Source organism: Numenius arquata, chromosome 14 (assembly GCF_964106895.1).
Source record: "Numenius arquata chromosome 14, bNumArq3.hap1.1, whole genome shotgun sequence".
Classification (NCBI taxonomy): domain Eukaryota; kingdom Metazoa; phylum Chordata; class Aves; order Charadriiformes; family Scolopacidae; genus Numenius; species Numenius arquata.
In genome coordinates, this window is record NC_133589.1 from 10,492,497 (window position 1) to 10,604,746 (window position 112,250).

The window sequence follows — 112,250 nt, forward strand, 5'->3', positions numbered from 1 at the left end:
TAAACCCCAGAGGCATCTTTAGCTACCGCAACATTTACATTCCTTAGGGTAGGAAACCATGAGAAGAAAGATGTAGGAAAATCTTTGCACATGATTCAGCAACACAATGTCTCTTTCAGCTTCATTGATCAGAAACAGATGAGAAACTGGTAGCAAACATCTGCACATAAACCACAGTGACAACTCGGAATAAAACTCAAAATGAATCAACAACTAGTATTCAAAATAAGCTTTATTCTGCTCCCCAGTTAAGCCAACTTTGTAGATGGCTTGAATAATGGGAATGATCTGTGGTTATTTCCTATTCCAGAGAAATAGATACATTAGTGGCTGCTTTCACAGCATTTTCAAAATAAAAAAAAAGCACAAATAACAAAACCACCCACAAAAAACTCCAAACCAAACCCAAACCCACTTATGCATTCTTTTGTCAAGTAAGCTCTCCCTACCCCACCCCCCACAAAAACCCATAAAAATTCTTTAGTCATGATTATTTTTGCAAGTACAGGCTTCCATAAGGTACATTACTATTGTGAGTGAACCTACTCCATTTAAAAAAAAAAAACTAAACGCAGTAATATTCTACAGGGGAAAAAACAGATTTAAAAATAATTCTCTACTCATATACACTTGTCTAGCATAAAGGACTTTTCAGGTTGAAAACCCACTTCTAAATTAGTAACAGCTGAAAACATATATTTGCATACTAAAAATAAAACAAGAAAATATCACTAATAACCAAGGCACATTAATAAAGGGAGGTTTGGAAAGCATTAAAACCTAACTGTTATGACATTAGAACTAGGAACTTAATCAGGTCTTATTTCCTATAACAGCCAAGCTTTATGGGCCACACATGGCAAAAAAAGATGTCTATACGCTAAGCCAGTCCAAAGTGTCCTACCTTGTTGTCAGCTCCAGGATCTCATGAGTACTCTAAGCACTAGGCATTCCTCACCTTTAACCTTAACCTGTTTTTAAATGGCAAATCATTGCTTACAAAAACACCTTACCGCTATAGAGGCAGATTTAGGTGCAGCAAGAATCAGACCAGCAAAGATGCCACAAAGAGCTGAGCAGCTTCATTGCAGAAATAGACCTTTCTCCACATAAAAACACTCCTCTAATTCAGGCGGCTGCAGCACACAACACCCATGACAGAACACCAGCACAATCAGAATTTAAGCCAGAACACCATGGTGCTGTATTAACACCAAAACCCAAAGCCCGAGGAGCTGCATAGGGAATATTGGCTCTGTTGAAGGTAGAGGGACAATGGCTTTGACTGGCAGTGTCAAAAGAAACAACTTTCAAGGAGCTATTTACAGCAACTGCTGTAGGAAGCAATTCCAAGTCCTGCACTGCTAGGCAGCACTGCTTTATCATACTACCCACAGAAGTCAGGCCAGAGGCCAGTCTGGGCAAGGCCACAGGAGGCCATTGCCAATTGCAGCTTCTTGTTCAGTTCTCACCTACATTGAGCCTCCTGCCTGATTGCTCATTGATATTCTCTTTAAAACTAAAGTTTAAAATTATCTTTTTTCTTATTCCAAAGCCAGCCATGCTTTTCATAGCAGCATCTTGACAACACTTTGCGAGGGATGGCTCATTGGTCCCGGAATATTTGAAGGCCGTGTTCCAAACTCCAGGCGTTTCACTAACCTGCAATACAAAATAGAAGTTAGCGCATTTCTTGCTCAGTTTTAGCATCTTCAGAGAAACTGGTCACTTCCAGAGTACACCACTCAGTTTGAAAAATCAACAGATAAAAGAATATCACTCTGAGCACTAAGTGAGCCCATTACTTAACTAGGCTGAGTTTTCCACCGTAACACAGGGCTCCGTTTCCCTCCGAGTAGTGAGAAGCTATCTTTTACAGGTGTTGGAATTTCAGTTCTAGCATTACAGCAGCAGATATATAATCAGCTGTGTGAATGCATAAATGTACAGCACTTGAGTCTTGTAGGAGCTTTCATGAGGTTTCTCCCCAGGCTGGGATAGCAAGTTCAACGTGGAACACTCCTTCCACACAACAACTCTAGTCACTGGGTAACAGGACAAACAAGTGTTCCCAGCGTAAGGGTCTAGCTGAATAATTAAATCTGGAACAAACTTTACTATAGGCACTTAATTTGCAGAGAATCTAAACAATGTGCAATACAGGATCGGCAGGGTTTAAGCAACTTGCTTGAAACTGCAAGTTTCTATAACCTTGCTGATTTTTCTTCATTTGTTTAAAAAAGACAACTAATTCAAGCGTTCAGGCACATTGACAAATTGAGTCAGGTAACTTCCTCTCAGCTGCTCCCTGGAAACACATCTTCACAATCATAAAGCATTCTGACTGAGTGAACCCATTATTTGCCTTTTTTCCAGTTCTCCCTGTAAATGAGAATCTTAACTGTGATAAGATGCCATAATGTTCCTGAGACATCACTTCTTGTACAAGAACATAAAGCATAAAACAAATTGAGGCAATAAGCAAGAGCTCCTCTATTGTACTTTGTCCCATATAAACACCAAGTTTATAATAAAATACATGTATCACATTTGCTTTGAATTTGTGGTTTTCAAAACTTGATCACAGCTAGTCTTTGAATTTCAGCAGCTTGTGATTCCAGATTTTAAACTGAGCCAAAACATTCAAATCACAATCCTGAAAAAACTAAATTTCATATCTTTTGAAAATAAATCTGTCTCTACCAAAACAAAGATTTAATACTAAATAGAACGGTATCAGTCACTAAGTTTTAACGCCAACAGTTCTCACTAAGACACAACAGCAGAGAACGGCACTCACCCTGTATCACACAGAGGCTGATGAGGACTGAGACGTGTTTCAAGGACATCTCTGTTCATGTACATGGACACCGTGGTTCTGTTTGGAGACTGGTCATACACAAAGTTTCGGCAAGATGCAAGTTTGGACTCCAAAGCCTAATGCAAACATATATAAGGCAAGTGTCAGATATCACCCTTCTCTTTCACAAGATGGCATTGTGGCAAACCAAAATGGCATTGAGTGGGTTTGGTTTTTTGTTGGTTTTTTTTTTTAATTCCTTCTAGGATGAGTTGTCTAGTAGAGGAACCTGTTAGATCCCAGTGCCATGTGAGTTCTGAATTTTTGAAGACATGAAGCCAGTCATCTCTCTAAAGCTGAATCTCTAGTTTGTAGGGAAGGTTAAGGAGTTGATGGTGTTCACCAGCAGGAACACAAAATCTTCACCTTCCTTAGGGAGACTTTGAAGTCTTTCTTACAGGCACCACTTTTTAGATTACCAAATGTTCATTTGAGTTGTCTGCTTCCCTAGACACATATTAGGTTGTATGTACTAGGTGGTTCACCTAAGGGAACTCAGCCACAGATACCCTATTCTCTACCCACATGCTCCCATCCTAGATCACTCCACCTTTCTTGCTGGGTTACTCTTCAACTGTATCAGTTCTGCAGCACAGCCCATTAACAAGTCATGCAAATGCTCGTGCCAACACAGCACTAGGGTACAAGGCAGAAAACAGAAAGAAGTCATAGGATAACTTTTCCACCATCGGCACTACCCTAAATGTCAAGCTGAAGCTTAACATGACATTAGGCCTTGCTTAAAAGGCCACTAGACTCTTAAGGCAAACTTCACCAAAAACCCTCTGGACAGCAGGCACTAGCCTGCTTTCTTCTCCACCTTTCATGGGAGCAGATCTCTCCTAAATTTACTCATGCCAATTTATTCTTTCTGCATATGCACTTTCAGAAATTTGTAGAGGGAATTCTTATCCCCATGTGGATAAGGTCTTAGAAAAGCAGAGTCAGTCTATCTTGATTTGGGGGTTGGTCTGAAACATACAAAGTCCAGACCAAATTTCAAGGCCATGCTTAGCTGACCTGGGGGCAAGATACTCCTTCCACTCTCCCTGAGCAGCAGCACAAATAGCGCTGGCTGCAGTTACAGACAGCTCTACCTTTCCAAGAGCATTGGCCAGCAGGTAATCACTCACCCCCACTTTACGCAGCAAGTCTCCCACAATGTTAAGTGCAGATATTCTTGCAGCAGGTGTGAGAGGGGTTGCACCATAACTGTCCTCAAGACCTACAGGGCAGATTGAAGGAGGATACGTCACTCAAAAAAAAAAAAAAACCACAAAGCAAAAACACAAAACACTTCGAAAGCAGAAGTCAGAAAACAGCCTGACATACAAAAAGGTGAAGATATTGATGTTTCCTCTGCTTTGTATCTCACCTCCAGATCTTTCGTATCCATTAGGAATATGAAGCACTGTCTCCGAGACAGCTCGAGTTACACTGTCCTAAGCTCAAGTCTCTAGACGTGCTATAGCTTAGGTTTCTAGAGATTTGTTCTACCAGCCTACTCTGCATCTCTATTGCTGCAGTGGAACCAGAGGGATGTGTCCTCTGAGAGCATTATCATGTCTCATTTTACTACAAATCTCCAAATCCTCTCACTTTTACAAAGGCATTAATTCCTCCACGTAAAACACGTCATTTAGATTAAGCACACTGAAGCCCACAATCAAGCTTTGTTAGTGCTCAGAGATACAATTTCAAATCATCAGGATGTGACAGTAAAATTCCCGGCATTTATGCATACACATGAACACAGCTATACAAATTTCTGGCTTTAAGAACAAAGAAGATGGGAGAGTTAGTGTTAGAGGTTTGAAATACTGAAATAACCAGTGCTCACAAAAAACAAGTAACTGATATTATCGACATGAAAACAGAGATATAGTCATTTAGTACAGACAACTAGGATGACTTGTTAGCGTCCTGTGTTCCAGAGTAAAAAGAAAATCCCTCTCAAAGAGCACCCACTCTCACAGAGAAGCCAACTCAAACAATATGAGTGTGACATTAAAGTCCACACTGAAGTTTTTAAAATCCTTCCCCTAATTTAGCCCAACATCTCTGGGACAGTTGCAAACTAATACTATATTCCCAACAGCTCTTCTTGTCCCTCACAATTATTATTACTGGACAGTTCAAATCAAATGGAAACAAACGGCCTATGAATAAATCCCCAAAATCACAGTCTATAAATACTGAGATCATGGTGGCTGGATTTGGGTGTATTTAGCTGAAACCCTCAACTCTGGTCCTCTTCTTATCATTCCTTCTTTAGCCAGAAACTATAGTAAAAACAAGAGCATCAAATAGTATTTCTATGTTGTTTCCCTGTCAGTCACCTCTCCTAAACGTTGCAGGAGTGTGTATGTTGATGTTGGGTGCCCGGTGCACCGAGGGAGTTGAAGGCACAGATAAGGATGCTTGAACTGCAGTGTCTGTTCTTTCTATTTCCATGGTAGTTTGCATCGGTGTTTTGGGTTTCTCCTGTTTCTGCTGCACTGCAAGCTCTTGCCGTAGATCTATGAAGGAAGCAACACAAAGCAAACCTTTGGAGTATATATCCACCAAGATAAAAACAGGTGAAAAAGTTTGTTTTGCTCAAAGATTGTTCCCCTTGTAAAAGTGAAGTCTAGTCACTTATCCTCGTAAAGACTACTCCAGGCACATATTCAGAATCTGGAATATCACTAAACGCTTTTCTAGTATTGTGGCTCAAGGCGTTTTTGTACTGTTAATTCAGTTGCAATTATTTGGCTTTAATTTTCATACCCTTTTCACAAACGCTCCTTTTGAATCAGGGAATTAACTCCTTTCCAAACGTTACAGGCAGGTAAGCAGAGGCACATCAAGACCGAGGCAAATTGGCACACCTTGGCTACATTTCAACTTTCTGCCAGGTTGAGATCCTACCTGTTTTACCTTCTCTCTTCTACCCTGGTTTCCACATGAACGAAATCATGTGGTGGAAGCCACACCATTATCCAGCCAAGGGATAGAGCACTTCTGTCCTCAGCTTGGCTGTAGCTTATAGAAGCCACTCAAGGGCACAGAATCTGAAAACAGAAGGCATTTTTCCAGCTCCATCATCTCTCTCTTCTCACCCAGAGTTATTGACAGGTATCAAGAAGCTAACACACCGGGTTATTCAAAGGTAATTAGAAGTCGATCACAGCCCTCCTGTTTTACCGCCCCATTAGTGCTTCATTGACTCCACTTTTCCAAAGGCAAGGAAACAATAAGATTAATAGTTATTAAAGCTGACCTTCATGCTAACAGGAAGCCAGATCAGCACATGCCCAGCTGGACTGACTCCTCTTAACCCTTTAAGGCACTGAAGCAGCACCACAGATTAGGAGAAGACTGGAACAGATTTTTTCCTTATGTGAGCTTCTCTAGAACAAGCTGAGGAGTTCCAGGATTGGGGGGAACAGTCTTGAAGCTTCCTCATTTGCTTCTACATTTCAAATAGCAGATTTAAAAGATACAGACTTAGAAGCCAAGCTCTAAGATATATGGAGAGGGCTGAACAGCTTCATACCAGGAAGGGAGAAAGGGAAAGATAAAAGTAATTTCTGTCTAACCTCTAGCTTCATCTTTCAGGCGCTGTACAGACTCCAGAAGGTTTTCCTTCTCATCCAGCTCACTCTCCAGAAAAGCATTTCTTTCAATAGCCTGGTTTAAACGCTGTTCAAAATCCTCCAGAGACATTATAGTAGCTCTGAAAAAGAGTGCACAAGATGTCACTACCAGAACATTCAAGTATATAAAGGAACTCCCTCTCTCACAAGAAAAGGGATAATGTTGCATTTTTGTTTGGTTTGCTTTATTATTTTTTATTTTAGCTTATAAGGCACAAAAATGTGCATTGGGAGGAGCAGGATGGAAAAAAACAAATTATTGCATTTCCTATCTGCCACAAACCACCTCACCACAATCACCACCTAAGTGATTAGTTCAGAAGGGCAGTGCTAATGAGCACAGCATCACAAACGGCTCAGTGACACTGTGTTCAGAGGACAGATCAGAGGTGGAGAAAGAAAAAAATATAGAATGCGGGTCACCTTTTTGCTCTTTCCAAGTCATCATTTGCTTGCTCAAGTTCTCGAATGTATTTCTGAAGTTGATCTTTAATTGCTTTCGTCTGTGCCAAGTCATCTTCCAGAGCAGAGATTTGCCTGTATCCTTCTGAATGCTGCATTTCAATCTTTTCCTAATCAAAGGCAAATCACACAGCATATCAGGGACTTAGCTACGCATATTCTCTTTTTGTGGCATTGTCTGAGCGCCTTTAAAGGAAGAGGCAGATGCTGTGAAGTTGGGTTTTTTTTGAGAAACATCACCTTACATATGATAAAACACCAACACAGCCAATTGCTCACATATTTTTGGGCTGCTGGCAGACAAGAGCTCTTCTTGTCACTCCTTATCAAACAACAGTGCTGGGGAGCAGTTCCCAACCTCCACAGCACAAGGCCATTCCTTGCTCTCCCAGACAGCAAGACTCAACATAATCTCTGAACCCCAAGAGCTTTAGCAACACACAAAGCAGGATGCAAGAGAAGCCACTTATTTTCAACTCCAGTAAGAAGTCAAGCAGTACTTAGGCGCCTAAATAACATGAAAAAAAAAAATCCAAGTGCAACACTTACATATTGCTGTGGAACCAGCAGGATTCTCCACTGCCCCTGGGGTTTTATTAGCCCAAAGCAGGTTCAGAGATCACATAACATTTCAGGTGCAGTTACGCAACATACTTCAGGTGTGAACCTAAAAAAAAGTCTGTCTCCCTTTACAGCATGTACATGAGGGTACATTTAAGAGAGGCACAGGAGGGGAGGAAGGTCTAGCTTCTCCATCAAATATCTCTCTCCTGCTATTGCCGCTACATGCAGAGTTAGCTCCACATCATGTGGCAGGGAAGGCTTCACAGCATTGTCTACTGCAATGCTTTACACTCCACCACCTTGCTATCGGATCACTTCAACATGCCAGAGGTTTTTTTGAAACTCCAAGGTTGCTGTATAAGTAGCATTCCTGAAGTGCTTTCTCCATCCAGAATTTAAGTACAACACACTTGAAGTCACTGAAAACAAATCCATGCACCGGAATTTAAAAGTCATGGCATGTAGTCCAGCATAATTTGATAATTTGAAGATAGCTATTTTAGCACATGAAATGCTTAGACAAGGAGAATGAAAAGAGATACCCATTCTGAATTAAGAAGTTCTTACTTGATTAGTGTGGTGACACTGCTCTAATTCCAGATGTCTGAAGCAGAGTTACTTGCTGAATTTAAGAGCCCCCAAGCTCTAAGAGACAGATTACTTTCAACTAGCTTTTCAGGACTCTCTAAACAAACCCTCCTAAGCATTATTTCCATTTATTTTTAGGTAGTGTGAACTCTGGTTTCTGAGGTGAGAGCAAGCACGCACACTAGGCTGCTAAGGTCAAAGCCACAAGCTGTGTGGGCCTGTCAAGTTCACTAGTGTTGACCCAGATGCAGACACCAACCCTTGATGTGCTCAGTTAACGCTGCTGCTCAATAGCTTCATGAGTTTAATGCTTTGCTCTTGAATTGATTCAGATAAAAGACCAGAACTCCAAGGTTTGAGTCTTTGTTTTCAGCCAATTGTAATAAACTATCAGCTGATCTGGCCATCAATGGAGTCTCTGTTCCTTCACTGCAGGCTGTTACTGCAGTTTTCAGGCTGCATGAATAGCCAATTGTTAAAAGGTTTGTTTCAAGCAGAATATGTTTTAATAAAGTTATCTACTGTGAAGAATAATTTAAGATTTTCTAAAATATGTTTACACTCCACTTTTTGAGGTTCTGTGTTGTTTCTTATTAATTTTCATTCTTAACTGCTTTGGCTGGTTCATTGTACCCTCCTCTCATCCTAACTCCTCTAGAGAAAGAAAATAGTCCACGCCCTCCTTAATTAAATGAACTGCAGGCTTTATTTTTGTCAAACTTATGCCTTCTGCCCAAACCCATCAGCTTCCATGGGTTTATGTGACTACATGAAACAGTAGACCAATACTGCATATAACATGCAGAGCATTTAACGTCTCTAAGGTGCTAATACAAGAACAAAGACTAGTGCAACATAACAAATACAAAGAAACAAGCTATCAAAGAGCAGGGGGGAGCGGAATCACTCAGTTGGTGCTAGAGGGATAGGACATCTGCCCAGAATGGAAGAGTATTTCCTTCAGACAGTAATTTGGACAACAGTTTAGACAAAAGGCATTACAAACCTGGATTAATTGGTTAATACCAATACCTTCACTCCCATTAACTCATTATTGCATCCAATTGAGTAGAAGAAGTGCAATTAAATTAATCTCTGCTTCCACAGATATTAACCTAGCCCTACAAAATACAGTGTAATGTTTCTTGGGTGACTATACCTCACTTTTGAGTTAAAGACCAACATGATCAAACTTGAAAAAGGCACACCAATTTCAGTAACAATTTTTTTCAAGTTTAAGAAAACTTACCAGTATTTCCTAAACCTGTCAACCAGCACAGGGTACTAGCAGCATCTTTAATGAGACTGAAATAAGAAATAATGAAGCTATCTATGCCTCAAGTCACTCTCGTAAGAACTTCCATCTCAGTAAGTTCACATCCTTTATGTGTTATAATTATGGAAGTTAATGCTTTTCAGCTAGTTCTTGGTTTCACAGAAGGTTAACCAAGTGTAAAGAGGAAAAATAATTTTTCCCCCAAGCACAGATAGATTCAGTAACGAAACCAGGACTGAAAATGTTTTATGCCTCTCTGTTCTATGTGTTACCCACCAGCCACTGCTTCCCAGCTTATCTGGAATGCCAGACAATAAATACACAACTATGTAAAGAGAGTTTAAAACTACTGAGTTTTCTTATGTAATGCAAGAACACAGCTGGAATGTTTGTATTTTGATTGTTCTGCAATATTATCTGTGTCTACACAACACAGCAAGAAAGCTGTGAAGAAAAGCACTAAGTAGATGGAAGAAGGAATGAAACAGCAGCTCTTATGTTCATGTTTACTGCAAACAATTTTCTCCAGACTCAAATCTATCCTGACACATAGCCACAATCTGCAAACCGGGGTTCAGGAACATTACCAAGGTATCCAGCACCCTGAAAGCACCCTGGCATTTCTTAATTTTTCAAGACTTCCCGTTTTGCAGTTTTCTGGTCAATTTCTTTATAATGCAGAAAGTCCCTGTCCACAAGGCAAGCTGAATCTGCACATGCCTGTCTCATTCACCTTTGCACTTGGGATGTACAGATACTGTATGCATCATCCACTCTTACCTTAACTGACTCCAGTTCCATTCGCAGACGATTGTTTTCTGACAGAAGGTCTCTGTTTCTGGACTCTGTTTGCTGCAGCTGAGTCTCCAGTTCAGCTTCATACTCTCGACTCCCTTCTTGGAATTCACGCAATTCCTCCTGTGTATTCTCAGCACTAGAGAGCAATCCCAGCAACAGAATTCATCATAATGAACAAAGAAAAAAAAAATCTCTCCTGTACGCTCAAGGTAAAAAAAAATACTGTCCTTTAACATAGAAGGCTCTATGCCCTTCTCCAATATACATATTCAACAGGAAAAGAGGACCATATGCAAATGTTTCCCTATCAAGCATGAAAAGCCACCCCACAGCAAATTAGTAAACAAATAAAAACGCCCAAATAAACAGAAAAATCCCAAAGTCTGTCTTCACACCATAGGTGTCCAAGAACGCATGGAGCCTCTTTAGCTTATACACTGTTCACTGCTATCTGCATATTTAATCTATTATTCAATTATTTGTTTTGAAATATGAACAAAGCCATTTTTTGATTAGCAATAAAAAAAATGAGAAAAAGAGAAAAACGGAAGGACAGATGTTCTTCTATTCTTAAACAATTCTATTGAAATAATCCTCCAGTGCGCTGAAAGCTCTGAACACCTGCCTATGAAAGGACTCACCGATATCAGCATCTGAGAAGTCTGGATTTTTTTTCCACCCTTTAATGCATCTAGAGCAACCTATTGAGCTAAAGGGAAGAGCAAAGTATATTCATTCTCAGCCAGGGATCCTCCTCGGTCTGTCAAACCATTCTTGATCCACACAGAGATATAAAGAGTGAACCACAGCATCCCTCTCTGCAATGTCCTGGATCATCCACCCGCAACAAGGTTCTACAGTGAGTTATGTTAATTCGGGCTGCAGTCAGAGGCACAATTTCAGCACGCAGAGTCCTACTCAGACCAGAGCAGGGACAAAAACCAGCAGTGACACAGCAGCACAGACTCACTGCTCAAATAAGCATCAAGGACTCTGGGCTGCTGCAGTTTATGCAGAAGCATTGCTACTGCTGCCACTCAAGATAGCTGAGCCACCTTGAATTTACTCCCCTACATGGTGCTATTGATGTCTTTACACGCAGTGTTATGCGCCCTATTGAACAACTTAGAGGAATGAAGCTACTGCCTTACCACTGCTTGTATTTCATAGCCAGCTCTTTCCAGTATCTTGTTTCCTCTTCCACTGAGCTGAAGTCATGTCCTTCTGAGTCTTCCATGACAAGTCCTCAAAGTTTAAAACTCCTGTTCAATCTTTTCCCCCTGGAAAATTAAAGGATCAAGCATAAGAATTAATGCAGTGAGGTACCTCAGTGCTTTTTGCAGCAGCACAGTGCACCCTTCCTCCTAGGAAGTCACTGCATGGCTGGAGACCAAGTTGAAAACCAGCCTTGACAGGGCTCTGCTGGATATACTATAGATGTGAAAGAGTCACTCCTGAGTAATCATGTCCCTTTCCCCAGTTCTCACGAGGCTGCTGTATGCTCACGCCACATCCCCAGGAGTGAGCACCTTCCCCACCCTCCAACTACACAGCACAGAGCACCAAATCTCAAACTTCAGCTGCAGCTGTGCCGACGTACACGGAACACAAGTGAAAGAGAAGACATCCCAGGCACAACTTCCACTCCAAAGACAGTACAATTAAGGTTGATTTCAACAACCCTAAAGACACTTACAATGAAATTAAAGAGAAACTTCAAAGAGACATAGATAAGGTACTCAAGATACTAATCTCCTGTGTTAACATTTCCAGGAACACCTAAGCTTTTTATGGACATAACTTCTGGACACATGAAAAACTTCTCCCTAGGTTAACACAGACAAAGCTACCCAACTTTAAACCTGAAATATCACAATCTATATATGGCTGAGAGCCACAATGTATCTGGATACTTCAGAGAACCATAGGAGAAGGGAGCTCCAGAAATTCCCAGGGAAGCAAGAATTTTAGAGGTTTTAATGGGATACCACCTGGCTGGACTAAGGTATGCACACAGATTGCAGCAACCCAGTGAGCAATCCAGGCCATCCAGCTGTCCCTGTGCCAGCATAAACCCAGGCACAGGACATAGTCCCAAATGGGAAGGACACATGAAACAGCCACTGGGGAATCAAGAACCTTAAGTTGGTCACTCCCAAGTGTTTAGACACCACAATTAAATAAATGCCCTCTAATGTGCATGATGTGCTCTAATAAACAGGTCACTGGCAAATATCATTTTATAAGAGTTAGCCTTGACAATAGAGAAACATCAAATGTAATGCTCTTGATAACCTGCCCATGTCCAACTCTGATTGAGGTAAAGATTCTACATAGACATTACGCATTTAATAGAAACGCAAATAGATCAAGGACAGTAAATAAAGATGGAGTTGAACAATTCATGACAATTGGCAGTTGTCAGAAAACTGTATTGCTGTAATCTAATGTCTGAGGAAACATAGTTCTACCAAGCTTCAGCTCCAGATCTGCTGAGCAAAACATTTTCTAGAGATAATCCTGATGGAATAAAAAGGAAAAAAAAAACAGCCAAAGCCTTCAAAGATCATTCAGATATCAGTCCTGCCTTCTACTCTTCTTATTTATGGTACTCAGTAGACCTTCTGAGCAGCATGTCATAGGTAAAGAAAACGTGCATTCACAGCACTTCTATTGAACTCAATGGAAAAAATTATTCATAGCCTGTGTTGAGACTTTCCTCTCTAGAAAATCACCTGGCTTAAACAGGATTAACAGCCATTTATCTAGTAACTCTACTGAGACAAACACAAGTAGTTCTTACCTCTACTACAGGCAAAAGTATCAAATACTCAAAATAGTTGGGAGATCTAAAGCCCAATTCTTACATACCCAAGCAATGCTGCAAAGCCCAAGTCCTTTTCACAGCCTAGGTGACTTTCAGGAGACTACTGAGCAAAGAGTAAGCAGCTGTCACAGCTCTGTGGGCTGTGCCCACACACCTCAATGCCCAGTATCAGCTACACACTCACTGAAATTACACTATTATTTAGAAGGGGAGCTGGTAGGTGAGGGGAAAGTTACTAAGCTTTAGTTTTTATAATTCAGTTTCTTGACACAAAAAGTTAATTAGGCAAAGCTACACATCTTCCTTCTAACAAATAAAACCACTGTGTGATGTATCGTCACACTTCCAGCAGCAAGTCTCAAGGCTGCTATTATTTGTATGTATTTACAGATGTATGCACTGGGGAAAGAGAAGAGGAAAAAGAGCGTGAGTAAGGAGGAGTGATTTTCCAAATAGTACCCTTGACCATTAAAAAGAAAATCACAACCAAGCATAATTAACGTTCTTGACTTAGGATAGTTTACAACACATCTACTCTATTATTTTTAAGTGAGCTGAAAGTGCCTTTGATGTTAATGAGCATGTCCTTATGCTCAAGGCACTGTGTACACACACACCAATCCTTTCAGCAGACCAGTGAGAAAAAAAAATATTTTTTCTCTTTTACAGATGAGGGGCAGGGAGGGAGGGTCAGACATGAAGAAGTGATGCAGGTGCAATGGGAAACCAAGAAAGACCAGCATCCATTACTGTGGTCAAACCACTTAAGAGAACAGCAAGCCAGAGTTTTCTTTAGATGGTTATTTCTCACCACTCAAACAGGAATTTTCTGTATTTCTTCAAGAACAGAGATTCCACCCAGGGTATGCCTGGCTTTGCTACACAAATTAAAATATATTTCAGAAGCCTCCAAAGAGAAATTCTTCTGACACAAGTGTTATAATAAATTCCACATCTGTGTTCAGACAGTCAATAAAAAAAAAAAAAAAAAAAAATCAGACAAGGTAAAGACGCAGCACAAGACATCTTGCTCCTAAAAGCTTTCAAACAACCTTTTGGAACCAAAGGACACACTTCCCATTGGCCTCAAAAGCTTGAATGTGCTCACATCTGGCTCCCACTTCTGTTTTTACACTGCACTTTGGAAGGACTAAAAGAATGTACTAATTTGCATTTTTTAAGATTCTATGGTCACACACAAAAGAATTTTCCCTGAGCCGTAAGACTGTTCCACAGAAGCATAAAGATGCTGTCCCATTTAGCTTCTAAGTATGTCTTGGTAAACGTGAGATTACAGAACAACTAAGGATATTATCCTTTAAGAGCACACTCTGTTTCATGGTTACCATTACTAAATAGCACTTATAATTTAAAATTAATTGTTAAACTGCAAATATGTGGAAGTATCGTGGACCTATACTTATTCCACAGAAACGACACAACATGGCAGAGATTGTTTCACTACTGTCCCATGCCACAGACACATGCCTTTAATCTGCAATGCACAAGGAAGATCTATTAGGTTCTCCGTACACCTGCACTAGCTCACAGGGATTTTCAAACTAACCAGAGATGCAAGATGCAAACTTAAACTGAAAAGAAACATTGAAAGTTTTAGACAAAGCAGTAAAGCTTTTTTTGATTTTCTGAAATTTATTTTTAAAAGAATAAAAAACCACTCATAGATCTTTCTAAACTGCCTGTAGAAAGGGTAGGACTTTGACTTTTTGTTTTTTCCTCCTGCTGTCTTCTCCTCTTGATTTTTAACAGCTTGGAGACAGTATGCAAAATGCCTTGAAAGCAATTAATTAAACCAATTACGAACTTCTCATTGTCTAGGGTCACTAGAAAAGGGGGAACAGTAAGGGGGGGTGAAGGAGACTTAGCAATGTTTTGTTAAACATTGGCTAATGTGGAAAAAGCAAGAAGAGAAAGTCACAGTCTATAGCAGGCACATACTGGCTGAACCTTACTTGTTTTCATACACACGAAGCCAGAAGAGACATCTGGCCAGACTTGCTGCGTGCAAGCAGCATCAGTGCTGGTCACAAACATTACAAAACCTCTACATCATACAGGAAGGGGAAGTGTTCATGGGTGGGGAACGGACTTCTGCAATGAGAAAAATACCTCAGCATAAATGCTGCAGGAAACAATTTCATACAACTGAGAGCAGAATTGCAAAATTCTTAAGGAAAAAAACATTAAGAAATGCCACATGTGAAATTATTGAAGGCACTTCAATTTAGGAATCAGAGTCTGAGTTTACCAAATTCATGAGCACCTCAACTTAGACTCTGTTTCAGTCCTAGAAGAAAGGACTCAAAACAACCCTGCATACTGAATACTTCTTTTTTTTTTTCTTTAACAAAAGAACATTTTAGCTTGGTGAACCATGTTGGCCTACCTTTGTAGCAATGCCTGATGGTCTGAGTCAGAGCAATTCATATTGCAATAAAAAAGTAAAGCAGTACCATAAATACTACCAAATTATCCATGGCAGAGATGATGAAGCTCCTATTAGGCATTTTTTCCTAACTATAAACCAAAACAAAACTGCTCTTTGCTCCTGAAAAGTAGCTTTCCCATCCTATAAAAATTGCATTTACTTAAAATAGTCCCCTTGCAAGGGTCTTTCTATAATCTAAGGGCCTATTTTCTTTTGTTTAAGCAATACAAAAGAAAATCACCCCAACAGAGAAAGAAAAGGAAGAGGTCACCAGAGTTCCAGGATTACTACAGAATCCCACAGCCAGCAGTGAAAAGAGCTACCATCTTCTCAGGGTCTTCTCTACCAAAAAGCTTAATACAGCAAAGCCCTCATCTTTTCAGACACCGGTCCAGCTCCAATACTTCCGAGTGTCCAATGATTTCTAAGGCAACTCCGCAAAGTTTTCTCTCCCGCGATGCCTGACCTTGGCGCTCCCAGCCGCGGCCAAGCGGGAGCCCGGCGGTGCTGGGGCTGCCCGTTCCCCTTCGGAGCACGCAGCCGGGCGGGCGGGAGGGAGCTAAGCCGGCGGGCACGTTTCCCACGCTCCCCTCCCAACCACAAGAGCAACTCCACAAGCAGAAAACGATTCAGGTCCGCAAGGAAGGATGCGGGAAGGAACGGGAGGGTCCCAGCCCCGTCTCCCCTTGTCTCCCTGACCTGCCCCGGTTACCACCGCAGGACTCGGGACAACCAGAGGGGCTGCGCCGCACCAAAACCACCCTGCCCCTCCCTACAGGCGACAAAGTCGCTCCGCCAGATGGGGGAGCCCCGGGGCGCTGCCCACCCTCCCGCCAGCCCGCCGGGGGACGCGGGGCAGCCCCACGCTCTCACCGCCGCCGCAGAACCGCGGAGCTCCGCACCGGCAGCCGCCGCTCGCTCCGGCCCGACACGGCCACCCCATTGGCTGCCGATCACGTGCCGCAGGGGGCTCAGCCAATCAGCGCCGCCAGAAGGCGCCTGCTGGAAGGTTTGGAAACTTTGGTTACTTTCAAAAGGCGCTGGGGCGCGGCGGCTGGGCCCGGCCCACCCTGCCCGGCCCACCCCACCCTGCCCGGCCCGCTCCGGCCCTCCGCCGCTGCCGCTTCGCCACCGGGCCCAGCCGTGGCCCCCAGAGCCGGGAGGGACGGCCCATCCCCGGCTGCGTGCTCTGTGCACGCTCACACCCAGCCCTGGCACGCGCCAGCCACCTTCCGTCGGTGTTTTGTGGACTACATCCTCTAAGACGCTAACGCTATAAATTTGCCACCCTGCTGTAATTCTAAATGCACATTTTCCCTTGAAATGTTCTAAAACAGGGAAAGCTTCACATCAAATATTATTATTATTCCAAAAGCCTCTCCTGAAGGAGCAAGCAGTGAGACAGTGACCATAACTATTAAATGCCAGCGCAACATTTTTACACTGAAGTCCCCTATTCACAACCAAGGAACAGGCGCCTGTGTCACCAAAGCCCGGGTCGCAAGGACAAAGCAGTCTATGAAATATTAGACACTTGCACTCCTCTAAGTCTCAGCATGACGTCATTATGCCAGAAAACAAGCCGCAAGCGTCCACAGGGGGAAGGAGCTCCCCACAGACAAAGGGACGGAGCCGCAGCTCCACGCAGCCGATAAATCACTCACCGTGCCCTCGTCACGCAGGGTCGGTGTGAAGGGGGCCGAGGTGTGCGGAGCCTTTCTCGAGCGCCCCAGGTGTGCTCCTTCTCAGCGGTGTGCACAAACACTTGGTCATGAGGCGTGTCTGGCATTTGTTTCCTGAGTCAAAACAAAAACACCAATTATCGCATAGGTGTAGATACACTCCAGCTCACATACATAGGGCCATACGTCACCCAGTATCACTTCACACCCCTGCAGCACGTTTTACAAACTGCTGGATGACAGGCGCCCACACGCAGGGGCCCTGATCCCAGTTTCATCTACTTCTGTGATGCAACACCAGGCCTGGAGCGGAGCCTGATCCTGAAAAGACTTAACTGTCTAAACTGGGAACGTGCCTCTCCTAGAGACTTTGTGGAACAAGGCTGGGACCGTAACAAAGAGGATGGATGCTTTTCTGTAAGAATATTCCAGTAAGAGAAATCTATCCGTAGTTAAGACAACTTTAACTGAAAAGGGTGAGCAAAACAATTACACTTTCAGGTCAGGTGTTCAGCAAAATAATTATATTTTGAGGACAGATGTTCAGCAGAAGAAAATGGAGACAAACTATTAGGCATCTATGAATAGAAAACTAAATTACATATTTAAAAAATAGGGTTAATAGCGATTTGCAGTTCTGACTCAAGAATGTTTTTATTATCAGATATGTTACAGAAAATAAACTACATACTAATGTAGTATGCCCCCAGTAATTAAAAAACATATACATTGTTTGCAAATTTGGGACAAAGGACATTTTACTTAAATCTTTGAGGACAGTGTGAGTAAACAGATGATATCAAAGATACACCTGAGTATTTCTAATAGTTCTTATCTTGAAATACCTGTAAAACACAGCAAAAATCCCCAGATTTCAGAGGGAGTTTAGCCTCTGATCCAACTCTGAAACAGTGTAACAAACAGCACCCTAACAAATGCCAGAGGCTCAGAGGCATTACTGTACACAAGCAATAAATATTAAAAAAAAAGGTTACTATAATTACTATCACTGCCTTGTTTGCAAGAAGAACAAGAACATTTGTCTGTTTTAAAATTAGCAGAGGAGAAGAAATGATTTTATGCATTTATTTTTAGTTTGCTGATTAATAATTAATAAATGGCAGATTTTTGTGGTGCTAGGGTTCATGTGCTGGTTGTTTTAGTGAGAACGCTACACTGATTCTTCCATGAAAGCTGAGAGAGCAGAAATGCATTCCCTTTAAGTTCTGGTAAGGTTGTAACACCTTATCTTTTGGCAATAAGCTTCTTACAGGAAAAAAAGATTTGCTTTTGCTGCAACAATTAAATAACTTACCACAGAACCACTCACTCTATGGATGGAACAGCAACTGCTCATCAGTTGCCATTACAGACTACTAAATTTTATTTTTTTTAATGGATTACTCGTACCCAGTGACAGACATACATATTAGAATATCATATACAATTATTGCTATCACTGAAAAGCAAGTATTTAACATCAATGAAACCTCTCTCTGTCTCTTTAAAGATGTTATATAATTCTCTGCAGCCTGTATATGTAAAATTGGATTTGCAAATGCTTAAGAAACGGATTCTCACTACTTTAAAACCCTTCTGATGTCTTGAACTGACAAATTTTTGATGAACCTGTCAAATACTCATTAATAGAGCTGGCTTGTTGAGCAAAGTAAAACATACCACCACTCAAGGCCTGGATACAGAGCAGCATTACATCCTGAGCGAACCATGGCAGCAGGAACAAGACTGGATGCAGATAAAAGCATTGTCACTAAGGCAACCCATTAGGCAAAGGTGAAGGTAAAATGACAACTTAGCCTAATACCATGACATCACTTACGATCAAAAGATACTGAGACATCAAACGGTGGAGCCTCATCCCACTCTGTCACTAACCCCCCTCCTGGAGAAGCTCAGCTACTTGTACGCCAAGGAACAAGCCCAGCCTGGATGAGATGGATTTGCTGTGCAACCTTGGCCCAGACTTCTGAGGGAACTGTTAAATTGTGAGAAGGAACTGTGTCTGTAGAAAAACAAGAAAAGTAAAACTACAAATAGAGGAGGGTTGTTGAGACAAGGACTATTAATAAGTAGCACAATGAGGAAAAATATCCATGCAGAAAGTCATAAAATCCTAAAGTGAATAAAACCCAGTTGTCTTCAGTGGATTTCCAGTGTTACCCACATCAACAGACCCAGTGAATGACAAGTTATTAAAACTGAGCTAGCAGTGGAGGCCCACCCTTCTCACAATGCTTGTTTGGTCAGTAGTCTTCAGGTGTTTTATCAGGGGGTGGGGACCACACTAATGCCTTATCCAGTGGTTTATTAGAAGCTTGTTCTTTTTTGTTAGCCAGTAATTGCTTCATATTTTTCAGCTGTATGTATCTTACTTGGGAAATTTCTTTATACACATCTAACAATGCCTGAAGCAACCCAGAGAGGTCAGACACTTTTGTTAAAAAAAGCAAACAACAGACTCCTGAACAGTACTGACATTTAACTGCTGTCCTCAGGCTTAGGACTATACACTCCCTTCAAGGCAACAGGATCTTAGAAACAGTTAAAACTGTCCATCACTGGCAACCAAGATTTTTTTCTATGTAAGTTCTAAGTGAAAGTTTAAATTCTGCACAAGGCATCAAAAATTATTACCTATAAGAAGCCAGTTCAATGCTGTGGCAATTTCCTCACTGTCCGCTGCACACCTGAGCAGCGAGTGCACCTGCCCAGGCTCCTGCTGGGACTCCAGGCCTCTCCACGGGCACTCCCGGAGACCCCCCCGGGGCAGAGTCCCACTGGGCCAGGGCTCAGGTGTGCCCGGACCGAGACGCCCCGCGCTGGGTGCAATGTTGGGGGGTCCCGGTGTAAGGGGGAACAGGGGTGGTGCTAAGCGGTCCCGCCGGGCAGGGCCCCTGGCGTCCTTGAGCGTGGCCTCCCTCATCCCCTGAGGGCAGCCCCAGGCTCCCTCCACCTGGGCGCAGCTCCCCCAACCCCGGGTCGGAATGTCGCCCGGCCCCACCCCACCCTGGCCCACACGCCGAGGGCCGCCGGGAGGCCGGGGCCTGGGGAAGGTTCAAAAGCCACCGCTCCCTGCCAGGATTGGCCTCTTACGCGGCTGGGAGAAGGAGGAGGAGGAAGGGAGCGTTACGACAGCTGCCTTTGCGGCAGCGGGCTGGTTTCCGGCGCTCGGCGTCGCTTGACGGCAGAAGGAGCAGAGAGGGAGGAAGGAGGAGGGAGGACAACAAAGGGGTGTGAGGGGCCGCGGCGGCATGTGAGGGACGGTGGTGCCGGGGGCGGCTCAGGTGAGGCGCAGCGGGCGGGGGCAGAGCAGACTCAAGGCAGGCGCGTCGGCTCCTGCTGGCCCGGGGCTGCTTCTACCACCCTCGGCAGTGGGGAGGCCCCGGCGGAACGCTGCGGCCGAGCGGGGCCGGGGCCCGCTCCCCTCGCGGGCAGCCGCCTGTCCCCCGGGCGGAGCGGTACAACGGCCTGGGCCAGTTGCTGCCCGCGGGCCGGAGCGGCCCTTTGCCTGGCAGCGCCTCGGGTCGCGCTGGGACTCTTTGTCAGGGGCTGGGGGGAGGGTCGGGCCTCGCCGTGGCCCCCCGGGCTGGGGGCCAGGCTGGGCTGGAAGCGCCCAGGGAGCTGCGAGCCGCAGAGGGCAAAGCGCGGGCATACGTAGTTAACATAACTTTTAACTTTTTTTTTTTTCAGTTTCCGTTTTGATTCCTGAACGAATTGGTGCTACCAGACATGTTTAAAAGTAACTTACTCTAGAGTTGTAGAACTTGATTAACTTAACGTTTTATACAACATAATTTTGGGGGTACTTAGGCTTCGTGTGAATAAACATTTCTGCTTTAAAAAAAAAGTCTAAACTGTTTTGTGGTTATAAATAACTCTGGTGCAAATGTAATGTTATGGAATGTATTCTGTGGATATTTTGTTTAACATTAAGTGCAAAAGAACTGGAGGAACATAGTCTAATGAATGCAGTACATAGTTGGAGGGTAAGAAGGCTTCACTGCTAATCATAGTTTTTCTGGTACAGTGTGGATAGGTCTTAAACAAGTTGTTTAGCTTTACAGAACCACAAAGAAGCAAAAATTGATGTGGTGTGCTGTGGGGTAGCTTGAGAATTAGTAGATGTATTTTTAAATAATTTGAAGCTCTCTTTAAATGCTGCGTCTTTAATGCAAGTATGTATAGTTTTGTTAGTGAATGGAAAAACAATGAATAGGCAGTTTACTTCTTTCAGCTGAGTTCAGTTGCACCTATTTTGTATTTACTGATGAGCCTACTGAAAACCTACCTCCTGGCTTGTCTTTCCAGGAGAATGCCCTGAAAGCTTTGGGGAATTATTTCATATCAGCAGCAATGCATGTTTGGGACTCTGTAGCTAATGCCGGAGACTTATTTTCCTCTAACTACCTCACCTGTGCTGCAGGTAGTGAGGAATATTTCTGTACTAAACAGGAATAGTCAAGGCCATGTCCTATATGCATTATTAAATTTAACATAAATAATGCAGGTTCAGTGATCTAGCAGTAGTGGAATTCATAGGACAGAGAAAAACTGTGATAGTCTTACCTTAAAAGTTATTTAAAGCATACATTTTTTTCTTTTTAGCAGGTGGGAAGAATGAAAGGAAGGGGGGATGAAAGAATGTTGAACCTTTTTGTTTGGCTGTATGATGGAAGGACACAGGACAGAGAACCTCTGCAATAGATCATTTGGATGGCTTCAGCGACAAGAGAATGATGCTAAACCATGGCTCTGGAAACTTTCTAATTGCTTTTCTGCTGCTGAGAAGTCTTTGCCTTGCAGTGTGGAAACGGTAATTCATTGCTATACTAAAAGTGTAGTTGATATCCTGGTACAGAGTGGTATAACTAACTGCAGTGTTATTGGTGACTAAAGGGGTGTGAGTGGGGAGAGGAGAAAGAGGAGAGAGTAGTTACCATGGTGAGTACAAAATCTGTTTGGGAATTTGAGGTTTTTACTTGTGTTCGCAGCTCTCTCGTTGGTGTTGGTGAAAGCAGGCAAGTTGCTTTGCTTGACAGGCTTTACTCTTTACAGGTCTGTTTGGAATAACCGCTTAAAAAGCGTGTAAGGCAGCTGCTTGAAAGCTCTATGAAGTTATTGCTGAAGAGTAGAGTAGGGAAGTAGTCTTCATGCTTCCAGATTTTCATCAATTTAGTTTGGAGGCAAACTTAGAATTTTCTGAACTATTATTGAATAGTAGTTAGAGCAATTGTGGATACTGTTTTTCATGAATGATTAATTTTTCCTTGTTTCCACATCTTTAAATGTTCCTGTTCCATAACTGCATATGATTCTATACACTTAAGATGCAAAGTGCTAAGGAATGGAGTACAACACAATGACTGACTTGAGCAAGCAAGCAAGCTCCAGCTGTGAAGTAATACTCATTTATGCGTGTTCAATCTGACTTTCAGTAAAAAACATGGGAGAAACATAAGCATTTATCCTGTTGTGTTGTTATTCCCATATGTTAGGGGTTAGGAAGGGAGCTGCCATAAATTATGGAATCTATCATATAAAACAGTTCCAGACAGATATTTTTTTTTTTGGCAGAATGTATCTTCAATTCATAAGATGTGGTGTCAGGTAGAGAGGAAAGGTTTTGAACATGGGTAATCAATTATTCATTACTGTGTAGTAGGAAATGCATTAAATTCAATTTGGAAAGTAAAAGTTGGTCCAAAGTGCTGGCCTAAAGCTCTGGAGCAGTGTGGTGTGTGCAGGTTAGCTCTGCTGACCTTGACTGTTCTGCTGCTTCTCGTAACCTCACTTAGTTTTCACTGCTGCCATTTTAAAACCCCCTGTATTTCTGTCTAAGCCTTTATGTCTGTACATCTTGATATCTTGAATCACAGTAGGCAAAAGCACTCGTGTAGCTGTGAAAACTTAGTCTTCTCCATCCTGTGTTAATTTACCTGCTTGATATAATTTCTAATTTTTAGTCTTAGTCTTTTAAATGCATTACCTCTAAATCTAATACAATTTTAAAGTCTTTATTCAAAGTAAAAGGTGTTTACTTGTGTATCTCCAAACTGTGGAGGTTTTTGACTTTACATTGCATCCATATATGCTTGCTATTAAAAGAAAGAAATCTTTCTTTTTTCACTTTGCACTTTCAGATTATATCTTGGCCTTAGCCTAACAGTTTTCTGCCTTTCAAATTCTGTTTTACAGACTCATTGCTATCTGGTTTATAGCTTTTTGATTTTGTTGCTTCCAAAGTCCACTGATACCAATATACCTCAGGCTGGCACACAACCGGAATGTTTCTTTTAATATTTTACATGTTCAGATTGTGAGATAATAGTAATCATAAAGAGAACACTTTTCAAAATTTCATTGTCAAAATTGTAACAGTCTAAAAATATGCATGTTTATGCTATAAAATTGTTGGTTTATTTATGTGTCTGAATGTAACTGAGCTTTTATTTTCCAGAAAGATTACATGGAGAACAAGAAAGCTGCTGCAGAATTGAAGGATGCTTCGTCTCCTCATAATGCTGGCTCTAAACTGTTCCCAGCAGTACCGCTTCCTGATGTTCATCCTCTTCAGCAACAGCAAATACAGCTTTCACCTGGCCCGAAAGTAAGCTGCTGTGCTCATGGCTCTGACTCTTCTTGTACTCCACAAATGCATTGTGGTGGTGGTGGTGGTAACTTGATTCACCCTGGCACAATATTAGACTCAAAAAGCACTGGGACGATTACTTGTCAAGTAGGGTCAGGATTTGCTTATCAGTCTGCGTCTTCACTGAAGAACCCTCCAGCTAGAAGCAATTTGGCAGGCATTGCGAGTGAGTTCCCTGGCATGTGTGTAGAAAACAGTGTATCTTCCTGTCAACATCTGCCCTGTTGTGGAAAACTCCATTTCCAGTCCTGTCATGGTAATGTGCACAAACTGCATCAGTTTCCAGCCCTTCAGAGCTGCACATCTTCTGGCTATTTTCCTTGTTCTGAATTCCCAAGTGGGGCCACAGGCCATTTGGATGAGCATATTGCACAGTCGGAGCTAACATCGCGTGTGTGCGCCAACCCTTTGCACCTAAACATGGCACCTTCAGTTTGTTTAAAGGGCTCTCACTACTGCAGTGACTGCTTAAGCAAGGTTTGTACACGGCACACTTCTCGTTCATTAAGCATGGTATATGGTTAATGTTGAAATAGTGTTACTTGAGTAAAACACCAGCTTCCATGGGTTACAGCTTGCATACTCCTACTTGGTGGTGCACAGTCCAAATGTACCAGATCTCCTTTTTGAAGATGATGTCTTTTATGAAGTAACATTCAGCTTGATAGGAAGACAAGAGAGGCTATCACAATGTTTAGCTTACAGGGGATCTGTAATGTACTCAAGCAGAATTTTGACTGGATTTGAAAGACACTTCTCTCTTCTTGACAGCTCCAAGTAAAATGTTCCATAGTAGTCACTCTGAGAAAAGGCTAACAACAGTTAATGTACCTCTGGGCAGCTGATGAATAAAGATCCATTGCTAAGTCAGATGAAGTGTCTGATGCTATAAGGATATTCTAGTTTTGTTTTGGTTTGCTAGGTCTTAGTTCAGTCTTCCCAAATTTGTCATTTATACTTCAATACCAGTACTTTAGAACTGATTAAAATTGTACTTGAATTTTAATAGGAAATTCAAGTGAAATAAAATACTCAACAAGATATGTTACTTAAATTTCCAAACTTGAGTGTCCAATGTAAAAGTGAAATGTCTTCATTTCAATAAACTAAATGGTCATAGTTCCAAACATACTGAATTCACCACTATTTTTGGGAGGAGGGAGGTGATTCAACCTTGTACTCCTAACATGTGACATCAGCACAATTAAGTCTTTTTTTAATACATAGTAGTATTTCTTAAAGATGGCATGTCTTGATGTGCAGAGTTCAGCAGAATCTTTCCTTGCATTTGGAAATCTAGAGCTAAGTATACTAAGACTCTAGGACAGAAGCTTCCTTCATGCAGTGATACTGTTGTTAATTAACTTTGTAGAGTATGTCTGAACTTATATTTGTTGCAGAAGGGAAACTGAGTATTTCTAGCATGGAATAGTATGTGCTAATATTGTATAATAAATGAACATGTATTTTTGAAAAATTGTCCCAACAGCCAACCAGAAACAGCCTAGTTGATGCTGCTAAAATCTGGCCAAATATTCCTCCTCCAAGTGCACAGACTGCACCTGTTCCTATCCCAATATGTAATGGCTGTGGAACCAAAGGAACAGGAAATGAGAAGAGTTTGCTACTGGCGAGCAGCCTTGGCAAATCACCGCAGAAATATGGTAAACCGCATTTGTTTGAAACTTGCACTTAGTGGATGTCTTCCTTAAATACTCTTGCACATGAAGAGTTCTCTTAAATTGCGCTGTTCTCTGGTAACTTCTATGAAGTCATAGAAGACTAAACAGTAAAATAAATACCTTGTCTGTTTTGCAAAGTCAGAACTTGGCTTTACCTTTTCCAACTAGTTAATTTACAGTATTGTTTGCATAGAGTTTTGATTTTTTTTTTACTATATTTTTTACCATTTTAAGAACTAGAAAAACAATTTCTAAGGGCTTGGAAGCTACTTTTTTCTAGTGATGTATAAAGAAATTATCATTAGCCATACTTTGAAAAGCATTTCGATAGTCTGTAGCATCTATTGTCACTTCATATGCAGTAAAAGTGTAATGTTTATAATTACAATATAGCTTTTTTCAGTGTTCTTGAGAGGAAAATATTGTGTGAAATAATTACATGGTCTTTCTACAGTGTTAGTACTGCTTCAATTACAAAATCGTAACTGGTATGAAAGTTATAAATATTAAAAAAATCATGGAAGAATAAGAAATTGGATAGTCTTAAAGAGGTAGTAAAACTACACCCGTTTTTAAGATGCAACAGCCCGTTGAGTGTCCTTATAAAATGCAATTCCAGTGAACCCAGTAGAAGAGTAACTATAAACATATACCCAAACAAATGTGACATTTGTCTGCTGTGTTTAATTTTATATTCTCAGCTAACTTTAATTCTTAGCTTATTTTTGACCTGTGAGGATTCTGTGTCATTCCTCATGTTTCTTTTCCAGTTGTTTTGTGGGGATGGAGTGGGTGTATAATGTTGATTCAAAATTAAATAGATATTCAGAGTGCTGAAACAACGGAAACTTAATTTGTGCTTTTTAGTCTGTAATAGCAAAAATTTTTAACCTTGGTCTCCTGAACTATAGAATACCTTTGTGTTTGTTCTGTACTGCCTTAATTGTTTATAATCGCTGTCACTATACTGGTAATCTCATCTGGTTTTATTTAGTTTATTTAATGCACACTGTAAATTTGAACAGCTTTCATGTTTCACTTCCGTCACTGATATGGCACCTGCTGAGTTTAGTGTGACTGTGACACAACTTCAGACAGTTCTCATGGCACATGCCACCTCAGCATTTGATAGTTTTTTTTAAAAATGTTGCTTGGTTGGTTGAGAGTTTAAAGCTGAAGTTCTCTTGCATCTTTATCCTAATTTAACAGTGGCAGAATTTCTGTTTAAGACTGATTTGAGGTATAAAGTTTCTCCCTTAAAGAGAAACACCTGATTCATTTTTTTAGATTCCTTAAGAAAATAAAACTGAGCTTGCATTCCTGGGCATGTTGTTCTCTAAAGTGCAAAGTTCATAGTATGTTAAGTTTAACATTTTTTGGTATTTGGAGATTAAAATGAGCTGTGTTGTTAAACCTGTACAGGGTCTCCGGAAGTTGGAATAACAGGCCAAGTTCTGGAAAACTTGCCCCCCATTGGAGTCTTCTGGGATATTGAAAACTGTTCAGTTCCCACTGGCCGTTCAGCTATAGCAGTGGTACAGAGGATTCGTGAAAAGTTTTTTAAAGGTCACAGAGAGGCAGAATTCATCTGTGTGTGTGACATTAGTAAAGAAAATAAAGAAGTTATTCAGGAGCTAAACAACTGCCAGGTATCAAAACAGTCTCTGCTTGGTGTTGTTGCTTGAGAATTTGCATACTCAGAGTGTGCTAGTAGTGATTCCTGTTCACTAAAGCTTTGTATTAGCTTCTGGGGCTAAAAGCCCCAGTGCATGAGCTTATAATGAGTTTATGGGTTGGGTCTTTAATGCTTATAAGGAGTTTATGGGTGGGAGTCTTTAACGCGTGACTTTCCTGGTGTGATACTTTTTAAAACTGAAACTGCACTTTGTTATATGTAGATTACTGTTTTATCTTTAGTTTTACTGTTTGTGGAGGATTTTGATTTCATCCAGTAATAAGCAGTGGTGGCATTTTCAAATCTGTGACTAAATTAACCTAAAAGATCTATGATTCTGTGAACTCTTTTACTTTTGTTAGTAAAATACTGTGCTGATTAGTGAGTACACGTGTAAATTAGTGGTATTGATTGGGGCACCTTTATATATTTTTTTCCATCAATACCTCTTGTTTCTTGGTATTTTTTTTTTACTTTTTGTGCAGGTTTCTAAGTCAGAAATTCCCTTCCCACCCCCTAAATTGCAGATATGATAACAGGTTGACAGTTTATCTGCTTATGTGAGGTAAAATGAATTGATAGTGAGTACTTGCTATGTCTGTCACCCCTCCATTTCAAATGAGGGTTTATGGAATGTTTTTAAGGTAGCAGCATATATATTCTTAGAGAATGCAAAGCATGTAAATTGTTATCTTTAACACAGAACAGCGGAGTCATCCCTTAGACATTGCTGAACGACCAGGGTTGAAGTTCATTGCTCATTAGAACAGTTTGGGATCCATACATGTTGTATTTAATGCATGTGTGCATTAATTTATCTAAATGAAAGGTGCATGTTAAAGCTTGTATTTATGTTAATTTCTAAAAGAATAGATTTAAGCAAGCATAGTCCACATTCAAGCTTTTCTCTAGAGCCTATATTTTTATTTCCACAGGTGACTGTTGCACACATCAATGCTACAGCAAAGAATGCTGCTGATGACAAACTCAGACAGAGTCTTAGGAGATTTGCTGATACACATGCTGCACCTGCCACTGTGGTTCTTGTGTCAAGTAAGCGTTTGTGGTACTCACAGTACAGAATCCAGTTCCTCTCTTCAATTGTACTTTTGCACATGACACTATTCTGCTTTCCAAGGGCTGGTTCAGCCTTAACTGAATTGCTCAAGAATTCTTAATGATGTCAATGGCAGCAAGGGAAAAGTGGGCACAGTAAGATGAGAACTTGGCTTAGTTAAATCAGCATTGGAATCTGGTGTTGTCTTGAGTGTCAGTAGGTATGTGTATTAATACTGTCTGAAGTCAGACAGCTTCAGCAGGAGGCCAGTAGAGTAAAACTCATTGAGTCTTCCTTGTGGTAGTCTTTCAGTATGGTTAGAGCAAAATGTATTTGATTTGTTTTTTATTCTTGTAACAGCATACTATGCAGTTAAATATGCAAGCTGCTCAACTATTTAATTCCTGTGTGTTGCCTTCGATTTCTCCCTAAAGCTAAACAAATGTTTGACTGGAACTGTATACTTCTACAACAAATGCCTTGCTGATAAATTGCTAGAAGTTGCTATTAAAAGGAAGCCCTTGTCTTTGAGACTGAATGCTAACTGCTGATTTAAATTATGTCTATTGAGAAGCCTTATAGTCGTTTGTGCTCTTTCATTGTAAATTTTCAGTGATAAATAGAACTTGTCAAGTGAGGTCTAGGTGGGGTTTTTTTTAGCTTTTTCATGCATTTCCTTGTTCATTCTAATTTGTCTTTTTTTTTTTTTCCTGCAGCGGATGTAAACTTTGCTTTGGAACTCAGTGACCTGAGACATCGACATGGTTTTCGGATCATTTTGGTACATAAAAACCAAGCTTCAGAAGCGCTCTTACATCATGCTCATGAGCTTATTTGTTTTGAAGAATTTATTTCAGACTTGCCACCAAGGTTACCGCTGAAAATGCCGGTAAGGTTTTTAATTCTTAATGCAGCAGACATTTGAAAGTGTCAACCTCCTTTTTTTCCTTTTTCTAATTTAGAGGGAGAGCAGGCTGAGACTGTGTGTTTATGGCAAGACATGATGATGTTCTATGGTGTCTGCTGCATATTTGGCTATTGTCTGTATTTCAGTTACTATCGTGTGAATGTATGCTTTGCACAGCTCTCAAGAACTTTTCTTTTTTTGAAATACATGTGAACACATAGTTCAGGAAGTTATGTGTAGAATACGTAGAATTCTTGGGTTGCAAACAGTGATGCTTTCTTATCTGGAGAAGTGATGAGGTATTGATCATGGAGTCTGTAGTCTTTCAACTTGAAATTATGTTGGACATGGAAGTTTGAGGATCTATCTTGATAAGAGAGCTTTCCAAACAAATTGAATGCTGCAGAAAGAGTTACTTGGGGGGGCAAGGGGAGAGCATGTGTCACCAGAATCAATGTAAAAATACTGGGTTTGAACAAGAGGGCATACTGACACAAACTAAAATCTTACTGTCTTTAAACAGGCGTGCCATACACTGTTATATGTCTATAACCTACCAACAAATAGAGACAGCAAAAGTATCAGCAATAGACTCAGGCGTTTGTCAGACAACTGTGGAGGGAAGGTGCTGAGCATTTCTGGAAGCAGTGCAGTTCTCCGTTTTTTAAATCAGGAAAGCGCTGAACGGGCTCGGAAGCGAATGGAAAATGAAGATGTTTTTGGTAACAGGATTTTAGTGTCTTTTACTCCTAAAACCAAGGAACTTAGTGAAACAAAAAGCTCCAGCTTTGTGGGAACAGAAAAGGTGAAGTCTCCCAAAAAAATTAACAAGAACACAAAGCTGTGCCTCCTCAACAAAGACTCAAGTGATCAGTCTTGTGGTACCAAAGGCTCTGCTGGAAGAGGATTCCAGATTCATGGATCTATCATCAAACCCACAAATGTTAAAAGTTTACAGGTATTGTTGTTCTGTATTGTTTAGTTTTCTTGCTTTTCTTCATGTTCTGAGAACTGCTTCCATTACAGCTTTATCTTTAAATTGTTAGACCTAGTTAATGAATAACTGTAATGTTTAGTGACATTCCCAAACGATAGCTGTATTCATCTGCTTGGGAAGGGGACACTGAATTTGAGGGTTGGGGGTTTCTTCCCCTCCTGGCCACCTTTTCCCTCAATTTGGAAATACTGCTGGTACTTAACTGAGTCTCAAATCCTAGGCTAGTTTTGACTTTTGTATTTGTGTTAAGTATAGTATCTAGAGTCATCAACTTCTGCTGTTTTTTAAGGAAAACTAGGGTAGATCTACAGTGTAGCAAAGATATTTCAACTAATTGGGACAGAAAATAGCAAACTGTCAGAAAATCAAATACTCCTTGTTATGAAGTGCCAATGAAAATGCTATTAAAATAAAATTTGTCAGTTATCTAGGTTTCCATAACAAGGAAAGCCTCTGGCAAGGAATGTTTAGTACTTTTATGCTGACCTTTCTTCTGTTTCATATAGGAGCTGTGCCGCCTTGAATCAAAGACCATCAGTAGAAATACTGAAAACCAGCAAGAACATTTAAGAGAACAAATTCCTTCTCCTCAGAGTAACTCTAATGCAGCAATTCCTGTGTCTCTGGCAATGAAAAAAACTGGAATGGGAGAATCATCCTGTAAAAGTAGTCAGAAGTATGTTTAAAAAGAAAAATACATCAATGTTATTCACACTTTTTTAATGTGAATTCTGCAACATAATTTGTTTTCTTTTTCTTATGTATATTTTTAAATAGAAGAGAGACCTCTGCTTCCAGGAGTGTTACCAATTCCCCTGTAGATAAAAAAGATAAAGATGAAACTGTATTTCAGGTCAGCTATCCCTCTGCTTTCAGTAAGTTGACGGCCTCAAGACAACTCAGTCCTTTACTCGTGTCTCAGAGTTGCTGGTCATCTCGGTAAGTGTCTGTGTCTTATTTGGGAGGTGAAGTGAGACTTCAACAACATATACATTGATTATTGACAGCTGTATATGGAGTTGTGTATGCTAAGCACATTACTTTAATAAACTGATTTATGTGGAAGCAAAAGGAAACTGATGGTGCTGTGTAACAGCGACAGAGGGTGGATGTAAATGTAAGATGGAGTGAACTCTTTTTCAGAAACTTATTGTTTAGCAACTGTTTCCTGCAAACTTTAAAGCTATTATAGACATGATACTCATATTTTTAGTGCCTCTGTAGAAATTTATCCAGGCCCATTAAATTCTCATAGACTGAAATACCTGGCCTTTGCCAATTATTAAAATCATGTGAATGAGGTTGGCCTTTTTAATGTGTTGGTAAGATAGAAGACTTGGTGCCAAATATATTATTAAATTGGGTGACCTTGAAACATAATATGAATTATTTCCTTCTATAGGAAATATTTGTCGTTATGATGTTTTGTGGTGAAATTTGTTTTGCTTGCAGACATCCGTACTAGGAAAATACCTTCAAAGTGCTGTATTTGCACTTGACTGGTATCTATTTTCTGATTAATTTCGAGATATGTCAGAATTGTGAAGTAGCTACTTCAGCTCAAATATTTTTCTTTTACCCAGGAGTATGTCTCCAAACCTCTCAAACAGATCATCTCCACTCACATTTAATGTAGTAAATCATACCAGTGGTACAGACTGCCCTGATCCTTTTGCAAATGGTGCAGACATTCACATCAGCAATATAGATTACAGATTGTCCAGAAAAGAGTTGCAGCATAATTTGCACGAAATTTTCTCAAGACATGGCAAGGTAAATACTAAAATACCTTTATTTGATCTATTTAAATACTTCCTGTTTATGCATTTATGGACGTGTTTGTGTTCTAGCTTTAAGTGAGTAAAAATGGAAAGCTGTCTAAAGCTATCCAACATTAACTTTGTTAAAAGGACGTATTGTGTTTTTTCCTTTAGAAAGACCAGATCATCATTTGCACTAGGTTCTTGATTTGCATGTGGTCTTCATAGATCTGGTATTCTGAAGTTTTGTATATGAAATTCTTGGCTCATTAGTCATGCGGGGAAGAGACTTAGGCTTTAGTTGTATAACCTTTTTAAGCTGTAAATCTGAATCCCTGATAGTTTTTACCATGATTTTTAAACTGAGTTTATTTTGAATCAGAAGTGATCAAAAAATAGACATGGAGAGTGTAAATCAATAAAAAGCAACTATGAAAGGAGAGGTTACTTCTGCAGCAGTCCTATTTATGTCTTACTTGTAGATTACATTCTTCTGGCATAATCTTCTACATGGAGGATGATGCTTGTGTTAAAGGAATATCATGGTCTTGTCTTGGCCAAGGCTCATTGCACTTGGTTCTTGTTTGCATTGTCCTGTTGGCCATGGTTCATCATATTTTTCCTTTGTGTTGTATTTGGCTCTTGGCCAAAGCAAGAATGTGCTACTCTTGTGTTGGCTTGCCTTGGGCTAATATTTTGTGATAAATGTATAAGATGTTTTCTTCCTTTCAGGTAAAAAGTGTAGAGCTCAGTCCCCATACAGACTACCAGTTGAAGGCTACGATTCAGATGGAAAATCTGCAAGAAGCGATCAGTGCTGTTAACAGTCTTCACAGATACAAAATTGGCAGTAAAAGGATCCAGGTCTCATTAGCAACGGGAGCTGCTAATAAATCACTCTCTCTCCTTAGGTAATAAGCACTTTGGCATCTTAATGGTTATGGCATGTATTTAGTAGCTGAAAGATGATATAAAATATTGAGCAAATGAATGTTAGGGAAATAACGTAAAATCTGTCTTATGGCCTGATAAATGTGTTAAATGCAACTAGGCTAGGTTTCAGTTTAGCATTTTTACACTGCTTGTATTTTAAGTTGCATCTGAAGAGACTAGATCTGTTTAATAGCTTCACCACTACTCTCTTATAAAACTGATATACCTTAGTAACTTAGTTTGTGCAACCGAGTTAAGATTACACTTGGCATCTTGATTTCTTGTTTTCTTCAAGAAAGCGGACATGAATTCTCTCTTTGAGGATGGCATACAGAGTTGAAATGCTGTTGGTGTTTCCTTGATCTCTATTTTCTATATGGAGAATGATAAAACTACAGTGCTTATGCTAGTGAGAACATAAGTATTTTCGGTTTAAATTGTTTTCATACTGAAAGAAAGCATTAGGAAAAAAGTTGTCTTCATTTTTTCACAGAAAGCTCCAGTGAAAATAGTGCTTGGAGTGTAGGGTGTTCTACAATTATGTACTACCTGCCATTGTATAATTTACAACTTTATTTCATTCTTGCCTCTTAGTTTATGCCTGTTCAAAGTTCTTAATGTAAGGACCAGGCTGGTAACTTCTAATGCTACAGCTTTAATGTTGCACTTTATAGATGCTCAAAATGTTACTACCACCTATGAATGATGCAGTTCCTTCAGAGACATTACCTAGATAAGTTAGCAGTAATGTTACTACTCGCACTCCTTGATCTGAAGTGTCAACTTCTGTAGTGCTGATATGGAAGGGAATGCAATTCATCCTCTTACATTTATAGTTCAGAAACTGTATCTCACCAACTTGGGCTGGTGACTACCTTTTTCTAATACTAACAGATTAATTTTGTTCTAATGTTACAAAACTTCTTTTATAGCTCAGAAACGATGTCCATTCTGCAGGATGCACCTGCTTGTAGTCTGCCTGTGTTCAAATTCACAGAAATCTATGAAAAAAAGTAAGTTTGCAGTTGTTAGTTTTTCTCTATTACTTCTAAAAAGAATCTGATCTTGGGTGATTGTTTACAGTGAATTATAGGAAGTAACACGATGGAGTTGTTTGGGGGTTTTGTTGTTATATGTTGCAGCGTATTATCTATCCAGAGGCAATGACTCTAGTAATGGCCTTTCTTAGAGGGTTGTACTTCCAGTACTTTACTTGAATTTTCTACATTGGGATGAAGAGATCAGTTACCTCAACAGTTTGCATAGAATAGTTGCTCACATTCCTGTTTCTTAAACAAAAAATGCAGGTTACTGCATTCTCTTAACTATGTTTATAATGTGTATTTATTTCATTTTTTTCTTTTAGATTTGGGCATAAGTTAATTCTATCAGACTTATATAAATTAACAGATACTGTGGCAATCCGTGACCAAGGAAGTGGGCGGCTGGTGTGCCTTTTATCCAGCAGCCAAGCCCGGCAGAGTCCATTGGGATCTTCACAGTCACATGATGGCTCATCAGCAAACTGTAGTCCTATAATATTTGAAGAGTTGGAATATCACGAGCCTGTTTGTAAGCAGCATTGCCTGAATAAAGACTTTATGTAAGCTCTGTATAAAATACTATAAAATCTTACAAAATATTTGAATTGCATTTAACACTTACAGGTGTATTAAAGTTGATGTATATATGTTCATGTAGTGTGCTCCAGTCACTGTTTATATGTTTACAAGAATAATTCAGGCAGAAAATAGTGAGATGGGTTGATGAGTTTTCTAGGCAATTCTCATGGATCGGTCTGCTCAGGTAAGATTATTGTATTCTAGCACAGCTGCCAAGATTGAATACCTCTTAAGCAGAAGCTGGAAGATATGCCACTTTCCTCTGGTTATATAGGAAAGTTATACATTCCAGAGATTTCTATTAGCTAGAATTTTATTACGTAATTATAGCTGGAACTGATCATTCTTTGTCCTCCAGCTGCATTTAGTAAGTGATTCATACTGGGTTGAAGACTTCCTGAAGCCATATGTTAAACTTCTTGTTTTATTTGACAGCAGCCAGTTATTAGGTGTTCACTGTTAACTGCCTGGTATGTGGGCCTAAAATTTAATACGAAAATTTTAATATAATGATAATAAAAATACAGACTTCCAAATGTTGCTTGTCTTCTGGAAATATCCTGTTGCTGTATGAATTTTTGTAAAGAAAGTGGAAGTTGCTTGTGACTGTATGTAGTTGTATTGTCAGCTGGTAGCAGTATATCGTATGCATATAGTATAATGTCTACTATGGGTATGTATGTGAGCACAGGCACACTGTGCTAAAGCTATGTGTAAAATGAGTATAATAAACTTCAATCTCTTGTTTTTACAGTGAGCATGAGTTTGATCCAGATACTTATAGAATTCCTTTTGTGATTTTGTCTCTGAAGACATTTGCTCCCCAAGTTCATAGTCTTCTACAGACACATGAGGGTACCGTGCCTTTACTAAGGTAAACTGTTTTCCTTTAGGCTTTTAGTATAAGGGCTGATAGGTTAAAGGTTTGAAACTTCATTGATGGCTGTTGTAATGCTCTGAAACTACCTGTTGTGTAAAAACTCCTGTTCTTGGGTAAGGTGATATCTTTTAGAGTAAGTGCCTTATGAAATGATTACTTTTTGATTTTTTTTTCTTGAGAAAAGAGAAACTTATTTTAAATGTGCATTTTAGGAAGTGTCCTGTAATGTGTTAATAAGCTGTTGAAACCTCTTGCTCAGGAAGTGTCTCAAAATAAGGATATTTTTAGGACAATTGTTAAAGTGGTATTTTAGTTTGTAATGGAAGCTTTTTTTTTCTTCCAAAGTTTTCCTGATTGTTATATGTCAGAGTTCAATGATCTTGAAATAGTGCCAGAAGGCCAGGGTGGTGTTGCTTTAGAACATCTAATTACCTGTGTTCCTGGAGTTAACATTGCCACTGCCCAGAACGGCATTAAAGTTATTAAATGGATACATAACAAACCACCACCTCCTACTACAGGTAAGTATCTCTATTTAAAATATTTCCTCTGAACTAATCTTTCTACTAAAAAATTAAGGGTAGCATAAAGTAAGTATCTTGTATAACTAAACTTTTTATAAAGACAAGCACTTTGCCTGAAAGTTCATTCTTTATTTTGACACAGGCTAGAGCAGAGGAGAAAAAAAAATATGCAGTGTTTAGTAGAAGAATACTAGTGATAAGTTCACTAATAAAATTTTCTTTTTTGTAGATCCTTGGCTTCTACGTTCTAAGAGCCCGGTGGGTAACCCACAACTTATTCAGTTCAGTAGAGAAGTGATAGATCTACTTAAAAGCCAACCATCCTGCGTCATACCTGTCAGTAAATTCATCCCAACGTACCACCACCACTTTGCAAAGCAATGCCGGGTGTCTGACTACGGGTATTCTAAATTAATGGAGCTGCTGGAAGCAGTGCCTCATGTGCTGCAAGTGAGTTATGTGGCCCTGTTCCTTTTAACTTGGGGAATTGTATCTTTAACTATCTGAATTACTGGCTGGTATTGTATAATAGATGCAATGTCCACTTTGAAAGAGATGGTTAACTCAACCTTGCAGTATAATTATTGTCATCTTTGAGATGTTGTTTCTGGTTTGTTTTTATCCTCCCCACCCTTCCAAAACAACTTATGGGCAAATTAGCTCTTTGTTATCTAATCTAAGCCTCTGGAATTAAGTTTGAAGCTTTTTTTAGCCTGTGGCTAGTGCCTGGGTAAAAAGTTTTGTGCTGCTTATCATAAGAGCACCCTAGGGTAGGCTGTGGTGTGTATCCTGTGATCTGAAGGATTCCTGTGTGAAATAAATTGTGTGGTCTTATTTTACAAAAAAAAAAAAAACACTGGTCAAGTTAGTCTGCTACTTTGAACATCAGTTGGTTGTAGAATTTTAAAATAACCAGTATGCAACAGTTGCAGTAGTGCCCATGAAGGAAACAATTTCTTGATGATGTGCCTTACTACTGAAAGTGTATGGCTCATGAGGCTGCTTTTCCAAACACGTCTCTATTGTAGCCTTTATTTCTAGCCTACCTATACTAGGCTAGAAATAACTATAACTGGCTTCTAAATGTGTAAAACAATTTGCTGAGGATGCTAGATATGAGTGATCACATGAAATTTTCTTTCAGATTCTTGGTATGGGTTCCAAGCGCTTGTTGACTCTAACGCACAGAGCTCAAGTGAAGCGATTTACTCAAGACTTACTGAAGCTTCTCAAATCCCAGGCCAGTAAGCAAGTTATTGTGAGGGAGTTCTTACAGGCTTATCACTGGTAAGTTATCTTTAATGAATTAAGAACAACTGTGCAGGGCATGTCTGTCAACAGTGGTTTTAAAACCTACTGCAGGAGAAGTCAGCACTTTAAATCTTAGTGCAAAACTGTGGTACCTTATATTGCCTCTATTGTGATGTGGAAGTTCAAACTTCAAATGAAAACAAAATTTAAAAGTTCTCTGGCAGACTTTACTGCTTCCTTTAGTGCTAGGTTAATTTAATTTTACTGGAGTTTGAAATGGTTTATTGTATTTCATTAATTCTCTTTGAAGCTGTGACTGCAAGGTTGGATTTAAGCAAGCAGGTCATGGCACATTAACATGAACAATAGAAGGAGAATTTAGTGTTAGGCTTCCTTTAGAGGGAAATATAAAATAAATAGACTGTCAATAGACACTTAGTACTCTAATTGGAGCTAGCAGTAGTGCAAAAATGATGAGTAAAGCGTGTCTTGCTATGCCAGGAAGAACATTCTGTTCTAGCATAGTAAAAAAATAGGGGTGTGTTTTTTGAAGAACAAAAAATGATGCTTTCCTTAATATGAAGATAGAAAGAAAGTAGTACTTAATGTGCTTTGAGGTAACTATAGTATCTTAGTGCTACATCTGGTCTACCTTTGCACGTGTGCTGTTGTGCTGCATGTGCCAACAGCTCCTTTTTGAGAGTGCACCCTTCTACTTGTATTTTCACTATTGGCAAAAATACATCGTTGGCTGTTTCTAAATCTACTAAATATGCATCTCCACTGTAGTCATCTCTGGCCATTTGTTGAAGAATGTAATGTGTTCTTGCTTCTGAGAGGTTCATGTTGGGGAGGCGGGGAGAGTGAAATACCCTATATATTACATAGTATTATGAACCTTAATATGGTATTTTCCAGGGTGTGGTTTCTGCCTTCTCTTGAGACCTAATCCTTTTTAAAAAGAGCATATGTCTATAACTACTAAGCAAATACAGACTGAAAGTGTAGCCACATGGAGCTGTATAACATTATGTTTCCCTATTTTTCTGATTAGCATGGATAGATAACTTGAATTAAGAACAGTTTTCCCCTTTGTTTCACATGCTACTGTTATTTCCAATATAAAAATTATGCTTTTTTCTTTTAGGATTTGAGGCTTATTCTCTCAAATTACACAATTTTTTTTTTCCTACACAGCATACTTATGTAATACAATTTTCAAAAACTTTCAGGTGTTTCTCTAAGGACTGGGATGTTACTGAGTACGGAGTGTGTGAACTGGCTGATATTATATCAGAAATTCCAGATACAACTATCTGTCTGTCACAACAAGACAATGAAATGGTAATTTGTATCCCCAAAAGAGGTATGTTTATGTACCTTTTTTTCACTGTTGCCAAAGTGTTCTTTGACTATTTTAAAACTGTACTAACCAGAGTATATAGGAGTGACTTGGATTTTTTGATAACTGTTTCTGCCTTTGTAACTAATTGATGAACTTCTAATAAATAAAGAATTCTAGGAACACTTATAATGGAAGACAGAAAGGCAGGTGACAAAATAAAATGTTACTACTTCTGCATGTAGTTAAACTTTCTGTTGTTTCCACACAGCAAAATTACCACTGCATTTGGCTGCTTAATATCCTCTAAAGAGCTGATGACCTGAATATTTTTGATTTTAAACATGTAAGCTTAGTAAAGGTCTTCAGTGCTAGAAGAAAATAGTGAGTTGGTGTGATGCGTGATTAAGCTTGAAAATCAATCACCATATTTTTTACTATGTTTTGTTGCATTTTATAAGTGTGTTGGTACATGGCTCTTGCATTGTTTTTTTTTAATTTTAGAACGTACACAAGAAGAAATTGAAAGAACCAAACAATTTTCTAAAGAGGTAGTAGACTTACTGCGCCACCAGCCCCATTTTCGAATGCCCTTCAATAAATTTATTCCTTCATATCACCACCACTTTGGTCGTCAGTGCAAACTTGCTTACTATGGTTTTACAAAACTACTTGAACTCTTTGAAGCCATACCAGATGTCTTACAAGTAAGTTCTAAAACCCTAAGATGTACTAAAGTATTTTTGAGATCTGTACAACTGTTTCAGCAGGGGTTGTATTTTTCACTAACTTCAGTGTGAGTTACACACTTGTAATGTTAGACAGCTGTATTTAAGAATTTAGTAAAATTGTCCAAGGCTTTTAGCATATTCAGGCTAAGTTTGTTAACAAATTATTAGGTCCTGGTCTGATTGTTGGTCTGGGAGGGGCTCATAATGATTCCAAGGGAGCAGTTAAGACACAAATGAGGTCAAATGCCATTTACTTTAACTTTACTAGTTTTACCTAAAAAAAGAGATGTGGAAAAAAATCTTCAAGTTGAAAACTTCAAGTTTTCTAAATTGGATTACACTTACAAAATTCAGTGCACCAAAACTAGAGATAAATTTCAGTAGAGTTTTGTTAAACTGGCTTTAAAAAAGGTTAGTAGCTAATTAATTGCCTATTTTGTTGTATTTAAGAAATTACATAGTCTTGCTTGCTATGTAGATAGCTTTTGATACAGCTGAGCCCTGCTACATAGCAAATGATTGCCTGCAAGCACTGAATTTTAGTTGCACATTACACTTTCTTTTCATCCAGACTAGGTAAATCATTTTATTCTGGTTTGTAGGTATTGGAATGTGGGGAAGAGAAGATTCTCACGCTCACAGAGGTGGAACAAGTCAAAGCAGTTGCTGCCCAGTTTGTTAAACTGCTGCGGTCTCAGAAAGACAACTGCCTTATGATGGCTGATGTGCTGACAGAGTACAGCAAAACATTTGGATACACGCTGCGTCTTCATGACTACGATGTTAGCTCAGTTCCAGCTTTAATGCAAAAACTTTGCCATGTTGTAAAGGTAATTTTTTTGTGGTTTTACTTTATCCCTCTAAAAAGTATGTAATGTTGTGCTAAGGAATTTCCTGTCTCAAATTACAGGTCTCTGTGCTTAATATTGTACTCTAGAAACAATATTCCATTAAGCTGGGGGAGGGAAGCAGGATTCAAAAGGGATTTTAAATTTAGTTTCTACATTCCTATGATGTCGTCTTTGTTCTCTTGTAACCTTTCAACTTTCTCTGGGAAAACTCATACTTGTTTAGCAAATAAGTAAAAGATTGTATTATAGTACTTGTTTTAACAATACAAATTGGTTTTTTTCCTACCTGACATCTTTGTAAGAGCAATCGTTTCCTGGTAACTGTAGTTATCAGTCTCCTAATGTTTTATACCCCTCATTTTTCTGATCTGTGGTTTTAGGGTTTGACTCTGAATGTAAATACACAGATGGTCTTATATGTCAGTGGAAAAGAAAGGTTTACATCTACGTGGACATAAGCATACTAGTTTAGTTGCTCCAGTTCTCTTAATTTAGCAGCTGGTGTTCAGGCTGGGGCTCAGTGAGGTCCATCTGGCTTGGAACAAAGAGTAAAATCATGTCTGCCATGTGGACAGAAACTGCTACACAGCTTTTGCATACTAAAGTAAATTTATCCGTGTAAAGCTGCTAGGGGTGTATCAGATGTTGGTATGTTGGTATGTGATATCAGATATAGCTGTGCTCAAACAAAACCCAGCTACACAATTTATTTATAAATTAATCTTTTCCCTGTCCCTAACTTTATTCTCAATTCATTTTTCTAGGTTGTTGACACAGAGTCTGGCAAGCAAATTCAGCTGATAAATAGAAAATCTCTGCGGACTCTGACTGCCCAATTGCTAGTCTTGTTGATGTCCTGGGATGGAACATCCTTTCTCTCTGTTGAACAGCTTAAACAGCATTATGAAACAACCCATAGTACTTCACTTAATCCTTGTGAATATGGATTTATGACCTTAACTGAACTCCTCAAGAGTCTGCCTTACCTGGTTGAGGTATGTATGCTCTTTTTCCTTTCTGGTGTTTCATGCTTTGGAAAGACATTGTGACTAAAGGATACGGAAGTATACATTCTAATTCTTTATCTTTTTCTTACAGGTTTTTGCCAATGGTGGAGCAGAAGAATATGTGAAGCTTACAAATCTGTATATGTTTGCAAAGAATGTAAGGTCCTTACTTCACACCTACCATTATCAGCAGATTTTTCTTCATGAGTTCCCAGTAGCGTATAGCAAATACACAGGAGAAGTACTACAACCTAAAGTATATGGATGCAATAATTTAGAAGAGCTTTTGGGAGCAATTCCACAGGTGTGAAGAACTGTTTTGCACAATTACATTGAGATTTCTGCATGGATTAAAAATAGTTTCACAGTGGTTTCTGTTAATTGGTATGAATTACTGGAATAACTACCTTCTCCAAGGAGGCTTATACCAGTTGTATTTTTAATAGCTTCTGAGAAATCTATGCTATGTAATAAGAAAAAGAAAATATCTTTTTACTTGGTTTGGTCAATTTTTGCTTAACTGTTTGTGGTGAGGCCACAAACATCCTTGGTATTGTTATCAAGTGAGATAATAGTTTTCTGTCTCAAATGAATGAACAACCGTACAGTACTGAAGCTTCACTTTGATCAGAGTAGATTTAGCTTTAGGAGTGAAGACTTGTGCGACCTTGTCAGAAGTGCTACATAGTGGAATTTTGCTGTGGCATCTTCTTGTCATCCACATGCCCTCAGCGCTCTAGGATAATTTCTGACCTGATTTATGACTAAGATTTCTGTTAAGTAAATTAATCTTTCTGGAGAGTGACAAAATGGAATTTTGCAACTCCATGTTTAAACACATAGTTTTTGTTAATATATAGTTAGTACACTTTCTAGCACTATAGTTTGCCTTTGGCATCAATTATTTTGAGACAAAGCTTTTACTTGGGTAGTGTAGTGCAAATTAGTAACATGATTTAGTTGACCTTTAGAAAAAATGTCAGTGCAAGGCTAGATGAAAGGCAGTGAGGAAGCTGCTTTAGGCTTTGAATTTATGTGCTGATGTTTAATTCTAATTTTTTTTTCCCTCTATAGGTGGTCTGGATTAAAGGACATGGCCATAAGAGAATAGTGGTACTAAAAAATGATATGAAAAGTAAGCCATTTCAATTCTGAACAGTTTCTGAGTTTCCTTTTTTCTTAAGATGTGACTTGTAAACGAATCAAATGACCTTGTCTTTTCGTAGCTCGTTTTAGCTCACCTAGCTTTCCCCCTGCTGATCATGTGGATGATCATGGAAATCAACTTGCTGACAATAATGGACATACTATGGAGACCCCAGGATCCACTTCATCAATGGAACTTAGTCTAGGAACACCAAGCAATGGTAACGCAAAACTCATTTATAATGTATTATTTCAGGGGAGTTATCAAAGAAGCACGGGGAAAGCTGTGTGAGTTAGTTGATATGAACGATATTTCTGTAGAAATGCTTTTATGGCTTGAAAGCTGTTGAATTTCTCCCCAGGTATATAGTTAGGCATGTGTCCTCTTGGCAAGGGCATCTTGTCTTCACCTGTCAGTATATTTGTATAGCTGCTAGATGCATTTTAGTGGAAATTTAAATATAAAGTTAATGAAAAGAGATGGTCAGTAGCAGCTTCTGATAGGAATGTCTCCTGTATTCTGATGAGACAACAGTTGTGTTTAGTGGTTTTATGTTGATTTTGCGTTGTTACTTATTTGCAAATAATAATGGTAGCCGTGTTAGTATAAATCTGTCTCCAAATAAAAATAAATGGGAAATGGTTCATATCTTACTGTGGTCTCCAGCTTGACTATCTGCAGGTTGGAGAACTTGTGGAATGGTTCTTGAGTTATCATTTTGGAAGTCTAAGCTTATCCCTTTTAATAAGGGCGAGTCACTTCATTTTGAAACTTTCAGCTTAATTTTTACATGTAAATGTGTTAGATAAGTGGCTGGTAGGATATTGGTATGTCTGCAGGAAAATTGTCTGGTAACTGGCCTTTCTCTGTTAAAGGCTGTTCCTGTAGGACTTGTTTCCTCAGCTCTTCTTCTATTACTCAAGTTTGGCAAATACTAGATTTTATGATAAGGCTATATTTACTCAGACAAGCAGTAGGTTTAACATACTGTTGCTCTGTCTGCTGTATTGTAATTAGATGCTTTTGATACAGCAAAGTAACTCGAATCTGAGGTTAGTTAGCATTAATTAAACTAGTTTGATATTAGTGCTTCAAATACAGTGTAGCTCTTAGAATTGCATCTGAAGACTTTGTTTATCAGCTCTGAAACAGTGACATCTTCACAGCTTACAGATACTTTGAAAGATGTTCCCTTATTTTTGTAGTTTCTAACCCCACTGAGCAAGAACTTCTTTGCCTCACAAACACATCTCCCATTGACCTCCTGTGTGAGCCAGTTCCTTCCTGCCTACCATCCCCGCAACTGAGACCTGATCCGGTGGTTCTTGAGTCTGCAGACCTCATTCAGTTTGAGGAACGTCCTGCACCTCTCTCTGGTAAGAGTTTCCTTGCCTGTGTTGTATTACTTACGGATGATGACTTGTACAATTTGGAAAATAAATCATCAAATAAATGGTTGATTATATAAAGTTCCATTTAAATACATACCTATGTATATATTACACAGTGGGATGTGTTAGAAATGCAGGTGGCTTCCATCAGAAACTCTTGAGTACTGACTGTAAGTACCCTGCTGTAGTTGTCTGGTGTAAATTTTATAGGGACCTTAATTAACATTAAAATTGTGTTTTGCTGTCCCATAGCAACCTTTTTCACCACAGTAATTTTATAGCGCTGTTCTGAGCACTGAGAGACTTGATGTGAGAACCGAATTAAGCATTCTAAATAGTACATAATGCAAAGCCAGGAGTAAACATCACATCAGCTGCAGAGGTGAACATCGATGCATCTTCTGGCTTCAAATCAGGCTGACATATTCTTTTAAAATATTTTATTGCTTATTACCAGAGAAATATTCTTCATTTTTTCAAGAACATAGCATAAATAAATTTTGTTGTCATGTTTATTTTAGAGATAATGATTTTAACAGAAGAAGAAAAACGAAGAATTGGCACCACAGCTCAAGAAAAATTGGCCTCTGGTTCCATGGTATCTAACACCACAGAGAATGCTTCAGTGCCTCCCTGCCAGTCCTCTGAAACCCAAATCAACAAGGAAGCAATGGACAGCCCAGCCAAAAAGCAACACAAAAACAAGGTGAAATTGGCAGCAAACTTTTCACTTGCACCTGTAACCAAGCTTTAAATTTTTCTTTTAGTGTGAAAGACAAATAGCTATGGACTCTGCACAAAGAAAAGCTATTTGCTAGCCCTTATGTATTTTAATGAAAGGCCTAGAAGAATTAATTTGTATTTAATGTATTCTGTGAAGATTTCGTTCCTTTTACACTGAACACAGCTGTTAGCAGAGCAGATTTTTTCTATTATTTTGAAAAAGAAAAAAATTCTGGCATTCATTAAATTATTCTTAAATTTTACAGTTTTTCATAAATGTGTGTTCAGTAAAAGCAAAATATTCAACTAAAATGGAACAGATTTTATTTTCTTTAAGCCTTGTTGGTGGTGTACTCATACATGTAGCATATTGTATTCTATAGGCTGTTGCTTACTGGTATTGTTTCAGACAGTATTAATAAAATGCATGATCTGTCATTCAAAAGCCTGTTGAGAAATTTTAACTTGCTGACCTGAAATGACAAGAGTGAGGGAGTTGATTGTGCTCCAGAGGAGAAACTTGTTCTCTGACCTTTCAGATGACTTGTAATTGCATTGGAAATTTTGTCTGAAGATGTCTGTAGAAGATTATGTGGATTTTTTGTAAAACTTGTTTTAAATGTTTTCTGTAGCTTTCAGTTCCATTTAGGAGCTTTCTAGGACGCTGATGCTTTATGCTTCCCTTTTATATTTTGTTCTAGTGTGGCATGGATTTGGTTAAGGAAAAGACTGTCTTGGTGTCGTGAGTTTGAGATACAGACACACATTTTATTGTGTCTAGAAATGAAGTTAGGAAGATTCTGATATTTCTGAAATATGCATTTAATGCATAAATTACAGATAATCGAGTAGGTCTTAATGAAATGTTTTGGGATGGAAGGTATTGATGCTATTTCCACCTGTAAGGGAAGTTCTAACTACATGTGGAAATGCTAAGGTTGTTCTGCTTAACCTTGTTTTCTATTTTTAAGCATGTTCAGTAAATGGGAAGCTTATTCTTTGTGCTGTCTTTTTAGCTGTGTCTGTTTTTATATTAAAACTTACTCCTAGTGTTGGAAGCTTTTTTCAATTTGTGGTATCTTGTGTTGGCTTTTGAAAGGGCCAGCTTTGGAAGAGAGGTTAAGTCAGTGGATGACCTTAACTCTAGTTAGCAGAAATGTCCAGTGTATGAGACTTCATACCCATTCTGGGTAACCATGGCATTTACAATGGGTTGTATTTGCCAGGCAGCAAATAAAATGCTTGTAGTACTGAAAGAACCTACACTAGAGGTTTTCCACTGGCCAGCTGAATATTTTTAGGTGCATTCTATTGTAATAGACAAGAGATGGAACACAGGCTCTAATTTCTCAGCCAGCAACAGGAAATGCCACTGAATAATGGCTATAGACAGGATTTTACTGGTCAGATTTTGTTATAAAATCTTTTAAATTTTGGCAAGTATTACCAGTAGTGAACTTATAGCCATTGTGAATGCAGAGAAACACTTGGAAGTTTTTCTGAGCATTATGGCACAGTATTTTGTCCTTGGTAAAAACTCTACAGACATACTGCTATAGAAAGAAATTTAGAAGTAAGCTTTCTGGGAATGCTTTTAATGAGTTAAATGCAGGAAGACATGCTTTCGCCTTAAGTTTGATAAGGTTAACACTGATCAGTCTAGATCTTTGTTTCAGAAGAACATGCATGGGAGGAAAGACCAACCTGAAATGATATTTTCATGAGATGCAGCTACAAGTCATCTGGAGTACTAAAGAAAAACAGGTTTTTGCATCAGGAAAACATAGTATTTGTCAAAGTGAGTGTGGTTATGCCACTTATGGAGGTCAGCATCTCTCTTCTGGATTCATGTGTGATTCTGATGAAATCGCTGTTTGAAAGTAATAGAGTAATACTTTTGAGAAGTTGTGTTCATAGTGTAACAAAATAGCTAATTGAATTGCAATATATTTTTTTATTCAAAGGGTTAAATGAATGATGTGACTTACAGATTTAAAAGCATTACAACCATGAAATTCTTTAATTTAACAATTAAATGTACTACTTCAGATTCATGTCTGTTTAAAAAAAAATGTCACTGAAGCCCTCAATTTATGCACTATCTTTTTCTTGGAATGGGAGAAGAAAAAAATTCTTTTCTTAGCTGTCTACTTTGTTTGGACACTTTCTTTTGTGGCTCAAGTGCTGTTTTGTGTGTTGGGACCAAACAGTTGTGTCAATAAAATTTTCAAGCAAGCATAACTCTTGTCCTTGTCTGAAGCCCTGAAAAAAACCTGTCCTAGAATCATTAACTTGCTGTGTCACATTAAGTTTAATTATCCACACAGAACAGAGCTGAAACTTGGGATTTAGTGAAGATAAAAGAAACAGTAAATCCACAGTTTGCTGGATCCACCCTATGCTGGAGAATGAGGATTTTCTGAGTTTTTGCAATTGAGCTGTTAGCGGATGTACTCAGTATCTCTAACTGCTCTTCGTACAACATAATGTTTAGGGTTTATTTTAGAAGGAGACTGTACTATTTATCTGCCGAAAGAGAAAAATAGAAAAAGGAGCGTAAATGCAACAGGTGGAAATAAGGTGTTCCTCCAGAGTTTTAATCTCACTTTGAAATGTTAAAATTTATGTGAATAATGTCATATGAAGTGTTACTTATGCAATAAAGTTAACAAGTCACTTTTGAGTAATAATAGCTTTGTTTTCCAGCTTGTTGAAGACAGTAATTATCCAGGAACTATGTCTGGCAAGCAAGTTAATTAGCAGCTTCACTAGAGTGCTTTGAACTTTACTCCAGATCTAACAAAATAATTTTAAAAAATATGAAACTAAATGGGACTGTTCTGTCATCTCTCAGCTTTAGGCACAAAAGCAAAGAGCTGGATGGGTTGCTCCTGACTTTTTTTGTGGTCTCACTATATATTCTGTCTTAATGGAACCGTTAATGGAACAGTCTGCTAGAGTAAATGTCAGGCCTGGCCTGCTGTAGGTAAATGTTCCCTTGATTTTGCAGGGTATTTGCTTGTTCAGTAAACAATTTTAAAGTAACTACCTAAACTTAATTTAGCAGGAAATTCTCCATAAATGTCATAAATACCACTCTGTAAATGGAGGGGCAGGCAATTTATAAGAACTTTCTAGAACATCTTAAGCAATACCAGAAACTGTATAATCACCACTCTGAAACTTCCTTCTTTCAGTAGTTGTGAATGTTTGGAGTGTGCATGAGCAAAATCCCTCATACCACCTGGTATGTGATTACCTTCAAAAGGTGAGTTTTGATTTTAATAGTTCTTTTGTTATCATGCTGCAAACATTCCCACTTCTTTCATTCTCATTTTATATTAAGCCATCTGTTTAAATTAGTAAAAAGTTTTTAAAAGTCATGATGGAAACAACTTGATGGTTTTTTTCCTAAAATTAATATGGCTTGTTTTGTCTGCCACGATGTAACAGGACAGAGTGTAATTGCGTGGTAAACTATGGTTTAACTCCTATTAACTGTGACTTAAAAAAAAAAAGTACAAGGAGAGACTTGGGTATAATGCCAGAGAAGGGGATTAGGGAAATGACTTAATTAGTTGATGTTTCAGGTGTAATGTGGAATATTGCTGATAGGAAGCATGACTGTCTAAGAGAACAGAGAACATAGGGTGGTTTCCTAACCTTTGAAGCATCTGAACAGAGGAGCTGACAAAAGGCTTTTCCTTTGGACAAAGTAAGTAATCTTTCCACAGAATAAGCTGAGGACTTTGGTTTTGGCTTTCTGTATTCTAGATGGTCTCAGGACTTCGGTATGGAGAGAGAAACTGACTGCTTGGAGGACAAAACATGGCCTGGCTTGGCTTTGCTTAGCTGTTCACAGAGTGCGAGCAAGCGAAAACGGAGTGTTATCAGTGAAACCTGCTTATCAGTCTGTGGGAATAATCCTTCCTTTTAATCTTGTTGCTTAATTTCTTGCCTATGACACTTGAAATGTGTTAAGTGTCTCTGTGGCTAACCTTTTTACAATTCAAATATTTAATCTCTTTTGTGTTTTACAGTTGGTGTATGCTATGGAACAATTGAGATACTTGGAGACCTTTTGGATATTTTCCCACAACTTAGCTGGTATTGTGTTCAGAGGATGAGATATAGTATCTTTACTCTTCCAGCGTGCAGTACTTCTCATGTAGTAGTATTCCTCCTTGTATGAACTGTTTCTATGTTTAATATTACATAGATGGAGAAAACTAGGGGGAAAAAAAAATCTTCATTCAGGTGACTATTAAATGACTTGTAGTGCTGTCCATATACTACAGAAAGCAGATTGATATAAAAAGAGAATGCCATTTTACAGGAAACTTCTGAAATACCACTTTAAAGTATTATTTCTGAGTATTTTATGTAGAGTAAAAAAGGCTTCTCTAGGATAGATCAATTTTAAGGCCCTTTTCAGATGCTCTGCTAGTCCTATCTAATCCTCGGTTGCCTTGTATCTACAATACCTGTCTAAGAAATAGATTTTGTTTGGATTTTTCCTGTTTTGGTGAACAGCCACTGACAGTGTTGTGTTTGTTTTCCCTAAGCATTTAAACATTTGGCTGTAAGTAGTGACAAGCTTGACAGAAGAAGCCTGACTGCTGGCTGCACTTAAAGGGAGAGTCTTTAGAGGTGCAGATTCATGCATTTGAAGACATCTCAAATTTAAGCTCAAGCTACTAAGACAGGAGTCTTAAATGATGACTGAAGGTTGTTGCCAACAGACTTGGCATAAAGAGAATAGTATGGGTATTATGCAGTGAGATCGAAGCACCTTATCAGCCTGCAGGTAAGTAATTTAACTTTACCTGAAGAGTAGGATAAACGTTTAATGTGTGGAGGGACTTCAGAGAAAGACAATGAAGTTGTGCAAAGGGAGGGAGAGGAACAGTTCATATAATGGCCCTGTAATCAGAGATTGCTTTCACATTTTCTGTTGTGTCTTTTAAAGGTGTAGGAGGGGAATCTGAGGGTGGAATATGACAACTGTGTGGAAACTTCCAGGGTGCTCTCAAAGGAGAGAGAATGAAATAATGAGGATGAAATTATGAAATAATTAGGATGAAATAATCATAAGTGGACTAGGGGAGGAATAGGAAAACTGCCTGGAAATGCTCTCTCTGAAAGCTCGGGGTCTGTATCTTGAAGGATCCATATCCTGCCAGACTTTCAAGAAAGTATCTGAGACTGTAAGTTGTTGCCCAGACTGTCTGGATCCAGGTCTAGATACTGAGGTGTTCTCAAGGTCCTGTGTGAAGTATTGTATCCACATGAAAGGAAGAGTAAGTTTTAGACCTTAAAGTAATGGTTTTATGATATAATTCTGTTCTAAAGCAGCCTGCCTGGCTGGCTGTTTACAGGACTGGTAGGATCGTGCGGAACAAGATGCACTTGGGCAGCGTAGACTACTCTGGAAGAGTGGCTTGGACTTTAAGCTGCTTTGAATACCTGCTGGGTCTGGAATAGGAAAGGGAGCTGCCCTTTCTTCAAGGACAAAAGAGAAGAAACTTCCTTTACTTTTCTTCAGCCTGCTGCTGAAATGTGAGAGTTTGGTGACCTGCTGGCACTTGATTTGTCACATGTTGACATTACAATGGAAAATTTCTGGGTGCTCCAACATATACAGTTTTAGGCAGGAACAAACAGCACGGAGCAACTTGGTTTATTTGCATGTCTTGGAAGACTCTATACTATAAAATATGCTCTGGGTTGTTTGTGTAACTGAGTTTGTGGTAGTCTTCCTACTGTAAGAGAAATGTCATATTTATTGAAAAAAATCTGAACTCAATTCCTCCAAATTCTTTTCTAGTAAGAAAAATATTCTCTTTCATGACCAGCAACATTTTCTGGGGTAATAGTTTACCAGTGAGTCTAACTTGCGGGTTCTCTGTTCATTCTCAGCTCTTAACTGTTAAAAGTCTGAGATCTCTTCAGTTTTGGAACCAGTAGTGAAACTCTTACTTTCCAAGAGCTGCCTTTGAAATGCTAGTAAAGATTTTAACTGTTTCAGAGGCAGGGGAGTATGGCTAAGGATATGGGTTGAACATGTGTATTCTACACAAGATGTGTAGAATACACTCAAAGTCATCATTTGGGGTAATTGATATCAGTTTGCTGTGAATGTTTTAGTACTAAGTGGTGTGGTTTGAGATCAAGCTGAGCAGAATATTAGGGAAATTGTTCTCTTTAACCATCTGGTTACTGGCAAACAAAAGCATCTCTTACGTCTGTGTAGGAAGCAATGCCTGAATCACGCATGAACTTATGGTCACCAGCCACAAAGCTGAAAGCATGCCCTAGTTACCTTCTACAGCCCTGCATTTCAGCTAGCTGTCAAATACAACTTAATATTATTTTTTAGGTGAAGTACTCTCCTGTTCTTTCTGGAAGATGGAGGGGGGGTCTACTTATGAAAGTAGTTGTTAATTCTGGTTAACTTAGTCTCGGTTAACAAGACATCGGTGACTTGTTACCAGAGTAACAAGTTCCTCAGTTGGCTGCAGGGTTATGTTTAAAGCTTTCTCTTGAGCTGAATTATTTTACTCTGGGAGATGGGGGAGGAGGGAAACTTGTCTGCCAACCCTCTTCTTCTGATGATATGATACCATTGCTGTTGGATATTCCTTAGTTGGCTCTCAGCATCAAAACTCTTGGTTTCATTGTGTGTGATTCCCACAGGAGGAAGGTTGGGGCAATGAGAGCAAAGCACCAGCATGAAGATCCACCCCTAGATGCGCTTGGTTCCATCTCATTCCCTGTATCTGGTTATGTAGTCTCCGGTCTCTGAGATCTCTGGAGCCCTACACACCAGGTGGTGTCTGTAAAATCACTCTCTGGTGAGCAGACCAGACAGTGCTGTTTGTTTTTTCTGTAGGGTGTTTCGGTTTTTTAATTGCTGTTAAGCCCTCCTGGCTTGGCAACGTTTTTGATACTCAAATATGTTGGTACCTTTATCTTCTCAATGTAGGGCTGGGAACTGTCCTCTAATCTGTACAGTGCTCTGGGCTGTAGTGAGGTTTCAAAGTCATCTTGGAGCATAATGAGATTGGCTTTTTTGGTGTGTTTTGTTTGTGGAGTGTCATTGGAGAAACTGTTTTTTCAGTGAGATAAAATCCTTTATTTTAGTAGCATCACTAACTTATCAAACTATTCCGTTCTTGCAGAAGAATAATCCTACTCTTTTTGGGAAGTATAGTGGTGCACTAAGCACATCCAGCTCTACTCCACAACCACTAATTTCCTTCAGTAACAGGAAGAAACGTATGCTTAGTATAACACAGCAGCTTAGTTTATTTGGAAATACGTTTAACTTTGCTGAAGATTCAGTCGACCCAGGGGAAGGTACAAGAGAACCACTTGCTGGTAGAAATGGTGATTAGTACAAATAGCACTTCAGCACTTTTGTTTGTCTCAATAGACCAAGATCCTTTCCTGAATATAGCCATGGTTACCAGTTCATAGAGGAAACAGTGTGTGAAATCCACCTTATATTTTCTTCATTTTCTGATGCCTTGCCTTCTTTCTGAAGTGATAAACAGCCAGGATTTCCAAAAGAGATTTTGGATGCTTCAGTCAACTGATAGCCCTCTTTGCTGACAGTAACAGATATCCAAAAATCAGCTCTGAAATGATTACTTGTAGTCACCTAAAGATTTTACATATGGGGATTGCATAATGTGCACTGTTTGTAAGATCATGGAAGTTAAAGCCCCTCACTAAAGCCAAGTCCCTTGGGGCACTGGCTACCAGTGCTAACTGTGTGTCAGTATTACACATTCATACTTGCTGTGTCTTTCTCCATTTCAATTAAAGGAGGGGGCTCTGTAGCCAAGTCATGAGTGTCACATGAATGTCACATCCCTGTTAATGAAATTTTTTCATGCAAACTGATACTACTGATTTCACTGTTCTTCCCAGGGGACTAAAGATTCTGTGCAGCATGTGGGGATCCCCCCAATCATCAGTACAGCCTGGTTTAAACACTAATGCGCATAAGTCACTTCTTGCCTTACAGAAACTGTGTGCAAAGTCCTTCAGAACCCTTTACTTAGCAGCATTCACAGCACTTGGTTGTAACAGTTGATCCTCCTAAGGCTTTAAGTTTGGGTTTTTTTCTTCCATTTGCCTTTAGTGGCACCCAACATCTGGCTCCTGTCTTAAAATACTGATAATTCCTGATGTCTTACTTGGGTACCAGCAAATTAAAGAGCCTGTTGAATTTTACAGAAGCCAGTGGGTATTTCTTGCCCTCCAGTGTGCGTTCTCCCTTAAAAGCAGTTTTCCCCGTAACTCTGTTAAATGTACACAAGTGCTATACAGAGCCCAACCCCTACCAGATACAGTAGATATTAACAGCTACAGAGCTTAATGTGATGTTGTATATATCAACAAGGATGCAATAACTGTATATGACTATTCATATGTTTTGTACTCTTTCCCATGTCTTTGGTCAAAGTAATTAAAGTGCTTCAAGTCTTAGCGGAAACCTTTTTGTGTTTTTCCCTTCTTGATCCATAAACGTTAGGGAACATAGTGATGTAGGTTCTTTGTCTCAAGTGAGTGTGCAATACTGAAACAAATGGTTCTGGAAATGCAAATGTTCTTCATTGAATCAGTCTAATGCTAGGGATTAAGTTTTATTTGTACAAGAACAGTCTGAGTTACTTTAGAGGGTGTCTATCTCCTCGAACCTTAATAATAAGATGCTTTCTCTCTATAAAAAAATATTACTGTTCATCCTTTTTCGGTAACTGCTGGTTTTTTCTCCTTTCCTGTAACTGTGGTTCCTTTGTATATAAGAGCACACTTCACTTAGCTGGCTTCACAAAATGGAAGTTCCTCTTGAAAAAACTTCATTTTAGGAACTCTTTGCTATCTGTTTGTTACTTCTAAGCCTGAGATTTTCACATTAGATCCATGTACATTTATTTTACTATTTACACCTATCACAGTACATTTATATGGAATACCATCACACAGACAAACCAGCTACTGACAGCTAATATAAAGATATTAGATTCCACAAGGCTTAATCTGCATAGAGACCAGAAACACATTTAATGGTGAAACACAGAGAAGTCTTTCTGTATTTCCCTTCGTTTTAAATCCATTTTGTGTAGAATGTGATCTTCCTACCGCAAATACCTACTTCTATGTTTGTCTTGTAGTCAATTTGTCTTGGGTTGCTCGTGTCTTCCTATGCTTGATGGTTTATATTTCTTATGGTCATGAAATATGCAATTAATAGTTGTTTCAAGCACTGTTTAAATATTAAATTTTGTCTTCCACTCTCCTCCTAGTAACCTACCAGTGATAGGTAATCTCATAGTGCATGTAACTTCTAATAGTGGAGAAAACTCTGGGTGCATATTTCTCTGACTCCATGTGAGGTGGAGATCTAAAGAAGTGACATAGCTTTGGACTGCATCATCTATTTGTGGATCACTGTAGTTGTGCTTGCTAAAGCTTTACCAGAGACTTACTTTCCCTGGTGCAAGCAATATCCATTTGACTTGAGTAATTAAGAAATCATATGGGATCTAAAAATCTACATTTACTTGCAGCATCCTTGTCACTGATCCTCATTCTTCAGGAAGAATTGGAAGTAAAACTCCACGGCAAAGTAGTTGAACATCACACTAGTTTGCTAAGTATATTTTGTATGCAACATAGTAATCCTAAAGTTGCTTCATCTATCTGTTGCGTTATATACAACATTGCTACTTGTGGCTTTTGTTTGGAAAAGTAGCCAAAATGGGATATTTCAGCAATTTTTGAGTGCTGTTTGTCAAGAGGGGGAAAGCGTACAACAAATTCTTACAAAGTGATGGCATATTAAAATTGCTGTTTTACACCTTACTGGATGACATGTACCCTCTTTTCATTCACTTTTATCACTGTGGTGTTTTTGTTGACTCTACTACAGATCTTTTCTGGTCACTGGACAGCCACTATATAGATTTCTTTTGTTTTTAGGCATGCGTGTTGAGTGATCCATGCAACAGTGAAGAACCTGCCATTGTACATTCCATATATTACTGTTGTACCAGTTGCTCTTGACTCCATTAGCAGGACGCTGTTAGTTTCCCCTCACCCTACAGTTTCATTCAATGAAAACATTTGAAGAGACAAAGATGGTAGAGAGCCCAGAGCTACATGATGTTGCATTGTGTGGCCCCACAACAATCTTTAATAATGGCCAATCCTGCTTTGGCAATGGTGGGCTTGCTTGGAGGAGGTTCTGCCTTCTTTTCTGCTGGGCTGCCTGCAATGTTCAAAACAGGACACCATTAAAACCAAGAGCTGGTAAAAAGATTTCTTCCTACTTCTAGCTTAAGTAAGGTAAGCCTTTCCTGCACACATCCACCCCACCACAACCCCCTCTGAATTTTTTAACTCTTGTTTGAACAAAACATCTAACACTTTGGTAGTAACCAATCTGGTATGTGGATTCAAACTGCTCAGGAAGTCTTCTCTCTTCAGGGGAGGAAGTTAAGAGGAGGTAAAGAATCCAGACATCTCAATGGGAAGGTTAACTGCTTTCTTCTTTTTCAATCCAGCTATCCCTGTTCACAGCCATAGGGTCAGATAACACATCCTTCCATAGAAAGTTATTTTTCTGTGTTTAAACCCCAACTAAGGAGTTGAACAAAAATACTACTAGTTCTATTCTCTCATCAACTTGGATGTCATAATTAGGAGAACAAGATAAAAGTAGGTTTTAATTTTTCAGGGTGAGAAGAATCTTTTTATCTCTAACATTGCATTTAAACGTAATGACATGAAGTAAACTTAACAAGGGAGATGAGTGACTGTGACTAAAAGGATGTAAACAATTAGCAGTGTATCTTAAAATGTCTCTATCAACTTCGTAATTGAACTTTATAGTCATTCCACATCCCTCTGGAAATTCTATAGAGAGATCTTGATCTGTGCAAAATGGCAGTGTGTTTGGATATAAACCTCTTCAGCTGGTGTGGACCAAATTAACTTTCTAAGAAGGACACCACTCTCCCTTGATTATCTCCCTGCCGAAGAGCTAAGTTTGAGACAGGTCAAAATCAAGCTGTTAACTTTTAAAGGTCATGCTGTGATTGTTTTGTTTGAAAGTTGCAGCTAAAAGCTTCCAAGGGATCATGTAATCTGCTTAGTTTCTGAGAAATTACTGTTTGCAGTTCTGTTGATAAGTGATTTGGGTTGAGGTGATTGAAAAATCTATTTATGCTGGTAAGATGTAAGAAAATTGGGGGCAGCTGTGGAAATTTGCAGTCCTTTCTCTAGTTTCCATCTTGCCTGCAGTAAAATGGGCAAACTGTGCTTCAGATATCCTAGCATATATCTTAAGAGGGGGTTTTTCCAGTTATTTTCGCAGAACGAGATGGGAAAATGATTGGCAAAGACATATCTAGTTGCTTACTAAAGCAAGTTGTGGCAATTTGTATTCAGACATACTTTGGATATTTAAAGCATACAAAGCAAATTTAAAGTGGCCGTAGATGACTTGGATTCAGTTTTAAGGGGTAACTGGGCATCTGAATTCTAAGTGGGCAGCAACTGCTGACACTTTACCTTGTTTCAGGGTGATCTATCTACGTGAACCTAGCTTTTGGCAGAGGCTGGCCCAGCATGGCTTTTGAAAATGCTCTTTTATCTAGTTAACTTTGGAATTTTTCCTATTGTTGTTGTTTTTCTTAATGTTTAGGAACTCACTGGTAGGAGATTGTGTTGCCTTGTCTAAGGGTTTTAACTTGGTGCGAAGGAATTCAGCCATCTCTTTGTCTTCTTCTTTCTCTCTGGTGGGGGGAAAAAAAAGAAACCTGTTACAGAAATAACAATCTTGTCTCTGTAAACGGGACAGTAAAAGCTGGAGTAGTTAGGATCAAATCACTAGTAAAAAAAAAAAAATCACTACTTTTTTTAAAACACTAATTAAAGAGCAAAATATTTGTCTAAATGAAAGCAGTAACAAACTTGTAGAATTCAGAGACCATTTTCCCCAAGGTTCTTTACTCATCTCGTTATTGGTTTCATTATATTCTCTAGTCACTGGATTTAAAACATAATGTATTACCTATTTTAAGTTTATGGCCTGAAGTGCTTCATGATGCTTCCTCTACAAAGTAAAGCAGAGAATATATAATTGTACTGCAGATTTTTAAAGGTCTACTAAGACAAAAGACTGGATCTCACGGTCTCCTGCTGTTACTGTTTACCAAAGCCAAGTGTATTTCTCTTTGCCTGAAGATAACAGCATTAGGCCCAAAATAAAAAGATTGTGTTGCTACAATCTTGATTGTATCTATTAATGATATTTTCATGTTAGTTTCTTTGCTATTTTGCTACTTAAATATTAACAGTGAATGCACTGGTTAGATATCTTGGTTTAGAAGAAAAGCAGATTTCATTGTCCAGAGTTTTAAAGAAAAGCCTCAGGTTTTACTGTGAATGTGAATTGACACTAAGGTATTCATATCTGCATAGCATGTAGCAGTGCGTTTTCAGTAGCCTACAATTAGGCTTCTGTATTGTCTGGCTGTTGCTGAGGCTTGTGCAATTTTCCCATGGAAGGAGCAGTGGAGAGCTCTGGATTATGTTACCAGCTCAGGCTTCTTGTCAGCTCCTGACTTTGGCCAGCTCTCTTTGATCAGCTGCAGGACCCTGGCAAGCTTTCTTCTCTCTTGTCCTTTGCTTGCTTAGAATTTAAATGTGTTGGAAGAGATATTGTTGTTTAGGATAAATGAATTGATGAGCCTTAAATCTTTACTGTTAAAAGAGGAAGTAATAGCGAAACTCTGAATACTTGTAGAGTGTTGGGATCTCAGTGCAGCAGCTGGAAATGAATTTTTGAGGAAGACCACAGGTTTTTCAGCAACTTTGGGCTAAGATATTGAGATGAAACCATTCTGAACTTGCTTATGCTTTAGGTTAGGTAGACCTGTGTTAGTGATTGCATTCTCTGGAGGGTTTTTTTTTGTTTTTTGCTATGGCAGGGTGAGAATAGTGATAATAAACCCCAACCATATTATTTTTTATAAAAAAGGGAGATTTTTAGATGCCTACAAATATAGCCCTTGTAGAATTCCATTTCATGTCTACTTCTTATGCCAAGACGATCCTCTGGTAGCAACAAATATCCTTCTCTTTCTAATGGTAAATGCCCAGACACTTTCTGGTAGGAAGGTAAGAGACCAAACCCTGCTGTAGTCATAAGATGACTGAATCATTAATGGGATAAAGAGCCACAGAAGTGCAGTAATCTAGTTTTAATGTCTTTCCTATGGAACCAGGAAGAGGCTTTTACTTTGGGAAGTTGTTTTAAAGGACCAGTTCTCTCATATTAACGTCAATGTAAATTTTGTCACTCTCTCCAGTGTAGCATTAGACTTGTGAAATCTCACAAATAAGTTCAGTTGCGTTTAGTTCTTACCGTAGTCTCTCCACCTCTGCATCATCTACAAGAAAATCTCTTTTTTGTACCAATCTATGGATCTTCTGAATCAATTCATCCTCTCTTTGTTTCTCCATCTTTGTTTTTTCTTTTTCTGGTCAAAAACAGAGAAAAGAGACTATTAATTTGTATTCTAGAGAATAGGGCGGGGTGTGTGTGTGGACATTGTAGATGTCTAAGAATGAATTGCTGATTTGAAGTTAATGGTTTTTCAGACCTGAGTCACCAAAATCCCAGCAAGTTCTGGTCACTGCCTGTTTTCTTTTCCACTTGCTGCTCTTGTCTGATCAGCTTAATGGTCTGGAGACTCTGTGGGGCTTGCCAAGCCTACTTTTGATATTAAATTACTCTGCAAGACACTGTTTTGAATTTTTTCAAGAGCTTTGGTAAGAAAACAGTCCAGGCTTCATTAAAAGCCATGGTACAAACTCCCTTTGACCTCAGGGGAAACGAGACCACACCAAAAAGACCATTTCTCTCTACTTCATGACAGCTTTGGCTGTTGACTATTACAGGGTTTTTTTTTCTACTCTGGTAAGGCAGGCAAGCTGCAAATCCACACAAATAGCATCAATTGTAAAATGTGGAAAAATAATGGAAGTGTTTATTTTCCCTGTGCTTCAAAAAATCTGAGTAATTACTATATATCCTTGTTAATTGGCCAGTCTGCAATGTCTAGTTTGTTTATAAACACCTATTTTTGTGACATGGCATGTGCCTGTTGCAAACTAAAACTCATGAATGTTAGAGAGCTGTAGGCTAAGGTTATAAATCAAATGCAGTTAAGACAGAAATATTCAAACCTAGCGAGTGCAGCAGAGATGAGAAAGCCAGAGGCAAATCCCAGCCCACTTATTTCTTCAAGAAGCTGAAAATTTTGATTAGCTGAGAAGACACTGCATTATATAAGACTTTTGGTTTTGAGCAGCAGAACTTCTTCACGGTGAGGGTGACAGAGCACAGGAACAGGCTGCCCAGGGAGGTTGTGGAGTCCCCTTCTTTGGAGATTTTCAAGACCCGCCTGGATGCAGTCCTGAGTGACATGCTCTGACATGCTCTGGGCAATCCTGCTTCGGCAGGGGAGTTGGACTAGATGATCTTTATGGTCCCTTCCAACTCTAAAAAATTCAGTGGAAATTCAGTGAAAATTGTTTAGAGAACCATAAAATTAAGTACAATAAGAGTTGTGGGAAGAAGGGCAAGCTGCCTGCAGTGTGATGCTTCTGAGCTATGTTATGTCTGCTGGTTGAATTTATAAGATATTTTAAACAGCTAAATAAATCAGACATTTGAAAATTATTGTTTAATACAGCTTAATTTTGGATCATGGGATTCAGGATGCTTACTGCTGGAAACTTCTGCAATAAATCCATTCCTTACATAAAAACACCTTGAATACATTTTCAAGACAATGAAATTCTGTAAGTCTTAATTTCAGAACATCATACTCCTTGGAGAATTTTAAATTATGGTCTGCCAATAGCAGAAGAAGTAATTAGCAATATAACATAAGGCTGCTTTGTCTGGGATGTGTTTTCTGTGTTTTATCTTTTAGAAATGATAAAGGAAGGTGGTTATTGACTGCTATCAAGATTTCAAGACCTCTACATTGTTACCCATGGAGAATTCCCATGTTTAATGCTGAATTTGCAACAGAGAAAACAGAAGAATGCTTAGAAATCACTGCTTTTTCCTCCTTTGCCTGTTGTGTCTATGGAGCAAGGGATCTCCTCCTCTCACTACTGAAGGTAGAAGCTGCTTTCTACTTCCTCCCAATCTATCCCCTTCCCAGACTGAGATGTGCTCTCCCATGATATCCTTCAGGAAACTGCCCTGCCAGATATACGCATCCTGAATTGTAGCAGTGTACTGCATACTCTGTGCACTAAAAGACTGATCTCATGTCTACTGAAATTGGCTAAACTGTGTCTACTGAAGCCATAGAGCAGGGGGGTGTCTATATAAATCTGTATTCTAACAGCAAAATCACTATAAAGATAATACGAATGAACCTATTTCTGGAAAGTGTTTTTCTAGGTTAGGGACACGCTGTGTCAGCATTTAGTTCTGTATGAAAGCCAGCAGCTCCTTTGTCTTCATTAAGACAGAAGTATTCTTGTGAGTCTGCCAAAAGGTGGTGCTGCTGGAACTGTGCACTTAAGTTTGCTGAGATTTGCAAGTGCTAAGGAGAAACTGCTGTCTGTGGATTTCTGCTTAAGACTGTGTGACTGGAAAACAGTTTCTAAAAGGTTAAAAAAAAAAAAAGCCCACCAAAAAAATGAAAACCAGCCAACCCTAAGTTAAAAGTATGGGTAGGAAAGCTGCAGACTAGAAGTGAGGCAAGGGGAATCATTCATAGATATTTTGTAAGATTCATAATCCTTTCCAATACCATTTAAACCAATAACGTACCAGCAGTGTTATTAGAAATTAAAAGTGTGACCTAAGTATAACGAAAAATTATGAATCCACTTTTGTTGGGTGCAAAGAAAAGTGGAAAAGTTTTTATACAACTAAGAACATGTGGCCTCAGAGTAGACCCCTGATTCCTATTTCATGAGTGACCACCTCCTTCCTGGGGAGAAAGTTGTTCTTTAAAGCTGCACAATTAAATGTGAGGGAAAAGATGAGGATAACCAAAAAAGAGTCAAAATTTGTCCTTAATAGGCAGCAGTAAATTATTTCTGGAGGGTTCTAGAGGCTATGCGGTAATATCTAGTGGAAATGGCCCACTGCAGTTGCTGAGTGTTTTGTAGGATCTGTCTGTACTTTTTCTTGAATAGATTAGGGCTGTTCTGGATGATGTAAAATAGCAAAGCTGTAGTGAAGTGAAATTCCTCACTGATTTCAGGTGGAGTTGGAGTTAAGGACTGCAAAACTGCCCACAAGCATTCCTCCTTAGAGCAGTGAATTTTCAAAGAATTAAGGCAAAATACAAAGCAACCGTTTGCCCCTTGCTTTTTGTAGAAACCCATTTTACTTTATTCTATAAGGTAGATCTAACTACAGGTGTGACAATGAATTGTATCTAGGAAAAAACCAATCACGTTCAGCGACGGTTATAAATCCCTCTCCTTTCTCCCTTTTATCTTGGGTATCTCAGCACTCTGTCTTTTCTACCTGACAATCTCTGTGCCACTTGCTTCCCTTGAGATTGCCAAGGGAATGCAAGAACTAAGGAATGTGCATGTTGTTTGAGTGATATTTGCAGGGTTGCTGCCAAGTGAGCAGTGAAATACAGCATGAAAAGAAATTGAGACCAGGAGAATAAAGATGGGAAGAACAAATAAGGACTAGAGGGAAGATATATGAAACTCAACCCTGGGGGGAGATTTCTGAATGTTCCTGACACCATGGGCTGGAGATAGCCATTACCTGGGATTGCTACCAAACTCTGCAGCTCCTTCTTAAGGTTCATAATGTCTTTGCACAGCTGGATGTCATCCATCCTGCAGAAACAAAAAAGGCATGGTCAGAGACATTCAAACTCCATCCTGGATTGATGGGATCAGCCAGATCTCATCTTGAATAATGATACTGTCCCTTGCCTGGGACCTGTGCATCAGCTTGAAATGCAGATGTTTAACCTTGGGTTACTGTTCATTCACCAATACTAACAACAGAAGGTACTTCATAATAAATGCCTGTTAAGCCCTTGATTACTTGTCTTACCGGGATCTAAGTTGTGTGTAGGTCATATCTGTCGCTACCGATTATTTCAGATACCTTTTGCTTTCTTAAATGTCACAGAACATTCTGGAACAGGCATCTGTATATTTAAAAGTCATGAAAAAGACAGGACAGCCTGGAGAAGGCTCCAGAGAGACCTTACAATGGCCTTCCAGTGCCTGAAGGGGGCCTACAGGAGAGATGGGGAGGGACTCTTTATCAGGGAGTGTAGTGATAGGCTGAGGGGTAATGGTTTTAAACTGAAAGACGGGAGATTTAGATAAGATACTAGAGATAAATTCTTTACTCTGAGGGTGGTGAGACACTGGAACAGGTTGCCCAGAGAAGCTGTGGATGCCCCATCCCTGGAAGTGTTCAAGACAAGGCTGGATGGGGCTTTGAGCAACCTGCTCTAGTGGAAGGTGTCCCTGCCCATGTCAGGGGGGTTGGAACTCGATGATCTTTAAGGCCCCTTCCAACTCTAACAATTCGATAATTCTGTACGTACTGCAGCAACAGTTTTCACAAGGGAAAAGAGCAAGGGTGAGAATAACAGGGAGCCTGGGAAGGGGCAGGAGAAGCCATTATTTGGTGTATACATCACTTGGCATGGCTAAGAAAAGGTTTATATTCCACTATGAACTTTCTTTGTGACCTTATTAATAACTTAATCTGATACCAAAGATCTCATAATTTGGCATCTAACTATTTTGAGGTCCTGTGCCTTGGGTGGGTGTTTTCCATGGTTGATGTGACTGCTTCAAATCCTTGATGTGTGCAGGAAGCCCATTAATGTTAAGACACAGAAGACAGTTTTAAAAAATCTGTAACATTAGCAGAAACTGCACCTTCAGTTCTTAATGAAACTGCTGCCTCTCTTGAGAGCTGCTATACTGAGTTATTCCCCTGGAAGCTAGCAAACTTCAGCATTAGCTTCCTGGCAAATGTTTTATTTTAGTGTCTTGGCCATATTGGCAGCCAAGGCTCAGGTGTTGGTTACGAGGTCTGCATCAGGGGCTTCCATTTTGAAATCATGCCCTGGGGAATACAAAAAACAGCCTTTGTGAGTAATTGTACATTCTTCAACTCAGATGTCACCAATGGTATCCTTGTCCACAGATCTCAGTCCTTGTTTCATAATCCTCTGCCTGAAGGGTAGGTTGCCTGTTGCCTAAGCACCTGAAGGTAGCTGAAGTGCTATCAGAACATGGGCTGTCACAGTGGTATTTCAAGAGAGGAAACTTGAGAGCTTAGTGTGTGTGGTGTATCTGATAGTGAGCGCACAAAGGATAACACAGTCAAATTATTGAATAAAGGGAGGAGTGGAAAAAGTAGGTGTTTCTGGCACAAATAAGATATTAATCACAACCCCAGAGCTTTTATTCTCCCTGCTGCCTCTGCATGGAATGCAGGTCTCTGCAGGGAACTGTCCTTCAGCTGCTTTTCTCATGTTATAAAAGCATGTCGATCCTTCTATTATTTGCTGCTTTGGTTAACTCCATCTTGCCTGTCTTGCTACTTTCATTGTGCTCTGACAGCTATTCCTGATGCCTTTTTACTTCTCTCTTCCCAAAATATGACAGTGAAATGTCTCTGATAATAATCTTTATTGCTGACCTCTTTTCCTTGTTTAGGTGCCACTGTCACCTCCACTGGGGATCTGCTCTCCCACCATACATCTGTCTTGTAAGACTTACTTTTATTATGAAGATTAGCGTGCTAGCTTCAGGGCTAGTCCATTGTTTACTGCTGTATGTGTTTAGGACACTTGGAGACAGAGACGTTTATATTGATGGTTATTCTTACTCTGGCTCCCCACATCATTCATGCTGATCACATGCAAAGCCTGTTTTACTCTTGAGAGCTATGCTAAAAGGTACTAAAATTACTTTTATCAATTAACAATCTCAAATGCTATCTCCTTGGGAGAATCAACATTCAAAATGTTCTGGAATGTGAGCAAGCCTCACAGCTCCTTATCCATTCAATGTTCATCCAGTTTGGGTGTCACATTAATATAATCAGTATTAATATATTTGAGGAAAGTGACCATGGTTAACAAAGACAACGGTTTCATGCCAAGAAATGTTCAACATTGAATTGCTGTATTCTAATGATATCATCCCTCATCTAGTGAAGAGAACAGTGAGTTTCTATAAAAGAGATCTCCATGACATACGAAGAGAGGATATTCTTTTTTTTCCTGTATCGGTAGATCCGGCTTCATTCTAGGAAGATCTGAAAGATCCTGATAAAAATACTTCACTGCATCAGTTTGGCTCCCTGCCCTCCTCAAGGAACTCCCAAAAGCTAATGTCAATGCTTTTCTCTCAGGATTTTCAGGAATTTAAAATATCACTGGCAAGTACGTTCCAAGTGAGCAAGATCATCAATGTTCAGTAATCCCTCCAGCCCCTATGCTCAATTAGTGGCAAAGGCATTGGCCTCCTATTGCAAGTGTAAGTGGAAATTCCTTCAATTATTTTGGCTCTTATTTAATCTGACCGCAGAGCATATAGCTAGCACTCTCCATATATATTCTTAGCATCTCTTTTTCCTGAGACCTAAACTTTGTTTCTGCCTTGTAAACTCACAGGAGAGAAGTAAATATGTGGTCAAGCACTTAAGGGCTCTAACAGCTCTGTGACAATCTGAATTCCAAAAGTCATAAGCTAGATGACCTCTCTGGAGGTCTCTGGCCTGAATGTAGGGCTACAACTGCTGTTCTTAGAAAAGGAGAGAGGAGGAATTCCTGGGAAAGAAAGCTCTTAGAAGGCCATTCAGTCTGTACTGGTACTACAGACCTTCCTCTCTTTTCCCACTTATGCTCTGGTTCCTGGATGAGAGTGGTTACAGGAGGCCTAAGAGAAGTAAATGCTGCTTCTGAAAAATAAAATCTGAGTGGATTTCTCATTTGAAAGCTGGATAGTCAGCAGGGTTTGACTGAGAGCGTATTTGTATTACTGTCAGACCTCTTTAGGAAATAAAAAGAGCCTGTGGGAATCTTAAAGAAAGCAGGAATCTGCGGAGTAGAGAAAACAAAACTCCTTTGGGTCCCTTAACTTTCTACAAAGAAGCTGGAGGAACACACTGAGCCTAATTCTGCAGCGCTTTCTCTTCTATGATGTCATAAGTCAAATCTATCAAGAGTGCAAGATGAGAAGTTACGCAGACTGTTGTCCAGCTTATTTGAGAGCACTGTTCTGTTCCCTGCATACCTGGTGCTTTTCTCAGAGAGCAGCACAATCCGATTGTTGGTTTGTGCAGAATACAATGGCTTTTTCCCTGTAGATACAGCATAGCATAGGATACTGAAATGACACCCTCCAGGCCTGTTTAAGTTATCTACAAAGCTGCTCAAGATATTTGCATAAAATTTGCAATATATAAACAGCCTTTGCTGAACTCTCTGTTCTCTGGAATAGATAGTACATTCTCTCCAGTCTCTGTGAAATCATTTTTGATGTTATAGAAAAAACATCAGTAAAGCAAACAGCAGTTACAATATGCCAGTTTTTCCCCCAGAGCTGAGCTTTAAATGTCTGCCCAGAAATCTTAAACACATGAGTTACGAGTATGAAAAATCATTTCTCTTATTAAGAGCCCAAATCCATTCCTGGAGTAATTGCAATAGTATTGAACTAGAGCTGAATTCTCAGTGTGCTTTCATGTATTCCTGGCACACTGTCTGCAATTCTGCTTTTCTGTTTCTTGATGGTTTATTGCAAGAAACCATCTGTATGCTTGAAGATATCGCATAAGCTTGTATTATGCTTTTCTCTCTTGGCATTTCAAGCTATATCATCAAAACCTAAAAGTAGACTCTCTGTTTGCCCAGAAAAAAAAAAGATAAAATAGCTCATAATGAATAAACAGCATGAGCAAAAGATTTTCTAAACATGTCACAAAATGACAGGAAAATAAGTGGGTCGGGAGAGTCTGCAGTAATCTGGCACAGTGACTCAGCCCCAATACGCATTTCTGGGGTCCAGTTACCAGGAGAAGAATGCTCTAAGTGTTGTCATTCCCATAAGATCCACAAGTGTGGTGACAGCATGAATCACCTCTGCTGTGCACCATCTGGACTGAGGGGGAGCAGGGCAAGGAAACAGAGGAGACCTCCTGTTCAGCTGTGCCCTGGCAGGTCTCGGAGGCTGTGGAAGATGACAGGCAGGGCTTAAAAAAGAAACATTCTGTGCTGGACACAAAAGAAGCGTTTTGTTTTATTTTAACAGAAATTGTTCCAGAACAGCTAAAATTTTCATACAATCATAGAATGGTTAGAGTTGGAATGGACCTTAAAGATCATCTAGCTCCAGCCCCCCTGCCATGGGCAGGGACACCTCCCACTAGAGACCAGGTTAGCCCCATCCAACCTGGCCTTGAACACCTCCAGGGATGGGTCATCCACAACTTCTCTGCGCAACCTGTTCCAGTGTCTCACAACCCTCAAAGTAAAAAATTTCTTCCTAGTATCTAATCTAAATCTACCATCTTTTATTTTAAAACCATTATGCTTTGTCCTATCACTACATTCCCTGATAAGAGTCCCTCCCCATCTCTCCGGTAGGCCCCCTTTTACCGGAAGGCCACTATAAGGTCTTCCCGGAGACTTCTCTTCTCCAGGCTGAACAACCCCAACTCTCTCATCCTGTCTTCATAAGAGAGGTGCTCCAGCCCTCTGATCATCTCTGCAGCCCTTCTCTGGACTCACTCCAACAGGTCCATGTCCTTCCCCTGTTGGGGGCCCCAGAGCTGGATGCAGTACTCCAGATGGGGTCTCACCAGGGTGGAGTAGAGGGGCAGAATCACCTCCCTTGTCCTGCTGCTGACCATTCTTCTTTTGATGTAGCCCAGGATGTGGTTGGCTTTCTGGGCTGTGAACGCACATTGCTGCCTTATGTTGAACTTCTCATCAACCAACAATCAGCCAAGTCCTCCTCCTCAAAGCTGCTCTCAAACCATTCTCCAAACAGCCTGTTTGTGCTTGGGATTGCCCCAACCCTCGTGCACTTGGCTTGGTTGAACTTCATGAGGTTCACACAGGCCCACCACTCAAGCCTGTCCAGGTCCCTCTGGCTGTCATTTCTTCCCTTCAGTGTGCCGACTGCTCCACATCACTTGGTGTTGTCAGCAAACTTGATGAGGGTGCACTCAATTCCATTGTCCATGTTGCCAACAAAGATGTTAAACAGCTCTGGTCCCAGTACCAACTGCTGAGGAACACCATTGGTCACTGCTTTCCACTTGGACATCGAGCCATTGACTGCACCTCTTTGAGTGGTCCACTGTCAAATCAATGTCTCTCCAATTCAGAGGCAAGGATGTCCTGCGGGACAGTGTCAAATGCTTTGCACAAGTCCAGGTAGATGATGTCATTTGCTCTTCCCATATCCACCAATGCTGTAACGCCATCATAGAAGGCCACCAGATTTGTCAGGCATGATTTGCCCTTAGTAAAGCCATATTGGTTGTCACCAGTCATCTCCTTATTTTCCATTTTTCTGTCTTCTTTTCAGCTGAGGAGGAAAACCAAATTCCCTAGTGTAAGACCTAAGCACCATCTAGAGCCGTGGATGGAAAAAAAGCAAAAATTATAGTAAAAGGCAGAAGGAAAATCATTAAACGCTCACCTTAATGGTCAGCCAAAGAAGAAGAAATGATCAACAAGTTTGCTGAATACTTAAGATTTGAGAGTAAGAACTATTAATAACAACTATATAAGCATCAAATATCTTTTTCATTGATTTAAGGACAAGCAAAGCAGTTCAGTGTGTCTAGAGAGCTGCTGCCATGGCTGAATGACTTTCAAAGCTAGAAATAGATCTGTGCTCACTCTAGCACGTCTATAAGAGCAGGTCTAAGATCCTTTTGTTTTCTGTTATTGCATTAAAGTGCCTGAAGTTAAAAAATGAATGTAGAGTGGTTTTGTTGGTTTCCTTCCCTCTCTTTCAAGAGGCTTCGCAGGCACTCAGGTTATTTTTAGTTCTGTTTGAATATATTCCTGTCCGAGAAGTAAAATGCCTGTAATTGTTAGAGTTTCTGAAGACTTTGATAGTTTCAGTCTGGAGATTGCCTAAGAATCAGGTGTCATGCTATGTCATGAATTGACATGATTACACGTGTCTGGAGAAGGTCTCAGTAGAGATAAGAACATTATTTGGTGGTGTCACCGATGAATATGCTGAACACCAGCCAAGAGCAGCCAGTAGTGATGGAGAAATTTGGGTGGTTGAAGTAAAGAGCTGTGTAGAAATAAGAGAATTGCTACAGACAGAGATGGTAATGCGTTATCAAACTGTAGATTTGTTAAAATAAGGACTGAGCTGGGGAGGGGGGACATCAGTGGAGGCTTTGGGGACTGCTTTGGGACTGCAGGCCTTGCCAAAGCTGTGGGGAATCTGGAATGGTGAAAGTATTCTGGTAACAGAAGAAAAGAAGTTTATGTATGGCCCTCTTCTACATTTGACTCCATTTTGTCCCTGTCAACTCATCTTAGTTTCTTAAAGCTTCTAATTATAAATCTGTGAAATCACAGGCAACATTTAATGAATATAGCACACATTGTCTGAGTCGTTATGGTGTGTGTTTATCACCTTGTTATTTAGCTCAGCACCTGGTGCTGCTCAGGCTGGAAGACACGGAGCTGGCAATTAACATAAGAGATTGCTGACCAGCCTGCTCGGCAGGTCAGATTACAAATCAAAAGTCCTTTGATTAACTTTAACTATTAAAATAAGTGTGTCTATCTTTTCTTGTTAAAAGTGGTCTCTGATGGAGGAGCAGTGGATAGAAGCACTGGACCGCAACTTGCAAAGTAATGTTGTAATTCAGCTGTCGTTTCAGACAACAGAAGATGGCAGGACTTGAAAATCTCAGTCCCTGGAGGTCATATTTAAGGCATATTTCACAGAAATTCAGAACAGTGTCTAAAGAAGCTGTCTGTATTTCATTCTCACTGACATTGTTAAATTCTCTTGAGCTTGGCCATCTCCTCTGCTAGTTATGAAGTTTTACTGTCAACTTCAACAGTAACAAGAGAAGCTTTCCTGGAAATGCCCCACTGTGGAGGGGAATATTTCTCTATGTGGCAAAAATTGACTAAGTTAATTTGTCTAAAAACATACAACAGAAAAGTTAGATTTAAATTCAGAAGTATCTAGCCCCATTCCAGTAGCATAAGAAGACTGCATGTTAAAAGCACAGGGCTAACTATGTGCGTGATTCATTTAAACTGGTCTGGTAGTTTTATTTTTGGTTACTAGGCAGCAGAAGTAGGAAACTCTAGGTTTGGCTATGTAGCATCTCTAGCAGAATCAGTGATAAATTTCCTTCTTAATTTGCCTACATATTTGACCTTTTCTTATTTTTAAAACCAGAAGAGAAACTATCTGATATCAAAGCTGAAAAGAATATAAAGGTATCTGGTATAAAATTAAACATTGACAGCCAGTCCATTTCAGGACTTTTAAATTCACCGTTGAGTCATCACTGATTTATACTCTCCTATTTATAGCAGAAGGCAAGTGAGAGAGACCACTGAAATACCACAGGTCAAGAGTTAAGAGACCTACAGACCATCCTTGCCTATAGGAAGATAACTGTGCAACAGGGTGGGCCACAGCAACTGTGAGTACTATGTATGCATGATGTATTACAAAGACATTATCTTGGATACATGGTCTCATGGGAGACAATTCATTGTAGCATCCACTCATGCGAACCAGACCACAGGTAGCTAAGAACTGGGAAATCAAAAACAGTTTGGGATTAAAGGTTACGTTTGTAAATACAGTGCTAAATTACTGACCTAAAAATTACTAAGTCAAAAGATCAAAGACACCCAGAGCTGCTCCCTCTTCTCTTAACAACAATTTATGAGAGCCACAACATATATTCAATGTAGAAAATGCTATTTAAATAAATTTTTCTATTAATTGTTTTCCTAGGTGTCCAACAGAGATAAAAATGAAAATTCCTCCTTTTACATTTTTTTCTTTTTTAAGACACAAACATCTCAACCAACAGATACTAAGTCTACAAATACTTTGCTGTGATATGTTTATCATTGTACACCACTATAAAAATGCTTTCCTTTTCTGAGCATTTTAACGTAGCATTTTTACTGCCACATAGTTGAAAGTGTAATGTCATATTTTCCTCTGGGGTTGATTGTTTGCTGTCAAACCGGATAAAGGGGACGGCTCTGCAAAAACTGCACAAAGGTGTTTTTCTTTCCTCTTTGAGAGCTTATTTGTATTTATACTTTAAGCTTAAAGTGCACAGTCCAGAAATTTGCAATTCTGTCCTGAACTCATGTTCCTGAGGCTTCCAGGCTCCCGTCTGAAGAGCTGGGACACTCTCGCCAGAGCTGGACCTTGCAGGAGTTCCACCTCTACAGTCACTAATCTCAGAAGCCTCAAGCTTTGAGTATCTGACAACTTTCACTACAGAAACCAGGTTGCGCCATTTCCCAACTTACAGTTTCCTGGTTCTTTCCTCAAGGACTCTGGGTATTTGCAGGTTAGACACCATTGCAATGTGCTTGGGATGGGAAAGGTGAATGGGGACATACAGTCACAGCCACAAATTAATCCTGTCTTACAGAAGAGTATGTGCCACACCAGGTTGTATCAAGTATCTCTCATAAAGCTGGGCTTGATATTTTCCCTAATGGTACCTTATCTTATGAACCTGACAACCTGACACGTATATTTATTGAAAAATATACATCATCACACAACTGCCTCCTCTACAGCATCCCAAATTGCATCCTATGTTCCTAGAGCAAGATACAATCAGGAAAAAAAAAGAAAGGAAGGAATTCACAGTAAGTTATATTGTATTAAGATTATAGAACTGTGAAGGAAAAAAGATTTATTACTCCTTTCCATGAAAAGACAGATCATATCAGAAAACCCTGACAACAACAACTCTATTCATGAAAAATAATCTGGTTTTGTTGGTGTTATTTCTTTGTGTTACGGTAACATCTAGGTGCCAAACTCAGAGAAAAGTACCAAATGGTGTACATGTAAGTAAACGGTCCTAAGAGAATTCCATGCTTAACCTTAGAGGAGAGAAAACAAATAACATACAGTCCAAAGACAAGTAGTAGCAAAGAAAGAATCAAAACTAGCCAAGAAAGCAGAAGTCAGAACCTGCTTAGCAGTATATAACTGGTTACAACCGCTATTCACGCCTTTGACAGCCTGTTTATCTCTTTACACTCTCCCTCTCACCCTTACCAGGGTGATGCTCAGTGTGTGTCACTGTTGCCACACATGTCATTAAGCCACTGAGAAGTCACAGTTGATGCTACATTAGTGAGTCACTAAAAACAAAGATAAAGTATTCAGTTGAAAAAATAATTTAAATTTGAAATTAACTTTGTTCATGCAAAGACAGCAATCATTGCTGCTTTTTCTCACTTCAGAATGGAAACACTCCACATAGCAAACTTTGTAGTATGGTATTACTTCTGAATTTAGCCAGTCATGAGACACTGTTTGTTTCATATTCCCACTTTGTGTGAGTCTGCTAGATTTACTGCACTCATTCTAAATTAAAACATAGGCTAAGTTGGTTTTTTAAAAATTATCATCACCAAAGGAATTAACTTCTCACTTTTGCAGTTCTTGTGTAGCTTGATGTTGCTTCACTTTGCAGTGGTTGCATAAAGCCAGGCAATCAGCAGACATACCTTTTTGTACTTAAAAATACCAATGTGCTATGCATACTGCAAAAGCCATAAAGGCTATAAATCCTATCTGACCTTGTTAATCTGTTATTCTCCTTAGAAGGAATATGGACTATAAATTTTTCTCCTTGATGGACTTGCTCTAATTTTGAGATTCTTCCATTATGTCCAACACCCTATAAAATGACCATTACTGACTATCCCACCTCTACTACTACTAGCAAAGGGTACATCAGTGTCACAGCAGCAAAAGAGAGATTTGCAAAGTGGGAAAAGGATAAAGGTTAAAAAGGCAAGTAAAGTAAGCCTGATTGGAAGCAAGAAAAAAAAAAAAACAAATCAGGGATTAATTATGTACTCTGGACAGCTAATGAAGCTGTGGGACTGCTAGTATGAGTTACTACCAGGGCAAAGTCGAGTTGCAGCAAGCTTATCTACATAAAAGGTAATTGTTCCTGGGGTTACAAGTAAGCAAACATAATAGTGTAAAATGGTCTAAAACTCTGAATGGATCTATGGAGAATTTGGGTGATGTAGATATTATGTGCACTCTGGAGAAGAGGGAGTCATCTAATAGTGTGTAGAGAAAGTGTACAATGACCAATTTTAATTCTGCTAACTCAATGTGGAGGTGAATCTGGCTTTTTCACAGCATTAGTTTAGCAATGTAATAACCACACAGACATTAAGCAAATACTCTGTGTGTTATAATATTTTTACAGCTAAAAAAAGTTTAATGAGGCAAGTAAAACTGTTTTCAATAATTGCCTAAAGCAATCTAATAGGGCTTACTATTTAATATCTTATATTCCCTATAGATTAAAAACTTGCCATTCCGTATCACCTACATGGCAGAAATAACCGCTCCCGAGACAGCTATCACAGGTGGAAGCAACTTCCACAGTTTTAGTTCAAGGTCATGCAATATAGCTGGCTTCAAGTTTTGCTTTCCATCTGGAAAGCCAGCAGTATCAGGCACTGACAGATTTCCCACGGAGCATGTTTCATGATGACAGTGAACTCCATGCCTTTTCTATTCACAGGCACAGGCAGGAAGTGTGGGTGATGTCACCTATACTATTAATATTTACTGGGTCAGAATATGCTAATACATTTTAAAATGCATGAATTTTGCAATACAAATGATTTTAAGGTTCGGTTTTGATCTGTTCCTATATCATATAGAGGCCTGAGGTTTTGCTGCCTGTCTCCTCTGTTAGCTAAACTGAGCTAACACATGCATTACCCATTTTTACAATCATGTTTTTCAGCATGGTAGATTTCCATGCCCCCCAGTGATACGAATCCTAAACTGCTTCTGAAGCCACACGCAAGTACCCATAGCAGTAATACATTAAATGTGCAACAAAGAGGATTCTGCCTGAACAGCCCCCTCAGCTTTTTGGGGCTGCTAGCTCACCAGGAAATAAAAAAAGGAAGAGGGACAGGAGAATTAGAAAGGGAGAGAGAGTGTGCATGTTCTGACGTGGTATGTTTGCTTCCCTTAACAGCAAAGACAGATTGAAAATTTACAGTTTGACCCAAAACTCTTTTTATAGAGAACATTTTAAGAAATGAGCTGAGAGAAGCCTGAGAAGCAAATGAGGGGGAATGCTGGCTAGCTATAAACTGGTGCTTTTCTGTACATGTTGTCTCCTTCATATCAATACATGCTGAGTCCTCAGCTTTTCCGAAAATAAACCCAGAAGAGCTCAAGATAGCATATGACGGCTTTAAGCTGTATTTTCATTTCCTGGGCTGGCTGGAGATGGTCACAACAGCTCCTGGCATAATTTTATGAAATTTCACAACAGTAGCATAGAAGGAGAGATGCTACAAACAGCCACAATTACTACATAACCTTGACATATCCTGAGGAGGTCCATCCTGGCCACTAAGTGAGGCAGGGTCTTGAGACAGAAATAGGATTCGATAACGCAATTACAGAGCAAATCACAGTGCATCTGCTCTGCTGTCACTATGGTTGCCTGAGCTAAAATGTTATTGCACAACATAAATTGTGGCATTACCTAATTGAGAAAGGCTTGATTTTATAATCTGAAAATTGATTCCGTGTAAACTTCCGGTAATTCTTCATAGCAAGCAGGTATTCAGGTGGAAATAGTACTGACTTCCTGGACATGGAGATGACAGCTGTCTTCAGCTTCCCTCCTTTTCTTTTTAAAGAAAGAAATAACAGCATGGAGCAAAGCAAAGGACAGGCTTACAAAGGCTAATATCTGACTTGCAATTTACACCGAGGTCTGAGAAACATCATAACCTGTTAATCAATTGCTTCAGCTGATTTTGCTTGCTTTATTTCTTTGTATCAATAAAAAGAAAACCAAGAATTATTAGAAAGCTGGCCTGATTTAAAAAGTATACACTACAAGCTGAACTATTTCACTCTGGTATATAGCATGTAATCTATTAAATAGAAAAAAGAGTTCAGCTGCTTCCCTTTCCAAATAAAAAAATTTCAGGGGGCAGGCGAAGAACATGCTGTCACACAGCCAATTTTATTGAGGTTCACTCAGGAATATTAAAAACCTGTGTTTTGCAATAAAGAAGCCTCACAAATTTGAAAATCAGACATGTCAATTGAAGTTTTCTGTACTCTACAGTTATGCTTCACTTCAGAGTTCCACAAAGTTACACTGTTTAAATGTGTTTTTGTCTTTAGGTGCTTTAGTTTTAATTACAGAAATGAGGTCTCACGTTACGTTTAGTACACCAGTAAGGAACTGCCACTTCTATCTGCATGGCAGAGATAAAAGAGTGTAGAAAGGACTACAAAGCAGTACAAAAGATAGAAAAATAACATGTATCAAAATGGTATGGATATTTGTTGTTTTCACTTAAAAATTTTTCCTGTTTCATTTTTAAACAGGGTAAATCTCATTTCTGCTGTTCTCACTGAATGTTCACTTTTTCTGTATTTTAGGGAAGTTTTTCTTTAACAGTGATAGGCAGACTGCAGAAATACCTATATTTGACTAAGAGCAAACATAGGTGTTCCCCTTCAACAGTAAATTATTTGTTTGTCACTAAAAACCAGTATGTATTGCTCTGTGGGGCTGTGGACAATACATGATTTGTGGGCCTGGTATAGAGACACAACACCTTCTTAAAGATATCTTCTGAATTTTAAAATTATTGTGATGCATATTAGTACATACCTGACTTGTCTACCAGTAGGAATGATGCAATTTCTGGAAGCTGTCAGCAGATGTCTGCCAGACAGTTTAATGTTCTGGGCTGTGATCTGTAAACTGCCCTGGGTTCACATCTGGACCAGGGTACATGGCCCTCCTGGGTGCTGTCCTTGGGGTGATCTGAGCAGTGAGTGCTTTTATTGAAGGACGAGTGGAGGACACCTGCATTTAACAGCCCTGCATCCAAATATCACCTGATTTTCACAAAGGCCTCCTGGAACAGACTTGACAGTGCTCCATTGCCTCCCACTGGAGCCAGGGGCATTGGAGGTGGTCGCTAGAAAAACTTCCTTTTTGAGAGCCTTAGCTGGTAGCCTATGGCCTTCTATGCCACACAGCCCAGCAGACAATAAGGGGAGCACACAGAGTTTGTGAATAAGGAAAAAAAATCCTCAAAGCTATTGCAAGAGGAAGGTGGGTGTCAGCGGAAGGGTTGCGGCAGTGGCCCCACAGACAGGGCAGCCATTTTGCATTGTGTGGTTGAGCTGCCACAGAATGGCAGCCATTTTGTCTCATGCAGCTGCAGAACCCATTTCAACTGTGAGGGCAAGCAGTTAGCACTGCCTTGCATGGCTCTGCAGTGGAAGGGGCCCATGAAGGACTCTCTGTAAACTTTAAAAATAAAGTGAGCCACTTATTAAAGGAATTTTTGCTGCCCTTTCCCTTCTTTAACCAGAATCTTAAACTGGCAGGCAGGTGATGTGTCTTACCTGCTGACTGATTTCAGTATCATGTGAGTTACTGTTGCTGACTGCATGTCTGAATCTCTTTCTAAAGGTGGAAAATTTTTTCCCAAGGAAATTAACCTTCCTGTTGATGGCCCAGAGCAAAGATTGTGAGTAATTTTAATATCTAGTACAGCACAAAGCAACTTATTCACAGTGTGACTGTTGCAAAGAGGTGGGGGGAAATTCATAAACTAAAAAAAACCAAGCTTTGATGTTTTAACTCGATACTTAATCACAGAAATGTATGTGAAATTTGTTCAAATATAATTGAAATTTTCCTCACTTTAATTCTGAAAGCTGAAAACAATGGATCTTTTGAACTAAGAGTATGTTTGATAGACCTAGGCTAACAGATAAGGCATAGGGCCTGCTTGGATATGTATGAGGAAAAAAAACCCACATATAGTTTTGTATATTTTTTGAACACTACTCTGTACCATTTTTTAAGTCTAATACTATTAAATCCTTTTAATTTTGAGTTTAATCCCACTGCCTGATTCTCAAATACTTTGGGACTTGCTTTGAAATAATAATGATAATTAAGTATCTGGCTTTTATTTCTTCACCATCCCACTCTTTCTTTCACCCCTACAGGGTGACTCTTCTAAAGCTTTTAGTGATGATGAACTGTTCAATGAAGATTTTATTTAGACACTGAAGTGCTACCAACTGTGAGTACTGTAACGTAACATTTGTGTAGTGATGTAGGAGCAAGGTACTTCATTTTATCCATTTTCTTGTCCTACAGACTTAGTCATTGGTGTTACTTTGTTCAGTGGGGAGAGGGAATATGGACCTCATAGTATTACTATGGCAAAAATAAGGCCTCAGTGCCTTAACTTTCAACCCAAGGAAAGCTGTCTGTACGTTTTGCTAAAGACTGCCTGATGTAGAGTTTACGTTGCTTGGAGAGAGACACAGGCTTTATAGATCACAGCTGAGGAACTGCCTGAAGGAATATTACATTATCAATGATCTCACGTATCAGCAGGAAAAGTTTTTACTGGTTCACATACAGAAGTGTGAAAAATGCAAACCGACTCCAGATCTGCTGAGCTTTCCAGACCTTGCTAGTTGTTTTTTTTAAGTTGGGTTTGGGTTTTGTTGGGGTTTTTTTGTACTGGTTGATATGCTAACTTGAGCAGTTCTCTACCAAATGCCCTTATTTTATGGCTACTGCATTTGTTTGGGAAAAATGTGTTGAAGACAATACCAGGTTGTTGCAGAGCTGTTTCAAACATCAGTAATGGTGAGTTTTATTGTTAGCCCATTTTGATCTTCTTTGTGCGTCTTCTTCAAGGGAAACATTAATTTCAGTTAGCAGGCTTAGAGCAAGTTCCTTCCATGGATTAAACCTGCATCGCTCTGACTGGGGAAGAGCTTGCTCTGATTTCCATCAGCAACAGGTCTAGCTTGCAGTGTTTTGTTTTCTTATTCTTGAGTGTGAATATTGTTAAAATACAGTGTCTGCACTGTGAAGAGTTGTAGTAGTTACTGGTGCGTGTAAGTAAAGCTGACAGGCTGTATGATTTAACAGGAGGGAGCCGTGGCCACCATTAGGGCTGGTGAAACACTCAGAGCACAAGCCCTCCAGCTTAATTTCTTTATTTTTTTTTAAAGCACAGCTAAAATGTACTTTGTCCTAGCTTTAGGATCTGGCTACATGTGAATAAAAAAAACAGTCATACAGGGAGACAGTGAGAAGAATGAACTATTAGTTCTAAAAACTTAGCCAGAAATGTAAGCTGTGGATGGATGTGTAACTGATACGGAATTATTTCATTGTGTTCATGCTTTTATAAGAACTAAAAAAAGCCCAGTTTAACTCAAGAGAATTTCTACTCTGTTGCTAACAGCATGAGGGGAAAAAAAGAGAATGCAAACATACCACGCATTTCCTCCATATATAGTAATATGTATGTTTTATCCTTTTGTTACAATTGAACAAAGAGCTAAAGCAGGTACAAAAAACTAAAGAGATCCAGTTCTCATTAAAGCTGGTCTTGAACTCAGTGGTCTGAGCGCAGGTGTAGTACTGCTAATTAGCAGCCTCATGTTCAAAGTTGAGTCCGCCTTAAGCCTGCCTGAGGCAGCTCGGTTATGTGCTGTTGGTTTTATAGGTCATTCACAGGGGAATCTACTCCTGCCAGAAGAAAACAATTACTAAAATTTATGACCTACATATAGACTTCTGGTCTTGGGACACTGGTAATGCATTCGTTCTGGAAACAACTGAAAAAAAATTAAACATGGCCACATATAAAGTCTTCGACAATATGTCTATGAATTACGGTTTATGTAACTTGCTCAGTTAAACAGATACAAAACTTGGACCACTGAGGTAACTGTGAGTTGTGCTCAGCAACAGGTCATTAAAAGACGTTTGTCATTGAAGATAAATGCCACTGAGCCCCTCTGTCAGTGTAAACTCTCCAGAATGAAAGGCAGCAAAGAACAGGTGCTGTTGTACTACTTGGGCATCACTAGCAACATGCTTCTCACTTGTCAGGAATAAAATGTAAAAACGTTTTCTAAAATGAGACAAAGTCAAATAGACAATTTTTTGGACTCCAAAAAGCTATTAAGGGAAGCATGTTCTAATTCTGGAAGCCTTTGTGAGTGAGAGTTTCACGCTTGATAAGCTAGTGTGAAGAACCTGCTTGTTGTAAATGGGCTAAGAAAGATGGGAAGCCTACACGAGGCTTGAAAAATCCTGATCAGCATGGTCGCGGTTTGCAAGTAGAGTCCTTGTGCAGAGACAGATGTTATCTCACCATTTCATTTGGTGGTGTTAACAAACTTAATGTAACTGTCTCAAGCATTAATGAGCAGTGTCACAATATTCTGCCACAGAGAAGGGGAGCAGTCAGGCTAGAAAGCTCTGTGAATATCCCTGGAAAAGTCATCTTGGCCCACTGCTGCTGAAGGAGTGAGAGGAACTGTGGCAGTGGCACAGACCTCAGTCCCTCTTGCTGAAGACAGTGGCAGCAGAAACAAACTTGGCTTTCCATGACTTAGAAAAGACAAAAAAGTAGGGCCATCCCTGGCAGCGGCTGCCTCTATCCCCTGCCTGCTTTGCGAATACCTAGGGCCAAACCTAGTGGCGATTTTGATGCTCAGAAGAGCTTTCCTCAACTCAGCCAGTGAACAGCTGGGGAGTGCTCTTGGGTAGCTCTAGGCAGAGTGTGTTTGGATGAGATCTAATGCAGGAAAGCACTGTTGCACAGTAGGAATGTCAGTTATATTCCCTTTTCAATAAGCAAGCTCCTTTGTGTTCAATTCTTTACTCAAACACCTGCTAGGCAATACAGAGTGTGAGCATGGGGGAAATGAAAAGAGCAGACTGGATACAAAAACAAACAGGACAAGTGAAGAACATGCAAAAGGGTGGCAAGCTGATGTCCACTATGGCTCTCATTCACTGGGTCAGTTTCAGTGCTTTGATACAGAAAATGTCAAGAGAAGTGCTGGGTTCAGTCGTGAAGCTTCTTCCAGATTAAATTTATGTACAAGCCAATAACCAAGTAGTTATTTGACTACCAGGAGCAGGTGTGACAAAACTTTTCCTGTTTATTTGTACTACTACAGCATTATTAAAGGTCAGTGCCACTGTCACCAGTCCTTATTTCGAAAGGTGTCTAAGCAGTGATTCTGGGCTGAAGCCTTCTGGGATAATACTCAAAAAAGCCAGATGTCTCTGCTGTTTGAGAGTGAGGCTTTCAACTTCTGGCAATGCAAGTCAGGGCACTAAAATTAGCCTCCAGGTGTAAGGGTAAAGTACCAGTCCCATCTTTGTATTTTAAAGGGAGAAGAGAGCAAGTGAGTTTTTCAGGCTGCTGCAGCTTCATTAATGCCAAGGGTCTGGGTTCAGCAGGTTTTAGGTCTACTGAGGTTCTTGACGTGTCAGCAAAGGCATTAGTTTCTGACCTCAGGTACTCACTGACAGATGGGACTTCAAAATAATATACTCCTTATTAAGAAGTCCCAGTCTTCTATATTCAGTGATTTAGGAACGTAAACCCTATTGACTTCATCATCAGAACTAGATTAATATTCATTAACCTTCAGTGAGGCTCCTATGCCTGACCCTTTTGGCAGTTTTGAAAGTCTCACTTGGAGTATTGCTATTTAATTTGATACATCAAAATGTGTTTTGTGTTCATAACTTAATGGCTTCCATTTAACAAATGTCAAATCTTAGCTGCTATTAGTCCAGAACACAGTGTGCTCTCTTGTGACATGAACTGCCTAAGACCACTAATGAAGTGAGGAATAAAGCCTAAATTAGGTTAGACTGTGGGAACTCCAAATCCCTTACCTGTTGATATTTTCTTCAGACAAATATCCTTCCCTTAAAGGATTGAAGTCAGGTATAAAAATATGCTCTGTAGACACGTACTTTGCTAAAGTTTCCTTTTGTAAGTAATAGATCCCTTTTATGTCTTCCACAAATCATTCTGAATAAAAAAGGTAATTTCCTTTGCAACTACAAAAATCATTTCCCAATGGCATTTTGCAAGCATTCACCTAACTGGGATGCTCTTTATCTTTCTTCGTTTTAAAATGTCAAGCAGATAAAAGTCTTCTAAATAGCATTCTTTCCTATTTTGATTAATTTTGCATAGTGTTTTCCCAGAAGTATTGATACTTACATAAACCTGAGTTCTGATTCTCTTCTGACTAAGACTTCCCGAAGTCTCTGGATCTTTGCCATCTCAAGCTCAATTTCCTCAGGCATCATTGTTGTTTCAGCCATTGAAATGATGTCAAGTTGATCTGTGTGTAAAAGCAGAGAAAATGAATTAAGCTAGTCAAACTTAGTGGGTTTTTTTTTAGGAATGTGAATTTAATCACAGAGCTATCTGACTATGGGGTAATTAATGCAAGTAGTAAAGAATATTCTAGCTGAATGCTACATTGACTGATTTCTCTATTGTTTCGCTTATTGCTTTCAGTGTAATCATTTTGGAGTGAAAGAATCCCTAAGCCAAAGTGACATTAATTTTGTTAGTCACAGTCTATCATACCTCTAAGGAATCCCAACCCAGTACATAACTACAGCTACTGTTCCTTAATTGATATAACTACAAACTTTGAAACAGCCATAGACTGCTACAAAACTCACTCACAGCAATTACTACTGACTCTGAAGAATCCTGTCTTGGTGCAAGTGCAGGCAATGTAAACTGATGAAGGTTTCCCATCTTTAATTCTTCTAACTCTTCATGCCATTCCACGGTCTCAGCTTAACAGCTAAAGTCCAGACCCACTAGAGAGGAGCTAAGGATGTGATTAGAAATGATGTAGTGCCTAATCTTTCGAGGGGCTGAGTGTTTCTCACTAGGGCATTGAAATCAATTGAGGAGATAAACAGCATTTTGTCATCCTTACTTGGCAACTAGTAAGGCCAGGGTCCTTCTATGATTATTTCTCTATAATTGATGTATTACCTCTTCTAATCCAGAGAGAAACAGGACTATGAACTGTGTTCATTCAAGATAGAAGGAACCAATTTATAGCAGGTGGATTGGGGAAAGAGCAAGTTGGCTTCTGGAAAACCTTATTCCAAGGGTTCACCATACTTGGCCTTCATTTTGAACAAGAATTTAGAAACTAAAAAATAGAGTGTCTGCACATTTTGGTACCCAAATGGAGACATATTCCAGAAAGCAGGCCTGTTTTAGCTGTATTGGTTTAAAAAAGGAAAATGGAGAGGTCAAAATGTACTCAGCATGATTATGCAGAAAATAGGAGAGAAAAAGCATCAGAAAAAAAGCTGTTCAATTAAGAGGAGACAAATTCTGAAGTCCTTCATGATAGACTAAGCACAAACAGCTGAGAAGAATTTCTGACAGAAACTTGGAGTGGGAATGAAACTACAAAATCTCAACACAGGCCCTGCATGAGCTTAGTTCACAAACATGTGTTTTCTCAAAATTTAAGCAAAGTTAAGAAATTTTATGGGACATAAAATATATTTTCTTTATATATAAAAAGATTTTTTTTATTTTTTTTTTTAAGTTATCCTGCTACTATTGTCTGCAAGTTTGGGCTTCACTTCATAGTGAAGAAAGTGGGCAAATTTATATTAAAAATCACTACTTTTTTCCAAGATAACAGAATTTGGAGGGAAAATTGACACAGATTTTGAAATATCTCTCATGACAGTACCATTTCTCAGTAGTTGTTTTTAAAACTCAAATTGCAAAACCGGTTGGTAAAGTAAGGCTGTCTGCGTTTGAACATACAACTGCTGCCTGTAGAAGATTAATTCAATATTTACTAGATGTTTATTAGACATCAGTCACTAGATGTTTATTAGACATCAGTCAAAAGAAACTAGAACAAAGATTCTGTAATTATAGTTTTGCCTCTTGTTGCTTTTCAGGGTTGTGGAGTTATTTTAACTGTTTTCAGCATAATTGACTTTGGTACAAATTTATTTTCAAAAAAAAATTAGCAGGAGATAGGAAGTTATTCTGATGCTGCCATGAACTAAAGCAAATAATTCTGGTAATTAGAAAGATAAGCCACAAATACATTACACATACATACATATTTTAGAATTAGTTCTCAAGACCTTAGAAAATGGGGGGCTGGAGGGGGAAGTATCTATCTTATTTCCGCTGTGCAACTCTAGCTGCGAATGCCCAGTGTTACCCCTTGGATCAGATCAGCTATCATACTGTGATTTCAGTAATTCAGGAGGGGAATCATGGACACGGCTTATGTCCAGAGTATGTGCTTGGAGCCAACACAAGAATTAGTGTGACAAGCAGTAGTCTAGTCTGACCTCTTGCAGAACAGTCACAGATTCTCCTTCACATCCCACTCAACATGTCCTTGAACCAGAGAAAATATTTTTGAAAGCAATCCAAAATTATGCAATGTTTTCAAAAGAATCAAAAATGTAAGCAAGGCACCACAAATTTGAAAGTGGAGGAAAATAATATAGAAACCATAGGATATTAGTTCACAACTTGTCTGCAAACTTGGAGATGTAGCTAGAATAATACGGAGATATAAAGAGTGGTTTAGTTTATCTTCATAGCAGTACACGTGCTGTTGAAATTACTATAAAGCGATTAATTCTCATGGAGATCTCAAAACTGGAAGTAGGATTGGCAAGAGCTGGATTAAGGGAACATTGAGAGGGAAAAAACAAACTGGGCAGTTGAAATGGTTAAGAAATTTGAAGGTGAGGATACAGAGAACTGAGTATGGAGACACTGTGGTGCTGGAAGAGATTTAGAGCCAGTTCTAGAGGGGTAGGCATGGTCCTCCAAGGAGAAGGAACTGAAGTCAATCCATACTTTATGCATGTTCACCTGTGCACTATTATGTAATGATACCATTTTTGTATCGAATCTCCAGCTTTTCTAAACCTCCCTTCCTAACAGGTAAAGGCTAATGTTGTGGATAATTGTTTGCCCTACCTGGCAGCAGCTATGTGGAAGGATAATGACTTATTTTTCATAAAGTGGTTTGAGTTCCTGGGATGTAAACCACTTGGGAAAGAATATGTTAACATTATTAAGTAAAGCTCTAGCTCTGTCCCAGTGATGAATGACACTTAGTGTTTTGAAACATGATTCTGAACAGCTTCACAGAGAAGTCTCTTACCTTTCATAAAAAAGAAATGTTTCATTTTATTTAAAGTAGGCATGCATTAGTCAACTATTTTATAGCATATATTGTTATTAACTCTGTTTCTGGTAATGAGTCAAAATTCATAAAGCAAAAGTAGAGACAACGCTGAGATTAGTCACAGCCAGTGACAGGATGAAACTATTTTGTCTGCTCTGCAATCTCGAGGATAATTTTCAGTGACAAAGAAACAAGTAAAATATTATTACTGTATGCAGAAAAAGATATTAGGATGAAAACAATTACTATATAGAAATAGAATTATCAAGCTGTTATGTATAATGAGAGGGACTGAAGAGGTAAACCTGAAGCTATTTATGCATATTTTTGCTTCAATTTAAATGAAGAGTGGTATAGTTAAACCAGGTATTAACTTAATGATCACATCTCAACCTCAGTGTGCCAGCCAGAAATGGAACATTAGCCACCTGTGATGAAAAGCAACAAAAAAATAAAATGCCTATTAAGTCAGTAAGTGCAAAGAAAACTAAAAGAAGCCTGAAGTGATACAATGATAAATGGGAGAATGCATTACACCTAGTGTCAATAGTCTCATACAATTGGTAAGGAATGCTGTTAAGGGAAAAGTAGTTATCAGCAGAAAATCCTGCTGCTGTCACTTGATGTGAGCATATTGTTCACTGAGGAGCTCATTGTGCTCTACAACCATTAGCTGGTTTAATTCTAATTTGGGGGGTTTGTTACCATCTTTATAAAAGACAGAGCCATGGAGAAAGTGAGGTGTATCAGTAACACAGAGGGTCCCAAACCTATGCTGTAGGAACCCAAAACTATGTCATTGTTATTCTGGTGGCATCCATATACTGGACAGCAATCAGACCTCTACTCCATGTACACCTAAAGCAGGCAATATGCAGTCTAGAGGCAGTAAAAGCTGAGCGATGAGTTTCTTATGGATACTTAGCAAGTCTGTGGCAGGGAGTACAAGGTCTGCTGCATCACGGTGTCCCCTCAGGACATTGTTTATCCTTTTTCATGCTTGTGAATCTGTTGCTGTTGGAAACTGTCAGTCGTTCAGCCTTGAAGAGTCATCTCAGTCATTTAGCAACAGAAGAGCTCCGGCACAGGTAAGGGTAATGGCCCAGCTACTCTGCCACTTTTTTTCATCTTTGACATAGATAAATCAACTTAAATGAGACTCTGTTTGTTCAATCCATGACCGCTGAGAGCTCTTTAAAGGAGCTGCATGGCTTCTCTAATGTGGACACCACCCAGCAACAAACCGGGCTGTTCAGACCACTCAATTACAGTGCTTCAGTTGAAAATTACTTTAAGTTATTGTTTTCCTGAGTTGGGTTTAAACTAAGCAATTTGAGGCCTATTTCCACTCCAATATAGTTGTCCAATAATAAGATAATACTTGTTAAAATACTGTTAAAGTTTTGTTCCTATTCTGGGTCAGCACTTTTGCAGTACTCAAGAATTTTCTCAAGAATTCAGTGAAATTCTAAAATTAATCCTTCTTCAGTCAAGTATATTAAGTGCTAGTGGAGAACGGTGCAGCAAATAACACTCTTAATGCTGTTTCAGGTATCAAAATCAAGACTTTAAAGACCACTATTAGTTGATGAGCCAAAGCAGAAGTAAGCAGGAGGCACAGGTTAGAGACGGATGAAGAGAGAACCAGATGGTGCAACTTAAAACCAACACACTTGGTAGAAATTGAAATAGTTGCATAATGCAGAAAAATAAATTGTTATAGTACAAAATATTCCAGATAAAAAAATGTTCGTGTGAAAAGAATCAGATGATTCTTCTAGCTTGTCACCTGGAGGCATGAATGACTATTGGAGCCAGGCCTTTTACTATACCTTTTATTGTTGCTTCAAATGTGTTCAGAGGCCCAGTGGTTGTTGGTTTTAACTCTTTGATTTAACTCATCTGGAGCAGGATGCAGCGGCCAATAACTAACTCATGCAGAAAAAAAACGTACATCTAATTACTTATTCCAAATCTAGGCTGCTGCAGCATTCTATCACTGCGAATCCTAACAATGATTAAAATTGGCATGTGTGTGGAATGGTATTTATTCAATGCTTTATGCTGGAATTACCATATAAATATAGCTAATAGCTAAACACAATACAAACAGCTGCAATTTATTTTGTTCCTGGCTTCCCTGACAGGCAGGCAACATTTTGCAATTTAAAATGGGTAGACTGGGGGAAAGTGACATAGGATAATACCAGTGTGGAAGTGACCTGACTGTCATGGTGCTGAGCCCATCCCACCACTCCTGCTGGTTTGACTGCCTGGGCTCAGGGTTGGTTTGGACGTGGTGCAGGTGTCTGGCTTTGAGAAGCCTCAGCAGAGGCTCCCTCTGCTCTTCCCTTCCTTTTGCTCAGAAGCAGGTTTCAAGCTGAGACTCTAGCCCTTGGCCCATGGGGATCCGGACTTGACTTCCCACTTGACCTTGGGCAGGGTGTGCTCTGTATTAGGGATCTGCCTGGAGATCTGGACTGTGGCTGACCATGGTGGTTGTCACCAGACCTGCTCTGCTTTCCTTGCTCAGGTACCATTGGGCTGTGCTCTTGCCAGTGAGGACGCTGTCCCTGCCCCTACCTGCCTTGTTATGACTCAGTACAGGGCTTGCCTACCCTTTTGGAGCTGGCAGCCCTTCTTGAGCCCAATTCTGATCCTCCACTTAGAGTTATTAATGGAAATACTTCTCACGACTGCAGTGAACCTTGGACAAAGGCTCACTTCACCAGGGTTTCCCTTTCTTACTTTTGGTGATTTCTGGAGAAATTCCAAAGGAATCTGCATATATAAATATAGACTGTGGAAACCGGTACCAATTGCTGCACATCAGTTTCATACAGCAGTGCACAGGCATATTACCTGCTTCTAAGTGCATTACATAAACTCAGTGCTTTGTATTATCTCTTTATCTCTTTCCATGAACAATGTTATGAATATTTTTGTACTGCCTCTGAGTCCCAATGCCTCTGAGATAGAGGCCAATCTACATTCATCCTAGGAAATAAGTCCTTATTCTGCTGCAAAGTACAGTCCACAGTCCATTTCAGTTGTGTTATTTTAGAAAATGCTGTATCCTCTTTTCCCTCAAGGCAGTGTCTTCTCTCTACTTGTCAGTTGGCCCTCCTGTTTCATCTCTTGCACTGAAAACAGACTGGTGATGACAGCCAACTTAGCAAAAGTTGGAATTGTGCTGCTGGTTGTATCAGGCCTCTGTAACCAGCTAATGTGCTACACTGAGGCAACAGGATCATGCGTACCTGACAAGTTTTAACCCTGAGGAAAAAGTAACCTCTAAAGACAATGGTAGTGTCCAGAATCCATTATTGGAGGAGCAAAAAACTAATGTTCTACTCCCCTTAGATGTGCTGAAGTTCTCAAAATCACTTTGCTTCCATTGCCATCAATAGCACTGAATACTGGAGATGCCACAGCTGAATTCTGCTTCTAGAAGGAAACTGAAATTTTTTTCTTCTCTTACCCTGCCTGTTACAGCTTTTGAACCCCTATTAATACTTATCCATGGGTTGAGCAACAGAGTTATTTATTTTGGAATCGCTGACATGTAAAGCCATGAAATGCACTTGGAACTGACACAAACTGAGCACATATCCTTCACAGGTGGCTAAATGTGCTTTGTCCCTGCAAGTAATGGTGGCCAGAAACTTTCTGACAAAACTGAATCTGCTAGAAAATGCCCAAGAAGTGGCATTCAGAGTATTTGAGGGATAACATCTTGGATTCAGTACGTTTATTATGAAGTCAAAAGGAATGCCTCTGTGCAAAGAGCCTGGTTTCCCATAAGTGCATTAGGATCCAGAGCAGCCTTGCAGTTCTGGAGATGTTAAATTCTCCATAAAACCCTGGAAGCAGAAGTTTCAACTGCAGTGCAGGCTCCCAGATGCACAGGAGGTAATCTTGGAGCCCTGAAATACTGGCTTAAACTAGGCATCAAAGCTTCCAATATTTTTGCCAGACAGCAGGGCACCTAGAAATCCCAAAGGTGGTTTGTCACATGCTCCATGTCTCAGCGTAAACCTCTGGGCTGGTTCATTCCCCTTACAGCTTGGCTTTGCAACAGGCAGCTGTGAAATCTGGCAGCTCTAGGGAACCCCTTTGGCAGGAAGGAACCAGAGATGCATACTGAAAGCTGATGGAATGTCACAGTCACCAAATATCCCTGCTTTTGAACAGTCATTTGGGGAAAGAGAAAAAGAAAATGGGGATTCTTCTGATTTGTGGGGAATTGCGGTGTATCAATGCTTCCAGTAAACCTGAAATACAAGGTACTGGCCACCACAGCTCTGTACTGTGCTGCTTAAAGATCACTTATGTTCTGAGATAAACAGCTAAGCTAGAGCTATCCCTTCACATCTGCAGTGCATTCAGCAGCTCCTCAGTCAAGCGATCAGAATTTCATGGCTGTAGAGAGACTCCGGTGCAACCTGTAGAGAAGCATGACATCTCTCCAAGATGATCAGAATGAATTATCGCACATTTAAATTTGCCTTTTGTGGCAGGAGAGGAAATCTTGCTTTCGTAGTAATGTTTAGAATCACTGGGAAAAGCACTGTTGCAGCATCAGCTGCAGTGAAAATATTCTTATTTTGCAACTGGAGAGAATAAAAAATACTTTCTACCATTCCTTAGGATGATAGCTGCTTTTGCACAGATTGCTTATGGAAGTAGATTAATTTTTTTTTCAATCAAAATAAAAATATTAATATGTAGGACATATTAACAGCATTAGAAAAGACTAGGAAAGGCATGAGCAACCTAAAAAGACGTATTTATTATATGGTAAATACATCAATTTTGGAAGGTTTTGTTTCAAATTTTGCTGAGTTAATTTGTTACATTAATTTGCTGAATTAATTTGTCAAATTAATCAACCTTTGGAAGAAGTCATATATGGATATTATGATTCTTTCTTTTGCTTTATTCATCTGCCTCTTCTCACTCAGTATTTGACCACCTCTCAGTCTTGTTTAGTATTCAATATTGAATATCAAAGATAATCTGTTTCTGTAATATATGAAATTACTCCTTCCTGTTTTCTAATAATAGGCTACCATGACTTAAAATGAGTATGTGGAGTTTTATGCATGGGTTGAATCTGTTGTAACTTACGTGTTTTCTGCCATCTTTCTTTGAATAGTCTCATCAGCATTCATTAAGCATGTGTAAATAACTTTAAAATTATAAACAAAACAAAACTTGGAGTTTTCTTTTATGCAGAAAGCAGTAAGCCCTATACCATATAGACTCTGCAGGGGAAAAGCAGCCAGGCTGAGGGGACAGGAAAGTGTGAATTTGTCTTGTGGAGATGATCAGCTCCGCAGGTCCCTTCTCCTAATCCAAGACTCGCTGAAGTCAACAGGAGTCTTTCACTTCAGCATATTTTTTTTCCTTTTCTTTTTTTTTATATGTATCGTATATAACCTGCCCTTCCAGGCATGCAGCTATTTTTGTCTTTGAAGGAGAAAAATAAGTTTGAAAAAGTCTTAGGACTAAAGACTTGGCTTTTCATAAATCTGTAGAAACCTGTTGGTATTGTCTAAAACTGACTAACAACCTGGTGAATTTTGTGGAGCGGGGCTGTCATATGTTAGCCTTTGGTCAATGCTGAGGGAAAAAAGAATGCCAGAAAAAAGGTAAAATAGTAAGACAGAACTGACATTCAGAATTTTGTTGAATTCAACAGAACTTGAATGAGTCTTTGAACCAGCACACAGTAACAAAAAAACCCTATTGCTAAAAAACACCAGAGATCATTCTGTTTGCCATAGTGTTTCCTTCCAAGGTATATAAAATCATCAGATGTGACTGGAGATGGCTCTGTTCAAATAGTCAGCTGTAGTCTGAGTGCAATAGCATGATTATAATATTGGGATTTATTTTGTCCAGGTCATGAATACTTATTTTTTTTTAAAAATATCACAGTTACATTTACAGTCTAGACGTATTACAACCTGCGTTTCCACTTCAAAAGTCTCTCACTCACACTGTAACATATGACCCCATTTTAAAATCAGGTGAACAGAGAATATAAAAAGCACCATGTGCAATTGCCCACTGCACTTCCAGAATCACTGCCCTATCTGTTCCAGATCTAAGAGCCTCTTGTTGTAAAAAGATTCTTTTAGTTGCTTATCCTGTAGATTCTTGTTCTTATCTTCAGGCTTTGACCTTTTATTTTTCATTATTTACCTTTGCAAAAAGCCTGTTGGCAGCAGTCTATTCTTTTCCATTTCAGGCTTTTGTATGCTGTGGTCTCACTAAGATTTCTCTTGAAATATAAACGCCAGATTCAGTGTTGAATATTAACTCCTTCCTCTAACTCTCGTAGTCCTTTTGGTTTCTATGGTATCAAACTCAAAGTATTGCACATAATGACTCCTTTCACATTTGATGTAAGGAAGTGCCTGTACCTGTATCTGTCCAGTGCCCAAATGAGATTCTTAGTTGCTTTACATCTTTTATGCTGTACTTCTGCAGATCAAGTAGTATTGCACTGAAGAAAGGCTGGTTTAAAAACTGAACCCAAAAGAGATCCTCCTTTGAATTTTCTAATTTAACTACATATTCCCAAGCAGAAATAGACATTCAGGCAGTAAAAGTGATTGCTAATTAAGAATGCTCTTCAGTACTTTGCTAACTAGAAGTTTCATGGTTAAATGATGGTTCCAACTTTCTAATTTAGGGACCGTTTTCTGCCCTTGTTCCCTACTTAAAAGTATATATCAGCACAAGTCCATAATGGTAAGATCTATAAAGATCTTGCCTCTAAAAAAAAAAAGTATCCATTAAATTGTCATGTTTGTTATCCTGATAAATTTATAAGCAGTAATTATTCTTGGCTTTGTCTTTTGTCAATTTATGACAGTTCCAATTTCCTAAGTGGGTAATTATGCAACCCTTTAATTTTACACTTCCCCCGGGAAAAACATCTCTCTAGTCTTAAGAAACTGCTCTGTGTATAGAAGACTTCATTTTGGTTGTAATGATACCCTGAAAAAACAGCTCATCTCTCAATAGTTGGTCATCTTTCTCTGACAATGAAGACCCTGTGAATCTGCACCAGTCTGGAGTTCTTGTAGAAATCTAATGTGATGCATAGGGCTTAATGTGATATTCAGACTATCTTAAAATCTTAAAATACATACTGCTGTCCTGTATTTGGATGATAAATTCCATTTGTTCTGTCTTGCACTTAAATTTTTAGATTTCAGCATTCTCCTGACTTTTGATGCTGTCAAAATTGTGGTACTCATCTACTTGTGAAGATGGAGATTTTGATTAGCTCGGAGGAAAGGATCAAGGACAGGTGAAAGGATTGTTTATGTTAAAAGACAATGGCTGGTGTAAAATTAAGTAGAGGTAAAGAATAAGATTCGACTGGAAACTAGTGATTATATAAAACAATAATACTCTAAAGCAGTCTTTCAAGTAGGATATTGGAGGAAAGGAACCAAGCTGTTTTAAAATAAGATTAGAATATATGGATCTTTATAGAGTCTGTCCTCACTTTGTGGGGAAAAAACAGACAGGCCCTGTGAATAAGCTCAGGTATTGTGTGATTGTCTGCAGTTGCAGGAGGGTGGACTCAGGAAGCCGAAAAGATTAATTTGACCACTATCTGGGACTTTACTCTTTAAGGCAGGATTTAGCTTTTTGAGGTCCAGCATCCTCTGCAGTCAGGCATTGCCCACACAAAGATTACAGACTCTTTCTCCACATATGAGGCCTTAAGGATCCATCCCATCAAATTAAACTATCACTTCAAGATAGTGCACCTTCTCTGCTTTCATATTCTTCCATCTGGATCTAAGGGTGTTTGCTTACGTAAGGAACTGACTCAGTACAACAGGACAATTTGCTACCTAGTTATCTGTAGCTAGAATCATTTATTTTCTAGCTGTAAATCTATATATGATTTGGTGCTGCTTTATAGCGCTATCGTTATGATTTACTTGTAGGTTTTTTTCTACTGAGAGTTCTACTCGCTTTCTCTATTTTTATATCATGTCTTTGATCTATGACTCACAATACCCTGGGATAGTCCCCTAAACAGTCAGTTTTAGAGGGAGAGGGAGGACTTCTACTCAGTAGTACCCCCTCTGACAGCAGTTTAAAAGCTAATACAAACCATATTTACAGATCAGGAAATGGAATTTCATGCACTCACAGCAATAAATGCCTAAGGAGTTAGAACTTAATATTGAATTAAATGTGTCTTTGAAAATATAAGATAAATATAACTTCCTTTGAAAGTCTTCCTGTAAACAATGAAATAAAAGCCCCAGGCCTGATTTCATTGTGCCGTAATATTAAGTCAAAAATACAGATTTTTTTTAATGTGATTTAAATTTGCAGGAAGTGCTTCTGATATAAATAAATTCAGGATATGCAGAAGTATGTCCACTCACATAAATTACCTTAATGACACTCACAGATTAGGTCTTGAAAACCCAAAGGGGTTTTGACACTCCAATTATAGGGCTCAACCTTGCTACTTTGAAGTTGATTCCAAGACTCTGTCTAGGCAATTTGCATGCCCCATCCAATTTCCATTACAGTCAATGATAATGAGGTTGCACACATCTCTGCAGCCTGCTAGAGGGCAAATGCATAAAAATGCAGAAAACAGAATCATGAAAACAGTAAAGGGAGTTTGGAATTAATATCTCTTTATGAAATCCTTTTAAAACTCAAGTCCCATTGAATTAAGAAACCCCAGAGACATTATTCATGGATTCACATGTGATTCTCCACTCAGCTGAAACAGAGTCCTTTATTTTAATATAAATTGCATCTCTGAGTTGAGACAGTTTTCAAATATCCAGATTCTACATTTGGCAGGTTTAACTTTTTTTTTTCCTATCGTGGCTGTGATAAGGTCACTACAGCTCACGCCTTCACATGCAAGCTGGTCTGCAAGTGACTATCAGACATCAGATGTAAAAATCTAACAACACAGAGCATCTTTACTGGTGTCTCAGATATACTAATGGAGTAGAAAAAGGACTTGCTCACATACAGAAAATCTGAGCAATTACAGCACACTGGAAGGGGATCATCATCATCATGATTGGTGTGACTGTCTGAGACTTCAGTTTCCAGCATCCTCAGTGCCTGAACTGAGCCACAAACTTTCTTCAAGACTAATACTGTCCATTTGCAAAATAGCCTGTGGTATCTCATCCAGCCATTTCTGTTGCGTATAAAGAAGGATTAAGTGGTTTTGAGTGGGATTTAAAGAATAGCTGTCCGTATAATTAGGTCTGCAGAGAATTATGACAGACTTAAGAAAGTACAGTAATTGAATTGTGCAAGAATGTTTTCCAGACTTCCTACTGTTATTTCCAATTTTAAGTAAACTCCAGTTCGTGTATCTACCATGTTCCTTGTTGCCAGATGCTCTGACAACAGGATTTTTCACACACCTTTGGCTGGTGGCTTTAGGTGAGGTGAGAAAGCAATTTCCCCCAGACCACATGACATGTCAGTCTGAAACTAAGCAACCTAATTTGTCTTGCTGTAACTGAAATAATACAATGGCATTTTTCCAGCTCTTTCTAGATGTACCACCATGTATTTCATATCAGTGATCCTCCTATTGATCTAAGCTGAAGAGTGCCCTCAATATCCCAGTAGATCTAAAACCAGAAGCTTCTCCTAAAATTCTGTTCTTTTGGTTTCTCTCCTTTCTCCTTACACACAGATAAATAAGTAAATCTCTGCAGATGAGACAAATTAACTGATCTTGCATGATGTTGTTTCAGCACTCACGTAAGTCCTGCTTGCAGAAAACCCAGCGATTTAGCTCATTTGTTTGTGAATAACAAGTCATTCCTACTAGTGTCCAGCCTGCCTCAGCTCATAGGTATTATGAGGAGTTGCAAGTAGCTTTGGTACAGAGGTTGGTTTTCTCTGAGCTGGAGAACAGGGGCACCAGCCAAGGGACTCTGCATCCAGCTCTGCTCCCTGCTTCCTCCTGGCTCAGGAGAAGGTGTGTAGTAAATTGTTGTGCTTTCCATTTCAAATTGCACCTGCCAAATCTTTCCAGCAGCCAATTAGGCCGTGCCAGTTCCTCACCCCTCCCCACTTGCCTGTTCTAGCGAAGATATAGGTCCCTAATTTGGTTTGCTTTATTCATAAGCAGCTTAGAGCCAAGATTTGAGCAGCTTTGGGATGAAAAAGGAGCCGCATACTTTCTTGAACAAACAGATGTTTCTTATCACAATCACAGTTATATCACATTATCACAGCCTTAGAGAAGATTTTCTTAATTATATACCCAGCCTGGGAATGCATCCCATTTAAAATGCTACCCAGAGAAATTCTCAGTACCAAGGTAATATGTGACCTCATCCCCTCGCACCAGGAAATGAAAGAGAATTCTCCCGGTTTTGCAAAAATCAGTGTGTGTGATACAAATATTTGGTGCAGTGTTGGTGGTGTCTTATATGAGAAGCCAGCTTTTTTATGAGGGAGGTCTTAGAAAAACTAATAGGTTTTTTTCATCTGAGTCCACAATCTGATCTCAGTACATCTCCACGTTACAAAGCCTGAGGTTTAGATCTTTGACATATACACATCTCTGGGAATCAGCCACCACGAAACCAACAGACCAGACTCCTGTGTTTCTTAAGTGGAAATTCCCTATATGACTTAAACATAAGCTCAAAAAGAGCTAGAAACAGATTTGTGATTCAGTAAAATATTGGGATGCCACTAGCATGAAATTTGTTGTTTTTAAAAATGAATTAAGCTAAATTGCTTCCTTTCTTCTTCCTCTTTCCCCCTCAGGTAATCTTTCCTATTCAATTCTTTGGCTTTAAAATGAGATTTTCCTGTTTCATTAGGTGTTTATATCTCCCCTGTTCCTATATGAAAACTTCTTGGAACCAGCAAAGAAAATAATACTGACTCTATTCAGGAAGTGTTATCAAGATAGTCCGAATAGACAAAAAACACTCACTACAACCTGTCTCAGACCACGGTTCATATATGTCACTATTAGCAGATTAATAATAAATCTTACAGAACTGTGATTTAAGTAAATTCTACAGGAAAGTTCTGTTTACATAACTTATTTCTGTAATTTATTAAAATTTATATTATTATATTATATTAAAATTTATCTGGGAATTTATTAAAAAAAAATATAGATAAGTTTCTTCTAATTATTTCCTCGGAAGTCACTGTGCAAAGTTAATCACCTCCTGGATTAAGTAAGCCTTTTGGTGATGAGTCTCATTTTTACCAGTCTTTCTTCAACATTTATAATCTCTGACCTGATTTGTGTTGGTGGAGACTGGGGTATAAACTAATACTCAAGTATTGCTGTAAACAGTTCATGCTATTTTATTTGCATGTGTTGCCATCTGTTTGCACAATTTTCAGCTCTTTGCAATATTGATCCATTTAGAAAGATATACATTTCAAAATGACCATTTCCCATGCTGCCTGTTTCTTTATTTGACTCACCAGCAAACTCCCATCTTACCCTAACCAACATCTGATAATGCCCTGGTTTTGCCCACAGAAATGTCATTGCTATCCAGTCTTCTAGGACAGCAAACAGAAACCCCTCCCTACTGTTCGTAGAAGAGCGCTTTCCATAGTACTTAGAAACTGATGAGAATTCTGATCATCTGTTCTAGTAGATACAAAATGGTTTCTAGCTGGGATATTTTGCCTTCCTAGCACTCCAGAATAAGGAAGCCTGGGAAAATTATTAAGAGGAGGTTCTAGGAGAAGGGGTTCTGTTTCCTGCTCCTTGTATATTTTACTCCTGTGAAGGGCAGTGGATGGCCTCTTTATAAACATGCAAATGATTTGACTTCTAAGAAATGTCTTTTCTCCCTTGTGCAGAGTGAATGAAAACATGCTACAAGGACAACGTTTTCTTTGGTGTAAATACGTGTAAATTTCTTTGGTGCAAATAAATATGTGGAGTACTCACAGAAGGAGACAGTTTTTTCTTGCTTGCAACACAGTGGTGTAGCACCTTCCCAGCATGAAAATAGTAACATTAGATTTACTCTTGTGACGAGCCACATAATTTTAAAACAATGAAATTAAGTGCTATGATTTTCTTCACTATAAGAAATTAGGTATTTTATATCCAGGCTATTCTACATAGAAGGTAACAGGAAAATTTCTTAACAGTTACTGAAGAAAAAAACTCACAACAGCAATTATGAAATCACTGCAACAAAAGAAAACTAGAAAGATGCTTGAAAAAATGTTTTGCCTGGCTAAGATTCCTGTTGGAAGAGCTCTTGTACATGCTCTTTATTTTTGATAGGGAATTAGCCTGAAGTTTCAGCATCCTTGCATTCTACCTCTGCTGAGCAGACACGACTTGGACTACAAAAGTTCAGAGTGCTTTGTATGCATTAGGTGTGGTCTGTCCAGTCCTCAAATCACTGCAGTTTTGCATATACAAACCCGAGAGTAGGAGTGCTGTCGTTTGAGTCATAGCTGTTTGTTTGGGGTTTTTTTTTCTTTGAATGAACATACTTAGGAGATGAGGCAAAGAGAGCTGCAGTAAAAAGAGGAGGAATCAAGGAGAGTGGATGAATTAAGCTCAGTCATTAACTCTAGCACACCGGGTCTGTATATCAAAGACAAGAACTGAATGTAGTGGAAAACGTTGCTGGAGTCAGTACAAGAGCTCTGGCACCCGGCTTCATCAGAACCCTATGGCAGTATATGGAAATAATTCCATAAAATGTAGCCAAGCGTTGAAATAGGCCTTAATATTCCCCTCCTCCCCCAATTATTATCCTAGTACCATTGTTATGTCTTCATTGAATACTTTGTTCACTTAATAAATACAGAAATAAAAAGGACCATGCTGGTCACTGACTGCCTCCAGGTACCTCAATGCTTCTCACAACACAAGCAGCAGTCCCTTCGTCCTCTCTCTAGTGACCTTCAGGGTCTCTGAGACACAGAAAAAGAATCCAGAAATCAAACTGCATCAGTTACCTATTTCTAAAGGTCTAATTTGTGAGAACAGGGGCCGTCTTTTCCAGTATCCCTCTGATTATCGAAAAGCTAGTGCAAAAGAGACAGGAGTTGCTAGTACCTAAAGTACTTAGCTCTCAAAATCTCTTCTTTAATGCCTTCACACCGTGGGGTAGGGAGGAACAGGACAGATTAATGGACTGACTCCTTAAAATAATATTTTATTTTTCAAAGTAAATGTGTGAAACGAAAACTTGGTTTACATTCAAATAAATCGTGATGCTGACAATGTAGTTACCATTGATAATTTGCATATTCTTTTCACCTTTTCCCATCATGTTATGAATTGAAAATACAACCTTGTGCACTTTAAACAGCAGTTTGTCCTTCAGAGAATGGGGATAATATGCAGCTATATATCCCAGAGAATGGGGATAATATGCAGCTATATGCAGCCTGGTGGGAGAGTTTGCACAGCGTATATAATTTGACAGCTGTTCCTATGAGAAAATGGATCCAAAATGAGACACGAAAAATGATGGAAAAATGCCTTTGAAGGTCTGACCCAAAAGCCTTCAAATACAGGTTTCTTCAGTGGCACTGGGTTAGACCTCTATCTGCAAGAAGCTATTTTAGTCTGGCTCAGGAAGACAGCCAGAAGTCAGGAAGGCTCAGGAAGGGGGTTTCTGTGCCCAGCCCTGCATGAGATTCAGCACTATGAGAAAGCTGTAAATAGAAACCGGTACAGTTCTTTTCTGTAGTAGGTACCTTCCCTAGTGTGGAGCTCCTACTGAAATCCATGCACATTCCCATCTGGAGCAAGACTGGGTTTAAGCTACGCTCCAAGAAAAGCAATTCGTGCTTCTTCAATTCATCTTATGTAATGGAAAATTAAAAAGCACTATTAAGAAGCACACACTACTTGTTAATTTACTTCTGTCATTTTGCTCAGTGGCCAGAGGAAACAGCCTATGCTGCTCTTTTTTGTTCCTCACTAGAGTCATATTCTGATCCTGTAATACTAACACAAAGCTTCAGCATTTAAGTTTCACATTCTGTAATAGTGCCAGCTACAGCTAATGTTCATTTTTTTAAAGCTTATTTAGTTTGTTATTTTTAAAAGACTTTTTCTATCTTCATTAATTTTTTTGTCTCAGAAAAAAGAAGTCAACAAAATGTTCAGTCTCAAAAAGTCTTGCAAAACCTCTTTGGGAATATATGGCTTTATGGTTTCTCCTATAAGTATCAATGGATAAAGAGGCCTGTATACGATGTGAGTGAAATAATAGTAAAATGGCCACTGACATTTTTAAGTTTCACACCTTTACAATATTCTCGTTTGAAATTATCTGATCCATACCAGAAAGCTTGTTAGTCTTTCCCTGCTCTGTGATCTGATTCTCCAATAACACAGTTTTCTAAAAATGCTCTAAACATCTTCCCAGAAGCTGGTAGATAATTTAGGCAACCTTAAAACCATTGGCTAAATATTACAAACATACAAGTCCAACCCAGTAAAGGCCAAAGTGATACTGGTATGGAGAATTGCTTCAGACAGTAAAGAAAATAGCTCACATAACAGATTCCCACTCCAGCAAGTAATTAAATATTGAGAAGATGCTCCTCAGAAGCCAAGAAAAAAGGTGTTTCACATTTCATAGGAGAAAAGACTAGTCATTTCTCAGGGGGATGGATGTTGCAATTCCTAAGGCCATGGGCGTAGAATGTTGAAGTCTGATAACAAAGTGGAAGCCCAGGCAGCAGAGAATCATACTGGGATCTTGTTCTCCAAGGTACGAGGCCTCCATGGAGCCAGAGGTGAAAGCTGTGCCCTTCCTTAAAGATGAAATTGCCAGAGTCAGTTGAGGCAATACCAGTTGGTTCTGTCTCAGTGTGTGCTCAGGTGGAACAGCACAGGGCTCCAACGCTTCCAACACAAAATAATGGTGACAGTTGGCAAACAAATCTGTTTTGCACTTGCCTTTCTCATCTGTAGAGCTGGAGTCATTCTCTAGCAACTTCTGCTTTCACCAAGTTAATTGCTTTTGCATACTTAATTTTGATTCAGTTTTCTTTAAATATACTAGTATTTTCCTCCTCACAGCTGGCACTGGGGTGATGTGAGGCTGAGCTGACTGCCTCCCTGGAGGTCTCAGAGGTGAGGAAATGAAGGCAGTTTGGCAAAGTCTTAATCTGTATCACTGAGACAAACAGATAGCTGGCTGTCACCTTCTCTTTGTATGAGAGAAAGAAATTCTGTAATCGCAGGATGTTTCACACCTTACGAAGGCAAAGACAAATGGATCTTGATTTTACTGGCTTTCAAAACTCCATGGCTGTGCCCTTTGCTATCACATCCCACATACTCTGGCTGTGCTACAGACAAGTATCAGCCTGAAGGAAAATGTCTCTGTCTCGGAGTCTGTGAAACTGCAGTAACTTCAGTCCCGTCCCAGGCACAGTGCCCAGAGGAAGTTGTACGGAAATCCATGGTAGAAGACGAGTGGAGAGAAACTACAGATTGGATAAGGAGAGCTGGGGCACAAACGCATAACGGAATTTTTATAACTTCCTCTTCTCCTGTGAAACAGGATAGCTTGAGGAACAGCCACTCATTGTAGGGGCTCCAATGTATTAGCTAATGATTCACTGCTCAGAGACAAGAAGATTGAAATGACATTACCCCTGCCAGTGCTCTGCAGGACATGCCCAGTGAGAAGTGAGGGCAGAGAGACCAAGCTCACAGGGCAACCTAACACAGATCCCCAAGGGAATCCTCATGGAACTGACACAGCCTCCAGATTCCCTCACCAGAGTTTTCTAAAGAGAATCAAGGTGAACAGGGCTCCAGGAGACAAACACATAGAGCCAAGTTTTGCTTCTACTGAAATCAGTAAGAAAATTTCCATTCATGTCAATGAAGTCAGGACTGCACTTCATATTTGTAACTAAGAAAGTGTCAGTCAGGCTTCTCTGTCATTTCCCAGGGAGGTCAGGTCACTGTCTTCTCATATGGCTTCAATACCATTATTCTAAAACTTACTTTGGCCTAATGTAGTGGAAGGGTGTTAGTGGTAGAACTGACTGTTGATTCCTTTTCTGGTTTTGGAATTGTTTTCTCGAAGAGATGAACAAAACCATTAAACTACTTTAAAATGAGAATCTTTTGTTCTGAACTTATCAGTATATTAAAAAAACAAATGCATCTGTACAAAACCTCTTATATCCCTAATCAGCTAAGGTTTGGGTGGGGGAAGGATTCAGGGCAACAAAAAGATGTTTAAACACTGCTGATATTCTTACAATAAAAAAATTACCTCTTGCATGTTGGTAGTGTTTGAAATCATTAGGATTTTGCAATTAACGGCTTGTCTCACTGAAAATCATTCATCCTCATTTAATGACAAATTCCCTTAGAACTATTTTGTCAAATACTTTGCCCTTTATGAACTGACAAAATGTTGACAATTAATGTTTCACTGCTAATCCTGAAGGGTAGCTAACATAATTATCCAAGAGTGCTCCTGCTGATTTCTCATAGTTTGCCCTCCAAGCATACATTTTTTATCTTTGAATTTTGAATGCATTTATACTGTACCTTTTTTGTTAGACAGCAGAACATCTTTCATGGAAATAAATTAGCGTTACTTACTTATTGAATCTCTAGGACTATATTTTACTAAGTAAGACTGGTATGAAAATGGAACATAGCTACAGAGGAAAAGCTCCTCAGGATTCAGGATTAGAGAGCGCTGAGTTCCAACCTTTCTTGTGCTCAGTAACTACAAGAAAACTCTATAAACTTCATGCATGTCACACAGTACTTTGCAGCACTTGCCCAATCCTGTGTAAGTTTTTAATCCTGTTTGATAACGCACCCTCAAGTCAGACACACACATTCTCACAAGTGGTTACTCCGACGAAAACATGCTATGCAACTAAGGGATCAATTATCAAACATAGTCAAAAAAATCACCCAGAGTCCATAATCCCACAGGCTATCAGCAGCAGGGATGATGTGTGTAGTTCAGTGTCCTACTTTCCAGGTCTAATGCATTTTTTTTCTGTAAAATATCTTTAAAGGAAATGGGAAAATTAATGAGCAGCGGTCCCAAATATGACACTTTAGCCTCATCTATAACTTTTCCAACCATTATTGGTTGGCACTGGTTTAAATATAAACACTGCATTACACTTAAGCGTTCATTTCCTGCTTGGTACACCCAGTTGGGCACAGAGATTTTAGAAGTCATTAGCCCTCTGATTTAAGAGTATCTCAGCAGAGAGAAATGTCTGCTGACATATGCAAGTAGATGTGCAGCAGTAAAATCCTGATGCATAATAACCAACACGGTTTTTGCAAGGTAGCCCCTATCCAGAATTAACTGGACTCCTCCTACACTCAGCCCCTTTGGCTTTGTTTAGATTGGATCGATTTGGTTGTTGTTTTCCTCGTTCCTCTGTGTTTTGTGGGACAAGTTGGACTTTTTAGGATACAAAGTATCGTACAGAGACAATTATGTTCAGAACCATGGGACAAGTTAGGGAGTAAATTAGCTGCACTTTTTGTTGAGAAACCTTGGACATAGCCCATAGCTAGATAGAAAAGAGAAGGAAAGGCAAAACTCATGAAAAATGATAGGGAGTCTATGGGGGCAAGGGTATCCCATTAACTGATTTTATTTCTGTCACCAGATAAGAAAGTATATTTCTATGCTACAGAATTCTGTAGACTTGGGAGACAAACAGTTCCTCCCATTGTTGAACAATATTTTGGTAGGAATGCACTCTGAGGCACTGAAATATTTCCATTTTACCTTTTCCTTCTTACTCTGTCTCAGCAGCTACCTGGAGCACCCAGCTGTAGAAGGAGGAATTACAAAGATGAGACAATATAGAGGTAGTATAAACTGGATTAGTCTCACTCTATAAATCATTCTGGCTCTTTGTGAAGTAAAAAAATCCAAGATACACCCTTTATGAGTTACAGGTGGTGCAGGAATGACCTAGTGGAGATTATTAAGTGGTAGGTTCTGTATTTAAGAAATATTTTGCAGAAGGAGAAGGATCAAGATGTAGTACATGTAAAAGTGGATAAGCAATGAAAATGCAGATAGATTGTATGTGCATACTGTTAGCCAAAATCACCAGTGACTTTTAGAAACACTAAGCTGCGTAGGAGAATTTTAGAGCTACCCGACTGCCATTGAAGCAGGTGAGTTTTACAACTGTGTTGTAGAAAACAGCCTCAATCCTTTCTAGAAATCTTCTCTGATTTTCTCTGTGGGAGTTCTGCTTGGGTTTCACAGATCAGACACAGGCTGCTTATCCTCTTGAACTGCAATATAAATATATTAGCATTAATAATTATGAACAAGGAAAAGAACTAGTACTGGCATCATCCTTTGAATCAGTTGTCTTTGTTGATTACAGCTTTTTGTCAAATATTTTCAAAAAAGGTGTGGGGTTCACTGTTAGTGTTTTATTGTCACATTTTAATTTCTTGGTCACTCTTTTAAAAATTTTTACACAGTTGTTTTTTTTTCAAATGGAGACATGGAAAGAATATTAATTACATTCTCTCTTTGAAGCCTGTCTTCCGACCTTCATAAAGCCAGCAGACTTGCTGCTTCTATAAAAAGAAATGTAATTGTGTATATCCTTCAGTTAGTTTCTTTCCCACCTATCTTAATAGATGGTCTGGATAAGCCTAATCTGTTTTGTCTGGTTTATCACCCATAATAGATACAATTAACAATTATGGGGAATTTACAGTAACACAAGGGCATCACTGTGAAGAACAGCAGTGGTAGTTGGGGTATATAAATTCAGTTTGTGCCTGTGAAATGTCTTTTTTTATTTTTTAAATCAGAATGGAGATATGATGAAACTGGGGGACAGTATCACAAGAGCATAGGCAGTGGTCGTAGTGCATTCCTGACTGACTGGAGAGGTGTTACAGTAATGGAGAGTTTTTATGCAAAGCACTGAAGTGGATTTGTGGATGTTTGTGCAATATATGGGGTATTACGGAAGAAGGCCCAAAGGTGTGTCTTTAAATATTTAACTACCAGATGATAGAAACAGCTGTAATTGATGCAGGTTTGGATTTAACTGTGGGCGGTGCAGAGTAAACTTCAGCCCCTCGTCAGTCCCAACTCATGAGCCTTCCCTCATGCTGACAACTCCTGACAGGCAAGGAAGGAGGGGCAGAGGTGTTGCCCTCTATGTTAAGGAGTGGATAGAGTGTAAAGAGATGCCCCTAAAGACGTGTCTAAAACAAACTGGTCTTGAACCAGCCATCTACCTTTCCATGCTGCCAAGAAATGCAAATGCAAAATATTAAATAGTGCATATTTTCAGTGTTTGAACTACTCCCAGTGCTCAGCATCAGAGCATATAAATACATACAAGAATCTCTGACTAACAAGCTTAGAAAGGTTTTCAAGATAAACTAGCTGAATATGGTGAAATAAGCTTTCACAGGTGTCAGTCCAGGATCTCTGTGAACCTGGGAACAGTACTATCTTTCTGCTGTTGGAACAAATCAGAGCTATCTGATAAAATCACTGCACTGGTGCTGCTCTGGAGCACCCTGCCACCTCACAGGGCCTTGCCTGAACATAATCTGTGATACAACATTCAGAGAGCAATTAAAGTTGGCTACGGAGGTTTCATGTGACTACTGAGTCTTATGTTGGGAATCTCCAGCTTCCTCTTCAGTGCTGGCCTGTAATAGGACCCCTTTCCCCTAATCTCCACTTCATATTCAAAAACAGTTGAAAAGGTGGATCTCTGCAATATAGGAATGTGGCATTTTACATCCAATACTGAGTTACCATTCAAATGAAAATAATAAGCAAATTTCATGGTGCACTAAATTGCATCAAAACATATCTGTTTTCTGGCATTTCTGCTTCCTTACACTGACTGGAGCTGGGGCATTCACCATGAATTTTTAATTTAGTCCAGACCTCATACAAACTGAAAGAGGAAGGAAAAGATCAGCAGAAATGTATCCGAGAAGTGCAACATTCAAAAGGATGGTGAAAAACTGCTTTGTTTCTTTGTGGCTATTTCCCTGGTGTGGCATGCAGTTATTTAATTGGGGCATTACGAGTCCCTGCAGAAAGCAAGACAGATGATTCTAAATGAAGCTGTGCACTTGGTAATGAGGACTGACCAAAATGCTTAAGTGCTCTGCTTCAGAGCAGACTCCCCAAGACCTTATTGTAAAGATCGTTTACTGATAAGGCCACAACCACATTATTATTATACAAGCCTGACAATTTTTAAGCCTGTGTTTTACATGCATGCACTAGAAAATGCATGAGTTGCTCTGTACATGGTAAACCAGCATTCTTAATGTTCTCTACTCCTTGGAAATTCCATCCTGTGCGTGAAGGGAAAGGCTTCAGTGTCTGGTTAAAGAGACAACTTCAAACAATCTGCTTTGTATTTTGCATGCAAACCCACTGGAGCTCATTACACCCTCAGGTTGCATGGCATCAGATCCCCAGGTACTGTGAGCCAGCTTAACTCCATTGATAATCTGGCTGAAAAAGGCCATTGTAGAATAGAAATGTGCATGAGGTTATGTTTCATTGCTATGAAGTAACTCGTCTTTGGTTATAACCAATAACCAGCAATGCTTTCTGTGCCACAGGTAGAGAAGTTAGCACAGAGCTCTCTTTCCATTTAACAAATTAAATAGAAACTACTTAAGTTCCATGACATTCTTTCTGTAATGGACATAATCAGGATGTACATTCTCTTGTGCTATGATGACACTCACATCAAAAGGCACTGAGCAGGAAATGGCACTCCATCCTGCAGGGTGTTGTACAGATACGCAAGTTCTACCTCCTGATTTAAGACACAAGTAATCATCAGAATAAAAAGGGCAGATGCATATGCAGTAATAAGCTTCTGCTTTTGTTAAGACTATTACTTAGCATTTCATATTTAAAACGATATGCAAATACCAAAGGCTAATTGTTGACATTAGTAAAAAAGGGGATGATGCTTTTTCAGCTTCTTCCCAGAGCTTTTGGAGGCTACCATCACCGTGCCATGCCATTTAGGACCAATACTGTAAGAAAGCATTAAAGTAAATAGTAAGATCTATTGATTTTTAATCAATGCAAAAGTGTGACTAGAAGTAAAGGTTCGTATTAAAATAAGAAAGATCATCTAAAACAGCTACCATAAATAGCATTTTCTACAGTATTTAAAAAAAAAAAAAGTTGAAGCCTATGAGCAAACAGATCAATTATTCAAATAGCGAAGTCTTAATATAATAATTTTCTACTTTTCAAAGAACAGACTATGGCCTCTAGATTACTTCCTATTCTATATCTAAATTGTTACACACAGGGAAATATTCTCATTTAAGAGAATCTAGTGTGTAGACGGGCAGTTCAGCAGCAGAGCCAGGCTGCAGACACCTGGATATTTGGTTCTAGTCCTGCCAACAGCCCACTCTGGTACCCAATCAAGCTGTGATTTGGGTGGAAGCTCAATGCTGAGCACATATTTTTGAGCAGATCAGGTTTCCTACTCAGCCTCCATGTTGTCATCTGCTAAACACATGATCTTTTGCCCAAAGCTTGCAAGACATAACCCTTTGGTCACTGCAAGCTACCAGTTATTATTACAAGTGGTGCACTGCACTCGGCTCCAGAGCTCTGGAACAAAACCAGACATTTTTATCAGAACAAGAAAAGGATATGTCTATACCATGCCAGAAAACCTGCAAAACTCTTGCATGTCTCTGAGTCAACCAACTCAGTCAACAGTGATCGCAGTCTTCAATTCCATTTTAGAAAGTGTGGAGTTACTCAGTCCTGAACCTATGCCAGGCACTGCAACAAACCCAACGCTGCAACAAGCATCAGAGTGGGAGAGCTACACCCCTGTCATCAGCATATGGTAGACAATAACATGAAAAACTGAAGCCAGAGGTGGAAGTATGGTTCCAGAACACAGCAGTATCTGAAAAGTCTAAACACAGCGAAAGCGCTGGCTAAAATCTGCCACCGGGGTGCTGTAAAGCCATGGGATGTTAAAAGGCATCCAGGTGAGACTTCGTGATGCGCATCAAAAGATAGGATAGTGAATCAAGAGTATCAGCAACCTCAGTATCAGCCAAGATAAAGGTGTCACAACAAATACACACCAAGCTTTTTTTTTCCTGTGGCGTAATCAAACATTGGGTGAAACTCAGAAAATATTTTTCTTTATACTAGTACAGAACTTTGGTGACAGTCTTTTCAAGACTTCTTGCCTCAGTGGTTACCTGGAAAATTAAAAGGGGTTTACAGGCTTAGTAAGTTGTAAGGAAGATAGTTCTGCCAATAAAGGAATAGTAACTAATATCTTAGAGAAGACAAGGTCCCCGCAATAACTTGAACTGACAGCTACTTATCTTTTTAACTACTCTTTCCATTGGCACTTTGGAAAGGTTATGTCAATTGTTGCTTTCTGGAAAATTATGATTTCAAGAAGGCTCTTCCACCACAGAGCATTTGTTGAGCTCATAAACACAGTGCAACCGTTGAAGAAGTGAACCAAGTGTTCACATTCCCGTACTCTCTGCCCGAGATAACTAGAGGGAATAACGAGGTCGTCATCTGTGCCTTTCAGATGTGAAGCACGTTAAAGGCTACCGATATTTATGAAAAGCTATATGTTAAATCCCACCTAATTAACAACGAGGGAGAGTTAACGTCCCAATCATCCTTCCTCAGCCACCCTCCCATTGTTTCACTTTGCCTCTGCAAAATTTGCGGAGCGAGCAACCCATTTGGCAAGAAGACACTGAAGTGCCCGGAGCTGCACCAGCACCGCTCCAGCCCTTCGCTTCTCTCTCCCTCCACAGGGAAAAGCTATTTGTCTCCCCCACAGCCCCCTCGGGAAGCACCAGCCTCAGAGGGCAAAATGGTCACACAAACCTTCCTCCCCGAGAAGCCCAAGGCGGCTTTCCCCCTGCCAACAGGAGCCCCCGCCGTGCGCTCGCCGCCGGACGCGGGGCCGGGAAGACCGCACCGCCGCGCCGCACCGGCCGCCCCCCGCCGCTCGCGGCTGCCTTGGCCACTCGGACCCGCGTCCCCCACTCACTTCGCCCCAGCGCCTCCGCCTTCCACTCCGTCTCCTCCACTGCCCCGTAGCGCCTCATCGGTCTCTCGGCCTCCGCGCTGGCCGAGATGGACCTCCTCAGCTCCATGGCCGGGCCGGGCCGGGCGGCGCGGAGCTCCGCAGCTCACTCCATGTCAGCGGGGCTGCGGCCCGACTGCCGCGGAGACGACGCGGAGCTCACCGCTCCTCTGCGCGGAGCGGGGGCCCGAGGGCGGAGTGGGGGGAGGAAGGGGCGCTGCGCACATGCTCAGTGCAGGGTTGGGGCGGGGGGAGGTAGGGAAACAATGCGAGCCGTAACCCCCCGTGGGGGGCCGTCACCCGGTACATGCTGCACACACGCCCCGCCCGCCGGGCCCTCCGGGGCGGGTTGGTTCCCTCCCTCCCTCCCGCTTGGATGGGCAGACTGACCTCCACAAGGATGTTGCCATGCAGCTCAGAGCTCCCGGCTAGCTGGTTTTGTGTCTGCCCGTCCCTGCACCTGCGGTGGGCGCTCCCATTGCACAGCCGAAGCGACTCGGGCAAGTGAGGGGACGGGAGGACTGTCCTTCTTGTGGCTAGTGCAGCGCTCAGCGCATCTTCTGGCCTGAGCAGCTGGGGGATAATGGTGAAATCCACAGCCACTTCTAGCTGTTGCAGTCTGACACATCTCAGGTTGCTGTGCAGCAGCCTTTGGCTTTCCTGGAAGTCCTGCACTGAATGGCATAGCACTCGTTCCAGCATCGTGTTAGCAAAAGCCAAGGCAGCACCCAAGCAAATCATGGGATTTTGTATTTCTCATAACTATATGTATTTTTCATAAGCATTTTTCATAAGCATTCATTTTTGCTGCTTACATCCTCAGCCTGCTGGGATTAGAAGAGAAGGAAATGACTATGCAGGAAGCACAAGCGTGGTGATAATTATTGCCGTTATTAATTTTTTCTTTTATTGTAGGGAAGGTTATATGGATAAAATCCCTGAATAGCATTTTACAGATGGAGAGTACTTTTCCTAGTGAAATCCCACTGCACTTTACTGTGTGTGATATCATTTCTGACTCAAAGACAATGAAGCAGGACTTACGCAGGTTGTCCAATGCCCCACAGCAAATCAGGGTTTTAGCCCTCCTTTCCTGATTTATGAAGAGTCATGGGGTGCTGCTAATGCTGAACACGGACTGGGTGCACCAAATCTTTGTTTGTCACGTACCTTTGCCTACAAACTTTGCTTTGCCCTTCAATCACCAATGCTTCAGAAGTACTACCTCTATATTCAGTGATGTACTTACTAATTGGACTGACGCACACTGCTGCTTTACTCATGAACAATTTTGTTTGGGGGTGCTTCACATGTTGGAGGAGAGAAAACCTCCACATTGGTTTTAAAATTGTAACACTGAAAATCACTGTTATAATTTCTTTGCTTTTCTGAGAATTGGAATTAGCTAACAGATTAAAATGAGTTGGACAATGTTTTAGAAGGTCTTCAGGGCATTTTGATTTTTCTCTGTCATCTGTGCTCCCCAGGGATATGCCATGATTTGAGCACCAGACATGCTGGAAGAGCTCTTGTTGACTGCGCGATGCTCCATGCTCGCTGGTTTTGGCCTTTAGAGACAGAGCCCAAACAGAGCTGTGAGTCAAGCAGAAAAGCTGGTGGCAGCACTCTGCACAGCTGATTTTGGGTGACAGTGCAGCTGCCTGCTGGGGTGGGCTGGACTGACTCACTTGGAGAAGTGAGGAACACAAATGTGGGAGGAACATAAGAGCCCATCTGGGATCTGGATGAGAGTTGGACTAAGGGAAACAGGCTGATTAGGGAGAAGGGCCAATTTTTGGTGGATCTGAGAATTGTTTAGCTTCAATCCATCCCTTCAAGTTTTTTAGGTAATTATAATCCAAGTGCATTGTTTAGGAGATGGAGGAATGATCCTAGAAATGGTTAAATATTTAAAGCTTTGCATTTGATAGTATGGGAGAAAAACACCCACTAGCTAAAAACTTGGATGCCCAGAGTTTACTTATGTAAGGCAAAGAATGTGTAAGGTGATTTATTTTAACTTGGAAGTTTTCACCTGCCCATTTTCAAGAAGTTACAAAATCTGGTAAAGGCCCAGTCCTGCAGACTGTTAAACATAAGAGCAGGTATGTGGAAGCAGTCCCACTGAGTTCATTTGCACAGAAGTTTTTGCAAGACTGGGGCCTAAGTATGTACCAATTATTTTGCTAGTGTTCTAAGATTAGCATTTTTGCTATTGCAACTTTGGAGCATTTTCACTGCTGCATTTGCAAGTGGAATTAAATTTCTGTCCTACTGATGATGTCCTTCGGTGCACCTCAGCAATACATATGCATTCCTTCACTCACAACAGTTGGTTTTCTTCTGCTGAAAGCACTGTTAAGTAAGAAAATATAAAAATTCAGGTCTCTTCTCACTGCTCATAAGATAATGTCTGCTAGAAAAACAGAGGTGCTCTCGCAGTCATTTCCCCTGACTGCTTTAGGTCCCATTTCTCAATTAAGTCCTGCCATCAGGAGTTATAGCTGGTCAGCAGCAGCTGGCAAATCCACTCTCCTATCTATTGCTCTTTGGCTTCCATTAGACATCACTGATGTCCCATGGCAGACATGACACTGTACATAACAACAGGCACACTTTACTCAGGCAAAATCCCTAGAGACAGTGTGGCTTGTAAATCAGCTGAGGAAAAATGGTCTTTGCTTTCATGGAGCTTCTCAAGCATCTTAGATTTCTCAGCTTGAAGTTCTCAGAGCTCTCTTGCCTTTATAGGCACATCTAGTATATCAAAAGGGTTTTCTAAAGCTTCTTTGTGTGTCTGGGGTGGGCTGCAGTGTAGGTAAAGGTCAGGGTCATTGTTCTTTGTCAGACAGTACAGTCATTCTAACAAAAAAAATAACAGAAAGTGTTAAAAATTCTTCCCAGGTTTTTCATTGATTTATCATTATAATAAAAACATGCAACTCAGCTGATGAAACAAAATGCAATTAAGTGGATTACGCAGTTATCCCGTTTTGTATGCATAAATACCCAGATGCACATCTAGAAGAGACAGAAGGGGCATTGTGCTCATGTAAGCTGACTGCTTGCATAACACAGGTTGTGGGACTCCTACGAATCTGTCCTATAATATTTTTTTAAACACCAAGTCATATTTCAGAACATTTCTGTGTTGGAGGAGTTACCATAATTCCTTAATATTTGATGTCATGGTTAGTCTTATTTCCTATGAAAATACTTCCTCTTGAATCTTCACCCCTCAGCTCTTAGGGTTCTCTGTGGCTCCAGATCCTTAGAATTTCCCCAGTTACTCCTGGTACCCTGTGCAGCCTCTGACCCTGCATCCCCCAAGCTGTTTCAGCAATGTGTTAGGAGCCTGGGGGGTGTCAGCCTCCACACATTCACATGACTGTGCTACAGCCTTTGCCACCTCCAGATCTCACTTACCAGGCGTATGCATGGCACAAAAATGTCCTGGCACAGGTGAAAGGCTGTGAGAGACCATTAAAGGAAAATTCTGTTGGCCAACCTGATACTCGAGTAGGTTTTAGAAGGCACACACTTACCTTTGTGATGCTTCCTCCCCTCCATGATCAATGCAGCCAGGTTGCTGTGGGATGGAGACAGAGGGCCACCATTTCACTAAAGAATCTACACAAGCACTTGACACAACAGGGTTCTTGTAGGGCACCATTCACATAAATAATCCCTGCAATAATAGGTTTTATCTGTGCTTGAAATTCAGTGAATTCATTACTTTTTCAAGGACAAATTTTGTCCTATGGTGTGACTACAAATCAGAGTGTCATAACCGAGTACAGGGGTTGCCTGAGGCTGCTGCAGCCAGAATCCTCACTACATACTGATGTGCCACATGGCCGGGGTGAGCACTGCGGGTAAACGGACAAAGCTTCGCTCAGCACAGTGCTTACCAATGAATGAGGATCTCTGCAGCTCTTGTTATGACCAGTCTATATAAACAGCTTTGCATAGTGGGTGAAAACGTTCTATTAGTGTCCCCAGCTTGTGTCATAACACAGTACGAGCTTGTCTGAGTAAACAGGACCTTACTGTATCATGAATTTGTGTTATCACAGAAAATCAGGACTGTGTCATTCTAAGTATATTTCTTACATGTTTGTATTATCACTCTCCCTAAAAGACCTGTATTAGGCCAGAGTAAATCTCATTTGTTTTTCAAAAAATCATAATTAAATATGATCTAATTAAAAAAAAAAGGGGAATGGGATAGCTAAAAATTACAGGAAGATCCTTGATACAGAAAATACTTTCTTGGTCTAAGCTTCCACGTTCAATTTCATGCTAGCATGAAAGAGTTCTTAGAAGCCTGGGTTCTGCCATTCTGCACTTGAAAGAGGATCTGCTGTAGCACAACCTGTGCAGAATGAGAGCCTGGATTCATAAGCCCGTGCACATCCTTATTATATTGTTCCCTTTTTTAAGAATCCTAGCTCATGTTTAGTTAGTGTCTTTTTTATACTTATTTATTTATTTAGAATTACAGCCCTTCCATATATTAACCATTCATTTAAAAATATTTTTTAGGCTAAAGTAACTTTATAAATAATTCACAATAGTTGCAGGAAAGTACCTAGGATGTTGGTCCTTTTCCACAGCTGCCCCACATCTCTGTCAGGATAGAAAAATGCATCTATAGCTTAAAAGCTTAAAAGTGTATTGCAGGCAAGCAAGCCATTATAATAAGCTTGTTAAAAGGCAAATGAGGTGCCTTGAATTTAATGTCATGAGTCTGAGGTATGACAGTGATCCAAGTATCTGAGTGTTTAAGCATTTCTACCTGAACACCTATTGAATGTCATCTTGTTCTGATTTTTTTATTTAATAATGTTTCCGTGTGAAATACTGTATGAATGTAGTGCTGCTTTCCATGTGTCATTAACTGTTTCATCAAAGAGGCACCTAGAAAACAATTGACTATATATTCAACTTACTATTTCTCAAAAGCTGAATTTCTAGTAGAGCTACAGAAGCAAAAGAGGAGCATTTAATGGCAACTTTTAGTGAATGATGTGCCACTAATTATACGTTAAATACGACATTCTTCACAGTGTCTGGGTTGAACTAAGAACTAAAGTACTTCATGTCCTAGAAACTGTTTTTCTAGGGAAATTTTCTATTTTTTTAAATCTCTGCATATTGCTGCTCATGATTTGACTTGTGTGCAATAAATGTTAACTGGCAGCACTGGAGCTACAGCATCTGACTGCCTATCTCCTGTCCAAATTTGGAGATCCAGCCTGTGAAGTTGGGTCTGATCTAGCAAATTTTTAGATAACTCTAAGAAGGAGGAGTACTTAGTTGCTTTTCTGTCTCAAATCAAGGTAGAGCCTTGCAGGACTGAGCTCTCAAAACACAGTTTAGGCTGGACATAGCTTGTTAAACGTTTGGCCGGTTTAAAATATGGTTCAGGTGAAACTGAACTGATAAATCAATGGCCTATGCTCAGCTATGCCAAGTTTTTAAGTGTCTGTGTTTGACAATTGTGCCTGTGCCTGTACTGAGCCTATTTGCAAACGTTCCTGGGAGGTGAGTAATAGAGACTACTAAAGCTGGCACAGTACTTTCCACTTATTTAGATTTATCTCAGCTATTTTCAGTATAGAAGGTCAGAAAACACAGCACAAATCCAGGAGATGCAGTAGCAGAAGAGACAGGGCATATATGTCTGGTACAAAGAATGGAAATAATCTGCAAAGACCAATGGCTTTAGTTGTGACCATAGCACTGATTTCAGAAACATACTTCTCTAAACTCTTTTCTTTCCCAATTTATTTTTGTCTTAGTAAACTCTTTCTACATTCACTCTCCTTTTAAGGTACAAATTTTACAGAAAAAGCTGTTATAGCATCTGTCAGATATGTTACTAATGCCACGGGTAGTGACGTTGTCCATGTAAGAGTCTTATTTTTGGCATTTGGAGCCAACTCCAATGCTATGACTGGACTGACGGTTGTGCAGGTGAGTCATTATTGTGCAGGTGGCTTTTGTATCAGTGATGGGTGGCCATAGCTACATAGAAAAACAGATGTGTGAGTTCAGTAAATTTAGATGTTGAGATAAATTGGTTTGGGCCTATTTTAGGAGACTTGCAAACACAGCAGACAGTAAGTAATATTTCAGTGTGTATGTGGACATGTCCATTTTAAAGTAATAAACATACTGTATAAAATTTGCAAACACAGCAGCATACATCCCTAAGCACAGCTCTCGTAGGGCCTGAGCCTTTCCTCATTTCACTTAGTCCAAAACGTAAAGGTGACTTTCTGGAAGCCTCCATTGTACCTACACAAGTCTGAATCTTAGACAGAAAGCTCAAAACTGCTTACGAGCTGTGAGGCACACAAAAAGACTGCGTCTTGCTGATGCATGTTCCTA

General features: G+C 39.6%; 3 protein-coding genes across 3 annotated transcripts; 1 reads left to right on the forward strand and 2 right to left on the reverse strand.

The window, feature by feature from the left end:
* Positions 1 to 215: 215 nt before the first annotated feature.
* On the reverse strand, positions 216 to 16,394 carry NDE1 (nudE neurodevelopment protein 1). Its single transcript, XM_074158392.1, has 9 exons — positions 16,336 to 16,394; positions 11,338 to 11,466; positions 10,169 to 10,322; positions 6,922 to 7,070; positions 6,442 to 6,578; positions 5,200 to 5,379; positions 3,994 to 4,085; positions 2,801 to 2,937; positions 216 to 1,662 (listed from the first exon to the last, which is right to left on the reverse strand). The coding sequence occupies exons 2-9, from the start codon at positions 11,421 to 11,423 to the stop codon at positions 1,569 to 1,571; spliced, it is 1,029 nt and encodes a 342-aa protein (XP_074014493.1). The 5' UTR covers positions 11,424 to 11,466; positions 16,336 to 16,394; the 3' UTR covers positions 216 to 1,568.
* Positions 16,395 to 20,351: 3,957 nt separating this feature from the next.
* MARF1 (meiosis regulator and mRNA stability factor 1) lies at positions 20,352 to 46,533 on the forward strand. The gene is made up of 27 exons (XM_074158278.1): positions 20,352 to 20,449; positions 21,771 to 21,978; positions 23,623 to 23,772; positions 25,304 to 25,478; positions 26,919 to 27,145; positions 28,107 to 28,224; positions 28,945 to 29,117; positions 29,659 to 30,093; positions 30,639 to 30,808; positions 30,910 to 31,071; positions 31,716 to 31,905; positions 32,625 to 32,803; positions 33,758 to 33,838; positions 34,192 to 34,428; positions 35,202 to 35,321; positions 35,673 to 35,848; positions 36,081 to 36,301; positions 36,996 to 37,138; positions 38,335 to 38,468; positions 38,949 to 39,151; positions 39,778 to 40,005; positions 40,791 to 41,021; positions 41,125 to 41,337; positions 42,108 to 42,168; positions 42,260 to 42,400; positions 43,386 to 43,556; positions 44,093 to 46,533. The coding sequence occupies exons 2-27, from the start codon at positions 21,832 to 21,834 to the stop codon at positions 44,323 to 44,325; spliced, it is 4,719 nt and encodes a 1,572-aa protein (XP_074014379.1). The 5' UTR covers positions 20,352 to 20,449; positions 21,771 to 21,831; the 3' UTR covers positions 44,326 to 46,533.
* Positions 46,534 to 51,580: 5,047 nt separating this feature from the next.
* Positions 51,581 to 106,028, reverse strand: BMERB1 (bMERB domain containing 1). Its single transcript, XM_074158561.1, has 6 exons — positions 105,819 to 106,028; positions 79,724 to 79,847; positions 61,135 to 61,208; positions 57,739 to 57,853; positions 56,022 to 56,104; positions 51,581 to 54,576 (listed from the first exon to the last, which is right to left on the reverse strand). Exons 1-6 carry the CDS (start codon positions 105,922 to 105,924, stop codon positions 54,464 to 54,466), a joined length of 615 nt encoding a protein of 204 aa, XP_074014662.1. The 5' UTR covers positions 105,925 to 106,028; the 3' UTR covers positions 51,581 to 54,463.
* Between the last annotated feature and the right edge of the window lie 6,222 nt (positions 106,029 to 112,250).

Bases quoted from the DNA above. Each gene is read 5' to 3' on its own strand.
- NDE1 (XM_074158392.1), bottom strand. From the start codon at position 11,423: ATGGAAGACTCAGAAGGACATGACTTCAGCTCAGTGGAAGAGGAAACA. The intron at 7,071-10,168 runs GTAAGAGTGGAT...GCCTTTGATTAG, and splicing joins TGGAACTGGAGTCAGTTAAG to GAAAAGATTGAAATGCAGCA. The intron at 5,380-6,441 runs GTTAGACAGAAA...CTTCCTTCATAG, and splicing joins CCTGAAAGATGAAGCTAGAG to ATCTACGGCAAGAGCTTGCA.
- MARF1 (XM_074158278.1), top strand. From the start codon at position 21,832: ATGATGGAAGGACACAGGACAGAGAACCTCTGCAATAGATCATTTGGA. The intron at 32,804-33,757 runs GTAATAAGCACT...CTTCTTTTATAG, and splicing joins AAATCACTCTCTCTCCTTAG to CTCAGAAACGATGTCCATTC. The intron at 43,557-44,092 runs GTAAGAGTTTCC...TGTTTATTTTAG, and splicing joins ACGTCCTGCACCTCTCTCTG to AGATAATGATTTTAACAGAA.
- BMERB1 (XM_074158561.1), bottom strand. From the start codon at position 105,924: ATGGAGCTGAGGAGGTCCATCTCGGCCAGCGCGGAGGCCGAGAGACCG. The intron at 61,209-79,723 runs GTAAGTATCAAT...TTGTTTCTGCAG, and splicing joins GAATCAGAACTCAGGTTTAT to GATGGATGACATCCAGCTGT. The intron at 56,105-57,738 runs GTAAGAACTAAA...TCCCCCCACCAG, and splicing joins GCAGAGGTGGAGAGACTACG to AGAGAAAGAAGAAGACAAAG.